The following is a 144,179-nucleotide window of genomic DNA, read 5'->3' on the forward strand; positions in this document are numbered from 1 at the left end:
ACTCCTTTACTTCCTTATTTCCAAACTTAATGCCTTAGGCATCAAACAACGCAACAATTTTAAATGTTAGTGAAATTGAATAGTATAATATTTAGGGGAGTCAAGGCGATCTATCCCCTCCCACAAAACGGCCTTAATATGTAAAATTAAGTGGGTTTAAATGAGGTTGGTGTTATAATATGATCCATTCGCCTGAAGGGTCAAGGTATTGTATATTATGGTTACAAACATTATCGTTCCCACACATCTAGACAAAGTAACTTATAATACGGTTCTCATTTGAATTTTATAATCTTTTTTTTCTCATTGTATTGATTACATACTTAAGGACGCCTTGGAGGTTTCAGGTTAGAGTCCAGGTCTACTCAGGAATTTTTATTATTCAATGTTCTTTCCACAATTTCACTTAATCAGCATTAGCTCGCTAATCGTTGCGATTAGTCTAATTGGCTGTTTGACCGCGAGTTCCTTCGCAAGCAAACGCGGCAACGGAGGGTCACTGCCATGAAGGCGGTCTCCGATTCTGTTCCTGACCAGGTGCTCGTTTAAATAAGCAGGAAAATGATAAAATTAATAAATGCATTCCTATAGACACAATTTGTTCCTGCAGCAAAGGAATTGTAGATGATTCTTTAATACGATGAAGTTTTAACTGTCTGTTTCAAGGTCACAGCTGGGGGAGAGGCTTGATTTGAGGTGGAAACTTGTTCCCAATAACCGCGGGAATCAACAGGAGAATTTGCATGAGAGTTGGAAAGAAATGAACAAGGAGCTTTTCCTGTTTGTTACATTCAAAACTTTAATTAGCTTTCCCCTATTTTTGTTTGTTTCTTTGCATAGAAACGAATTTGAGGGTGGGATTAGGGGAAAAGTGTTATGTCCGTATCACTATTCATCCCCCTGGTTATAATCTAACCTTTTCCATTACTTTTCGTTGGTGCTTCACTGGCGTATAAATAGCCCACAAAGCGTGGCACTGAAACTCTGAATTAGAACTCCCAACTAAATATCTACTGCTGTCAAGACCAAGAACAATTTCCGCTTTAATATAGGAAGAAATTTGCCTTATATTTCTCCAAGTTATTCTGAGAAATAAAAGCAAAATGGAAATTAACAAGAAAACCAGGGTTTAAAAAGAAAGGAGTGTCCAGTACAGTATTCGCCAATAGCTAGAATCCAAACATTGCATTCGCAAAGACAGCGTGGGTCCATCCAGACCGCAACTCCCCAGACAAAAACTCCATCTGCAGGGAAACATTTGCACCACATCGCCAGCTCTTGAAGCGTCGCTGAGAACCGTAATTTGATCGCGCGGAGCAATTTCCATTCTTCTTCTCCCCCCTCTCACGGTTCAAACGAAATCTCCAACCCAGTCGCCGGAGAGGGAATCTTCTCTCTCCGCGTCACCGGCCAATCAGCATCCTTCTCCTCTCGTTCCTAGCACTCGAACGACGGATTTTTTGAGGCCGTTCTAATCAACGGAAGCACTTCTCTCCGCCAATCAACGCAAAACAATCACCATTTTGTCAGCTTCAAGTCAATATTGGATTAGAGAGGAGGAGGCGCTGCTGAGGCTGAGGATCTAGGAAACGCTGCTAACTCGACGTCTTGTAACTAAATACCAGAACGCTAGGCGGCGCTGATGTTGTTTGTACTTTTGAACTTGGAATCAGAGTTTCGTATACGAACTGCAAATGTTGCGTAAATAAAATTGCTCTAGCTGAGCGACATGATGGAGATAAGGGGTTGAAATCTTATATATATAGCAGTGATGTGCGTCTACGCGTAAACAACGATAGTCTACATTCTACACGTAGACTATTTTATACACGTAGATGACGTAATCTATGTAAATAACATGGCGACAGGTGATAACTGAGCAAAGGGCGCCGTGAAAGTAAAACAAAATTATACTGCGTATCAGTTGCTGATGTGTGAGAAGAACTTTTCATACGATTCCTTCCAAATTCGAACAATTTCTCACCTAGGAAAAAAAACTAACATAAAATACACTAGTCTTGCCTCAGGACTGCCATCTGTTGTCTTTCTTGCATACTATTTATCTTCTTCCATAGTTGATGATAGAAGAGAAGAGACATTTTGTTGTAAATAGGATTCTTGTCAGTTCGTTAGGAACTAACATAGTTGAAAATGTCACTTTCCTTTCATGAAAGCCTTAAAAATTAACTTTAATGCACTTTAGATTGTCTACGTAGTCTATGTAAACTACAACCCAATTTAATCTACGTGTAGATTACGTGTAGACAAAGCATGTAGACGTAAACTTATAGTGTACGGCACATCACTGATATAGCTAAAGGGTGTCCCAAGAGAAACGCAGGATTTAATTTAAGAAAAAACATTATTTGATATGGTAAACATTGCCAATAAATGTGGAATAGGATATCTGACAAACGTCCTCCGCTGCATTGTGCTTTTGGAAATGTCCAGTTGCACTGCCCGACGCCGCACTGAGGTTTCGGAACACTCCGCCACACTCTCCCTCACAGCGGCAGTGTCTTTGGCTGAACGGCCAGTACGAGGTCGGCCCTTCTTTTTTCTCTCCATCAGAGCCTTTTGTTCAAATTTTTCAAACTAGTCTTTTCAGTTTTTTTCATTTGGGGCGTTTCTCTTTCCGAAAATATCATGTGATTTGCGCACAGTCTCAGCGAAACAGTCTCAGAGAAAGGGAAGATGAGAGATGGCGATGACAGAGAGAAAGAGAAAATACATGACTGAATCTTGTATTGGCCATTATGCATATATAGTTACTTAAAATTATTTATCATTTGCATTTTAAAAAAAGAAAATATTTTCAGGGTGTATCCTGAATTTTCCATATGTGAGTGTAAGTTTGTATTTAGGGATGGTAGGGTAAATTTATAGCCAAAATGACCTTATGACTTCGAAATGCATATTCCACATCTCATTAAGATAATAGACATCGTGCTGGAGACACATTTGAAATGAAGGAAAAAAGGGAGCAATAAAATATATAAAATAAAACAGGCAAGATATACCGTGCGTTCATTTCGATCTGCAGCCGAGAGATCGGGCGAAGCGTGGCGGGCGGCGCTGGCGGAGATGCCGACATTTGCGGCCTGTAATGCCTGCTTATTTTTATGGACATATGCAGACATTTATATAAATATTGCAAAACGGGCACTAACCTGTGTTATAAGGGTACAGTTTTAATTTTAGTAGCTTTGTGGCTGTGTGTGCTCATGATTTCGACACTCCCATCTCCTGTGAAACACTGCGTAGAGGTTTGTTTGGAGAACGTTCTAACGCTGCACCAATTTCATCGCGTTTTCCTTCGGTTAGAATACGTCGTTTTTGCTTAGGTATTTTAAAATTTAACGATCAAGTTTCTCGTAATTTAAGGACAAGATGTCTAACCGTATCTCTATGTGGAGGTGAAACACCTGGGAATTTCTGTAGAAATTGCCTACACACGTCTCGACACGAGTCTGTTTTCACGTAAGTGTCATACATAAAAATTATTTGTTCTAACATGAACCTTGCGGCTGGCATTCCAATCGTCTCACTGACACAACACACATACACACTGCAATAACACAAACAAGTAACGGCAAGTAACCAAGAATAACACTCTTGGGCACAGTACGAAATTAACATGCTCTTTGTTTACATCTTCTCGCCTCGATAGTCGCGAAGGAACAAAAAACTCGAGCTCTGAGATTTAGGATTGCAAGGAAGCTCACGAACACCACTGACTTTTAACGGTTTCGTCTGCAGCGCAATCTTGATACAGTGTTGCACATTCGAAACCTCCAAACGATCCCCATCGACACAAAACTCTTCCAAGGATATAAACTTAAGCAGGACGTTACTGGTCAAAACTATGATTAAAATGTTTATTATCTGTGGCTCTTAACATCATTTCTAAAGCGTATTTATTTGTGTATATAACGGCAGAACTTGGATGAATTACAGAAGAACTTTTGCGTGTTATAACACAGGTTAGTGCTGGTTTTGCAATATTTATATAAATGTCTGCATATGTCAATAAAAATAAGCGGGCATTACAGGCCGCAAATGTCGGCATCTCCGTCAGCGCCGCCCGCCACGCTTCTCCCGATCTCTCGGCTGCAGATCGAAATGAACGCACGGTAGTTATTCCACATTAAGCAGTCAAAAAGCAAAATTAAACAGTAAATTGACATGATATCCTTATTTATAACTAGTGTTGCCCACGAGACGAGACAGGCCAAAGTCTCGTGGAAGTCTCGTGGAAATGCTGTCTCGTCTCGTCTCGAATATGTAAAAGCTTGTCCCGTCTCGTCCCGTGGACAACACTATTTATAACGCCTGTAAGTAACAGAAATCATTTTCCACAAAAGAACTCCACCACTGAAACAAATTTAACATCAACTCTTTGGATTTTGTATACAAATAAGGAACACATGTAGTATAATTTGCACACACATTGAGAGAGAGAGAGAGAGACTACAATTATCACGATTTTCTAAAATGGGGGGGGGGGGTACATATACGTATTTTTATTAAGAAGCCCTCAATTTTCCATCTTTTCTGCCTTTGATGTTCTTTTGTTAGGAATGCCGGGCCAAAGAGGTGGTTATGATCCCCACCAACCCCCCTTGGGCATGCCACTGGATGTTATGTCAAGTAGTTTAGTTAATGAGCCAATAATCTATCTAATGTTGAAGAGAAGGAAAAAATATTCTGAAGACATTTTCAAATTTATTCAACATTGAAATATAGCCTACTATTTATACTGGGCGAGTCTTTTAAAAGAGGCCCCGTGGAAAATGCGCTCCTTGCATATAGGCAACCCTGGTACACCGAAGAGAAGAGCGGGTTAGAGAAAAGTACAGGATATCGGTGCCAAGCATATTCGACAACATGACATGACATGACATATCCTGGACTGTTCTCTGCCCCGCTCTTCTCTTTGGTGTACCAAGGTTGCCTACAAGCAAGGAGCACATTTTCCATGGGACCTCTTTTAAAAGACTCACCCAGTATGTATTTGTTAACTTGCAAGTCCTAATTTAAAACATGAGCAACACTTACACCATGGTAAATATTCTGTGGAAAGAGATTTTCTTAGCACTGATTGGTTTGGAAATGTTCTGAATATTTCTCTCTTGTCTTCATGACAGGAACAAGTACCTTAAATAAAAAAATAAAAAAAAAACTTTGCATGAGACATTTACTTCGGATAAGCAGAAAAACAAAATACTAGTTGAGTATCATTTTAATGGCAGAGTTAAGATTAATGAACAACAAACAAGTGGCATTCAAAAATAAAATTTCAATCCTAATTACTAAGACGAGTGAAATATCACATTTTAATTTTTCTTTATTGTTTGAAATAATGTTAGTATGGAATGTTAATTCGACATTATCCATTGTCTAGTTCTTAAAACTATACTTATTAAAGCATTAGGCAATGGATTATATCCAGTTAACATTGAATGCTAATGTAGAACCCAGTGGCGTGCCCAAGGACAAAGTTGGTTTGCTCCAGTACTCTTAAAAAAGAACGTCAGAGGCACGAAAAGATGGCAAAGTGTAAACTAGTAAACTAGTAAAGAAAGTATACGTAAGCCCCTTCCTCCATTTGAAAATCCTAGGCACACCACTGGTAGAACCATTATCTCTAACATTCAGGGATATTAAAATAATATTTCTGAACTTTCGTAAATAAGGTCAAGATATTCTAGATTTTTACTGTATGTACGCCTACTCCATTTTTATAGAAGATAGAACAAAATTCAGCTTGTGTAAATTCGATGTCGTTGGTGATTGGTGCAGGCGATCATGGGAACCCGCAGATTGCTTTTCTATATCTTTCTCTCGTCTCTCGCTCGTTTCCCTATTTCTCTCTCTCCCATGTCTTTTATCTTATATTTCTCCTCACCATCTCCTCTCTGCCCCGGTTTTTTATCCCCCCACTTCTTCGGTGTATGTCTGAGTAACGCTTCTTTATTTCGCTTTATCTTTTACTTGTGATTCTCTTCTTATGACGACATGCGAACATGCCATCACACTCATAAGAAATAAGTGCCTTAAGGGAGATAAAAGAGAGATGAAAGATGTGACAGAGAATGTGAGAAAGGGAGATAATTGAAAAGGCAGACAGAGTGAAGGAAAGAGAAGAGAATCACAAGTGAGAGACAGATAAAGACAGGAGCGAGCCGCGCGCGCGCACACACACACACACACATACACACACACGGGGGGAGAGACAGGAGGGGTTGTTTTTCAAATTCACTTTATGTAGTCACGGACAGTTCTGGGTTGTAATGAATGCATTGACTTTCAATGGAATCATTACAGCCAGGGACGGCGCCAGGGGTGGGCACGGGTGGGCAAGCGCCCACCCAAAAATTCCTGTGCCCACCCGATTGCCCACCCAAACAAATTCAATAAGTACATATACTTGGAGATATATGAATAATTCGATAAATAAGTGTATTCTGGTGTTCATAACATGTATATTTTAGTTGTGAATATTATCTATGCTAGAAATATTCACATATTATCAACCGATAAAAAGCCAATTTTGTCATTAGAAAGTGAAAGTAATTACTAGGGCTATTGAAACAAAAACTGTGATCAAATGAATACTTTCATGATTAAAAGCAGCTGGTAGGCTTAGGAGGCTCAAAATTATGCAGGGTATGATCAAGGTTAGATCAGAATTTAGGGTGAACTTGAGGACTGTAGCTCCGAGCCTCCACATACGTATATAAATCCCGCCCTGGGCATGGTTATAATAATCTCCAAATAAACAAATAAAATCATCATCTTAGCCTTACTTCCTCCGGCAACACAATACATTGTTTTGACTTTTTAATCATTATTATTAGAATAATTTAATCAAGAAGACTTAGATGGGCAGGCCATGTGACACAAATGCAGAGGAAAAAAATAGTTTACAGGATTCTTGTTGGGAAACCTGATGGTAAGAGACCAGTAGGAAGGCCAAGACGAGGATGGAGGGGTAACGTTGAGATGGACCTAAAATAAATCGGCAAGGATCGAAAAGATTGGATTGATCTTGCCCCGAATAGGGACAGATGGAAGGCTTCTGTTGCTGAAGCCATAAACCTTCGGATTTAAGTATGCTAGAGAGTATAATATAGTTTTTATTTAGCACGGCATTGAAATTCCAGAAGTGTCTCTTTTTTATTTCATTACAATTTTTATATACCTGTTATCTTGAAATATCAATATGGTATGCGAAATATCAACTTTATATTCATTCTACTAATAAGAAGGAATCACAATAATCACCACAATACTGCAGTTAATAAATTTTAATAAACCAGTTATGTATGGAAAAAGCTACATAATTATTCAATTGCTAATGAGCTAATGAGTGGCTTATCCTATTTAGAAATCCTCTTTCCACACATAAGTTTTGCCACATGAATCAGCCGAAAATGTCAACAGAATCTGTAGATGTAGCTGAAGTAGAGAAAAAAAGTTATGTCACCAAGTATCCAGAAGACGATTTTTTTAGTTTGTTTTTAAATCCACTTTTATACTCATATAGGCTCATATATTGCTCATGACGCAATATGTCATATTAGAGAATAAATTAGTATATCTCGGAGACTATTTGAGCAATCTACTTCGGATAACTTTTGTTTGAAAGCAAAAACATCGGAGCACGCGACCGTGTACAAATCAGAAAGCCCAAGTGAGAAAAACGTGGTTAGCCTTTCGTTAGCCTAGGAATACTTCATGGACAATGAACAAAGAATTTGATTTCCGTGTGTGTTTTAAATCATTCCTAATAAGACGTTCATTTTAATCCAAACATTCAGTGGCGGCGATTAGGAGGACCGGGAAGTGGGGGATGCAGTTCCATCGCCAAATTTGGCCACTTTTTGCCCCCGCACGATGGCCTCTTTATGCTAAGCCTTTTCTACCAAGAAAAAGTATATTGTCTTTGCCCCTCAAATGTTGGCACCCAATCGCCGCTACTACAAACATTGAGATAGATTTCTCAGTTGTACAAACCTTGTAAGCTAAGAAAAGTGACCCCTAAGGAGTAAAAAAAACTCTTTCAGTTAAAAACTCATACGATGAAAATACTATGCTCAGGAACATGCATTTAGATTACGAGAAACTTCACGATTATCTACCGTCGCACTTTCTATCATTGTCAAGTATGTGCCTTGTATTTGCAACACAAGCTTAAACCTAATTCACATTTATTTCACTGTATTAACATGCATGAAAGAATGTGATTAGAATGTATGGCTGCGCATGGGTAAACACTTCTTTGAAATAATTGTGTCCATCAGAGACAAAGCGAAAGGAAATGGAACAAGATGCGAGAATAGATTAGAAAAGAATAAAAAGAAAACAAGAAAAGGGAAGGGAAAAGAAGTAAGAAGAAAATCGGGAGTGTAAGAGAGAGGGGGATACATACGTCTTACATACACCATATAAACTATATATGGTCTTACATTTATACTGCCCACCCTAATCTATCAATAAGGAGCTTCTGCCCACCCGGTCGAAAATTTCTGGCGCCGCCCCTGATTACAGCCCAGCAGTGTCCGTGACTGTATTGTCAACTGGGGCGAATAGGACCACTTTTAAGAAAAATCACCTAGAACTACTGTATTGAATGTTTTAATGTAGGATTTTTTTACACAAATATAATGAATCATATGTCTACTACAGAGACCACATCAAATTTTGCATTTCAAAAATATTATAATGTTATAACAAATAAAAAAAGAAATACATGCATTTTCCCTATTCAACCTAACATGTCCGGCTGAATAGGGCCACTTGTAAGGTGAATAGGGCCACATATATTTTATGCATATAAACGGCACCAACCATACAAAATTATACATAATTTGGAAAATCACACAAAGTACAATATTTCAGAAAAGAAAATTATATAATGGCATGCTCATAAGTGCTAATTTTTGAAACATTCCTTTTCTTATGTTCCTGGATTGTTGAGACAACGTCCGCAAGTAAACATTCCTGCTCTCAATGCCTGTTCTGCTTTCCTTACGTCATCTTCTCTCCATTTCTGCTGTGTTTTACGATTATATTTCCCCATCTGGAATAAAAAAGAACGAGGAAAAAGAACATTACTTTTATTTATCCACGTCAGGCCAATTACGTACATTTCACATTTTAATCAGAAAAGTGGCCCTATGCACCCTGATTGGTAATATATAGAAAGATGAGTTGGCAACCCTGCTTTGGTTCATTTCCGATAAAGAAGGAAGTCAGGACAAGTTGTCTCGGTCTTTGTTGAAGCTAAGAAAATTAAAGTTCTAAACTTTCAACAAAACAACAACGCCTAACAAGAATGAATCCATGATAGAAATATTAACAATAGGCCATATTTCATAACACTTACCTTCGATTGTTGATGAAAACTTAAGCCCAATACAATCAGCATCCAACGTTTACGAAATCCAACTGCACAATAAACTTGTACAGACTCACAGTCGACACACTGTGTGGCGCCGGCTTCGCCTCCTCACTTCTATAACATGTAAGACTGATTTATGTTGTGAGTGGCCCGATTCATCTGATGGCCCTATTCGCCCCAGTTTACCCTACATATAGCCTGATCGGAACTGGGCCTACAGTTTACGGTGGGATCCTAACCACTGTGCAAATATAGAAGCGAGAGAGAGGTAAATAAAATAAATAGGGAAGCGAAGAGAAATAGAGGAACAAGATAAAGAGAAAGGAATAGAGAAACGAACGAAATAGAGGAGCAAGAAAGGGAGAGAATGAAAGACATAGAGATAGAAAAGCGAGATAGAGAGGAATAAGTGAAACAGAGCAAACAGAAATAGAAAAACAGAGAAAGAAACAGAGGAGCGAGGGAGGAAGAGATATATAGAAGTAGCGCAGACAGAAAGAAGAGGAATAGTAAAATATTAATGGAGAGAAAGAATAAAGAAGAAACAGACAGAAAATATGAGGAAAATATAGAAGACGAAATTATAGAGAAGAGAGGGAGTAAGCAGGAAGGAAGAGGTTCTAGAATGAGAAAAGAAGATCCGAAACTAGAAAGGAGAATATACAAGAAAAAAAATACACAAAAGAAAAGTGGGAGAGGAATTAGAAGGCAATTTTTCCTTATTACAATAACGGGTGTCAAGTAAAATCGTATATATGCTTCACGACACTAGGGTTGTCCTCAATTGCAAAAGTAAATTATGAAATAGGCAGATAACAAAAGCAAAGAAACATTGAATTCACGCCTAAGACTTGTAGTTTTTGCAAATTTAGATGACAGTGACAATGAAATTTAGTGTGAAACTATTGTGCTATGTAAAATATTGGGTCCTGAACTCCTATTTTAGTTCAATCGTTTGAGCTGAACACGTGCTTTTATTTACTCAAGCGTTTTGAATATGGCAGTGAAATCAGAACTTCAACGGAAAAAGGAAACCATATAATAAAATTGTAGAAAAAGATGCATAGATACTTACTTTTGTTACTCAGAAAAACTGTAGTTCTTCTCTCCTTGTGAAATCTGCATACAACTACACAAAACACTCGAAAACCAAGCGTATGTATCACAACTTCACAAGATGCCACGTCAACTACGGAAACGGAATGCTTGCTTCTGGTGGTGAAAGTTGTCCTCAGCGCATAGCGTCAGCCAGCGCCCCTCAAGAATTTCCGTTGTCTCTCATCTAGGGGTTGTTTACAAAGAATTTTCCGTATCGGGCGGGTGGAAGGGGGAGGGGTTTGGAGTAATAATAAATAAGTTGGGCCTTTGCGAAAAATTTTAGGGGGTGTTACCGACATCATGTTAGGGTGGTCATGGTGTGAGTGTATGCACCAAAAATGTTCTATGTCTTTTGTTATTAGCGTCGCTTTTCTTACACTTTTCGCTAATCCCGACAATCGAGATGAGTGATGATATGATAAAATTGATGAAGAGACACGCACAAAAAAAATCCCCAGTCTGATGTTCGAATTCGAGATCCCTGACGTCGTAGCGTGTTGTAATAATCACTCCGCCGCGGAGCAGATTAAGGTGTCTTTCATATGGAAGCCGTCGCGCATCTTCCCCTCCATCCGTTCAACTCTGACCACATTGAAGCATGCTCCACTCTGCCCCCCCCTCTCGCTTGCACTCGGGAGTACGATGCACAGGAGTCGCAGGTCTGCACAGGCTCTTTGGCTTGTGGTTTCACTATATCCAAGGCGGAGTTTTGCCGTCCACTTTTGTGCATGTCCCGTGCGTTTGGGGAGACAAATGTTTGGTTCTGGGAGGCTTAGCCCCTTCCTAGCCACTACCAAACTACGCCCATGACTATACCATGCAATGCGTTATGCGTGTTGCCTAACTCTACGGCAATGAGTCAACTTTAATATGAAATCTTCAAGGGGAAGCTCAGTCACCGAAGTATTACGCAACGCACGGACATAAGTTTTACGCAACCCCGAATTTTCATTTTTCAATAGCTGAATATCCAGATTACAAACAACCATTCTAATTGGTTCTAAGTACAATCTGTGGCTACAATTTGTTAGTGATCTCCTACCCCGGCGAAAATTGGGAGCATTTTCCTTGTCAAGACTGTGTAAACTTACGGTTTTTTTTGTTACGATTTTCTCGAGAATCAATTGAGAGAAAATTTTGAAATTTTACCTGAACACTGTGTAAGGACATTTCTAGAAAACCACTTTCTAATATTTTAATTTACTGCAACAGAATACCGAAAAATTATTATTTTTATTCTTTAGAGAGATATAAACAGGGTGTTTCAGTGACCTTGATTCAAACTCGCTGGGTGAATGGAGATTGACCCAAGTACCAATATGAGATAAGAAACCTCGGTCCGGAAACGCGTCATAAGCCAACACTATACGTCTTTTCAGTTCTTACGGCGGGCGCTCTACAAGCTGACAAGGGAAGTGGGGAATTCGCCGCAGACCAACCTAGACAACAGCGGTGGCGCCGAGAGATACGACGTGGTGGGAATCAGTAGAGGAAGTGTACTAAATGCGGGCCCCGTCCTTAAAGCGGCCTCCCTGCATTTCTGCTCCGGATGACGCCGTAGCATGGCGGAATACATGGAGCTGGTACTTTACGTTATTGTCGCATGTAGTGCTTGCGCCCATGTTGATTGCTGCGTCTGTTGTTCTCCAATCAGCTCGCGAGTAAGTTTGTGCAAGTGGAAAGTTTTATTACTCCCACGTTCAATTGCTGTACTTCGGTCATCTGAGAGGCAAATGCCTCAACTCTTCTACATACTTCATCCTAAATATAGGAGATATGTTTGTATAGCCTACAATTGGTAAGCCATTGACGAGAATGCAATAATATGCAATTCAGGGAATTGTCCGTGAATTATTATCTCCGGGAATTCTGCGTGAATTTTTCTGCATATCTATAGACGTGAAAAATTAAAACTTTTATTAATCCAAATATCACTGAATTTATACATATTTATAAATGCCCTGACGCTTTTTACAGTTTATTCAGTATCTGCAGGTGCGTTTCTTGCCGGACAAAGACCTTAAGTGATTCTTGGTGCAGTTGCCTTGTATCTGTTGGTTTCTTAGGTTGAGAGTTGCTGTTCTGTCTCATTTCGCGCGATCGTGAACTCGTCGAAGGGCCTGTGTGACGATCTGGATTCATCCACGTTAAATTTCTTGAGCTGGTGGCGAAAGTAACAGAATCTGCATTGTACTTATTCGAGAATAATTTAACTTCTCGTTCTAATAACTCACAATGCAATGCAATCTCTTGAGATTTAGCAAAGGAAAGATCACTTTCAGATAATAATCTTTTTCGAGTACTGTCTGACTGTACGCCAACGAGGAATTGTTCAACAAGTGCCTCATCTAAATCCTGCTCATATACACATTTGGCTGCTTGTTGTTTGATTCTCACTACGAATTGAGTAACGGATTCACCTTGAGACTGAATACATTTTCGAAACTTGAATCTTTCAGTAAACTTGTTGGTTTTGGGCCTGAACTGCTGAAGCATTTTGTCGTGAATGACAGCATATGATATATTATTTGACATTGCAGGAGCCGTAATATTGCGAAGTACTTGGAAAGCCTTAGGACCAATAACTGCTAATAAAACTGCTGCCTTTCTTTCATTTGCCACATTCTGGGCGAGACAGAGTTGATCAAAACGCATGAAGTAGTTCTCAATATCTTCATTTTCTTCAACAAATTCGCTGAATGTAATGTTGAGAGCCATCCTGTTGAAGCTTCAAATTACAGTAACTGATAGAAATCACTCGAATGTATGAAAGTTACGTTGTGTAACTGAAACTTGCTTTTGCTTAAGCGTGAACAAAATTAACAAACTTAAATGTTACCTGCAAGACACTGTCTTGTTGATTTGCTACATGAAATCTTACTTGTCACTATCCAGTGCCGATAAAGTCATAAACTCATCCTGACGATATGTTCAGAATCCTTCCAATCCTCTGTCTGTTCTTCCAATCCGTCCACAGCGCCAAATTGATAGGTTCGAGTGAAGGACACGGTAATGTAGGTTAATATAAGATGCACAAGATGAAAACCAGACGGTGAACGATCAACATATTTAATAGAAACTGGACGTTATATCCGGAATATTCATGAATGAAGCATGCTACAGAAAGATTACACACAGAATGTATCTGTCTGTGACTTCTCTTCTTCTAGACGTGAAGACCAAACTTTGTAGCCAATACTTGGACCGTATCAGTTAGGTTTCATTTTTATCGAAGAAGGGAAGGAAAAGAAAGCTCCGTGGAAAATAAAGGGAGGGAAATCGGCAGAAAATGTGTTTCAAACACGTTAGTCAGATTTTTTCGGTATCAAACCGAGCAAATACCTCTATGTGACATAAAAATCGTGAATTCACCAATTCCCAGTGAGTAGCCATATGTGCAGCAAATCATAGATATTTAATTCATTCTTCAGGTCATAGTAACTTTTGCTAACAACACAAATAGTATAGGATTTATATAATTTGTGGATAATTTTGAAAATGATGTATGCAAATGAAAATTTGGTTCGATAATTAATATTTGGATACCTATTAAAATTTCTTACGGTTCTTTCGAAATTTTGTTTTTGAAGTACCAAATCAGTATTTTTCAGGAATTTTGAAGCGTTTTAAGTTTTTTTGGAATCTACTTCAGGATCTTTTGCGCCTAAATTAAGATTTTTAGAACCTATTTTAGGCGACTCATCAGTTGTTTCGTTTATTAATGAAACGCATTACGTAACTTGTTATTTCTTATTTGCCTGCAAAGGAAAGAATAGGTTAAAATCCTAAAATCCGAGGTCTAGTCATGACAAGTGTTATTTACGATACACCGGTAAAGAGTGAGGACCTCCTGTCGCTGAAAAGAATCCTTGCTGCCCGTGATATCGTCAGAACGACTCCAGGGATGTTCAAGCGTTGTAGCGTTGTCAGAAGAGCGGAAAGGAACGAGTGAGCGATAGAGAGGAGAGACTTCGTCCGTCGCGTTCATGCAGTGGGATATCTTTCGCCTGCGTAACAGTGCATTGTGCCACTGTAACGAAGGCAGAAGAAGCAGGATGTGGTTCCATGATAAGAGCATTTTTCAGCGCAGTACTTTTTACGTCTCAATCACAGAGCTCCCACACTCACTCCTCTGCTTCTTTCTGGCCTTGAGGTGCAGAAGAGAATCTCGCAGCGGTGCAAGCGAGTTACCCAAGCACTCCGTGTCGAAGTGGTTAGCGTTGTGTATTACGAAACCGTAGGCCTCTGGTTCAATCCCTTCTAACGCATGGATGTACGAGGGAGGTTAAAAAAATGTTACATCTGGTTATTGTAGGTCAACAAATATGTATATATGTATACAATGCAACAATAGAACGCACATTAACTTGTACTATTTTTCTACATAGTTGTGGTAAGCATTTTTCAGAATACAGTAACGTTGGATTCCTTGACGACAGAAATCTGCTCCCTCGTCGTTTTCACCTGCTCATCATTCGCAAATCGTTTCCCGCCTCGGTGTCCTTTCAGCTTGCCGAAATGGTGCAAATCGCATACTGCAAGATCGGGACCGTAGGGCGGATGCCAACGTGTTTCCCGTTTGTCTTCTGTGTTCGACGTCGATGGCCTTCTTTGCGGATCAGAAACAGTCGCGTCTGTACAGCCGCGTTCGAACTGCTGGCACCACTTCTGGAGGAGACATTGTATTTGCACCGTACATCGTCATTATTCCACGATGAATCTCTGAGCAATTGTAACGTTTCGCTCAAAGATCTGATACAGTTCCTCTTACCTAGCCACAAAACTATTGCAAGTATCTAGACAAAAGCGAAAGATGCACATGAATGTCCTAGAAGCAGAAGTAATTTTTCAGACTTTGCGATATCATTGTGGTTTTTAGAAAGGAGGGGAAAACAAACATTATATATTCTTAATTGTAGGAAACGTGTTTAATAAAGTGTACTGACTTACTTTATGGCCTGTTTGTAAACTGATAACTTAAAAATTCCCTTCATATTATCGCAATCAAATTTCCTTTCCATGAGATAAGTAAATTCAACAAACAATTGATTCATGAGAATTATGCATATACGTGGGTCGTACCGAAGTAATGCAAAAGTGGCCATAACCTCTTTATTAACTGATGTAGATCGTTCAAATTGCACATGTAGTTGGAGTGACTCTTCCTCTATACAAACCAGCTACTCAACATAGTCTCCATTTAAAGAAATGAATTTGCGCCATCGTTGAACTCAACTCTAGAATCCTCTTTGAAAAAATCCGGTTTGCACTGTCCGATATCCACAGCCACTTTCACCTCGTCTGTATCATCAAATCGTTGTCCCCGAAGACTGTAATTCATGGGACCAAACAAGTAGAAGTCTGAGGGTGCCAGATCTGGCTGTACGGTGGATGGGGGACCACGGACCAGCCCATTTTGCCGATCACCTGATTTGTTGCCAAAGAGGTGTGTGGTCGCGTATTGTCATGGTGAAGGTGGATCGCTTTCAGATTCTTGTGCGGTCTCTTCCTCCTAATGGCTTCTCTAAGCTTATGGAGTGTCTCAGTGTACCGCTCGCTGTTGATGGTACGGCCGCATTCCAGGAAATCAAGGAGAATGACGCACAATCAACTCATCCACTTGCTGACGATTCGTGTCAGTGGTCGCAGTTGATGGTCTCCCACTGTTCGGTTTGTCTTCAATGGTGGTTTCCCCTTCTCTGACTTCTTCATCTACCTGTCCACATTGCTCTTGTCAATGGTGTTATCTCCGTGCACATTCTGTAGCCTTCTGTGGATGTTGGGCAATGCACACCGGACTTCTTTCAAAGAGGATTGTAGAGTTGGGTTCAACGATGTCGCAAATGCATCGCTTTAAATGGAGACTATGTTGAGGAGCTGCTTTGTATAGAGGAAGAGTCACTCCAACTACATGTGCAATTTGAACGATCTACATCAGTTAATAAAGAGGTTATGAACACTTTTGCAATACTTTCGATACGGCCCTCGTATGTGTGTAAATAGAAAAGTATGCATTTGGATGCATAATATCTTATCGGACAAAGAATTGACACACTAAGATGCATCAAAAGACACAGGACGTAGTCGATATTCCATTTGATGCAGTGAAAGTGCATGAAATCCAGAAACAATTTCGAAGTGGATCAAATTCGCTATGATGCATTTTAAGTCCTGTGTGTATTGTTCTTCCATTCATTTTAATTGTCCTAGCTGTAAAGAGAGAAAAAAACGGTGTTAAATAATTAAATACAGACCAAGAAGCAAAAAAAATTTGTTTTCGTAACCTTTCCATCAAAGTAGCTATTCACGATTAAAATTATCACTTGACCGCTAGTGTCGCTTCCAATATGGCCGCTGTATGTAGGATATACTATCTGTTGTTTACGTTCAGTTAGTACTAGCGTGTGGTTGTGGCTGTTATGGAAGTAGCGTTGAAGTTACGCAATATTTTTAAATATTAAAATATTAATCAGGAACATCCTTTTTTATTATTCAATAAATATTCAATTCTTCATCTATTGGACATTAATTTCCTTGTTTTTATACAAATTTTGCGATCTTAAATACACGCAAATAGACAATAAATATATGCTGTTATGTTTATACTCGTATACCATCTTTTTACGTGTTCATGCAATAATAAACATGTAATATTAATAAACGTATATATTTTAATTAATATGTAATTTAATCATAATATAATTGTTTTAATTTAAACAGTGTATTTATTATTATTATTATTATTTCAGGGACACTTGGTTCGAGCCCTCTTGAAATATATTTCTAGATACGTGCCTGTGACATACTATATGATTTTTTATTAGCATGACATTGTAGCGTGATCTAACTGAACAAAACTAGTATCATTCGTAATTCTCCCATTCTTAGCTTCCGAGATAAAAGTTACATTCAGAGCAGTTTAAATTTCGCAGGGAAAATATCTTAGATGTTGAGACCAATCCGTGGAAAGCAGCCCTGCGCAAAAGCGAGATTTCACACCAAAGTGGCGACATGCGACACGTCACTTGATTGATTGATTGATTTACTTCGCGTTTTGTGCCTCTTGGCTAATTTGCGAAGATAGGGATGAGTGATGAAATGATGGACATCCACAGACAACCAAGCCCGAGCGGGATTCGAACCCGGGACTCTTGGCGTCGCAGCGCGATGTGCTAACCACTCGGCCACAGTGTCCGGCGACACGTCACTTGGGAACGGACCAATCAACATCAGTGTTTATCACCGACAGGCTGTACAAGCTTGCACTTCAGCATTCGATTGCTGAAATTTTCAAGTGACACGCACCACATGTCGCTTCGGTGTGAAATCTCCCTAAGGGTTAGACGCTTCTAGAACAATGCTCAGTGCCAGATCTCGAACTCGAAAGTTCTGGGTTCGAATCCCTGTCAGCTCATGCGTTTTCCTTTGTGTATTTCTTCATCAGCGTAGTCTAAAGCGCTACGTAAACAATACACAACAAAAGCAAAAGAGATCGGATGACCCTAGATCCTCCTCCGCAAAAGCCACGTTTGCTTCAATATTTTTCGGCAGCTGTCGTGTTGTTTGCTGCTCGGTCAGTCGACTCCCGTATCGCAGCACCGAGCAAATTGTTCCTTTAAGCCTTTTCCATTTCATTTGTCCGCGGGCAATAATAGTTTTGTAATGCACACAGCGTCGGGGCAAGCTGAATCACCGACCTAGAAGGTAGCGCCGCGTTGCGGACAAATCGGGCAACTCACTCGCCGTCCCACCGCCGTTGTGTGGAGGAGCAAAACACGCGCCCGCGCAACCGTAGGAACCGTCGACGGGCGCGAGTGTTGTCGTTTGGGGGTTTTTCCATGCGAGAAGTCCGCCTCGAAACGCGGCTTTACAGTCATGTGGAGGAGTTTGTGACTGGCGCGAGACCCTGATGGCGGGGTCCCACGGACGGTAACCCCCGTGTTCCCATGGCCTCGGGCCCCGCAGATCTCACGTTGGGGCGCGCTGACACACCCCCGACTGTCTCGGATCCACCCCTTTTGCGGCCGAAACCGCCCTCGTTCCTTATCGGAGATATTCTCAGCGGGAACAGGTCCGATTCTGAAGTTAGCGAAGTGGACACATTCAGGGCCCCCCACACAGACACCGACCTGTCAGACGATGAGGAGGGGAACGTTCACAAATGTACCCCCTCCCCGGAAAGCAGACTGCCAGGTAAGTTACTTTTAATTATCATACATTAAAACTTTAATTAATATTCACAACAATCCCATTGTCCCGGAAACCAAGCCGAAGTCACATTCTAACCTTGAAGACAAGTTATTTTAGTATATAAGAAACCTAATTGTCAAAATGAACGATCTTTTATCGTCAGGCTCTCGTCAGAGATTATCTGCACGTTAACATAACGTGACATCGTAATTACGATGATTATATCGTTAGTTTCTCATGACAATTAAGATAAAGTTGTGATGAACTGAAAGAAAGGTCATCTTAACATAAAGAACAAAAGTTTTGAATTAACTACGCATTGCAATGATGATGTCATCACATAGGCTTGAAAAATAAGATAAAGGGTTCTTTTCCAGCCGCCGTGGCCGAACAGCATAACGCGCAGACAATCTACAGGTTCTGGATTCTTATAATTCCGTAGCTGTTTGCTAATTGGTGTTCCGTTTGCGCTAACATGCCGTGTCACCTTGACTTTTACGAGAAAACAGCTCGTACAATTTGACCCACTGCAAGTTATGAGCAACGCTGTACAAGAATTTGTTTTCCTGTTGTTTCTGATTTGCTGTAGTTTTGACGTTACTTAAAACGTTATGTTACAGATAAGCCCTCTACACACGCATAAATGCAAATCTGAACGTTCAACCCGCATCTAAATAACTTGTGGAATCTTTTTTGTCATTTTGTGAAAGTTCTGAATACATTGCAACTAACTTTTTGTTTATAGAATTTTCCCTTTGGTTGTTATAATAAATCTCTCTCGCTTGTGTTATTCTCGTTATTTATTAATAAAAAGACATCCCAGATTTCTGTTAAAAGCGTAGGGATTAATAATAAATCAATACAATTTGCTGTATGCAAGTGCTGGTATTGTCGGAGAATTTTGCCCTTGCACATAGACCGACGAGAACTTGTATAAAAATGAGGGGTCTTATTTCGTTCAAAGAACGCAGTTTGACTGAAAGATATACCTTAAGGCACTGACACAATTGAACATTTTTGAAACATGTTTTCATCAAGTTTACGACTTGAAAGGACTATATTAAGTAATTATTTCATCTTTTATGTAGTCACTAATTTCTCTGCAAATGCATTGTCAAATATCTGTGCAGAATATAATTATGTACAATGCTTTGTTAAAACTTGGCGAGCGCTTAAAAACATTTTCCTTTCTAAAGACAGGATGTAAGAATAGTGAATCGTTCCCTCCCCCTCCCCATTCTGCCAATATATTGTGAAGAAAAGGTTCCTTCGCAAATATAATTCAACTTGTATCAGCAGCGAATACAAAACATTGAGAAATTGACAGAGATAAATAAGTTTATAAAGTAATATAACAAACATAATCTGGGTTAGATACATGTGTTGAAATGAAAAGTTCCTTACTTCCTCCTGGCCTAGAGGTTAACGTAACGTTGCACCCTGGGTTCAAATCCACGACTATGACGTAATTGTTCTCTCTTTCTCCTCGTCATCGCCGCGATTAGTTTGGAGAGATATGAAAACTACGTACAATAACTAAAAACCAAATAAATATAATATCATTGAGTGAGTACGTAAATAACGTAAGCTTATATTTTTGTATCAACGTAATATTGTATACATAGTACTGGAAAACGTGCTCAAGTATGCCCCATTGCTAGACACCTATAAATAATTTTTGTTTACATGGTTTTACCATAAATGCGAATTTTTCGTGTATTCTTGCACTTCCCTTTCAAGCGCGAAATTTCTTGACAATTCACTTGAATAATTTTGTTCTTTGCGTAACTTTTCTACATTAGGTTATTCGCAACAAGGATAAATGATTTGGGAGTGGGGCAAATATAATTCAGGCTTGATCCGAATATGTAGGGATATCGAAGAAGAGGTTGCAAAATTAGAAGCAAACGAATAGAGTTTTTATATACTTCATACATACTTTTTTTATCCCAATTTGAACTTTTTATGTGGAGAGAACTTCCAAGTAAGGGCAATGCAGATAAAGATTTTGAATTTATTAACTTACAAAGTTTTAATATTTTATGTTTGTTTCGAAAAATTAAATGAAATAATAATCTATAAATTACAGACTTGTGTTGTTTCTGTAGCTTGCTGTCAATCCTTGTTCTCTTCTTAGAACTTAATACTTCATTTTAAATTTAAAGTAAAACAAAATCATGTATTTGTATTTTGTTTATTGGCACAATAATGATATTTCAGAACATAATGTACAAGTAACGTCACTAGCTAATATTGGCGAAGGAGCAGAGGGTGGGAGAGAATATTTTGTGAGGGGGGTCCTCTTCTTGTTCCTATCCGATGACGACACGAATTATGTATTTTTTCATACATATTTTCGCACTTTGGTAAAAACTACTTCAATAATTATTTATTTAAAAGCTATTTTAATCAAAATTTCACAGTTTTTGTCCATTATTTTTAATAGCGAATTCTTATGTGAATTTGTCACGTCCCTACTTATTATATATATTCTTAAAAGTTAAAACGTTTTTATAATATTACATTACATTGTTACACACCCCCACACACACTGCCTTGTCATAAACGGGTCCCGGGTTCGATACCCGGTGGGGGTACATAGTGGTTCAGATCCCACTTTAAACTATAGGTCCAGTCCCTATTAGCCGAACTTTAATTGTAATTAAAGACAGAGGTACAATTTATTATATTAAATTAATGAAATGGTATTAAACTATAATTACAAAAAGTTTCACAAAAATTAAACAAAGCTCGAATTTATTTCACATGTATATACACATAATACTTTTAGGTTTTGTATTTGCAAATGTGAAAACAGTGAAATTAAGTTTCTCGCTAAATATTCATTAAGTGTTCCTTACTTATTTAAGAAGGGAAAGGCATGCAATTGTTTCGGTGACATGTCGAAAAAGGGTTAAATATAGATATATTTTAGGCATATTGTTTCATTTCAGTGAGTAATTTGCGTTAATTATTATAAGGGGTGATAAATACACACAAAACTGGTACAAGTTGTCATTGTAACTTCAAAATCAGGCCAGTATTTTTTGAGAGGGTATAGCAAAGCTTTTTTAGTTATTATTAAAAAATATTATTATTATTAAAAAATATACATATGGTTGATTGATTTGTTGTTTTAAGTCCACTTTATGCACAGTAAGGCTAATCGGGACTGGACCTACAGTTTAAAGTGGGATCCGAACCACTTGTGTCTCCACCGGGTATCGAACCCTGGACCCCTTGATTACAAGGCGACGACGCTACCACTGCGCCATCGGGAAGGCCAAATATACTTATGGAAACATCCATGTATAAGTTCAAACAGCGCTATTTCTGTAAACGAGGATAAAAGTGTCTTACAAGAATTTTCACATTTCTGGAGAGGCCTATTTATAATTAGAATTCAACCAAAACTGTTTTAGAACTATGATTAGGCACGCCCATGAAACTGTGACACAGATTACTCATATGTCGTACAAGTACTAAGCTAAACTTTAACGTAATAATATTTTGTCCGAGTAGGTTTCTAAGATGTGAGAAATGAAAGCCTGGTTTACGGTACAATGCTACGTACAACTGTAAAATTGTAAATTTTTTCTGAGTTTTTCTGGTTTCGAATCTAAATTCCGTTTTCTTGTTCCAAAATTTGATGCTTCTTTCAAACATTTTATCATTCTCGGTTATTTTCCAAATTTTTTGGCCAATGTAGAACGAAGTAGCTTGGTTCGATCACGGAAACAATGTAGGTTCGTATCCCGGTTGTTGCAAAGCATTCGGGGTGAACAACTTTATGTAAAACTAACTACAGATTACATAGTAAATCTACAGATTAGACCTGGTCATTCGAAACAATCTCCCGAGAATATTATTGTTGTTACTCTTAATTTTAGAAAAAGCTCAAATTTAGATGTATCTTTCTTCAGCTTTTTCAAATGCTTCCGAACATTGTGATTTTAGCAAACGTAAGAAAAACTATTCGAAACGTAAGCAATATCTTGAAAGCTAGCTTTTGTATCCAACATTGTACTTTTAGATAACGTTCACAAACTAACGGGCACATTTCTTGTGTGTGTGTGTGTGTGTGTGTGTATGTGTGTTTCTATGTACATTATATATATATATATATATATATATATATATACAGTAAACTCTTCTTAATTCGAACTTAAATAATTCGAATTATTCGATAGTTCGAACAGAAGTTTATTACTCAGGAAATCTTCTTTCATGGTGTGATGTTTTCTTTAATTCGAATTTTGGATAATTCGAACTCTTTCCCTGTCCCCTTGAGTTCGAATTAAAAAGAGTCTACTATGTATATACATGTGACTCAGAATAATCTTATCAATTTGAGGTATGTTCATAAGTACAAAGTGTTTCTTTTTCGCTTATACATTAGAATTACTTCATTCGTCCAGTATTTTCCCGATATACAATTTTCGTTCACTTTAAGCTAAAGAAATAACTAAATTAACAAAAAGTAAATATTGTCATTTTCTTTTCAAAATACTGATAAGAAATTTTAACACACTATATTACAAAGTAATTTTCGTCATAAAATACACACCGAAATGTGTCAATTGGCACAAATATGTTGACACCAGTAACACATTAAAGTGAATTAACTCCTAATGATGAATTTATGATGCATCGAAATACACAGAGGAATGCACCAAAGTGTACTTTAATCAGCCGCTCTTCCTTGTGTTGCACTAAATTACACATTTAACTGCTCATTGTAAATTGAGTAAACCTTGAGTAGCATATTTCAATTTCGTGATGTCAGAAGCATGTAAAGGGTATCTCAAAAAGAAGAGAATATTTCTGCGTGAACGTTCTTGCAGTCGTCGAGGGACATCCTGCAGAGCTCGATGCAACATGTCCACAGGAATCTGAGGGATTCTTCACTTGTGCAGGTCGAGTCGAAAGGATCCGCGATTTTCCTGTGGACATGTTATAGTTCGAGCTATGCAGGAATGTTCACACACAAATGGTCGTCATCTACTGGACGTCTATTTCAAGACATAAACATATATATACATAACAAAAATGATGCGTGAACGCATGTGCGCAGCCTTAGACGAATCCAATATAGACGAAGCGGTCCAGCTGGGATATCATATCTTCGAACGTGCAGGAAGAAATATGGTAAAGGGAGGGGGGAAGGGGGACAGACCAGTAAAGACAGGGTGGTACAACGGGAAGTGTAAAGCGATGAAAAAGAAACTCACGCGTTAAAATGGTATAGATACTTAAATAGCATGGGAACCAGAAACAACTATATATCTAGTAGAAAGGCTTATAATAACATTTTAACGGAAGAAAAGGAGAAATGGGAACAGGGAAATTTTGAAGATATAAAAAAGGCCGTAGCAGAAAAGAATAACACCGCTTTGTGGGGCATATTACGGAAATTACGGGGCCAAAAGAGCAACTGGGCACATATTGAACCTTACATCTGGGAAGCACACTGCCGTCGTGTCGTCGGGGGAGAAGGGGGGCCACCACGCCTAGAAGTTACGCGGGAAATATACTTTTTAGGGGATTTCGTTCCGATTCTCGACGAAGATATAGGGGTCGATGAGATAAAAATAGCGATAAGGAAACTGAAAAAGGGGAAAGCGGCAGGACTTGACTCCATTGGGGCGGAATTTTTCAAAGCCAACGAAACTGACATTCATATGGTGGAAGCACAAAGCAAACTAATGGACAAGATCTTTAAAGAGGGGTACTTTCCGAAGGACTGGGCAAGCTCCATAATCTGTCCTATTTATAAAGGGAAAGGGGACAGAAATGACGCAAATAATTTCAGGGGCATTTCTTTATTACCTATATGGAGTAAAATTTACACACACATCTTAAACCGTAGGATCCAGAAATGGACAGAAATATTCGACAAAATCTCACCACTACAAGCGGGCTTCAGGAAAGGGTACAGCTCGGTAGACAACATATTCATATTACAAACACTAGTACAGAGGAAAATTAAACAGAAGCGGGGGAAATTATACGCATGTTTCATTGATTTTGAAAAAGCATTTGATAAAGTTCATAGGGAAATTTTGTGGGGAAAATTGTATGAGAAGGGAATGTCCGCGCGCATGATCAGAGCACTGCAAGCAATATATGCGAGGGTAGAATTCGGAGTAAGATGCGAAGGAAACCAAGTCTCGGCACTGCAGCCTTCGCTCAGGGGACTGAAACAAGGATGCATCCTATCACCAGTGCTATTTTCACTGTTCATAGATTAGGTAGCGCATGAAATTAAAATGGATCAGGATTCTATCCCATGTATAGGAGTGCAAAGTATACCAGTCCTTATGTATGCAGACGACATAGTCATCTTGTCCGAGACAATAGAGGGTCTTCAAAGGGGCATAGACAGCATATATGAGGGGTGCATCAAATATAAAATGAAGGTAAACATTAAAAAGACAGAAATCATTGCTTTCAAAAATGGCTACATATTTAGCAGACAGGAGACATGGACGTACGGGGGGGGATTTAATCGAGCGGGTTAAAAACTTCACATACCTGGGGGCATCACTCTCCATGACAGGGAGTTGGACACACCACATAAGGGCAAGAAAAACTAAAACAAAATTTGCAATAGAACAAGTCATAAGGACAATAAACAAGGCACCTCAAATGCCTTTCCCGGTCATTCAAAACCTCTATTCATCAATAGTATTAGGTACATTAAACTATGGAATAGAACTGTGGGGGTTAAGGGGGGACAACACAATAATTGGCATACAAACAGAATTTTATAAGAGAGTAATGGGCGTAAGCAGAGGCACGGCCAACTGTGGGATTCTTAAGGAATTGGGACTGAACAGAGACACGGTACAAGCACGGATGAGGGTTGTTAAATATTGGATGCGATTATCACAAGAGGGCCAAACTACGCTGAGGGGACAATGTTTGGAAATACAGACAAGGGAGGAAAACGTTTCCAGCTGGGGTCTGGAAGTGAAAAATATCTTATATAATAGCGGAATGGGTTGGGTATGGGAAGAGGGAGGAAGGGGGGGCATCTCATCAGAAAATCAAATCAGAAACAGGTTACTCGACATAGACAAACAAGAAATAATAGCAGACTGCCAAACAAAGACCTCAATCAGGGAACAGTTAAGAGTAAGAGAATGGGGGAAAGCGAAATATATCCAGGTTGTGGGAAAAAATGAAAGAAGCGCGCTGGCATGGTTCAGACTAGGGGGATGGAAACAACTAAGAAAGATAAACGAATCAGGGGAAACGATATGTCCTTTGTGCGAGGGGGAGGAGACGGACAAGCATATCCTACTGAACTGCCCTTCTACACGTGACCTAAGGGACAAATGGATGAAAAACTTAACAGGCAGGGAGGTGATGGAAGTGGTAGACGACAGAATAATGATAAAGGAAGCGGGGCAGCAAGTGGGGAAATACCTGGGAGAAGTAAGAGAACGGCGGGGGAAAGCTATTAGAGAAGGCAGCGAAATGAGTGATCATGCTCCAGACGAGCCATCTTTATAGTGTAAGTGTGTGTAAAGCAAAATGTATTCGTGTTTTGGTGAGAGTGCAGGAAAAGAGAAGTGAGGAGAAAGACTGGAAGAAGAACTGCCGAGGGAGGGGAAGAACGTGTATATAGGGGACAAAGTAAGAGACAGCTTAAAAGAAAACTAAATGTAACAAAATAGTGTAGAAAAATCAAAAATATGTAGTGCGTACAGCCTATGGCTCGCACAAAAAGAAAATAAATCTATCTATATATATACGCACGAGCCATCTTTTCAGCGGTATGTAATGGCGTCCTATGCACTATTCATTTACATGTATCTTTATTCTCTTCTCTACACCATTGCCTCAAAATGTCCCGTTTTTCTTTATACACCCTTTATTAGGAGACTTGGTTAATCAGTGTCTGGATTTAATTGATATGATATCAATAGCTTTACCTTGAAAATTGATCGCGGAAAGAAAACTTGAACCCATAATTTTCCAAATTCGTGATCCCCAACAATATTCGTTGAGCGAGCTACTGGTTATAATAAATATTACTCCTTTTATTTCATAAATATTCTTTGGCTCTATTTTTGTTCTTAAAAACCATACAACTTTTAAAATTTTACATTACTGTTACCCTAATTCAAGGTCAATATCATCAATGAGGTAAAGCTCTCAAAGCAGCGATTCATTTTCCAAGTTGTTAGTCGATATCTTTTCGTACCAAAAGCACGAAGTAGTTTTCGAATTCTTCATTCTGAACTAAACTTATTTTTTCCCTGAAATTTTGATATTTTGAATCGAAATTCCCTTTTCCCTTTTTGGCTTAAAATTCGGTCAAAATTTCCCTGCAAGAAGGGAAATTTCCCTTCATCTGACAACACTGCTCTGAGAACTAAAATCTCCTTATCTAGGTTAAAAACTGAGGCTGTAAAGGGGCACTAAGCACATGTATGGACAAAACAGATGATACCACACATTATATCCAGACGCCAGAGCCTCATTGGCCTGCTACATGGAAGTACATTTGGGTGACTTCTCAAAAGGTCACCACGAAACCCATTAAAAATTGGAACCTTGAATGTCCTTCATTATCTGAAAACACAAATTTTTCACATACCTTTCTTTGGCATAGGTAATGGTAATGTTATTTTTACCTACCCACATACATTGCGATATTTGGAAAATTCTCAGTGGGACAAATTCCGGCAACTTCTTTCAAAGCACAGGAATTTTATATAAAGTATGCCTCCAGGAACTAAAAATATTGCAACCAGAAGGAGTAAATTTCCCCCCACTCTCTCTATATAGATACTGAAACGACAGCAGTATTGACGATGGCAAGTATTTTTCTTAAAGAATCTGTGGTTGATAATCAAGTTTTATTTCATTCCAAATATTATTTCCTCCACTAATTTCAGAGAACCTTCTTAACTAGGTGAACCAAACGAACTATAAATACTGTAGTTCTCTACAGTCTACAGTAGGATGTCGAATCGACCCTTCCGAATAGGAATATACATCGTTGGAAAGGATTCCAGAAATGTATGATTTAAGGTGAGGAAACAATTGGAAGTGTAAAAATTTCATAAAAATTGCCCTCCGATTACGAGCTCCGCCCCTGGGGTAATTGACCTACCGCCCCCTACCGCTACCGCGGCCCCACCTCAGCTCCGCTCCGGCTACCCGCCTTTTTCTAGAGATACCCTATAAAGGCATGTTAGAACCTGCGCAACAAGAAAAAATACGAACGAAAACATGATTTTAAGAAAGTTCAATCCTTGTGGAAATTCGTATAGATATATATCCACGTTGAAAACCAAAGTTCGACCTGGCAATACTGTGTGTTTAAAACATGGATTAGGTTAAAGGAAACCAGCTATGGTGAGTAATGTAGTAGTAAATTTTTTATTATTTCATAGAAGTGTAAATTCAAACTGAGAAATGAACTGTGGCAATTCGAAGTGTGAAATACGTACTATTAGCGAACTTCTTTTTTCTTTTACTTTCAAACGGTAAAACACAAGGATCGATTGTGCAGTTTAGCCCAGTCTACACCAGGGGTTCCCGAACTTTTTCGTTTCACGGCGCTCTTAGTGATTCAAGATTTTTCTGCTGCGCCCAAGTCAGAATGTAGGCCTATTTAACACTTGCAACGCTCACTTAGTGTGGTTAGGTTGCTTGCCTTAAGTTAAAAAATAAACACATATTTCAAATTCAGAAACATTTTACACATGAAAAGTACTAAATTGGAATAAGTGTCATTTCAGTGAAAATATTGGAACATTTTTGGGAACCACTGGTCTACACAATGGACGCAAAACTTCACAATTTTGAGCTATTGTCAAATTTATTTAATTTATTTTTCTTTCCAATCTCTTCGCGGAATGCAGTTTGGGAACCGGTGCTCTTAATAATTATATTTTCTTGCGCTGATAACCATTACATGACATCATCCACCACCAACATATGAAAACAAAGCAGTCAAAGTTTACCTAATTCCTGTCACTATTTTTGGGTTGCCACACAGAACTGAAAATGCATCAATTCAACATTGATGTACTCTTGATGCATCACTGACGTGTCTGATCTTCTCAACTGATATACTTTACTGCATCACGTGCAACAGCAGATCATCAAAGTATCCTTTAATGCATTTCTGTGTGTATTTTGATGCTGCAAAGTGCATTAATGGCAGTTTATGCACTTTAATATGTTACTGGTGTCAATATATTTGTGTCAATTCGCGCAGGAGCACAAATGTGGCAATCCCTGCAAGATTATTTCCCAATAAGTTCTGTCGGTCGATTTTCAATGGGAATATGGCATCACAGTATACAGCTGAAACCTTCCCGTGAGGAGCATAGGGGAATTTTCAACCCCAGATCTTCACTCACCCTAACACGGGGACGGATCTTCACTCGGGTCTAAGACATTTTGGTGCAACATGTAACTGGTGCACAGAAAGAAAATAATGTTATTTTGAATTGACCTCTGTTTATTGTGTCCCTTCATACAAGCAATTTTACATGGAAAAGTTACGAGCAACATCTCGTAGGTAGCGAACGATGTCTGTCCTATCATATGCAGCAACCAGTGTTTTAAGTCGAACCCAACAGTCTTTTTATCTCTTTCTTGGCCGCTCGACGTTTCCACTGATTATCTGTCCATAGCGAGTTTCGTTCAGAGTTACTTCTCGACGCAGGACTTCCAGGAACCGCCAAATCGTGTTTGTTTGCAATCAATACGTAGGTACAACGCTGGTAGTACTGAGCTCTCTATCTGCTCGTGGATTGTATACAGCTGATAAAATCAAGTAGGTGAATTCTTGATAAGTTCCAGGCTGGTTTTAGTTCCAAATAGAAGAATCCTATTGGTCTTCTCTTGGCCAGAATCGTACAACAGAAATTGCTGTCCGGTTTTTGTGATTCTGTATTCTTCTGGAATCTCCAATTCAGAAAGGCTGGTAGGCAGTGGATGCGCCGTAATACACTGCTGCTTCTTTCTGCGTAGTGTTCTTTTCATCCTGTCAATAGGCGGCAGAGGAGATGCCACTTCAGGTTCAGCAGACTCCAAAAGTTGTTGACTGCTTTCTTGAGTTACCCTGGCACTGGTCTTCATTTCAGTGTATAAGAATCCGGCGTTTAGTCCACAAACATCTGATGCATGTGGTGTTCATTTACAGATTTCACAATTTCACCGTTCACAGTGTGAACACGGGCCTTGCACTGCTTTTTCAGAGAGCACTGCCAGTACACTTTCTCATATCTGGCCTTTTCTTTTAAATACGAAAATCCATCATGGATTAGTTTCTTTCCACCATGAGAACTATTCAGTACAGAACACATTTTTGAAGTGATGATGAAGTAACTAACATTCAGTATTTATAGTCACTGAAAAGTGAAAGTGAATGTCAGAGGTAAGAGGTGAAAGGATATAAAGACAAAGACACCAAAATGTCCAAGCACCAAAATGACTTGGCACCAAAATGTCCGCACCAAAATGTCCGGCTCCCCTTCACTCAGCCTAACATGGGGACGGATCTTCACTCACCCTAACACGCGAACGAGACACTTTCCCCAAAAGGTGACAATTCCGAGTATCGCGTATACAAAGGATTGGCAGAGCGAAAGTCACTCAAAACAATCCCATTTTTTTCAGTGATTCAATTATTTGGTGGAATAAAATAACTGAGTCAAAATAACCGTATTTGGTAATTTGATTATCGATTTAGAAGGCGCCGATTATTTTCACTATTTGTAAACAATATTAGTGTACTTTCTAATGGATTCTGAGTACAGGACTATGGTTTTATTCCTGTTACACCATCAATACATATCAATCTCCATGGAGGTGTGGTTAGCGCAGTGAGATATAACGTCAGGGGGTGCGGGTTGGAATCCCGGCCTGGACATGGGTATTCTTTTATGGGTATTCATATCCTCACTCATCCCTATCGTCGCGATTAGCCAAAAGTGGCAGAAAAGCGAAATAAAATAACATAATTCAATCAAAAAATTAACCACCAATAAATATAGACCCACGCATCTTTCACAATAATTTCACTTACACTCAGAGAACTAAATGCATCATATCGATTGATGCACCCAGAATGCATCGATTGATGCACTAAAGTTATGGTTTCTTCAAAGAATCATTTGATGCATTTGGGTGCATTTTTGTATGTCGTGAAAGAAACACCAAAGTGCATCATTTGATTCAAGTGAGGATTTCTTTCAGTCGAGATGCACTTCAATGTATCAGTTGATGCCTTTTGATGCACCAGAATGCATCTTTTTTGATGATGCAGAAAGGTGCATCAAGGAACATCAACTGACGCATTGAAGTGCATCTGGACTGAAAGGAATCCTCACTTGAATCAAATGATGGATGCACTTTGGTGTTTCTTTCACGACATACAAAAATGCACCCAAATGCATCAAATGTGAATCTGATTCTTTGAAGAAGCCATAAAACACACTTTAGTGCATCAATCGATGCATTCTAGTGCATCAATCGATATGATTAAAAAAATCGAATTGACTCTAGTTGTTACGTGTCATGCAATGAAGCGTTGCCGCCCTTGTTGAAGTAACCGCTGGAGCGAAGGATTCCGAAAGCTTGTTTTGTAACCCACCACACAACTTTTTATAGCAGAAATTCGTTCTTATTGGCGTTACAGGCTTGCAAACCATAAACCAGTTTCGTTTGAACATATTCCGCATTGTCTTCTTCGGTAAATCGGCGATTCTCTCTTCCTATGCTGTGTTTGTCGTGGATTGTCTGTGAAACATTTGGATCATCATGTATGCTCACCGTTTGGAAACATAACGGAACATAAAAGTGTACAAATCTTTCATGCATTTTATAGCTTCAGGTCGGAAATCATTTCGGTGTTTTTTGACACTTAAACTTTCGATTCAGTCCCGATCAATGTGGTATCACGTGATTTACTGTGTAGCCAGATTGAGAAACCAAATTGACAACATCGAAACTCTCAAACGAAAATTGCTGAAGTATTTTAATTTACCACAGAATAACCACTCCTAAACATTACTTACCAGTCACGTGACCACTGTGCGCAAGCGTCAATATCTAGCAACAAAGTTTTTTTGTACATGAAAAGGGCAAATGACAATTTCTTTCGTTAGTTAATTGAACATTATGAATTCAACTTATGCCATCGAGTTTTTTTGAGTCTTTGAAGTTCACTTTATACACAGATAAGCTAATAGGGACTGGACCTACAGTCTAAAGTAGGGTCCGAACCGCTATGTGCCTCCACCGGGTATCGAACCCTGGACTCCTTGATTACAAAGTGACGACGTTAAACGTTTTCCATCGAATCCACTCTTTACAAGGTCGACAAATGGAATGCTGCATCTGCCACTTGGGTGTTCTTTGTGAGTGTCCCTTCATCAATTTCATCATGTCATCCTCATCTTCGGAATTGGCCAACAATGACGGAAAAGCAAACCAAATCAATCATAACTTGATTTAACTTTGCTTTTCTGCCATTTTTGCTAATCACAAATACGAGGAAGTTGATGAATGAAATTGATCAAAGGACAGTCACGAAAACACATGGATATGACACAGCACCAGCTCCACAGAGGATTAAATTGGCTGCGAGTTCAGACGCCAGAGCCTCGTTATTCTGCAAAACGCAGTACAGGGTGTACTACATTGAACAGAGCTTGCGGCATTTGGGGCCCCTTTACATGTAGGGAAAGGCAAGCACCACGATCAATCCAGTAATGTCCTCGGATATTTTATTGCATTGTAGTCTTGGTAAATAAAATAATTCAACCCGTCATATGATTTAAACCAGAATATTCTTCGTTTTAGTTCGTGAGTCCTATTCTTTATTTCGTTGTCCGTGGGGTTGTCCCGTCCCCGCGTTAGTGAAGCAAATAACCAACAAGATGATGCACCAATAATGTTGAAAATCGATCTCTTGACCATGGGAGCTTACAAGGAGGTTTAAGTAGGCCAACTTACCCCCACCCCCCTTCGGGAATATGGCAAAAATGATGACCAGATGTCCCGTATTAACCCAGTCTTTTTTTATATTTATTTATTATATTTATTTATTAAACTCAACCGGTACATACCTAATTACAGAACCCATATGAAGGATACATAGTCAATACAATTACATATATTTCTGTAATATAGAGATAGACATTTTCAATACGAACTTATGTGTTTAAGTTTAAGCCATTGTGTTAATAGTGGCTTTACTGAAGTCCCTTAGGTTCATGGAAAAGATGTCAATGGTGTTATTCTTGATTAGCAAGCTATTGTAACTGGTGCACATTATCTTATTCTTTGCCACGATTTATTTAAACTTAAAACGAGACGCCAAAATGTCCCTTTTTTTTTGTAACTATGACTTATCGTGGCATTGCAACGATACACATTCTCTGCTATTATTATGCACTACTCCCTGATTGCCCGGCGTTGCCCGGGTATTTATCTATCCCAATCTTCTATTAGACAGGAAAATATTGAATTCTAACTATAGTGTAAAATGTAACTAATTTTATTTACAGGTATTTAAAAGTATAAGTACAGTATACAAATTATAAAGTAAAATCGTTTACAAATTCACTATAATATTAATTTAACTACGCTGTTGTTTAAATTTTTTAGCCTTTCATTGCACTTGGCCAATCGCCTTACGTTTTCTTGGAGGCATTGTTACGGCAATGAAATCGGTAAAAGAATAAATATATTTGGGATTAAATGTCATCGTGAATGTCACCTATTAGCTTAGCGACTCCGAAAACTATGGATCGACAATAATGTAGGTCATTTTTGAAATTTTATTTTTCACCCCCTCTCACCCTTTATCCCCATAGGTGATGAACTTGGAGTTGAACGGCTTCGGAGTGTCACTATTCATCTTAGCGACCCATAAAACTATGGATTCCACACTAATATCGGTCGTTTTCGATTATTTTTTAATGTCACCCCCTTCCTATTAGGGGTGCTAGGGGTGTCTTACCCCCACAGTATTTTTTTTTCCATATTGTAAGTCATATGTGTACCAAGTTTGGTTGGAATTGCTCCAGGCGTTCGAGAGTTTTGTAGGAACAAACATATTATATAGACACACATCCATTTGTATATATATATAGATAGATGGCATTGTTTGGTAGAATTATTTCACATTTCAATGTCAACAATGTGACATTTTTTTTAAAATATTGGAGTTTATTCTCCGTTTACCTGGAACTAACGTTTCCACTGAACGAGTATTTTCTTACATGAATGGTTTGCGGGCAAGTGACAAGAACGATCTTTCAGTGCGAACTTTGAAAGCTATGTTGATTAATAATGTGAACTTGAATCTCACGTGTGTAAACTTTAAATTTTGTCATCTTCCCTCCATATCGGCATGTACGCCACCGTTCTCCCATCTACGTTTGAATTGTGTCCAACCCCATCTGAACCAGGCCAATACAGATCTATCTATACTAGGCTCGGTGGCCGTGAGCGTTAAGTGATATCGCCACCGAAGTTCGCAGTTTCGATACCCGGCCGGGGCATCAGTGTAATTTGTGAGTGTCCTTTCACTCACTCTAATCGCCACTCAACCTCATCGTCACGATTAGTCAACACTGGCAGAAAAGTGAATAAAAATAAACCAAATCAATCGCTCATCCTCAGCGTCGCGATTGATCAAAAGTCACAGAAAAGCCAAGTAAAATAGAAAAAAATACAAGATCTATCTTTTGATGTTGGAGTACACAGATGTCTTTTGGTTTCAATTCTTGCCTAAAACAAAGAAAATGAACACGATGATGGACAATTTGCCTGGCAGCATTTGTACATCAAACTCTAGTAACGGTTAAACTCTGAAAGAGGAAGAGGGGGAGTGCATTCGTGGAACGTACAAGCGAAAAATCAACAAAGAAACTAACCATGAAATTGAATCTCTGTCCTCCCCGTCTCAGAACGAGCATTTTTGCCAGCCCTTGGCGCACGGAAAAGACAAAAAGACTCTTTCTTCCTCTTGCATCATCCAGAAAAGGGTTAATTGCGACCGTGCACCGCTGCTACGAGCCAGAAAGCACGGTTCCCTCAGTTTGCTGCGCATAATTGCGATAGCAGAGGTCACTTAGACTAAACCACGTTCAACGAGCCTAACAGACCAGTTCGGCTTGCAACGGCGCAGTGCTGACCTCTGGTGGCGGGACCGAAAAAAGAGAGACTTCCTCCGCAATTTGAAACGGAAATGAGCGATCATTTTGGAACATCAACCATTTTGTTCTTCGTGATCCTTTTGTCTGCCCATATTTGCTTTATGTGCGTGTGTTTGTGTGTCTACGTGCGTGTGTGCGCTATGTGGCATGTCATCATTATTTTCCGGACTGAGATTCTAGTAATTCCACCTCCTCCCCCGCCTCAAGTTCGTTATTGTCTCCATAACTGGTTTTCTTCTTCCTTGTTGATTTTCTTGCCCCGTTTTCCTGAGATACGTCTTCAACATAATATTACCAGAAGAAAAACTGCAAATTCGGAGAATCAATTTGTATTAGTTCCTCCCCTGCCATTTCTTTAATGCGACAATTACATTTTCCTGTTTATTCATGAACGTAACAGTAAACTTATGAATGACGAGTACAGAAGAAAATATATACTTTTTTTAAACTTAACTTGTTCCATGGACCACAGTAACAGCAATGATGAAGTGTAAGACAAGATGATAATTTCAGTGGAAAATTTGACAGCAACGCCATCTTTCGAGAGAAATTTCGGAGACCACTCACTCAGGGTTTCTAACAGTCTGGAAATCCTGGAAAAGTCAGGGAATTTACTCTTTCTGGAAATATCAGAGAAATTTCTTGTGTTTCTGGAAAAATCGATTTTTTGTAGAAGTTCTTTAAGAATAAGTTTTTGAAGAAAGGAAGGAGAAGGAAGAAATTCTTAATTTATTGTGGACAAACTATGTTCATCTAGAACTCCACAATAATAAGTGGCTCTTGGAATTTACCACTTTTTCATTTGGGAAAGACTGGTGTTTGTTATTAGGATTAATATATATATATATATATATATATATATATATATATTACTCAAGTGTGCTATAATTCTTATATTTTTTTATAAAAAAGAATTGTTTGACCATCTTTAGGCAATACTTGATTGCCTCCCCACCCAACAGCCAATTATTGTTTAGTGAAGTGAATGTTCTAAAACTTGTTTAAGTAGATTCTAAGTGTTATTGTTTAGCTAAAATATAGTGACCTTCTTCCAGACATGTAGACTAATCGCCTTATTGATTTGGTCTGGAAAATTTTGGTTCTTGGTCTAGAAAAACTGGAAAAGTCTGGGAATTTTGTTTCTATGTAATTATAGACACCCTGTACTTGCTTTTGAGATGGGAAGATGGCTTTGAAGTTTATACAAGACCAGCTAATGTTGTTAATTGTAGATTTCATGTCAACTCTACTTTTACTTATCGTACCAGTACAGCGTAGTACTCGAAACATAGTGTGTGTGTGTGTGAAGGGGGGGAATTCCAATAACTTCTCTCCAAGCAATGGTATGGCAAGATCACCCCTAAGTGCTAAGAAATTTGCACCCGGTGGTTCCCATCATCCCTCTCAACATTTCAGCATAAGCTCACCGAAGAATCCCTTATTGGGAGTTCAACATCATAATGAAAGAAACTAATTTTAAATTTAATTAGAAATGTCAACGGAGTTAATTAATTATAGTCACATTTTCTTCAGAAAAATTGGACAATACAAAGTGATCTAAAACTTTGAGCCCCTAACCTCACTTTGGAGTGCCTCTGCACACCAGGTGAGGTTGTTGGACTTACTTTTTTTTTTTTTAGTTTGTAAAGACTTATTTCTCAATTCAGAAAAAAAAATATCTCAAATCTCATACAGTTGGGGGATGTAACCCATCAATATTTTCTTAAGATATGACTTGTAATATAATTAAGCCTTGTTTCCATAATAAAAACATAAGTTGCTGACCAAGGTTTATTATTAAGATATAAAAACACTTAACATGTAACGTTTCAATCCTGTATCAGGGTCTTCCTCAGAGGAACTAAACTAAAATCTTCGTCTGCCTTGGTCAACAATTTAGTGTTTTTAAGATATGAATATAAATGCAAGATAAGTATGTAAATTATAGATTACAGGTGAAGCAGCAAACACTGCGAATTGTCTTGTCATGTCTTATCATGGATTATACCGCGTTTGTTAGAACCTGTCCTTTTTCCCGCCCTAGGGATCGCTCGACAGTTTCGGTGCCAATGAGAAACGAGGAAAAAATCGTCTGCTGGGCAGCGAGGAGCGAATGGAAGCCAGAAGAGAGGCGCTTACGTAGACGCTGTTGCTACGTTGCGTATTTTAATTGGCTGCCTGGCTTTGACTTTCCCGAGCACTGAGAAAAGCCAGCGATCAGCTAGCGCGGGAACCGGGACAGGTTGTAACAAACGCGGTATACATCCCGTGCCACTCCTAGCTGTATTATCTAAAGCTCCCTATAGAGCATCGTTTCTCAACCTATGGGGCGCAACCCACACTGTTGGGTCCCGAGGGGGCGTATGATGGGTCGCGAAGTCGGGCTAGAAAAATGTATTTAAAGTGTCTTAAAAACCTATTACATTTAAATTACTAAGATATATTGAAAAAAAAATGTGTTGTACGTAGTCTAAACTACATTTCTGTACCATTGCGCATTAGTTACGTTAGTTCGGTGAGTAAAGAAATCTTCTTTTCAATTTCTTCATGTGTGTTTAGTTAAGATGTTGCACTAGAGTAACATTTAAAATTTACTTTTCTAGAATGAAGTATGTGTAATTTGTTTAAGCAAGCGTAAAAGAGGGTTTCTTAAAGTACTCGATGGTAGCAAAAATATTATAAACTGGGTGCACACCCCTGCCGGCACCCATGCTTATGGATCCCATGAAGTGTAATGTCCTTCAAGGTGGGTGAAAATGTTGAGACCAGGGACGGCGCTACAAGGGGACTGGAGGGGGCTGAACCCCCCTCCAAACTGGTCTCAGCCCCCCTGTAGCCCCCAAGATTTTTGTAGTATGGTAGACACAATACGACCGAAAACTTAAATAGTAGAAGTTTACATTTTCCATTAAAAAGACTTCCATTGGAGCAAGTACAACAATGTTCAATACATTTTCTAGTTCGGTTAAATCGCGAGGTTATTTCATTACAATGTGTTCTAAAATCACGTCGTCGCCTTGTAATCAAGGTTCGGTTCCCGGTTGAGGGACATAGTGGTTCGTATCCCACTTTAAACTGTAGGTCCAGTTCCGATTAGCCTTACTGTGCATAAAGTGGACTTAAAACACCAAATCAATCCAATCCAATGTTCTAAAACAGGTGGGGGCGAGCGGGGTCAGCTGCAGATATGCCTCGATAACTTATTATTTGATATTAGGAATTGGCCAATCATGAATCGGCAAACTTTACGAAATCTGCTGTTTGCCTTATAGCTGGGCATACAATGTTAAATAATAAGAGTACACATAGCCTACTACCTAATTCTTAAATGCTAAGAATTGGAAAGATTAAAATTGGGCTCGCAGTCCCGGTACTCTAGCGATAGGACAGCTGCCTTGATGTCAAGGAGTCCGAGGTTCGACTTCGGATCCCACTAGAAGCTGTAGCTCTCGTCCCGATTAGCCTCTATGCATATAGTGGACCTTAATACAAATCCAATGAACCAATAATTGTACGGTGCGAAAATCAGCCCGCTTGGGCAATTTTATTGCTCGCAGTCCTAGGCCTACATGGTAATTAATTATAATTTGTGAAGACCGAAAACAATTTCTCCAGTACCACCACTTGATTCTGTGCAGGAGAATCAATCTTTGAAACACATCTAAAACTATTGATCCAATTCTGGTCAGTATTTATGCATTGTATATTCTGAAATAAAATTATAATCTTCAGCAGATATTTTCACTAATGAAAATAAGCAGTGAAAGAGTTGCAACAATATTCCTTGATTTTATGTCAATATATTTGTCTCATAGCCGAGGTGAATTTGTAGTGAAAATATGTTTGTTCCTTGAGAGTGGCGCCTCCTAAGTGGGCGGCATTTCTCGTAGCCTCACCATTTTTAGCCCTAAGTTCTGAATTCCAGAGAAAATAGTATCATTAACACACTTTCTATTCAAGGGTGGTATTGTTTATTTGATTTCTACTTTATTAAGTTAGTGCCGCTTTTCTGAAGCACGAAAAGCTACAATCTTCCGGCTCTCCCTGTATCTAACTCTTATGACTTGGACAGCGAGACAGAAAGGAACTAAAAATAAAGACCTTTGAGCAGCTGCTTGCAAATACGAGAAACATTCAAAATTGCCTTTTACGAACATTATAAGCTTTTTGTTATTAAAGTGTGCATACCTCCCTCAGCGGCTGCTTGCGGCAAATCAAGTGTTACCTTCGTAATCGAATTGGTAACAAGAGGTTGAGTGCTCTCTCTATCTGTTCTGTCCTTTGTGAAAGATCTTGCAAAATTTTTGGACTTAATCAAGGTTGTAGCTGCTCGTAAGAACAGACGCATCTTATCGGAGTTTCATGCTGTGGTTCATTTGCTCATTTTAGCAAAAAAGTGATCACACTATTTACATAGAAATAGTATTATGTGTAGTATTGATACACATTTCCAGCGAATTGATAACGAGTGTAGTTTTCTTGGTGTATTTGTACTGTTCATATGAATAGTAAGTATCCACTCAATAATGGCTTAGGAAAAGAAGTCAATAAAATTATTGCATGTTATTTGACAAAAGATTCGTGCCTAAAAGTACTTTTGAATATGATGGAACATTTTGCTCCACTGGCAAAATTATACCGTAAAAAAGCATTATGTAAATACTTTTGAGTCAGTATTATAGCTCTTTTCAGTTCTTACGGCGGGCGCTCTAGAAGCTGGCAAGGGAAGTGGGGAGTGGGGATTACGCAACAGACCAACCAGACAACAGCAGTGGCGCCGAGAGACACGACGCGGCCGGAAAAAGTACTACGTGAAACTCGTTCTACTGGCCGCTACGTTTTTTATCGTCCTGGATTGGTCGCTTCCCCGCTCCCCACGCCAGCTTCTAGAGCGCCCGCCGTAAGAACTGAAAAGAGCTATAGTTAACCCCCAAAAATTCGACTCCGAAGTCTTTAGCCTCCCCCCCACACTAATTTTAGGCTGACGCTGTCGCTGGTTGAGACCCACTGCGTAGAACATACTCAACTCTTTAGAATATATTCAGATAACGAGATGGTCATAAAATATAGTACTAATAAAGGTACTGTGTGCTTGTAGCATAAATAGCAATATTGCCGTACATTTTACATGTTACTTAACAGAGGTGTATAACGTAAGCAGGAAAGAAATATTGTGATTTTTATAAGGGAAGAAAAGTAATTGTACATAGCTTTTTTACCCACAAATGCACTGTATTGTGTGACGTTAACTGTTGTGACATCTGTGACCCATTGAAGTAACTAAAAGAAATCAACAGCTGATGTTTGCAAAACGATTATGACTTGATTTTCATGACTGTGAGGATGAATGCAATTGACTATTATTGGAGCTTTCAGATCGAAGCGACAAGCAACATGTATCACATGGAAACGAACCTTAAAAAATAAACACAACCTTTCGGGCCGAAGTCAGGATAAGTGACCGCTTTTGGGCTGCACCCCTCCAAAAAAATTGAGGTGTACAATGTACCCCCGTTTCCTTTCAGCGATCAGGACAAGCATTACCCACACGTAATAGCGGGAAGTAATATTTTACACGCAAAATGAAACACGTGAGTAGGTTAGGTTGGATTGAGGCCCCGCACAAGGCATACAATCAAGTTTTCGGGCATTGCTGAACTGTCAATTTGATAGCTCACATATTTTTGTGGGTTTCTAGATATGTTCAGTCGGACGGGCATCCTTCATTCATTATGTGCTTCTGTATTTTCATTATCACCTTTACTGTTGTTGTATCATGCATTTCATAAATATGAAAAAGTTTTGGGTGGTTTAAAAGTGGATACAGAAAGTTCTTATTTCTTGACTGGATTCAAAAGTTTATTATTTCATTACAACACTACTGAGGTGGCTGTTTACATAGCACTTCTGCTCCCCTGTAAGCAAGAAATGCAGAGCTCTCCATGAAGATATTTCAGAGGGGGGTTAACTTCCCAAAAAAACCTCTTGGCAAGTCCTTCGTAGGGACCTTCTCGGATGACACTCACATGTATTTTCCGTCCGGTACGGCCTGGAAATTGCCTTCTTTCAGGCCGAAGATGTCGGAACGCCCCAGCCGACCTCGTTGGCGTAGTGGTTAACACAGCACGCTACGACACCAGGGATCCCGGGTTGGAATCCCGGCCTGGCATGGGTGTTATTTGTGGGTGTTGCTTCATTAATTTAATCAAATCATCATTAATCCTCATCGTCGCGATTAGCCAAAAGTAGCAGCAAAGCGACGCTAAATAACAAAAAGGGAGCGCTCCAACTCACTGCCAGGAATATCAGTTGAGTTCTGAGACTCTGAGAGCCTGAGTTTTTTGAAAGCTTGGTTATTTTTTCATTATCTCGATATATCGTCTAGACGGTATATCGCCCAACACTAGTATCGATTTCAATTATGGTAGAGTTCAATTCAGTAATAAGAATTTAAGACATATGTTTCTATTTTTTGTTAAATCGTGAGTCCTGTCGAATATTTTTATTTATAATTCTATGCGACGGGGCAAATAGTCTTAGAGCTGACGCAGCCCGGTTTAAATTTCAAACAATCTATTTGGGAAGGGCATCCATCCCCTCCTCCTCCTCTGGTGTCATTCTGTTGATGCAGAAAGAAATGTTTTGGATAACCATAAAGTTTATGCGGGTGAACAGCCATCTTTTAAATGGGCAAGAAATGATTAGATGGGCATTCCACGTCAAAGTGACTCTGAATCTCAATATCTGAAATGAAATGAATTGCTGTAACTTGATTCTATCTTGTGATTCAACAATCTAGACTTGTCATAAAAATTCAAGTATTATACATAATTAAGTTAGAAGATATTTGACAAATTGTTCGTTTATTTTAACTTTTAGATTTACTTTTGTTTTGTATTGTTATCACCCATGACACCAAAAACAATTAATTTCTCCATTAACTGTTACATTTTCCCTTCAACTCCACTAGAATATTAAATACTCAATTACGTTCTTTCATTGTCTTAAATAATTTATTTTTCATAATTTTAAAATTCACATAAATTAAAACATTTTTTTTATTAAGTAAAGAGGCAATGTTTTATATGGCCCATCTGTGGCACGAAATTGTTCACGAGTGGAAAAGTGTTTTGAGGGCGGTTGTGTTTAATCAACAGTGTTTAGTTTCATAATTCATTACAGAGAAACTGTTAGAAAAATGTTGCATAACTATCAGTAGAATGATTAATTTAATGTCAAAAATGTAGTTTAGGCCTCCCACCAGCGGCAATGGAATGCCCCATATTCACCACCATATATTTTTTTTTCCAGAAAATCGTCAATGGTAAAATCAAAACAGAATTTCTTCGAGTACCCACAAATGTAGAACCCTTCCATAATTCTACTATAAGGCTCTTTCCTATACGCTTTCTCACTTTTACAATAATCTAGCACCAAATGTTGGCATTTTCTTGCAGAACACAGTTTCCGTAAATCGGGTGCAATGCAAAGTATGTGAAACATTTTAAAATATTTTTTTCTGTACCATCTTGTCATATTTTGTTTCTTCGCTTCTTCTGCTGTTAAAGCTTCAGCATAAAGTGGTCGTTCAGTACTGTGTCTGAATCTTCAAGTAAGTAAATAAATATTATTTAAGGAAATTTTGCTTTACTACCGAATAATTTAACCGACATCAGCTAGGGAAAGAATTTTAAGGTGCAGAATTATGGTCGGGAAAGGGAGAAAAAGGTTCTGAAAATGTTTTCAAAAAGTTGCAAGAAAAGGTGGTGATCAAATACTTTTATTCAATGCTCTCTTTTTCTGCGCCTTCTATATATAATGCGCGCGGACCGCGTAGAGAACTGTGGTTATATAATGCGCGCGGACTGCAGAGAGAACTGTGGTTCTGCCGAATAGGTTTTGTTGAAGTTCGTGTTTTCTCTCGCGGGTTTTGCTACATTATCTTGTGAACTATTGGGGCTACAATGATTATATTATACCATTTTATAGCTCTTGTTCTGCTCTAGAAAATGAGACTATAGGATTTTATGCAGCTGCTCATGAAGAGTGCAAAATCATTTATTTTCCTGTTAAATTTTTTAACAAAGCATGAAAGAAAAGGGGGTAACAGAAGGGATAAATGTGCTAATCTCACGAAAAGATGCCAAAAGGTCCAACAAAGGGTGTTCATTTTACTTGATTTCATGTCCTAAAATACATATCTCAAAGGATCGCTATATTTTTGAAAGATGCTGCACCTTAAAATCAGTTCCCTAGACAATTCTCGGCGTAAGGTTACCACGAAACTCTCTCAACCAGACTGTTTCTTATAATAAAGGAACACGCCTATTTCTCTGTGCAGTTTGTACACCTGCGTCAATTTCTTGCCTTTTGCAACCAGTCTTTACGTCTCCGTAGCTAATTCTTTTAAATGTCGGATAAAAGTGCTCTTAGTAAAATTGGTGACAATGTTCTTGCTTCTTCTTGTTTTCAACGTTCTTGTGTGGATTTCCCGTCTACACTCTGCTGCCATCTATCGTCATGATATAAAAACGTGTGCCTTAGTAGGCGCTATTGTTCATAAAGTCGTTAATACAAGAGAATGTAACGCAGGTCGATGTAATGACAGGTTATGTGTGCATTTCTAGTAAATAGGGTGGGATAATGAGTCTGAGTGTGCGTCGTTGTGATTGCATCGTATTTCTAATGATTCTTACCGGAATAGAACTGCCTTGGGTATGAACAGCCTACCAGATCCAGTGGCGTGCAAAAGAGGCCAAGGTTTTAGAAAAATAACAGAACGTCAAAGTGACTGCTAAAATAAACGTAGCATAAACCCTTTACTTCCATATCTACCCCCTTGTTAACTATATGGACACGCCACTGGGGCAGGGAAGTACTAATTTCATTTGTTACGTGGGCGTGTAAGTTTTGATCTAGTTAAAGTGTGACGGGCAAAACTAGCCTGTGTGTTGATATTCCCATAATACAGTGCCTTTCACGGTCGAATCGTCCGCGGAGCGGCGGCAAGCGCACCTGGCAGTGAGAGCGCGTCTGCCGGCAAACTGGATGCAACATCAGCGTAACTGAAAACGCTAGCTATGTTATGAAATAAGATCATATGTACAATTAGATGGACAGTTACAATTAGAATAAACATGTACGTTGTTACAAGAGGCGTTGGAAATGTTCTCCTCCTGCATCCACACATTTACAGTACCTTTTTGGCAATTTTTCACTAACACGTGTCAGTTTCTCCTCCGAAATTGCTTCAATTCCTCTCCTGATATTTTCTTTCAATTCTTTTAATGTAGGGCTCTAGGTTTAAAAGCTTGGTATCTCGCCACGCAGACGACTTTAAAAATTGTCTGTTTCTTGTGCAAGGCGCTGGGGGATTTTTAGGAGTGTGTTCCAATCGTGCTCCAACGTCGTCTACTTTCTCCTCAAGAAGCTTTACTACTTCTTATCAAGAACAAACCCTGTTTCACTCTGTGTGGAACAGGAATATCTGGGAATACTGCTGCGAAACGCCTTATAACTTCCTTCCCTAAAAGACTTCGTAATGACTTAACAGTTGTACATAAACATTCGTTGTTTTAAATTTTACGGATGCCGTAGCATTATTACACTGCAGAAAAGCACCAGTAATACGTTAAGCAAAACAAAACAATCTAAAACACTTGTAAACACCGTAACTCTTCACAAACACTTGCAAACTGTACACCAGCTATCTGGATACTGAAGCACTGACGCGTCCAGTGCCAAGGTCAGCGTACAGCTGTGAGTCTAAATGCCGGCAGACGCGATCCCACCTGCCCGGCGAGCTGGCCGCCCGCTCCGCGGACGACTCAACCGTGAAAGGCACTGTACAAAAATCAGTCATTCAATCAATCGTTGTTAATGTAGCACATCTTTGCTCCAAAACCATACTTCATGAATATAAATTACAGTACTTTTCTTACCAGTAAATATCCGTCATTTCTGTAACAAGTCGTGTGAATACGAGGGTATTTCAAAGAATAGTGACTCCTTAGAGCAGGGGTGTCCGCCAAGGTGTTTTATGTGGTCCACCTCAGTACTTTTAAAACCTTTTTTATTTTATTTTTTATTATGAGGCATTATATTTTGTGTAATTATATGAGGCAAGACCAATCGTGGAATTGTTTGGACGCCCCTGCCTCACGGTTCTCCCGAAATTACGTGCCCAGGAGAGTTGGTGTTTAGTCTTTGACAAATAAATAAAGTAAAGGCAAGTTTTACATTACAGAAATTATATTTTATTCTAACTTTTTTATTTTTTGAAGGGAATATTTTTATCAAATACTTTTGTATAATAATGAGAACAAATTCATAAAACCATCGCTTTTGTGTTTAAAAAATACACAAAAGCTGTATGTGGGAATATGGAGATTATTTAATATATTTCAAAACGTAGTTTTTATTTTAAAATGCTAATTTATAGCTAGGCTATAATTCAATTGGCTAGTAATTAGTCAGCATTTGGTCAATTTTGGTATTTTGGTCAGTTAATTCAGTAATTTTGACCCTTTGTCCAGTTTCCACCCGGAATTTTTTTCAGAGTTCATTTCGTATTCAGACCAGACTAATTTGTCCGAACTAAAATTATCTGTTCAAAATTTTAGTTCAGTGCTTCATGATGCTTAGGGCATTAAGAAAATTAATGACTTTTCCACATAACAGTACGGATTGACTATCAGTGACAGCTCCCAGTTTCCACGGTTCCACGTACATCTTTGCTCCGTTGAATAAAAATCTGTATAAAATCGATTTCACATTGTGAATTGACACTGATAATGGATTTTAAAAACGGATGCAATGAGCTTCAGAAAAAGACCAATATTGTATTTGTAGGACAACCCGATGCTAAGAAAAATGTGTTTCGCAAAATTGATATGAACGTTTTTTTTTGACAAATTTTTAACATCTAATAATTAAGAATTGTATTTGAAACCTTTCTGCCTGCACCATACTAAAATTTCATCACAATCGAACCATCCGTTTTTTATTTACAGAATTTCAAAGAGAGCAATCGTTTGCAAAACTAAAAAAAAAAACGAAAAATAACAAATAGAAGGCATACTCAAAAAAAAAAAAAATGTTGGCATAGATTATCACAGAATTGAATAAGCTAAATGTTGATGTAACTCGTTTTTTTGTAGGTCTACTGGTTAATTCTTAATTGTAGTCCAAACTCGAGTATTTCTAATACGACAGTATGAAAGTTATACACATTTCGTGAACGAAACATTTTCCCTTAACGCAATATCTGACACAATAATGGATTTGTCCTTGGTTATTTAACTATAAATATACATAATCTGATATACTTCTTTAAAAATACCGGATGACAAATCTCATAATAGAGAAAAAAAACTCTTGTTGTTGCAAAATATCGTTTTTGTGCATGAGCTTGGTGCAATCCGGTTTCCTACATTGTACAAACAGCTTCAGTCCGCACTTTCAAATGTGTATGTGTGACTTTTCCTCATATCCCTTGCCGGTTAACATAATAATTCTCCTTCAATAAAGTTATTGACAATGGAAGCCTGAATAAAAAGTCTATACGTGTCGTGCCAGCATCGACATTTAGACTCATTCCATTACGCTCTGTTGGCCGAATAATGATACATTTGCGTGTGAAGCGTTTATTGTCGGAGCACGTTAGTGGACATCCGAAATTTCCATGACTTGATCCGCTGTTTGGTTGGCACGAATGAGTCAACATTGATCCCGGAGCTAGACAAGGATTTTTTCCTTATGTTTGACCCGATTGATCACGACAGTTTCGTGTTGTCTTTAATTTTCTTCCTGTAATGGTCAAAATTCTTAAGAATGGAAGTGTGTGTAACGCAAACATATTGGATACGAACACTACGGAGTTACTTAACTTTTCTGCTGAAAAGTCGACCGAAACTTGGAATAAAAACTCCCAAATATCCAGAAAGCCTTGTATCAAGTATAGGTGTGTTTCACCTTAGTCACAAACTGTTGCATTGTGGCTTCGAGCAGCCATGAATGAGGCCAGTTCTTGTAAGCATACGCAATTCAAGCGCGTGGACGAGAGATACTAAGGCAGACATTCCTGATTTAAAACAAACGTGCAATTGGTGCAGATGTAACGAACGCTACGTGGCAACACTGCAAACGACAAATAAAATTCGCCGAGAACATGGCGGTTGTGCGCATCCTGACGTCACATGAAACCCACCTATATTTTCTACCTTACTTTCATTTTCACAACTACTCTTAACAGAGATAATCTCTCATTCCCATCGCGATCGTTTGGATTCTGTGTGAATAGCGTGTTGAATTGTTTTTTTTTTAGTTTGAGATCTAATTAATTGAAGTTTGATTTGAGAATAATAGTTCTAGAGTTACAAGATTAAATCTCTCTATACATTTTACATTTGATATGTGAACGAGAAAAGCGAAATAAAAACGCTTGTGATTTCCCAAGATGGCTCACGATGTGAAGATTAATGAGGAAAATTTAATGCAAGCAATCCAGAGTGATATGAATGTGATTGTACCTGAACAGTTAGCGGAAATGGAAGTTAGTGATAAGACTTCTTTCAAAAGAGGTCGATCTAATGAAGAATGCACGGAACCTGAAGTGGAGAAAAACCCAAAAAATCCGAAAGTAAGTGCAAGTACAAAGGTTGGTGTTGCTAAATATAGAAATGAGGCATATGATATGTCTTTATATTATGAGGGACATCAAGGCCCATATATCGTGTTGGTGGACAGTACATTAACTGGATCACAGAGCTTGAATACGGTAAAATTAGGTTATAATTTGTGTAAGGAGAAGGTTGATGTTGAATTCGTTAAACAAAGTGGTTTGAAGCAGGCAAAATTGACATTTCGCACAGCATATGATGCAAATAAATTTGCTAAAAATGAATTCATCAAGGAAAAATACCATTTAGAAGCCAGAATTCCTAAAGGTCTATTAGTGAGAGAAGGATTAATATATGGTGTACCTACCGACATCCCAGTAGACGAGATAATCGAAGACATTATAGCTGAAGTTCCAATAATAGATGTAATAAGGATGAAGAAAACCTTTTTCAATGAAGAGGGGGAAGTAAGGCAAGAACCTACTAAACTGATTAGTGTAACATTTCAATCTCAACAGTTACCAAAAGAAGTGAAGTTGTGGAGACAAATATTTGAAGTGAAGCCAAAAGTAAGATCTGTGATTTTATGCAAGAAATGTTTCCGTTTCTCACACATACAAACACAGTGTAAATCCTCTCCCGTGTGTTATAGATGCGGTCAAGCGGAACATGGAATCTGCAATGCCAGTCCAAAATGTATTAATTGCAAAGGAAACCACTTATCTACCGATAAGTCATGTGTAAGATGGGAGCAAGAGAGAGAAATACAAAGGCTGATTGCTTATAACAACATCTCCTATCAAGATGCAAGGAAACAAGTACTTTTTGGAATTGATCCACGAAATGAACAGCGAACATATGCGACCTCTGCTAAAGACTTTCCTAAATTGCTAGAGATAAGAAAGGAATCAATAAACAAGGAAAGCCCTTGCACATCAGAAAGTCCTACTACGATCAGATTAAATTCTGTTACAGATTGGGAAAATAGAAGAAATGACACATATCTGAGTAACCTCTGTTGGAAGAAAGTGCCACCAGAATCTGACCGGTCTTATGAAAGTTTTAAAAAACAACACGGGGAAAATTTTAGACTGCATTTTGCTTCACAATTGAGGAAAACAATTAAACCTGTTTTGATAAAGGACAAAAATAAACACAAGGATCCACAAATTGCGTCAACATCATCAGCAGTGGCTAATACAAGTGAACCTGTGAGCACGACGTGTTCCTCTAAGGAACAGGATAGAAAATCTGATTCGATTGGACGCCGGACAACAGCGGAGAGTCCTTCTCAGAAAGAATCGCTAGTAAATCTGCTACATCTAATAGCTGAACTTACCACAACAATTTCAGTGAGTGATGATTTATTATATATTAGGAAAATAATCTTAAAATGTAATGAAATTTCTGTACAAATTTTAAAACTAATTCAAGACTTACAAGATTTCGGGGACACCCCTTAATTTAAAACAACAATGTGTTACCAGCAAAGAAAATTCTTGCCATTAATAATACAATGGAATTTAAGATCCTTCTCTGCAAGGAAACTTCAATTAATTAAATTAATAGATGAGTGTCACCCGTTAATTATTTGCGTTAGTGAGGTATGGGGTTTAAAATCAGAAAATATTCATATTGCTCACTATCATAGTATATTAAATGATTATAATGTGCGAAATAAGGGTGTGGGAATCTTTGTTCATGAAAGTGTACCATTTCAACAAATTCAGTTTAATTCAACACATGATTTATTTTCCAAATATAATGTAGAAGTGGTCGGTATACAAATTCAGTTAAACAACTTACTTTATAATATTATTAGCTTGTATATTCCATCTCATTATACTTCGCAACAAATACAGAGCTCTCATCTAAATTCTCTTATATCTGGCTTTCAACATCCCTTTATCATAACAGGAGATTTTAATTGTCATAATACATTGTGGGGTGATCATAGAATTGATACTTTGGGAAAGACAGTTGAAGATTGGATGGATTATAATAACTTGACAGTTATAAATGATGGATCTCCAACACATGTTCCACCAAATGGAAATAATATGTCCTCTATTGATCTAACTTTAATATCTGATAATCAGTGTTTTGATTTTGTGTGGGAAATAGACTTTGATTTACGAACTAGTGATCATTTTCCATGTTTCATCACGCTAACATTATCTCAAAAATTTCCAAAATTAATAAAACAAAAAACAATTCGTAAGTGGAGCGTAAAGAGGGCAGATTGGATGAAATATAATTCAGTTTTAGACTTAAAATTTTCAGCTAAAGAATATCAAAACCAATATACTGTACAATATGAAAAATTTGTGGATATAATAACTCAAGTTATGGATTATGCCTGTCCCCGACTAAAACCGCAATATGATCGAAATTTTCCTAAAATAGATTGGTGGAATGAAGAATGTTTCCAAGCAAAAAGGAAGCGAATACAAGCATTGAAACAATTTGTAAGTGCTCCTTCACCTGCAACTTTGATAAATTTGAAACGAGCTACTGCAAAATCTAGAAAAGTATATATAAAGGCTAAGAGATTTTCATGGCAAAAATATTGCGAAGAAATAAACCCTAACACAAAATTAGACGTCATATGGCGCAAGTTCAGATCACTTAGAAAAGCACATGTAAGTCGGACTTTACCTTTGTCCACTGAATGGAAAACCGATTTTATTAATAAAGTCATTCCTACACCCTTTACATCAGCCTGTGAACCTCCTAATATATTCTACACGTTCTCATCTACATCAAAATACTCAAAGGGGTTCACATCCTCTATCACTGTAAATGAAATTCATGAAATTCTTCAAGGGTCTAAAGATTCTGCTCCTGGCATTGATGGAATTACGTATTCTATGGTACGAAATCTTCCACAGAATGCACTAAGCATGTTATGTAAAATTTTCAATCAAATATTCCTATCGGGCAAAATTCCCGTTGCATGGACCTCTCAAATTATTATACCAATTCTAAAACCAGGGAAAACCCTTCGTTGGGTCAGCTCTAAGTTCCGTACTGGCAAAAATTTTCGAGAAGCTTTTATTAAAAAGATTAGAGTGGTTTATGGAAGGTCAAAAGGTATTTTCTCCCAGACAAATGGGATTTCGTAAAGGTTATGGAACCCAGGATGCATTAGTAACATTATCTTCCCATATTTATAGCGTTATTAAAAGAAACCAATCAGTACTTTCAGCCTTTATTGATATTCAAAGTGCATATGACAACGTAGATATTACTGTTCTATTGAGACAACTACAATTACTAAAAGTGCCACATTGTATACTCATAATGACATGGAAATTGTTATCTAAAAGACAACTTTATTTTCATTTTGGTTCAGAAATGGTAGGTCCAATATATATTGGACAAGGACTACCACAGGGAAGTCCTCTTAGCCCATTATTATTTAATGTTTATTTATCAGATATTAAAACAATAATAGATTCCCCATTTCAGTTTCTACAATATGCTGATGATGTATGTATATATTTAGACTCAAACAATCACTTAAAAGATTTTTCAATGTTTGAATATAAATTAATAGAATTTAACGAATGGTTAAAGCAGAAAAAATTATCAATATCTTTAGAAAAGTCCAAAATAGTAGTATTTAAGCATAAGGGTCTTCAAAATATTTTCAACATTATTCCTAGGAGATTACAAATTCCAATTGTTTCACAAGTAAAATATCTAGGTGTATACTTTGATGCTTCATTATCATGGCAGTATCAAATAAATATGATGAAAAATAGATCCGATAAAATATTTCATTTATTTAAAGCTATGGCGAATACCAAATGGGGAGCACATCCTACCAGCATGCTTATGTTTTATAAGAATTATTATCGAGCAGTATTAGATTATGGATTAATGGTCTTGTGTAATCTTCCAGTAACAAAACTTTCTCCACTAGAAGTCCAGCAACGAAAAATTCTAAAAAGATGTTTGGGATTAATGAACAGTACTCCTAATGTAGTGGTCTATATGGAGTCAGTAGAATGTTCGGTTTCTGTGAGGATAAAGTTAATTGCTATAAAAATGTTATTTAAAATTCAACATTCACCATGGCATCCTTTCAATGATGTTTTATTAAATCTTTTAGAGCTGCATGATTCAGGAATAACCAATGATAAATCAGCTACGCTTTGGGTACAACTATTTAGTAAATATCATCATGAATGTAGTCAAGTACTCATAGCAAGAACATTGCCAGTATACTCGTTAGAATTTCCCACACAACCAATTCAAAATATATATTTCCCGAAATATAATCATTCAGCTGAGTTTAGAGAATCTTGGGAAGACTTTTATCATATATATACAGATGGGTCTAAAACTGAAAGTGGAGTAGGAGCAGCTCTTTATGATACTGAAAGAAATATATCAAAAATGTTTAGGTTACCAGTGGAGGCATCCATATTTACAGCAGAAATATATGCGGTATATCAAGCTTTGATTTATATTGGTACAGTTCCTGAACAGAAATTTCTAATACTGGTTGATTCGCAAAGTGTTTTACAAGCAATACAATCTAATTATAAAAATGTATTTAAAACTTCACCATATGTCATCAATTGTATTCGTGCAACTAATAGCTTAATTAGCAATGGAAAGGTAGTTCATTATGTGTGGGTAAAATCACACATTAATATTTACGGAAATGAACAAGCAGACAGATATGCAAAACAAGCTGCTCAGATGAATGAAACAATCCAGTTACCATTGCATTACACAGATCTTCTGCCGAGGGTTAAGAAGAAAATTTTTGAAGAATGGAATTTATGGTGTAATAATGCATTAGAAAGCGTTGGTGAAAGTTATCGTCCTTATGTTGATTACACTAGGAAAAAACCTTGGTTTTATAATTGTAAAGGTTCAAGAAATGCAATTGTTTTAATAAATAGACTAAGAAGTGGTCACGCGAGAACATATCATCATTTATTTAAAATACGCATTTTAAAATCTCCGAATTGTGACTGTGGTGATTTAAGGGGTGATGCTCATCATATTATTTTGGAATGTCCAATTCACTCAGAGAGAAGAAAGACTTTATACAAAACATTGTCAAAAATTAATGTTCCATTCCCTATTAATATGACTTCAATGTTGTATGCTCCAGATATTAGAATTGGATATGTTATACTTGCTTTTTTGAGAAAAGCTGATATAAAATTATAATATATTTTTGTTACTGAATGAGTTAATGTAGTTATATAAAATTGTATTTAAGAGCGTTTATGAACTTTGTGTGTAAAATTTATATTAAAAATGTATCTTATGTACTTATAATGTATGCTGGGCATAAACAGCCACCTGTAAGTCCAATAAATCTTAGTTGAGTTGAGTTACTCTTAACAGAAAAATCTCATTCTGTAAATCAACCCCGGTCTGTCTCCAAGTTGACACTAAGTTTGTTGGCGGCAAAGTTAATGTGTCAAGAATGTAACGACAGTGTCGCAATATGCAGATATTAAAGGCTGGAACAAGATCAATCTATAAGTAAGAATGTTTACCGTAGCTTATGGAAAAGCGAATGTGGAAGTTAACTAGCGCCATCACACGGTTGGACGGCAACTTTAAGTAACTAAACCATTTACAATAGAATACTGCATGGAATCACTTTCGCTCGCTCGTACCCGTCTCCCACTCTCGAGGGTGTTACGTAGAAAATATCCGTGCTGCCAGTTTCAGCCCACAATCATCTGTTTCATTTTCATATAGCCTATTACTGTGTATTGGTAAGATAGACTATACTACATTTTATCTTGGAGATGATGACTATGTTCACTTAAGGGCATGCGGAACAGTCTCCGCCCGGCTTTTCCCTCCGAGTCAGTGTTGCCAACGTAGCTCTCTTGGAGCCAGACCTGGCTCTTTAGTGCACTCGTTTGGCTGTGAACTGGGGCGCGCGCCCCCGTGCCTCACTATGATACCATCACTGGCCCCACATAGACCAACTTTTGCCATGATTATACATTTTGCACGTGACGTGATATTGTTATATTGGCTGCGTCGCCCCACCTTATCTTATATTTCCAGCTACTTTTTTATAGCGTCGTGTTGACTTCAAATTGGCATAATATTGTTATCAGGGAATCCTTTATTTTCGATTTCATACGACCATGAGATGGCTGATGCCACAGGATCTAGATGGTGAAAACTAAGAATAAATTGTCATCAATTTAGAGTTAACGGTAGGCCTAATAGCAGTGCCCCACCCCTTTGACAACTAACATTACTCTAGGAAGCACTTCGTAAATCTAGCTCCTAGAAAGTCAGTCTTAACTCCATATAAGGGGAAATTTGGTTCTTCAATGCGCACCAGGTTTGGCAACACTGCCAGGAGGCAAGATAAAATGCATTGGGCATATGAAAGTATTATTTGATTTGTTCTCTTGGGAATATTAAACTTCCGATTGAATAGAAAATGATATCAACGGGAAGAGGGCAGTTTGAAGAAGTGATTGCCAAGCAGAAAAGTCAAAACTCCCATTTGATTAGCCGTAACTTGATGTTGAAGTTGATTGATTTCCCATAATAAATACATGGGATTCCGATAATTCTTATTCTTCATATTTTTCAAATATCGTGTCCAGCTTAATAATCAAGATAATAGAACGTTTCCACTTGCAACATGAAGAGAAATTCATACTCTTGATACACCCATGGTATTTCTTTTAGTAGCAGTGCCCATTCGGGCGATATTGAAATAAATGCTCAATTGGTGCGTAACTGTATCTCATCCCCTTAAGTTTCAATTTCAATGCGTATTTCACTTAACGATCCATATTTGAGCGTCCACTACCACAGACAAATTACTGTTACACGTGAACTATTTGGCTTCGTGTGTATACCGCTCGTTTTGTGTGTTTGAGCGTTATACCCTCAAGCGAAGAAGCTCTCAATTCTGTACGCATCTAGCGTCGACCGTGCGAACTATTTGGAGCTCGAGCGAAAATCCTCCCCCTGCAGCACTCTAATGCACAAGTAACAAACTTTTACGATTAGTCCGCAGCTGACATGAAACTTTTAAGTAAAATACTTGTTGCTCATTGTCAAGGGGTAATGGTTTTCATTTCATGTTATGTACAATAAGTACCCGTCAGCATATCATTTATCTGAAGCCTGAAATTGTAAATGAGTTTATTGCTCTAAGGAAAGCAACTAACACAGGAAATGCGCGTCTGTGTTTTCGATTAAGTGTGTTTAGTTGTCCGACATATTTACCTTTCTAGTGTATAGATTTCGTATTAGTTTCATGGAAAAATTCACCTACTGTCGTTACGTCATCACAAAGAAAACAATACATCTACCCAACCTCTATATTTCTAATATTTATTTATTTATTTATTTACATTTTACTTGGGATTACCGCTAAGCAGATTTCCCATATCTATATATGTACTGTACATAAACTTACATTTTTTTAGTACATTATTATTAAAAGACAATATTAATAAAAGTTTTTTCTACTAAATAGTTAAGCCACATTTTCTACAAAAAGATAACAATCTATATCCAACTGTAAGGTTAGGTTCACAAATCAAAGATTCCAAACACTAAGGAAGAGGAATTTCACAGTTTATAAGAGTTTTATAGAATGTCTCTCTTTCTTGTGTGTATCTATTACACTCAAATATGATATGGTGTATATCTTCATTGTTGCCACATGTACAGTTTGGGTTTTGTGCAATTCGGATCTTTTGTAAATGACTTTTAGTAGTTGTATGTCCTGACCTAATACGATTTAGTAATACCTTGTACCTTGAACTTTTGTAAACCAAGGCCTGATTCTATTGAAATTAACTATCTTCTGATAAAAACTGCCTGCATTTTGAAATTCACCTTTGCACCATTCCTTCCAGTTTTCTTTCAACTTTTCTTCACCCTCTTTTCACCCTCAGCTCTAGTACAGGTTGAATTATCCTAGCTTGTTTTTGCATACACATCTGCCATATCATTTTCTAAATTTTGACAATGTGCTTTAACCCAGGTTAAATGAATTATCTTTCCCCTGCTCCTTAAATTTTGTAAAGTTTTTACACAGTTTATAATGTATGGGGAGCATTTAAATAATAAATTGTAATTGGACTGAATTGAATGTAATACACCTTTGGAATCCGTTAATATTAATATCTTTTTTCTTGCAATGTGTATGTATAAATTAGTGCTTGGTAAATTGCATAAGCTTCACTGCAAAAATCTTCCGGTAAATGTATCATAATTGATTCCTTCTTCTGTACATCATAAACAACACATCCTACATTTTGACTACTTTTTGAACCGTCTGCATATATCTTTCCATGTTTCCATGAAATCCATATTTTGTATATTGTTCAGGAAAATAAATATCTCTATATTCACAAACAGGAAAATCTAAAGCATAAATGGGTTTACTCCTTACTTTCAATAATTTTTGATGATCCTCATAGTACTCATTATATAATTGCACCCATCCTATATCTTCGCAGTTGTTAATTTTGACTTTATCATATAATTCAACCAAGTCGAATAGAATGTCGTTAATGATTATTAACTTCTGACATTGTTTATAACAGATATTTAATGGACATTTCTTTTTTCCTATAACTTAAGTTCCATTCGCATGCTTCCATGTATACTGCAATATTGGAAGTACTCTTCATCAGTCCTAGACACTTCCGAAGAACTTTCCTCTGCATTACTTCCAAAGGTCGAAATACACGTTCCGAAACTGTATTAAAGACTATAATCCCGTATTCTATTGTTGGTTTGTAATAGTTTTTGTAAAAATTCAACATGGTACTTGGATGACTTCCCCATTTTGTTGCAGCCATAGAACGAAATACATTGTAAATTACTTCTACCTTTTTCACTAACATTTTTACATGAGGTTTCCATGTTAATTTATTATCAAATATAACGCCTAAATATTTTGCTGTATTTTCTATAGGAATATGTAACTTTTTTTGTGTATTGTTTCACATTTTCGGAGCTCCTTTTTACTAAATATAATCAGCTTTGATTTTTCTGACGATATATTCATAGACCTATTCTCAAGAAATTTCTTTATCTCTATTATTTTCTCTTCCATGTTGGTGACTCCTTTATCTACTTGCTTCACACTCTCATATATACATAAATCATCTGCATAATGTATAAATCCAAATGGCTCAGGACGTATACTTTGAACATCCATCAAATATATATTAAAAAGTAAAGGGCTTAAAGGGCTTCCCTGTGGAAGTCCCCTTGTTATCCATCTAGGACCCTCAACATTATTGTGAAAGTAAAAATGTAAACAACGATTTTTCCAAATTATTTTTAGATGCATATAGTGTATTTTCAGATTTTGTAGAATGTTTAATAATTTATTTATATTTACATTATCATATGCCCCTTTAACATCTAAGAAAGCAGCAATAAGACTACTTTTCCTTTTCATTGTATCATAATTTTTTGATGATAACATTGCCAACTCTTTTCCATGAAACATTTTCCAAGTATTTGTCTGATTTTCTTTCACCCCAATCACTTAAGGCTTCACATCTGTTTTGTACCCAGTGGCGTGCCCAGGATTTTCAAAAGGGAGGGGTTATGTATACTTTTTCTTGGTAGTCTGCCCTCATTTTGTCATATTTTCCTACCTTTGACGTTCTTTTTTAGGAATGCTGGGCAAAAGGGGGGGTTATAACCCCCATCAACCCCCACTTGGGCACGACACTGTTTGTACCTTTATGCTATTTTCTACAACAACCATTTTTCTTGTACCAGTTTCGCTTGTTTGACTTTTGTTTATATGATTTTTTATTTGGTCAGCGTATGAGTTACCTTTTATAACAAAATTGGAACAAAATAATATGATCCATCATCTTTTCGAATTCTCTTTTTCATTCTTTCCACTGATATTACTGTCGGGTCTTCAATATTTTCCTTAATTTCCTCCTCTTCAAATTCAGTAAAAAAGGTAAACTGTGCATAGCACCACGGCATGAAGGCGTATAGGGGGTGTGGGGGTAACGCCCCACACTTTCTTGATCCGGTCGTGAGTGGGGGTGATGTGATCAGCATCACGCCCCTGACCGCCTTTACCCCCCAGGGTTTCCCCCAGGTACCCATGTTATTCGACGCTGGGTAGGCGCCGGGGCCGCTTCCACCGTTAGAAAAGTTCCCGGATTTGAACCGGCCGGGGATCGAACCCGGGACCTTGAGTATGGTAGTCAGACGCGTTACCGTCAGTCAGTGGGTACACCATATATTAATCCTTCCCTCATCAATAAGGATTCTGGGATAAACACATCAATATTATTTTCTTTATGAAAATGCATATTTTTCATGAAATTGTTAGCTTCATTCCTGGTGTAAAAATAAATATTTGCTATATGTAAGCCACTTGGTTGGATATATCTGACCCTTATATCTTTCTTTCGCAATTCATTTCCTATTTTCATAAAGTTAAATTTTTTTCTGCATACTAGTCATTATTACTAAATATGGCCCATTATGTGTATCATAATACATTTTATACTTATCTACATTATTTTCTCTTCGACCTTCTCCAATCTTGTTTACTTTATCTCTATTATCTAACCTGTCCATCCTTACCACTTTTGCTGCGACTTGATCATCTTCAGGAGATCTGACTCTTTTAGCTTGTTTCCTAGATGTTTCTTCCATACTGTTTTCTTCTATAACAATTTCATTGTCTTCTACAAAATTCGTTATAATTTCTACTTGATTATTAAGTTCCATATAACCTAAGGCATCCGCCATGGCCTTAACAAGAACTGCCTTACGCAAATCACATTAATGTGTATATTTCCTTTTTCCGTAGTTTAAACTTAAATAATTATATAGGTTTAACTCAATTCCAGTCACAAAATTCTCTCTTTAGAAACAGTACTCACTGAATTAACAACTATTAATATTACCACAATATTACACAAACAGCCTTTCTATTATTTTTTTTTATAAAATATTTATTGGTTGTGGACAAAATCCATGCACCAGTTAACAATTTATCAATTGGTATTATATACATGTATGCACATAATATTTACTCACAATTATTCCTTTCATAATAAATAATTTCCAAATTTCATTACACTTTTACAGAATTATATTAGACTTATTAAGATTCTATTCATTCATACCTTTATTTGGAACCTAACAGCTTTTATGCCGTTTTTTGCCCATAACAATACACATATAAAATGTACACAATTGTTTTACAATAAAATTATCAGTCCTTCCTCCCTATTTTACAGATATTAGATTTTTTTTTTAAAAAAAAAGAACACTTTCCTCAAAAATGATAAACTATAACCAATCCGCACATCTGGATTAACAACTAAACTTAAATTTGTTGGAAACTGAACCTTTAGATTATTTATACTTTTATACAAGATATTTCTCTCTATATAATATTTTGAGCATTCCAGTATTATATGTTGTGCATCTGCACTTTCCCAGCCACATTCACATTTCTTATTGTTCGTTATTTCAATTCTGGATAAATGTTGCCTAGTACACAAATGGCCCGTTCTCAGTCTATTAATTAATACAATTACATTTCTTGTAACACTTACACGATGAAGCCATGGTTTGTGTGTTTTGAATTCAGCAAATATTCTGTACGATTCTCCAACTGTAGTAAGTTCATTTCGAAACCAATCAAACCATTCATTCAAAATTTTCTTCTTTACTCTAGGGAGAAGATCCGTATAGTATAATGATAAGTTCGTAATATTTGAAAGACACACTGCTTTCTTTGCACATTCATCTACATGAGAATTGCCTGTAATGTTACTATGAGGTTTAACCCAAGTAAACTCAATGGTTTTTCCAGATTTTTGTATTGTTTGAACTAATTGTATATAATTTATAATATAAGGGGATAATTTGTAAAGACTCTTGTAAGAAGATTTAAGCGCCTGTAATACACTTTGCGAGTCAGTAAGTATTAAGAACTTACGTAAATTTAATTTTTGGACATATATTAAAGCTTGGTAAATTGCGTAAGATTCTGCTGTAAATATTGAACAGTCTTGCGGAAGCCGAAATAATAGGTATGTTTTATGTTGTGGATCGTACACTGCACATCCAACTCCTGACTCACTTTTAGATCCATCTGTGTATATGAAATAAAAATTTGGCCATTGAGTAAAATATTCCAATATGTGCGAATAACGAGGGAAATTAATATTATCCAGAGGCAGTTGAGGATAATCTAATGAAAAAATAGGCCGTGAACGCATCTGTAGAACAGCCTGGTATTCTTGACAAAACGAATTATACAATTGTAACCACATAGCAGCTTTACTGTTTGTTATTTTTCCTGTTTCATGTAAGTGTATCATATTTTTTAGTACATTGTTGAAAGGATGCTCACAATATGATTTCACTTTGAAGAGCATATTTGCTGTTAACATCTTCTCTGTACATGAAATGGAACATTCACCCGCTTCCATGTATACTACTACGTTCGGAGTGTTGTTCATAACACCTAATCATCTTCTCAAGAATTCTCTTTGTATCACATCAATGGAATTCAATTTTCCTTCTGTCAAGTTACACATTGCCAATAGAGAATAATCTATAAAAGGCCGAAAATAATTCTTGTAAAATAAAAGCATAACTCGAGGATGACATCCCCACTGAGTATTTGCTATTGCTTTGAACAAATTCAACACTTTTTTTGATTTGACTTGTATTGCTTTAATTTGGTCCTTCCAAGTTAGTTTTTCATCCAAGATAACACCTACATATTTTACTCTGCATGTAATGGGAATTCTTGTTTTTCGAGACATTGAGTGAACTATTGGAGGTGTTCCCTTTTTACTAAGAATGTTAATATTAGATTTTTCCATTGAAATCGAGAGTTTTTTACTTTCAAGCCACTTTTGCACTTCCAAAATTTGTTCCCCTAAAACAGGAAAATCAGTATGAATTTGTGTCGTGCACATATAGATACAGATATCATCTGCATATTGAAGATAATTGACTGTTAGCATTAATTTCCTTTTCATCCCGATCATATATATGTTGAATAACAAAGGACTTAAAGGACTTCCTTGAGGTAACCCTTTGCAGGCTGAATACGGTCCTCTACTTTCACTGAAAAAGTGGAAATATACAGATCTTTTACTCAGTAACTTCCATAATATCAAAACATAGTTGTGAGGTATTTTTAGCTGTTGTATTGTTTGGATTAGGATATTAATATCTACATTATCATAAGCTGCGCTTACATCTAAGAATGCAGCTAATACAATTCTGTTTCTTTTCAGTGAGTCGAAAATATACGAGGAAAGAGTGATTAATCCGTCCTGGCATCCTAATCCCTTTCGAAATCCTATTTGTTCGAACTGAAATATGTTTTGGCTTTCTAAAAACCATTCTATTATTTTTTGTATCAGTTTCTCAAATATCTTTCCTATAACTGACGTCAAAGCTATAGGTCTATATGATTTACCTACTTGAGGGTCCTTGCCTGTTTTTAAAATTGGAATAATCAACTGTTTGGACCAATCTTCTGGTACTTTTCTATTATTTAAGAATTTATTAAAAATTATGCACATCGCCGTTAACGCTACATCTGGCAGGTGATTAATCATTGAATAAGTAATTCCATCCATCCCTGGAACTAGATTCTTTACTGTTGCCGATGATTTCATAGCTTTCCTCTTCTGAAATTAGAGTTGCAAAACCTTTCGCCGAACGTAGTTTTGATGTGTAACTACATAATTCATTTGGTGTTTCAGTTACTCCGTCTAGCACTGTAGGTATAAGTTTCTGAATAAATTCAGTCTTCCAATGTGATTTCAACAGTGGCGCAGCATGAACATTTCGGGTGGGAACGCCAAGTCCGAAGGAAGGGTCGGCCGTTTCTTGCTTAATAATTTACTTATGGTATTAGTCGCCACAGGTATTGTTTATTTGCCTGAAGTCAGCTGGGTTTTCAATAAAACATCATCCATGCATGTTTTAGCTAGAAAATTAGATGCCTCACTATGCCACAAATGTTTTGAACTCTGGTGTTTTATACCGTTTTTTATAACTTTATGCATGACGCAAGTCATTAAAACCTACCTGAATCACAAGCGCCTCTGCACAACAGTAGATGTCATTGTTGTGGATGATCCAACTACTGATTGATTTGGTTTATTTTACTTCGCTTTTCTACCACTTTTGGTTAATCGCGAATACAAATATGAGTGATGATGTTGAAGAAGGGACACTCACAAAGAACACCTATGCTCACGTCGGGGTTCGAATCAGGGGCCTCTGTCGTCCTGGCGCACTGTGCAAAGCAGAGTGGATGATCCAAATATCGTACACTCTACTGACGTAACAGTGCCGATTAGTAATTCAGACCACTGTTTATTACATCTTGAGAATGCTGATAAACATTTTAAAATATTTTGTTCAGAGACCATGTTAAGAGTTTTCAAATGAATGCTAAACATTTCCATTGACACAATATTAAGTAGTTAGATAATAACGAAAAAATACAATAAAAAAATTAATAGTTTTGCGGGTTAAGTGGTTACCTGGCGTTACCCCCACACCCCCTATACGCCTTCATGGCGTGGTGCTAAGCACAGGGGAGCACTTTACCTTTTTTTTTACGGATTAAGTGGTAGAGCAGCCACAGGCTAAATTTCTACCACGAGGACTTCACCAAATTATTGGACAAAAACTGTGTTGATCTTTTAGTTTCTAATGCACATCGCTGTTCGTGCTATAAATTATACAATGCAGTGGCCATTAAGAAGCAGTATATTTGAGATTGGTAAAGTTACGTCAGTCAATATTGCTTATTGTAGCATCACATAGCACGAGTTGCATGAGCGCGAAGAGCGAAGAACTGGGTAGGAATTCTACCGCTGTCGCCTGCTTCAGAAGGCAGGAAGGGTCACATGAACCAATCACGGTAGACCTCTCTGCTCCGTACGCTGGCGTACGAGAGAGCATTTACGCGCGTGCTGTAGAAATCGAAGCTTTCCCTCCAGAAAAGCAGGAAGGAATATAGAGTCCTGTACGCCGAACCTGCTCGGCGTCCGGCCGGGAAAAGCATTGAAAAGAGATGCTAGAACGAGTGTTGAGAGTGGAGCGTTGCAAGCGGATCGCGAAAAATAGCTATTATAATGCCATTAAGGTCAAACATATATGAAATAAGTCACGTTTTACTTTATAATCACAGTATTTAAGCATTTTTGAAATTTTAAATCTGGGAAGGCCGGGCGTACAGGCGTACTATAACGCTACGCCACTGGATTTCAAAGGAACTACATTTGCTGTACGAGGATTTTTGAGCGACCTAAACTTTTCCCACACATATCCTAATTTCATGCTTGGCTGTAAATCTTCACAAAATAATTTCCATGATTTTCTTTTTGCTTTTATGCATAATCTCTTTCATTTGGCCAAAGAACGTCTGATAGCCTTTCTAATAAGTAATAACCATGTTGGAAATATCTTCCTTTTGATTCATTTTTGTTAAAGTGTGACCACAGACTATTTGCTGAAAATTTGTTACTACGTCATCAAAGAACTCTTATCTTGAACTCGAGCTCCGAATAAAGTCTATATTTAATTCCCACCGCCAGTTGGCGATACTATCGCTCAGCAGTTGATTCAAATCACATGATTGTTCTGTCACATTGGTAGTAAGATAACGTGTGTGATATTGAGCTATGTTTTAATGAAATAGTACAACACGTCATTTTTATTACTGGCGTATAAAAAGTGAATTCTTAGGTTTAAGTTAATAACTTTTACTTCAATGAAAATGTGCTCACTCGTAATCTGCCGTTTCGCTAACAAACAATGAAATTTCAAACTTATCCACTCATATACAAGGTGGTTATAATTAAAGTGACGGTGTTCAGAGTGGTATAGCACGGGCTGTAATGAGAGTAGCAGTCTGAAGCTTCGTAGATATGCTAATGAAGCAATGCGCTCGCGAATTATGAAAAAAAAAGTTCCAATTCTCGCCACCAGGGTAAAAAATGGCGCTGTAAGCAGTCAAAACTTGGTATAGTTACAGGAAAAACACTATAAATCGCAGAAAACAATACTCTTTGTAATAAAATATCGCTACAATTTCACTATTCGAATTACATGAACATTACTAAAGGAAAAAGCAACAAGCGTCACCAACAACAACCAGGGAGCTCACACAATGGTTAGGCAATTTCACCGACTTTGTAGTCAGAGTTATGGAAAATTCCACGTTTTGACTGCTTACAGCGCCGTTTTTTACCCTGTACCACTCTGAACACAGTCACTTTAATTATAACCACCTGGTACTTAGCTACTGCGTAACAAGATGATATGAAATCAGTCACTAACGTCTTTGTAATGTATATACATGTTGAACTCACTCCTAAGATCAGCACAGACAAAATAATATCAACGTTGAAACATTCGGGTTCGGACATTACCAACGTTCGAAATGTTGGAAAAGTAATTGCTGGCATAGGCGTACGGAGACCCTCTTATTAGTGGGGAGGGGGCAAAAGCCTTGATAAAAGCTCAATCGAGAAAGAAAGACTCACTTTTATCTCTCTGTTTTTAGTTTCATTACATCGATGGGGTGTGTATATATACTGCTGGACAATTAAAACCGGACACTTTAATATTTGACATCTGAATTGCAATAACAGCTCGCAGGTATATTACAGAATGTTCGGCAGATCATGTAGTACCATATGCACCATTCATAGGCTCGGACTTTGTTTATGAATTCGTACTTAATTCAGTTTCTGCAACATTTAGTTAGCCCTTGTACCAGAGCTTTTATCGACCCATTGCGTTATCACAAAAAATGCAAGTGTCCGGTTTTTTTTGTCCAGCAGTATATATATATAATGCAGCAACATAAGCACACTATAACAAATAAATAAATTGTCTCTGAAATGTCCCGCGCTCCTCTTCCTCCAAACAATTGTGTTCATGCATTTAACACAAAGCTCTTTAGCAGCAAGAGCCTGAAGTATTTAGTAGTTATAACGTCTCTCTCTGGTAATTTGCAATGCATCCTTAAAAAAAGCAATAACATTTCGAGCGAAGCGAGCAAGAAAACTTTTAGATCCAAATTTTGACAAACCTAAAACAATATTGATTTAATATGGCACAACAAATATCATGTGGCGGCATGGTATTCTCTTTTATATATTTTTTCATTTAGATCGTTCGGCGCCCAGGGCCAACTTCCGCCGCCCTCTAGCTACGGCTATGAACTTGACGAGACTAAGAAAAGCAGATATTGCAAGCAAAGCGAACAAGAAAATTTTACGAAATGTATTTTTATTTGTATAAAATTTAAAATCGAGGAGGGCAATTGCCCCTCTGTGCCCCTCCAGGTGCTCTTGGCCGTCTGGAAGAAATAATGCAAGAAAGACGTGGAAACTAATATCATCTTGAGTATCCTTTTGTTCTGTTACCCTTAGATTCTACTAGTCTTGCTTTCTCTTACTTCAATGTTTCCCTCCCCTCGAATTGATTTCCGATCAAGTTTGGGGAGGGGCAATGCCTATTGCCCCCTTGTGGTTCCGCCACTGCACCTCCTTCCCTCGTAGTTGCTTTTAACTTTAATCGTCTTGAAAATACTTAATTTTCTTTAAGAGTATAATATCGTTTAATAAAGAATAAAATTTCTAGGTGAAAGTATCATAATCTAGGAACATGGACGAATGCCAACCTAAAAAGTATATATTTCACACGTATAATTTCATTTCAGTCATAGTAATTTACATTAATGCGATAGTTTCAAATTCAAGTGGTATTTTTTGAGGGTGCAACACTATTATCGGGGTAATATGCTCCATGGAAAAATACCTTGTTTGTCCCTCCGTGGAAAAAAAAATTCGGACGTCCATGATTAGGGGGGGGGGGCAACTGCCTCCCTTGCCCCCCGTGCGCACGCCTATGATTGCTGGTTTGGTCTTGCTACGTGACCAGTGCTAAAAGACAGAAAATAAAAATGCTGTCAAATAAACGACTACAGTTAGTGTTTTAATTCTTGATACATTAGAGAATGAAGTTGAGATTTGAAAATGGAGAGAAGAGAGTTCTTACTAAACAAACCTTATCGTGTGCGCTTTTTTAAATGTACCTGGCAACATTTCTATTCAATCTATAGAAAAAAAAGCCCAAAGCTAACCTCTAATCTCTAAGGCATCCGGTCGTTTTACAACGAAGAAAATTCCAGGAACACTTTCAATTGATAATTTTGCAGCAATATCTATTGTCAAATATTTTTGGAAGGAATTAGCTATGGGAATAATGACACAAAATATATTATTTTATTTATTTGTTCTGTAAGAGAAGCGGAATAAATGTTCAACTGCTCTCATGCTTGATTCTCAATGTTTGAGTGTGACTACCTCCCCTATGTACACATTCTTTCCCCTCCTCTAACAGCTCATTTACTCCACTCGTTCTTTTTCCAGTCTTTCTTCCTTCTTCCTCGCCTCACTTCTCTTTTCCTTCACTTTCACCAAAAACACCCCCACTTTCTCCAACCTTTCCACACTTGCTACACTCTGTTCCACAACTAATTTGAGTGCTTCTTCTTTTTCCACAGCCTCCAGCCATTTGTCCTGCAGGGCGCGCGTTCCCGGGCATGCAAACAGACGATCCGTCCCGTCATTTCCCTTACATATTATACATTCATACCTCCCTCACTTTTCACCGCATTGTGTCTACACCCCCCAGTCTCAGCCATACTAATCCCTCTCTTGTTTCCTTGCTTACTTTATACATATAATTTGCTTGTCCCCATTCCCGAATGTCCCTTGTCTGGAGGTCTAGTGATATTTTAGTTGCAGTTTCCATCATTATCTCTTGCCGTTTAACGAGTTCAAGTGTTCCTTGGTCTACGTACTCTCCTTCCCATACCCATTCCAACCCGATTTCGAATAGTTTACCTTTAACTTCTTTTGCCCACGAGCCAATTTCCCCTCCCCTTACTTGCTGTAGAGAGTCTTCCCTTTGATAGTGTCTCCCCCTGCTATTATAAGAGTTGCCCAATATTTAACCCTTCTCCACGTTAGTATGGTGTTCTCCCTCGCTAGCCCGAGTTCCCGTAGTACCCCGCTGTTTGCGGTGCCTGTTGCGACATGCAGGGCTTCTTTGAAGCAGCTGCACTGTATTTGGTTAATTATGTTTTCCCCCTTTGCCAGATTTCGCACCCATACCCAACGGAAGATATTAATAGGGCTCGATATAACTTATCTTCATAGTTTTGCAGTTTTCTTGTTATTCCCATTATGTTGTTCTTTAGATAATATTTTTTTCTATATTTTATAAGTCTCTTGTAATTGGAGTTATGTATGCTCTGTTGGGGACAAAAAATAAAGAAATAAAAAAAATTAAACATGGGTAAATGGCTTGCAAGCCATTTACACCCATGCGTACCTTCTCATGAGAAGTATAGCCTATCTAAGGGTGTATAATTAAACATGTTGAAAGTAACGAAGGCAACACACTCACTTTGTATTGATACATTAGGTGTGGGTTTCGTGTGACGTCAGGATGCGCACAGCCGCCATGTTTGCGGCCAATTTTATTTGTCGTTTGCAAAAAAATATCCACCACGTAGTGTTCGTGCACCAACTCCAAGTTTGTTTTAAATCAAGAGTATCTGTGTTTGTGACGAAGGTGAAACGCAGCTATTCATACGAAATCAACAGTCGGTACAATATCACCATTTTCGATGCGCAGAAAACTATAACAGTACGATGCCACCATATACGAGTATCCTAGTTTGATGCCTACCTTTACAAAATCTTATCAACACGTTAAATGGTGCGAGAATCGCCATTTATCCGCCTGCAAATATTTGAACTTTTCCAATGCATTTGATTAGGTTTTTATCGAAATAATTTTTCGTCTGAACCCTATAGGCTTAATTCAACTTGAATTTTATGTTGTGTTTTTCTTAGGTTAATCGTGATGATGTCGATGTCTGACGATAGAAAGATGCAAAAATGACAAAGACAACCTATGCCAAGGGTGGAACTCAAATCCAGAACCTTCGTTAGAGGCCACCGAGGCGGCTTTTCCTTGTTGTAGCTTTGCCACAAAGTTGGTAAAATGTACCAAGGGGGAAGACACCTACAGTGTGGGAATGCTCTGTTGGCAAGTAGTTCTCCCTAATTGTTCTAAACGCTGTTTGAACCCAACTTTCCGCCAGTTTACGCAAGCAATTAACAGCTGAGACTCTTCTCAGCGGAGATTAATTGCTGTTTGCTAAAGAATCACTTAATTTAACTGGATTATCATCAAAGAATTTAATTTCACCTGCGTAAACGAGCTGTTAATGCACTCCATTTAGTTCCAATTAACCTTCTGGGGGTTGAGAGAGTGCTTTTCGCGATTGCACCGGAAGGACATTTTTTTCTCGCGAAATTCCGTGACGTAGAAAATTGAAATCCGCTTTAATTAGGAGATTCAAGTGTCCGGGAGAAATATAATTATCATCCAAGCAACTGAGGTGATGTGAGAGGGTGTTATAAACAGTGTGTTAGTTAATTAAACATGTTTCTTTTTTTAAGTGGGGAGGCAACCATTGCTGGAGGCAAGTGTAAACAGGAAACACACAGCGTTATTATTATTATTAATCACAACTACAAAGTTATTAAAATTATATAGAAATTACATAATGAATTATACATTTCTTCACTCAAATATCTTCTATTCCTGGTTCTATGTACGTTATTTACATTTTTTTAAAAAAAACGATATATTCTGTAACATCATCTTGAGGCACTACAACTTCATGCATTAAATGTTTTGGCCTTCTCAACCACATCTCTCCACGTTTTCCTATCCTGGATATTCTTCGTACAATTCTTTACTTTCATATCTTTCAAATCTTTATTTCATCTTTCCATTGTTTCTTTGGCCTGCCTAAGGCTCGTGTTCCGATTGGTTTCCATTTATATATTTACTTTACTAATCTTTCATCAGACATTCTATTTATGTGCCCAAACCATCTTAGTTTTTGTGATTTTATGAAATTTACAACGTTTTTATTCCTTATTAATTTGTTGAGTTTCTCATTAGTTCGTATTCTCCAATTACCCATCAGGTTCTTTAAGAGGTCCATGAATTCTCAAGATTTTCCTTACAAATATTAAGAGTTTCTGCTTACAGGAGTCTTTGAGGATCCAAGTTTTCGCATGCATATGCGATTACGGTTTTGTAACATGCAAGTTTGTAATTTTCTTATTGTACAACAAATTTACATATTGTTATAGAGCCGACATTTAAATTAAATTAACATTTCTTAATTGTTATTTGAACTTCCAGACACTTTATCATGCTTCAATGATGTAATGTTAGAATGAGAACACCAGAAACCTTCCAGTGTTCTCCCGTCCTACGAACTTCTATAATTGCTTTTATTATTATGACTTCTTTAATGAACAATAACAAATCATTAAAATACATTTAATTATTCCTAAAAAACATACTACCAGTTTCCCAATAGTCAGAAGCGTTATCAGCTATTGTTCATAAAACGAACGAAGGTAATACCCGGTGGAGGCACATAGTGGTTCGGATCCCACTTTAAACTGTAGGTCCAGTTCAATTAGCCTTCCTATGCATAAAGTGAACTTAAAATACCAAATCAACGAACGAAGGAATGAATGAATGAATTAATTAATTAATTTATGAACAAGTTTACATTTGAAAATATAATGGAATTTGTAGTTCTCCTCCATAACTTTTGCCACTCATGTACAGCCACCAGAAAAAAATGGGACAACTACATTCTGAAATACTCCCTTCAAGGTGTAATGTGTGTTACCTAACTGCACGGCGATAATTGGATTTTAATAGCAAATTTTCAATAGCAACTTATAACCTTGCCGAAAAGTTAGGTAATACCACAGATTAGGGTATATAACCGCTAGTAAAAGTCACGCCTTCACGCCGATTTTCGATAGCGAAGCCACCGAAGCACTGAGGTTTCGCAGAATTGCAGGGGGCCGTTTTCTCGGGAATCCCCATCCCTCCGGGGAGTGGGGAGTTTGGTGACGTCAGTTTTTGACCTAGACAGCGATGAAATTCAGCAGCGCCATCTCTTATTCTGTTTGGTAGAAGAAATGGAAGCAAAAGTGCGAGTGGTGCTCTCAGCGCCTCTTAGCGGATTATTACAAAACATTTTGCTAATGGCGATTCCCAGTGGGAGGTCCGTGCACCGGTTTTCCTGGCTTAGTTGAAGATATGCTTATATACCCTAATCTGTGGTAATACAACGCATTGCAGGGAAGCGAGTATTTTAGGATTTTGGTGTCCCATTTTCTTTGCCGGTGACTGTACATCTCGTGAGCATGGTAAAACATACTTTTGTGCACACCTCTTCTTAACTAGCGAGGATTTGACAAAATACTCTAGATCATCTGATCCATTCCATATTGCACCCGCAGCGAACTTTAATGTTTTAATCATTATGAACACAATATGTCGGGTTAATTCACGAATGACTAATCATTTTTAAAAGAATCATAGATATTGACATTTTCTAGGTAGGAAAATAACTTTTATTAAAAAAGCGTTGTTGTTGTATTTTGTAGTGTGATGTACATAACTACTTCCTGACATGGAAAACAAAAAATTTCACACACTGTCGAAGTTTAAATATTCCTTGATAAATTAAGCCATTCTTCACGCAAAAGGCTGTTCCTTTTGTCTTGCAAATTTTGAATGGTTAGCTTCGTCTAGTGTCGTGCCTACTACAGTAGTGGTTCTCAACCTTCGTGAGCCCGCGGCCCGGCATTTTTTTTTTAAATCGATGCCTCAACAATTTTACTCTTAAATAGCTTTCTATTTTTTAAAACTTTATTCGTTAATTAATATGTAGTCTTGGAATGTAATATCTATAAATAAACTAGCTGATTATCCGGCATTGCCCGGGTATTTATTTATCCCAATCTTCTATTAGACAGGAAAATAATGAATTCTAACTATAGTGTAAAATGTAACTATTTTAAAAGTATAAGTACAGTATACAAATTATAAAGTAAAATCTTTTACAAATTCACAATAATATTAATTTAACTCAAAACTTGATTATAAACAACATTTTTAGTTTCACCTCCAGGAGCAAGAATAAATAAATTGAACTGCATTGGGAGTGTCACTATTCATCTTAGCGTCCCCGAAAACTATGGATTCCACACTAATATCGGTCGTTTTCGATTATTTTTACATGTCACCCCTTCCCACCCCCACCCCAAGGGGTGTCTTACCCCCACAGTATTTCTTTCCAGATTGTAAGTCATATGTGTAAGTTTGGTTGAAATTGCTCCAGGCGTTCGAGAGTTATGCCGGAACAAACATATATATATATATATATATATATATATATATATACACACACACACACACACACACACACACACACACACACACACACACATCCATTTTATATATATATAAGATTATTGCATAATATTAGAGAATTAATTCGATTGTTTCTAGGCTTGAAGACAAATATATAATTTGGTTTAAATGAGTTGACAATTACTGAACCCAATGAAATCTTTCAGTTTCCTTTGGCCAAATTCATTAAATTAATTTCGCAAGTGCTGATTTTTATTAGCATGTTCCATTTCCGTCACCGAATCATTCCAATTAATCAGAATATTTCCACTTCAATATATTTGTTAATGAAAATGGGTGCGCTAACTAAATTGACAATAGTTCCCGTCCGTCAACCTCCAAAATTTGGAGGCGGGAAGCAACTCGCCCCCGGTTAGCTAGTTTGATCACTCACCGCCACTGTCGCAAGGCTATTTCCTGTTATCGCAGTCTAAACCCGAACGAAATACCATTTTTATTGGTGCTTGCCATCTCGGGCTGCAAGTTGTTCACCCTTCCGGCTGTAACTCGACAATGACGAGAGACAGTTCCTTCTCAGCGGCTTTGTCTCTCACCAGCACTGACGAGAAAGGATTTCCTCTTATTTCTGGTGAACCCCGAACCAATGGAAATGTTCCGTGATTGCCAGCTCGGGCTGCAACTGCGAGGCGAGAACACCGTATGATTCCAATCCAATATTTGCCTTCGAGTAAGTACAGAGGAAATAAATAGCAATAGATTATACAAGGAATGTTAAAGAAGCACATCTACATTATTTAATTTTAGTACTTGGTAAATCTTTTGGGCGTCCGGATCCCTTCACCGGCAAATCGATTTACTTCAGCTGAGAGGCCGTTTCAGCTATTCTTTGGCGATTTGAACTGAGTTTGAAGATTTTGAGGCTAGAATTTTATCCTTTGACTCTGAAATATTGCTGTTCTGCTAGTTTCAGAGAAGGGGAGCGATTACAAGGCGAAGTTGGAAGAAGCGAAGCAGCAGCAGCAGATTAAAAAGCAGAGAAAGGCGCGAACAGCTTTCTCCGACCAACAACTCCAGACCTTGGAGAAGAACTTCGAGCGCCAGAAGTACCTCAGCGTCCAGGACAGGATGGAACTGGCCGCCAAGCTCAACCTCACGGATACTCAGGTTAAGACTTGGTACCAGAACCGACGGTACGTTCCTCTGAACTTTCTTTTCGCATGCAAGTGTAACTTGAGGTTTCAGTTTCGTTCAGATGACATGGTAATGCAGTTTTTATTCCAGCATCCATTCTCATCGTCGCGATTAATTAAAAAGGTAGAAAGCAGAGGTAAAAAAAGCAAAAACAAAACTATCGTTGAAACATTTGCGTATAATTCTGGTCAACATGGATTTTTTGTAGTGAGGGGGTTGAAACCATTGATAAAATTTGATAAGTAGAAATAATAACAATAATTATCATTATTATCATCACTATTCTTTTGTTATTTTACAATGACCATTGTAAAATAATAAAAATAAACCAATTTTATTCCAAATTTATTTTTGTTATTATTGCTTCTCGATCCACAAAATGAGCAAATATCTAGCACAACTGTTTTCAATTTTTTTTTTTCACATTTCAATACAATTAGTAAATTGAATTTCAAAGTTACTGTATATTCGTATTAACTTTCATGCACCTCTTTCAAGAAATTTCACTCGTCAAGTTTATGTTGTGCAACTTCTCATATAATTCTATAATGTGAAACCATTTATTTTTCGGATCAAATAGTAAAATATTAAAATATTACAGGGTTCCTGTATTGTACACTAAACTGTTCGATCTATTGTTTTTACTTTGGTTGTTCTGTTCGATTACTACCTACTTTATTTCTGTTATTATCAATAAAAATAGCAAGCTTTCTGCTTTTTTGTAACTTAAAATGAACGATGCCAACTTTTAAGGGTGGTTGACGGATCTGTTCTATCCCATTTCGCCTGTCGACGCCCTGGTCAATGTATATAAATGTACGTAGTGTGGGTGCATAAGTATTACGAAGCAAATTGTCCACCACTGGGTTTATTCTATTTGTTTTAGCCAATGAGAGCTTCAAACAAAACCACAAACAAGTTGCTAACAACCTTTGCACTAATATGTGTACAAATTAATTTATTAATTGCACGTAGGCTTCAAGAGAAAAATGAATGAAAATAGTCATGGACAATTTGCCGAGCAGTATTTGTGCATGTATAATCATATTCAGCTGCGTGTCCAGAAGCGTTATAACCCCCCACCCCCACGCCATCCTAGATTTAATGCAGAGCGGCTATCTTGAAAGAGACCATTCACTGGACATTAACTGTGCCACCATAGGAACATACGTCACACCTTACCTTCAAGTTTCATTTTTAAAACTCCGTGTTCATAAGTTTTCTAATTGTAGCTAATTAAAATATAATAATTTTAATTGGGCGCCCTATATTAATCGCGTTTTAAGCCTGACAGTCAATCTTACGTCTTCATAAGCATGTAAAGATTCGTTCATTTCATGAATATTATCCTTGAACCTTTACACCATCTTGAACACACATGTCAATTGAAAACAAACTTGCCATGTGAAAAAATACCAATCTGATATCCGCCTATTTCTATGGAAGCAAACTTACAATAGGCAACAATTTTAATGTCATGAAATTATACCTTTGCACCTTTTCTAGAGAGAGAGAGAGAGAGAGAGAGCACTTCCTGCGACGCAAAATGTACATGGCCACAGTTTTTATCTCTTAATTCCCAGAGGGCGCCTTTGTTCACTTTGCCATTTGCGATCACGGTTATGTAGAAACGGAAGAAGAAGAAGAAAATATTTCTGTATGCTGTGTTCATGCTCGTCGCTCTGCATGTAATGTTGGCGTGAATATCCATATTGCATAATTCAAATGTAATCATTACTTGTATGCTTTAGGTAGGAAGTCGGGCAATACAATTACTGCAGTTATTTCTATCTATTGGACAGCATCCGGTTTTTACATGTATTCGTGCTTTGATAATAATCATTTTCAGAATAAATCACTCGTTTTACTTTTGAATTGTGAAGGCCATCACGAGAAATTTTTTTTTTTGCTTAGATGGTTGGAGTATAACTTTGTGATATAAGGTAAATTTTCTTTCGAATTAATAAAAAATGTAGCTTTTTTATATTCACATCGTTTTACGCAATATAATATTCAATAATTTGAGACAAAAATGCCAACCAGCAATCCCATTTCTAAAGAAAACGTAAGATATAAGAGAAAAGTGAATGAAAATAGCGATAATTTTCCTGGTATTATTTATGCAACTGACTGTACTATTTATCTGTGCATGGAATTCAAAAATCAATCATTCTGAAGTTTGTTCCTTTGGTAGGATTTACAAGGCATAAATTAATAAAAGTTTATTTCATACGCGGAAGTTATTTAAGATGTTGATATTAAGGTAGGTTTGTTTTACTGTTCATGTTGAACCAGACAACTAACACTTAGTTTTTCTTTGAATCGAAGAGGAAAGTTATATATTTTATGTAACAATAGCTAATGATTTTATTAAGATATTCACGAGGATAGAAAATATTCGAAACATGATTGATATCAGTGCAGCCCTTGCGTCTCTTGTGAAAAAGAAAATTAATCTTATTTTAAAGTGTATTTAGTACTTGTCTTTTTCCCTGTAGATGGGCTAGAGAACTTGGTATATCCATATTGCACCTTTTCTAGAGAGAGAGAGAGAGAGAGAGAGCACTTCCTGCGACGCAAAATGTACATGGCCACAGTTTTTATCTCTTAATTCCCAGAGGGCGCCTTTGTTCACTTTGCCATTTGCGATCACGGTTATGTAGAAACGGAAGAAGAAGAAGAAAATATTTCTGTATGCTGTATTCATGCTCGTCGCTCTGCATGCATAGATTGAAGCACATCAAACGTTCTATATAATAATGTAATGGATAAAAAGAAATGAAGCAATATTAATGTAGAATAAATGTCATTAAAATTAAATATTGCAGGCATATTGCTAAGAGTTAACAAAAAATATATTTAGTGACGAGCAATACAGGAAATATATTGATATACATCTTGAAAGTGAGATCGGGACAAAATTTTATAAGCACTTGTGTGTGTGTGTGTGAAATAAAAATTATCAATTCACACAAATACACCTATTGGAAAGACGCAACACATATCTTCTTTCTTCAATTAATTATATGTTACAAGACAATGAAGAGTATTACATGTTTACCGATGTAATATCATCTGTTACGCCATTAGTTATTTTTGCATTATTTATTATATCAATCAAATATAGTTTAACCATAGTTTTTTACGTTGAAATACAAGGATACAGCACGTACTATGTACATAAGCTTATTTTATGTGACCGTCTTTGCTGGACGACTGACGTTCAGTTCTGTACCTGGAACAGGTTGCATGTCCTCCGCTTTGCTACACTTCAACCTTGCAAACTCATTCCGAGGTGCAGATGGCAGCAGCATCTGCAGCAGTCTTCGGGTAAACAAAGCTTGTGCTCGTCAGCACATGGTTGAGCTAGATAATTTGTTTTTCCACTCTATAATTTCTTTGTGTGTTCAAAGAGGCCCTCTAAATTTCAGCCTGGGTGCCTTATCGCAGTCCATTATTTTCCTCTCACGTTGTAAGCTGGCATTGGATCGGTTTTTGGGCAAAGAAGGGGGAGGGGACGAAAGGCGGGTGAGTGCGAGAAAGGAATAAAGAAGAGAAAAAAGATTACCGGTAAAAAGAAACTCAGTTCGGAATAAAGGACGCCAAATAGAAGGTTGCGTCGTAGTATTGTACGTGGATGAAAGCCGAACGGTGATATAACTTATTCACCGATCATAGTAAATACTGCCCTTTGTAGAACCCGATGGAAAATTTGCACAGTCATCTTCGTAAATGTAGTGGATTGCTCCTCGACTGACAACTCTATGAAAAATGACAAGCGGGCTGTAATTTCAAAGCCGGGTATTTTTATATTCATAACTATATTGCGATTAAAGGGGTACTCAGAGCGAAAAAAGGGTAAGGGGGAGCTGACAAGAGAAATGAACGTGTGGGAAGGGTGAATTTTGAGAAGGAAAAAAAAATCAATGTCGGCAGTTTTCAGATGAGCATTCTGAGAACGCAGTGCCCTCTAGTTGTTAATCCTCTCTTAAAGCGATCATTTAACACCCCAAACTGTAACAGAAGTGCAACGTCACGGTGGGTAATGACGTAAAACCGAAACCTTTAGATCTTTTGTTGTTTGTGAAAGACGGTCGCAAACTACACTTTTACCTGAGTCTGGGGCTTCGAATGAAGCTAATATCGTACGAGGCGCCGCCAGATAGTAAACAGCTGAAAGACGAGGTGCGTAATGGAACAGAGGAAAAATGCCAACAAAGCCACTGCATTAACTGTGAGCTACCGACTGATTTTTGCTTTCCTGAGCGAAAATTAGTCCTTTGCCGAAGGGCGTCCCGTAGACAAGAGTCCAAATGAGCCAATTCTCTTGGCTGGCTGTTATTTTCTCTGTTATTCCTTTTGATTCGAAAGCTCGGCTTCGCGATTAGTAATTGGTGTTCAACACTCTTTCTCTAGCTTCCTCACGTTTCATCAGGAAAGCCAAACATACTCATCGGTCGCTACCCTCGCCTCCAGGACTAATTCAAAAAGATCGTCAATTCAATCTTGACACCTTCTTTTGATCACCGCGTTCAAGTTCTTGCGCGATTCATTCTAAGTAATTTGTAGTGTTCGTCTAGATGGCGCTGAGAGAACGGGAAAACTTCATACCAGCCGCTAGGGGCGCTGGTGTCGTGATTTATAATCGCATGTCTCCTTCCTCAATAATAATTCACTTCGAAACACATTGAACTTGCCCCAAAGAATGAAATTACGAAAATGCAATACTCATGTCAAAATCGTCAAATATTTATTTATTTTATTTGAGTAGTAGTGCTTAAGTAGATTAATTAGAATATCATTCAGTTTGTGACATTTTAAAACCTCAACAAGTTCCTCTGGAAAAAATTAACATTTCATTATGCTTGTTTCCAAATTGAAGTTCATTCGAATTCTCTTGTGAAAACCAGCTATTTTATTCCCCTTCCCCGACTATCTTGTGTTATTGAACAGAGTAGCTAACTCTAAGAGTATTATGTGTGCTAGTACAGTGATATGCAGAAGTAAATTGTGTGAAGTTTGTGTGTTGTCAAAAACTTAAAGGTAAAATAATCTAGTACGTTTAGATTTCTGCGTGTAACTGTTCATTTGCATACAACCATTTCGTGAGTTACAGTCATACGTGTTTCACACGCCTTTGTTAAAAACATTTTTATGGTAGCACGTTCATGAAAGCAGATGTTCTAATACATAATTTATCTTAGTTTGGGCAAAGTGCGAAGTAAGCTCACAGTTCTTCACGCCGCTAATGTCTATGGGAGTTTGCTTCAACGTTCCACATGGTTCAAAAGCACTTCTTCAGTATCCCTTCAAAGCTACTTTTTCCCTCCTTTTTTGTCTTAAAAAAAGTATAAATCCCTCGTTTTTTTCCCTCTTAATTTTGGGCGGGTGATTTATGAGGCAGTCTCAATTAGGAAGGCATGGCCCGTTGCATTCGCGTGAACGATGTAATTAAAGTAATTAATATTCGCTCCCACCCCCGCCGTTTGCGGTATTCAAAGGCCCTAATGGGGAAGTCTGGGAGGATTTTCAAAGGCGGTTGGTTGAAATAATTAGAACGAAAAGTATTGACAGAGGGCTTCTGTATGTGAGGACGTGTTTGGGGCTGCCGAGTGGGCCGGAGCCGAAGCGAAGGGGAGGTTATTGGTTGGGGTTAAGGCGGGAAGAGGGGGTTACTGGGAGGTGATAACAAAGGCGACGAAAAGTTTCCGGCGGTGGTTTTATTGATTGGCTCCTGCTAAACCGTCTCAAACAAACATGTTTGTGAGGATTCTGTTCTGGAATTGGGCGCGGAAAGAGCTCGATTACGTTATCGAAGCCGGTTTCGCGTGAAACGCTGACTGAAGTTGGCTTGCTATTCTCAAAACAAAAAAGCAACATAGTCCCAATTTCTATGTAAGTTCCAGCCATTCCAGGGATAGAAACTGTACTTCAATATAACTTTTAAAAACTAAAGTTTAATGTCCAATCCATGCTAAGTAATGCATGTCGACAATTTTTAGGATTACAAACAAGGAATGAAATAATCTTATTTTATCAAACATTCCTTTCCTTCATTTTGGTATTGAATTGCAAAGTGTCTTGTAATTGTCACCCTAACTTCCACGTAGTACACCCTGGACTGCATTTTGCAGACTAACGAGGCTCTGGCGTCTGTGTTTTGTCCTTATGTGTGCTGAGTGTCCCTTTACAGCCTCAGCTTTTAACCGACCGAAGTCAGAATGTTTTAATATTTTAGTTAACGTCATTACAATTAAGTTAGGTAAGGTAAGGAGCTGGACCTCGTATAACGTGACGGGTGCAAAATAGTCTTTATGTGATGACTAGACCTCTGATTTTTAGGTTCTAAAAAGTGTGCTTTTAGGTTCCTAAAATAGGTTCTAAAAATCCTAAAATAGGTTCTAAAAAATCCTAAAATAGGTTCTAAAAAATCCTAAAATAGGTTCTAAAAAATCCTAAAATAGGTTCTAAAAAATCCTAAAATAGGTTCTAAAAATCCTAAAATAAGTTCTAAAAAATCCTAAAATAGGTTCTAAAAATCCTAAAATAGGTTCTAAAAAATCCTAAAATAGGTTCTAAAAAATCCTAAAATAGGTTCTAAAAAATCCTAAAATAGGTTCTAAAAAATCCTAAAATAGGTTCTAAAAATCCTAAAATAAGTTCTAAAAAATCCTAAAATAGGTTCTAAAAATCCTAAAATAGGTTCTAAAAAATCCTAAAATAGGTTCTAAAAAATCCTAAAATAGGTTCTAAAAATCCTAAAATAGGTTCTAAAAAATCCTAAAATAGGTTCTAAAAAGTCCTAAAATAGGTTCTAAAAATCCTAAAATAGGTTCTAAAAAATCCTAAAATAGGTACCAAAAAACTTAAAAATGGTACAACATTCATGAAAAATACTGCTTAGATAGCCTACAATTGTTAAAAAGTTCACAACAACTAAGAAATTTTAATAGGCGTATATAACAACGAAATATTAATTTTTAAAACAAATTTTAATTTTTTTATTGTAATACTATACTAAGTGCTGTTAGCAAAAGTTACTTGTTGATGCGGAAATGAATTACGTTGCTGCAGAATATCAGGGTGGCTCTCTGAAATTTTGGTAAAATATGTATAAAAAAATGTACAAGCAGATGTTTTCTCTATCCCAATTTTGTCCTCCGTAGACGTAAAAAATTGCAACTTTTGTTAATGCAAATCCCATTAAATTTATACATATTTATAAATGCCCTGAGGCAAGTTTCTCTCAGTTGAGCTTTTGTTTTTATCCGGGAAGAAAAAGAAGCTACATTGAATATAGAACAGAATTCTCTCATTCCGTTTACTTTGTTAGTGCTTTTTGCAGAACAATCTTTCTAACAGACGGAAGATTATTGCAAAATAAGATATCTTGAAGTTGATTAGGTAAATTTGAGGTGCATTGGAATCACACAGACCCATTATGTATTTGTGTGTGAGGGTGGTGAGAGTTGGTCATATGTAAGTTTGGAATACAGAAAACATCTGCTTTTACATACCCTTGCATTTTTTGAAAGTTCGCCTTGAAAATCGGGACTTATACTTGAATTTTATCGTGGTCCTATTGACGACCCTGAATCTTTTTGCATGTTATCCACAGTCAAACTCCGCCTTTTGTCTGTGAGGGTCATTTCATATGCTGACAATTATCTTTCAACAGGAACACAGTCAGTAGTGCAAATTTGAATGCTGCTACGTTACTTCGCAAGGCACGAATGTCACAAAAGGACCGAATTGATGCGAAAGTGAGTTAGACCACAAGCATCAGGAGTTTTGCACTTTGGACTATGGGGTAGTAGGGGCGATTGGGTGCCAAAACTCGGAAGGGGGGGGTAAGGACAGTGTACTTTCTGTTAGTAGACAAGACTTAGCATTAAAAGTTCATAGTGATTGGGGGGGGTGTAGGGTGGGGGGAACTTCCCCTCTAATCGCCACTAGTGTGTGCAGGTAACAGTGCCATCAGACGCTTTGTTTAGAGCTTTGTAAAACATCATAGACTTGGAGAGAGGAAAATCGACAGAAAACATGTTTCAAACATGTCAGTCATTGAATTGTTTTGTCACCAAACCGAGTAAATACCTCTGAGAGATATAAAAATTCTGTAAAACCTAAAAAAAGGTTTAATTAGGCACATGAACCTAAAATAGGTTATAACAAGCAAAATAGGTTAGTTTAGGCACTATAAAACTTCGTCAGTTGTTGCGTTTTTTTTATTGAAACGCTGACATAACGTGTTATTTCTTATTTACCTGCAAAGGATAAAAATAGGTTAAAACCTTAAAATCCGAGGTCTAGTGAAAATTGAAAATTAAATTTCAAAAGTGTCTTGCAAGGGGAATGTTTTCAAAGCAGGTTCGAAAACCTGTCGATACGTTACACCTCATTGCTTGAAACTTTTCTGCAAAATTCCGTCTCTTTGCTGTACGTGTATAGTTTGCTTTTTTATTTATTTATTATTAAATATAATGGTAAGATGATTGAAAATATAGAGTTGTAATTAAGATAGAGGTTAGTTGTTAAAAGTTTAGCCAAAATACACTTCTAAGCGGGAGATTTGTTAGGAGGCTTGGCTCGGTTTTGTCTCGAGTAAACACCCATCTTATTTTCGTTTCTGTCTCGAAATGTATCGAGCCGACTTCCGTGGTGCAGTGGTTAGCACAGCGCGCTACCACGCTTGGGGTTTCTAGTTCGTGCCCAGGCCTTGACATGGGTGTTATTTGTGAGTGTCCCTTCATCAATTTCAGCATATTACTCATCCTCATCGTTGCGATTAGCCGAAAGGTGAAGAACAGCGACGCTAAATAACAAATATTAGCCTAAATCAAATCGAAATATAGCTATCGTACGAACATAATTTAGAGCGTGTCACTCAATAAACTTACACAGCGTATATAAAACTACTCACTTTAATAGTTTTTCTGTTTAACGCCCCGTTTCCACGCTAAGAACCCTCGAAAACGTAGTCTTTGTATGCTGAATGTACAATGCAACCACGTAGGACAGGCTCATATTTGTCACTAATGGATTCACGTAGCGCTTTCTTTGTCTGTCTGAATTGTGACATAGTGAGGTAAATTTGATTTAGGTAAGTTTTTGCAGTAGCATGGACTACCAAAGTCTCAAACGAGAGTGAGATTCTCGGAGAATAAAGTCTCAGATTGACAGAGGTCTGTCTCACTTTCGTCTTCTCTGTACCATCCCAACTTTGACTACAGTTACAAAAAGTGAACTACTAAGTCTTCATATGGAAAAATAGAAGATAGAGGGGAAACAGCCACTGTGAAAATGTTTGCGTGGTCTTCCAGTCGCTTTAGACGACATTTCGGCAACTTTTAAGAACATTTCCAGTCTTCCCTCCGCAATTCATATACTACAAATTTTCCTAGGTCGAGGAAAATTTCCTTCAAATTTTAATCAATCCACGACATGTCTCGCCCTTGTACAGTACACATACACATATAAGCACTTCAGATTGTCGGCTTTATCTGGATTGGTTTAACTTTAACAAATCTACCAAAATATTATTCGTTTTGTCTGTGTCAAAAGTAGATTTACTCTGATATACACGGTGTCAAAATAAAATGTACACGCTTTGAATGATTATGACATCAGTGTTTATTAGGATACAATTCATTTTCAATCTTTGGTTGCAATCGAGTACGATGACAAACTGGTATCATTCACTATATGATAAGTGCTTGAATGGGTGTGGTGAATGTGTGGAAAAGTAGTGTAAGATTTGTAGTTTTTGTACCATATAAATATTATTTGCACATATCATTTGTCGTTTGTGATTTACACCAAAACGTTCCTTTTTTTATGGATGACCCTCGTATTAAAATTTTTAAAGTTAGTTTCTTATGTAGCAAAGAAATATTCTCAATTTCATTTATATTATAAGATCTCTCTGCAGCTCAATGTTAAATATGTGGTCGAGCTGTATTTTTCTTTTTACTCTATGTTATCAGACAATATATATATATCGGAATTCTATTTCATGCATTTCAACATTTTATTGTCGCAGAAACATTTTTCAGGACCGATTTGGTCATTTCCAAAGAAGAAGGATAAAATGGGTTATCTGATTTCGGCAATGGGGATATTTTCATTGAAATGACCTGGTAACGCTGATTCAGATGGGTGAAGTTTTCCTTTTTGGCAAGCAGCCTGGAGGGTAGTTTTGCTCGTTTCATCAAAATCGTCCCTCTGGATGCGTTTCCATCCCCCCACACCCGCCCTTTGCTGGCCTGGCTTCCTTGCAGACGATGTCGGCAATTTGACGTTTGGGAGTTAATGTAGTGTTAAATTTGGCAATCATATTCCCGCTGCTTTCCTAACGTCCGCCATGTTGGGGAGCGTTCTTGTTCTGGCTTTTTGAGCTCGGTGGTCCATGGCAGGGACTCCGCGAAGGGTGGGTGGGGGGTGTTGAAAAGTTGGCGTGGGGAGGGTGTACTAGGAAAACTGAAAGATCAAAAATACACATGCGCTTTTCCTTGTAGCGAGTCTAACATGCAGCTATCAAAGGGTTAAAGATGAAACAGGAGATTTTTGTGTGCTTCCGTAATCAAAAAACCTAACCGCTCTGCATCCAGCGAGGTTACACTGTGTTTTCCGACAAAGCAAGAGAGAGATATTCTGAATTCAAATGATATCGTTTTTCCTTCTGAGAGTTTGTGTTTCATGTGTGAACATCTAACTTGCTGTTTAATACTTCAAAGGCTACCTTGGCGGAAGCGAGTTTATGTCGATAGCAAATGTGAGCATACAATAGCGAAAGAACATGTTTCTTCCCCTTAGTTTGACTTCTGTACAAATATGTAAATGCATGCAAAATATAAATATATATTGCTATCAAATATATTTTTAAAACGCGTGACTGTCGTCACTCTTTTGTCTTCTTCCATTGATTTATTTTACTTCGCTTTCCTGCCACTTTTGGCTAATCGCGAAGATGAGGATGAGTGATGATATGATGCAAGTGATGAAGGGTACGCAGGGATTCATATCATCTTTCATCCTCACCTTCCCGATTATTCAAAAGTGGAAGAAAAGCAAAGTAAAATGAACCAAATCATCATTAGTCTCGTGATTTCATACTTTCTAATTTGTGACAATGTCATATTCAACATGAAACTAATGTAAAGTCTAGTTATTATTGTAATTATGTATGATATTTCAGCATGTTATCTATATTTTATCATTATTAAAATTAGCGCACTAATGCTTTGCCACTACTATCCCATATTAACCTATTGAAAACTACATTAGAAGTCAACTACATAAGTATAATTAAAATAATGGAATTCTGTCGTAAAAACATGACCATTCCCACTAAGTAATTAGTTCTTAATTATCATATTTAGCATCATTAGTAGTCCTTGTAGAATGAGTATTAATAATAAACATTAACGTTGAAGGTGCAACTCTCAGAATTTTGATAACCAAATGCTTTTAACTACTAATTGAGATTGAAATTCAGTAAATAAACATATTTTTAGCACTTAAAAATGTGTTCTTTGGTTCGTTCATAAGTTGCTGAATAACTTTCTTTTAATTTTAACATCACTGATTGCTACTTCCTCTTTCTGAAAGACATTGTTTTAGTAGAAGACATCCAGTCAAGACAGTCAGCAACGTTAAAAAGAAATACAAGAAGGAACAACAACAAAAAGTACTATTGATATCAAACACAGCCAATTTTCTCTAATAAAGAGTAATTAATGTCGGAGCCGTTTCCAATATTGCTTCTGATCGTCATTTGAATAATAACCCATCTTTGCATTTCATCTTCTAATTTATTTGAAACTGGAACTTAATTTATGTTAACGAGTTCTTTCCCCTTTTTTGGTTGCTTTTAAAAAGTCGAAACATCTTCAGCGCCACCCGCTTTGTAAATGCAAATGTAAGTAAAGATTCTTTTTGCTTCTTCCCCCATCTCTGGATGCTAAAACACCGCTTTTCCTTAATTTCTTGAAAAGCGACAGACTCCATTTGGAAAGTTTAAATTCTACTTCGGTGGTTGGTGTAAGTTGGTAATGGACATTGTTAGAAATAAAAGCGCTTTTATCGTCTCCAATTTCCGATGCACGAAAGTCTGCAAAATTAGGAAGAAATGGAGGGAAAAGATACTTCATGAAATTCTAAAAGCTGGTTGATGATGTGGAAGAGATTTCTTTCGATTTGAAATTAACGCGATATTGCAATCGGGATGGGCCACTCTAGGATGTAATTAGGAAAATGTTGTTTCGTTTCTTCCGCTAGATGGCTCTGATGTTCAGCCTCAATTCAGTTGAAGGAGGGAGAAGATTTTTTCCCAATTATATTACTTAGGAGAGAGGCTCTGTTCAAGTAAATTTTCTGCAATAGGTATAATATACTGTTAATAACATACGGACATATCGTGTTCATTTATGGATTTACATATTTCATTGTCAGTATTAGATTGATGTCCTGTGAGTATATTATTCGGTACCAACCGGTTGAGGATTTTAGTACAACGTAGAATTACTGATATTTAATATTCTGGTGTAATTCATGTGACAGAAAATAACAAATTCATAATAATAATGATAAAGCTTTATTTGTGACAAGAATACCGAGGCCGCCAAGTACAAAATCTTATCAAAATATAAAGGTTAAAAAAATAGGCGAAGTTCCCCGTTCATATAGCACCTTGCCATGAAGGAACATTTGGAGGATGTGGGGGTAGCACCACATAATAGTGCCACAAATATACTAATAGTAATAATTATAACTCTGTATGCATTATTTTTTATCTTACATGAAAGAATTGTACCATAAATCATGCGTTATTAAAATATGGAGCATGTAAATCCCTTGAAATCATTTGAGCAAAAATATAAAATCATTCACTGATCAGCATTGTTATAAATTTGTAAAATGTTAAAAATTCAACTTAGATAGCGCGTGGACAACTTTGAACAAATCTTATAACACAGGTTAGTACTCGATATGCAATATAAATATAATTGTCTACATGCTCAAGATATATGTGCGTAAATAAGCGAGACGTTACGGGACGAAAATGCCGGCCTCTGCACCATGTCACGCGCTATCTCGGCACAGAGCCAAAACGATAGCACTGTATAAAGAGCAAATTACACCGCCTCCTGCCTTCCATACACACAGTTTAAAATAGAACCGGATGAAGTCATTCAGGAGGTTACTTTGTAATGTTACAGTGGGATGCATAGGTGTTACCTAGCAAGTTGTCTATCAGCAGGGAACAGATTTATGTGTAGTAAATATGTGCTAAATAGGTAAATACAAATTAGTTATTTTCATCAAAATATGGAGTTAAGTATGGACTAAAAATTGTAAAAAAAATTACCTTTTTAATAACATATGACGTTACACGAGCTACATAAAATACAGTACGCTTACATTGACATTAATTGTAAAACAACACAAAATGTGTTTCATTTTCTGTTTCCAAAACAATTCTGTTGTCTCTTAACATGGATTTATATTGACTAAAACTGCGTTGAATATCGCAAGAAGAAGAAGTAATTGGAGTGTATTTCAAATTTGTCAGTTATTCACAAGAAATTCACCGAACTGTCTCGGTCATACGGGGACATGTAATTATTACACAAAATGGAGTATATGTTGGGAAATGTTCTGAAATATGAAAATAAAATGTAAAAATAACTAAAATATTGGCCAAAACCTAATATATGGGAAAATATGGAAAATGAAAACTGAATTTTTCGAGTCTACATACCATGATGGATCATCCATGATGGATTATCCATGCAAGGATAATACAAAATATAACTGATTTCAGCTTCATACATAAATATGTATTTACATATAAATCCGTTCTCTATCATCATGTTTAATGTCTTTGTTTTACGCCACGAGATTTTCAGGAATTCAAACAAAATGCCAAGCAAGCTGCTGACAACCTGTCTGCACCAGTCTACTTTGAAATCTACTCCTTAAATCCACGTAGGATTTAGGACAAATGTGTCTAACAATATTTGTACATCCCACTGAATCCTGTACGCCTCAAAGATCACTGTTACAATGTTAGATTTGGAGGTGGGGAGGAAATACCGGTCCACTTATGCAACCCCAAGTGGTGCTACTATGTGTAGTCACTCGAGAGGGAACGGGATTGCATTGAGGGGGGACGACGACTGCAGTTACCAGCCTTCGCAGAGCGTGTACTGCTTCGCTCTACCCACTCGATTTCCTCTCCTTCTCTGGCGATATGCAGGACCTTGCTTCAGTGATAGATGGGACAGGGAATAGTTAAGGGTGGATCGGATTGGAAGCCAGACCTGAAAATAAAACTAAACAAAAAATTAACATCGACCGACGCGGGTGTATTTCATGCTGATTTTGTGATTATAATGAACGTTTAATGTAGATATTCCGTGCTAAGTCATTGTTCTCAGAAACATTTACGTTAAGAATAAGAGCGAAATGAATTGTTTGCATGCTGCATGTGTATGTCGATGCACACCATGAATGTTTGTGCTGGTGTGTGTGCACGTATAAGGCTCAGGTGTTGCTTGGCGGGATTTTGAGCATGAGTCATGCTATCAATTCTGTCTCTCCCAAGAAACCAGGTCCACCAGTCAAACGTTAGCAACAATTTTGTTATTTGAATTGGACAGATAGGCTTTTAACCCTATTTTACCCGAAAGGGGTGGGGGGAGGATCTGGGGCCTGCAAGGCCCACCACTTCTTACTTTTTCGATATTTTTAACTGTGAACATTTTTTTAAAAAGATTACATTGTTCCCTAGAGTGTTCCCAATGATTTTCTATTACCTTTTCATAAAATCATGAAAGTAATGTATATGTAGGAGGCAAGATTCACATGGTGGGCCTATCTGCCCCCTATTAAAATTTCATTTCGTTAGCCAAAAGCGTCAAGAAGAGTGACGTGAAATTAGAAATACACCAGTAGATATGTTACAACTAAGAACTTCAAAAATCAATGCATTTCTGCTATAGCAGGGTGACATATTGTTTTGAAAGTAGGTTCACGTCGCCGTTTTCGAAGTGTGTTGTGAATTCATTTCGCAGGACTGGATATCAAGAACGGCCAACGGCATATTTTCTAGTTTCTGTTGTAAATAATACTTAATATAATGGAGAATAAGGAATTCCTATCACGTATAAAGGCCTGCATAAGACCTGGAGCAGACCCGTTCGCGAGACATCGCTCCTGAAATGCCATGCAACCTGCGCAACACCCTCGCTTGAGCAGCTTGTATGCCCACCTGCACAGATCGTTCCTGGCAGGCATTGTAGACCCGCCGGGTACCCGCAGTCTTACGATACCTAGTAGGTCTCAGTTCGTTCTTTCCATCAACTGCAGACCCCTCCCTCTGCATGACGTAGTTGCTTCGAGTATAAACTGCACCTGGCCCACACCGTTCTGCAGTGTTGCCAACTGCAATAGATTTGCACTACTTAAAAAAGGGAACTCGAAGCTTCGTAAGCCACATCACCAATGAAATGAGATTTACGAATGTTGCTACCCCCCCTCCCCCACACACATTGAAATAGGTTTTCCGTGGCACAGGATCCATAAGTATATGTCGTAAACAACCAATATACGTATATATAGTGATATAGGACAGGACTGAAACATGTCACGTTCGACGCTGAGGTCGCGAGTCGAACAACACACTGTTCTACTGCGAACACCAGGGCCGTAGACAGCCAGGGCCATTGCCGTTACCCTCGTTTGGGGGGTAGGGCCAAGTACTTGGATAAACGTGCCAACAAGAACAATCACAATAATAGTAATAAAGTAGCATGAAAGGCATTATTATCCTCATAAATCACGCAAAAAGGGGGTAGAAGTCGGTTCTCACGCGCATTTGTGTTGAAACAGAGGATTAGAAATATTTTTTTTCAACACGTCAATTTCACATTAGCTAATAATGGAAAACAAGCACACAAACTGTTTTTGAAAGAAAGAAAGTGCATGATAAATGCATTCCGAATGTACAGACATATGGCATGTAAAATTTCCATCTACAATATTTTATTTTCACATGGAGCGACGTATTACATAATCAATTCATCCAACTCGTAACAAACCAACATTAATAGCAAATAATATCACGGGCCGCCATAGCATTCTCTGTTTTAAAACTTTTCTCACTTAGATCGTTCGGCGCTCAGGGCCGACTCCCGCTACCCCTTTGCTACGGCATTGAACTTGATGAGACTGGATAATATTTTATAATATATTTCTACTTTCATAAAATTTGAAATCAAGGGGTTGCAATTACCCCTCCATTCCCCCTCTGCAGGTGCCCTTGGCCGTCTGGAAGGAAAATGCAAGAAAAATATGAAAATTAATTCCATCTTGAGTACCCTTTAGCCCTGCTACTCTTAAATTCTGCTAGTCTGTTTTTTCTTGTACTTTAATGTTTGACCCCCACCCTGACCCTTCCGCTAGACTTAATTTCCGTCCAAGCTTGTGAGCAATGCACCCTACCCCCTCTGGTTGCGCCACTAGTGCCTGGTTAAGGCACCATGCAATGAAAAGCAATTAGTTTTCAGTGAGGAGATTTTTGTTTGCTCGATCATTCATTTAAATAAATGAAGCTGTAATACTGCGTGCATTTCCTGGCAATAAGATAAAAACTGCTTACGCTGAACTGAAATCGCTAAGTATATAAATTCTCCTTGGAGGAGAGAGCTCCTCCTAGGACCTCGTAGGATTTACGAGCTACGTAAGTAGGCAACACTGGCTGAAGCTGTCCACGTGGTGATGAAACACCTGGAGCGACACGCTGCCGGAGGGCTGTTTCCTTCCAGCAGGTTTTGCAGGCGCCCGGGTCTTGTTGAATGCCCAGTTACCTTGTAAGCGCAGAGCGCCTGAAAGACGAAGAACCCGGGTAAAGACGCAAGTCGACTCGTTGCCGTGGGCAGGCTAGCAGGTATACCTGTCCTCACGGGCAAGCGGGCAGTGGGTAGGTAAAATGCAGACTATGCTGGCCTCTAATCACGTAATTCTGGATAATTTGAATTTTTAAGTCCACTTATGCACATATAAGCTAATCGGGACTTTTTTTTTTTTAGGAAAACCCCGGTAGTTTCCCCGCCATTCGGTTTTTCACACATATAACTTTTACTCAATTGTCAGTTTTCTCATTAAGGACAATACAAACATCCATGTCTTATCCGGGATACGGACCCGAGACCGCTGGCATCGTAGCGCGCTGTGCTAACCACTCCACCACGGAGATCGGCAACTAGATCTACGTTTAAAGTGGGATCAGAATCCACCCCTATGTGCCTCCACCAGACACCGAACCCGTGAACCCTTGATTACAAGGCAATGACGTTACCACTCCGCCATTGGGGAGGTCCGCAATTCTGGGTGTACATAAGTATCGATGCGTAAAATAACCTTAAGAAGGATTTTAATTGAATTTTTAGCCACGTTTACACGAATATATACTTATATATTCGTCATTGTACTTAATACTTAATAATTATTTCAACTAGCTTCTGCACGTAATTCGATTTTAATACAACCATGTATGAGATGGGAGGCCTGTTGGAGTCATGTGTGTTTATTTCAGGCATGTGGCTTAACAAATATGTTCTTACACATTCACATGCCATGCAATGCATTACATGGTGCTTGCCACGTTAATGGACCTAACTACTTAGTTGGTCTATATCTGGAAGCATCATGCGAAATTTTCTTGCAGCATTATAATGCATCTGATAGTAGATTATTCTTGTTTATAATATCATGAGAGTGCCACACTGATTACAGACGTCAACGAACGCAGAATGTGTTTACTTCCTTCGCAATGTTTATATGGTAAGGTATTCGAGTCTGTAGAAGCAATGTCGTTGGATGGAGGCACGTAGTGGTTCGGATCCCACTTTAAACTGTAGGTCCAGTCCCGATTAGCCTTACTGTGCACAAAGTGGACTTAAAACACCAAATTAATCAATCAATCGATCGTTGACTCAGTCTCTTTCCCGGTTTTGTCCTGAATTTCAAAGGCTTAATTCGTTATTGTTTCAAAGCTTGAAATAATAGATGCAAAAATGTGAACAAGTGCTTATTGAACATTATGTTTAAACTACAATTTAATCAACCTTCTATTGCTGTGTCTGAATGACTCGCATTTCAAATTAATTTTAGTTTAAAGAAAAATGTTCATGTACTTTTTACATCCTAGTTCAGTAAAATCTCGAATGAGATTTATGTTTTGATTTTATAGATGTCTTGGTCTCGTCTCCATTTTCAAAATATGATCCTGTAATAATTTGAACATTTGGTGGCAGTTTCAGCTTGAGTCAAAGTGGAATTTGTACAGATGGGCCCGTCGAACGCTCTTTTTTATGTTTGGAAATATTCGTGTGAATTCGATTGGAGGCCCTCCAACTATTCTGGTGTGATTTTTCCCATTAAAATATTTCCAATTATATCTAATTGAACGTAAGTTAATGCATGTGTAGGAAAGTAATTGCATCAATCTTTATTCCTCAAAAAGTCAAAATCAACGTGACGTCAAATAATAGTGATCCTTCAATATTCCGGACAGAACACGCCTGTTCAATTCAACCACGAGCAATGTGCTCTTTTCCATTAACAAATCTGATGTAGAGGTTGGGACAATTACTACTCAAAATGTTAAGTTCAACATCAGCGCCGCCTGGTGAATTGGCGTTTAGTTACATCTTCGGAGTGTGCACATTTCAGAGTTGACACCGTGACTTTGAAAGGGTTGATGAAAGCTCTCTTCTCTGGCGATTGCTGCGATTCTAAGCGGAGGAAAGTGCGTTTGTGTTTGTGTGTGTGTGTGTTGGAGGGAGTGGAAGAAAAGGGCCTAGGCAACGAAGAGTGCGGAAGGTCTTCGAAGTTAATGGTTTCCGGAAGACATTCAAATAACTTGATTACCGCAGTGCTCGACCATCGTAATGCAGGAGATGGGTATATTTGATTCCGTTGTTGACTGTACGCTGATGTTCCTTCTAGGGCTACTTTGCTCGCCCTTTCAAACATTTTCGCGGGTGCTAAGTTTCGACTTGATACAACGCTGAGAACAACAGCACTCCCATCATTAACGTTGACGCATTGAATCATGCATGTGCATCGTTTGGGAAGCGAAAGTGTCCAGAACTTCAGCGTGCAAGGGCAAAGAACGAAGCTAAAGAATCTTCGCGAAACTTATCTCCCTGCCAAATCCGCGAAAAAAGGGGGAACTTCTTTTTAAAGAGGGAAGTCAAGTCATAACAATTTGAATATAGCCGATTCACACAAATCCTGCCCGGCCGACACATAAAAGGCAAAGAGGAAAGATTGCGAGTCCATCCCTTCAACCGACCTCATCCCTCTGTTTGGGAATTCTTAATTTATGAGGCATACATAAAAGTTTCCGCAAGTTGGAAAATGAAGTTTAGTTTTCGACAATATAAAAGCGGGCCAGGGTTCGGTGACGTATTAGCCCTTTATAGGTTTTACGCATTTAAATGACGGGCGCCGTTCCTGTTTTGTAAATGTAAAGCTTGCTCTCCCTCGTTCCATTTTTGCCCGATACTGCCCTCTAGCAGCTTTTCTTAAAAACTCTTTGGAGGACGACGAATGTCTGTTACATTTAGTGGCTTTAAAAATCACTTTCGGCTCCATGAATAAGAACGAATTTCCCTCTCTCTCTGGTTTGCTCACTTATCATGGCAACTTTTCTCGTCGTCTGTGATGCATAAGCATTGATGATGAGAGATATTAAGAGTTGGCGTTCCCTTTTTCGGATAGAAGAAGAAGAAGAAACTTAGACGAAAACTTTGTAATGTATTTCTAATTTCATATTGCGTGGATTTCCCTACACTGGATATTCTACGGAGTTCGCAGCAAACTAATGGAAAGCTGGTTTCCTGTCCTTTTTTTTCTTATCTTCTTTCTTCCTCGTCTCCCCCCCCCCCCCCCCGTTTCAGAAACCCACTTGCTTCGTTGAGACGAGGGTAAGTTCGAATGCTAAAGTTTCTTAAGAACGAATGAAGTAGAAGTGGATATTTTACAAGCGCGGACATAAATCTTAATTTGAATAGAAAAAAGGGACCTAGCGCTAAATGTATTCAAGAAACGTTAAACAGGGCAAGTTGTGATTGGCCAGCAAGTATATGTGAGACCGAGTTTGAAGTTGAACACTAATGGAATCTTGAATAACGAACCGAAATGTGTGAATTTTAGCCACAAAAGTTGAAGTAATTGAGGTTTAACATTGTATTTTCCTCTTCTTTTGAATTGAAACTTCATGTTGGGGAATGACATCTCACTCGTGGATGAATAGGCTTTACAGACTTTCTGTCTTGTAGAGTGGAGTACATAAATATTACCAGGTATATTGTCCATCCCCATGTTCATTCACTTTATTTTACGCAACTGAAGTTCAAGAAATGAAATTAAACGACATGAAGGGAACAAACCCCTATACCGCATCAATAAAATTTCTTTTCTTAAAAACACGTGTGCTGCGAGAGAATTTTTTTTGAAAACATTGGACAATTTATCTGGTAATACCTATGCATGCTACTGTACAGTCGAATGCATGTGAAATTTGACCAACGCTGTTTTAATTTACATTGTGAGTATTTTTGCTAAAAAATATTGCCCATATTTCGATTTTGGGAAATTATATGAAAACGTACGGAATTTAGAGCGATTTATTGATAAATCATTGAATGTGTTATGATTACAGAAAATGAACTGTTCAAACCAACTGTATGGATCCATAATTTCCGGTTCTGGTACACCGTGTAAATTGTCCATCACCATGTTCGTACACTTTATTTGACCCAATTAGAGCTTCAAGAATTAAAAGAAAACTCAAAACAAGCTGCAGACAACTTTTGCACCAGCATACATAAACATCCATCGCTTAAAAACACACAGGATGCAAGATAAAATTTAATGAAAATAGTCGTGGACAATTTGCACGGTAATACTCATATATCCCACTGTACTGCATACTTGTGGGTGTTAGAAGAGCGTATTGTATAGTATGGTCACTCTTCAGAAATCCATCAAAGTTATAATGTGGCTAATGCGGCTACTGGTTTGTTACAAAGTACACTCTCTCCATCCGGCTTGAAAAATATTTTTTGTGAAGATCAAAAGTTCCTCGGAAGACTTAAAAGATTCAGGCAACAGTTAAAAGTATTCTCCTCGCTTAACAGTACACACAATACCTAGACCATCAGGGCAGACCAAGACAACCAGAGTCTTCGAGGCGAGACTTGATGAGCAAATTCTCGGTCCCTCGAAACTTTGGTAAACTAATATATGATATTTAAAAACCACGAGACGAGACCACGAATGATATGAAACTTTTCAGTCTCGACTTGTTTACAATACCATCCATTCACTGTCTTGGTTTACTTGGGTCAATGCAAGCTCTGACCCGTCCTCGCTTCTGTAGGTTCCGGGTTGTTCGTAAATATATCTAATCACCGCTCAACTTCACCACTTTGATCAGCCAAAAGTAGCAGAAATGCTACGTAATTTATGATAAATACATACAATACAAATATGCTAGGTTTTGTCCTGATTTTACAGATGTCTGATTCGTTCTCGTCTCAATTAATGAACACCCGTCAGATTTCATTCGAGTCTCGAAATACGCAGTCACAGCACATTGGAAGATGAGAATCAAAATATATATGCCCAAGTAATAAAGTCACGCTACGGTATGAGATACTGTTGGCCGCTTTGGATGTTCTAATTGAAATATCCAGGGTGAGCGCTCTGGATGATCCCATTGGTAGTATCCAGAGCACCCAACAGGAAAGATCTTATCATCAAATCTTTTGACGGAGTCGGTTACAGTTAAAGGAGACCTGCTGCGTCGGTGAAGGATGACTGACATTCGGCCGACTCGAAAGTGACAGCAAGAAGTCGATAAAGAAGGGAGAGCGTCGTGAGACTGACGGAGGGGAAGAAGCGATGGATTAAGAACAAAATGGCGGAATTGGGGGAAGGGTGTGAAAAGTGATAACTGCGCGGTTGTGGGCTAGACGCGTCAATTTGCCACTTGTAGGAGAGTAAGGAATGAGTTTTCTTCAAATTCAATCGTTGCTGCCCCAAATATTTAACTAAAAATTTCCACAAAATTGGAGACAGGACTCTTGGACACAAGAGCCAAATCGAAAGTTTTGAATTATTTACCGACACTTAATACAATCCATGTCGTTATTAGCTATCTACTCATTTATTTTATTTATGCACAATGTATCTTTCCTTTATCTTAATGCACAAAGTGATTTATATTCAGCTTCTCTAATGTCAGTCAAACTTCAATTTATTTATTTGTATATGGCAATTATAGTTATCCTGTAACCTATTCGTAACATGTATGCAGATGAATTAATTTTTTTTAAAATGTCGAATCCAAAACTGGCAAGTTTTTTCACTGATGCCGACCTCCGTGGCGGATTGGTTAGCGCAGCCCGCTACGATGACAGAGGTCCCGAGTTCTAATCTCGGACGGGTGTTCTTTGTGAGTCCCGCCTTTCATCAATTTTTCCAATCATCCTCTTCGTCGCGATTAGCCAAAAGTGGCAGAAAAGCTATGCTAGATGACAAAAATCCAATCCAATCCAATTTATTCGCTGTAAAATGAAGGACGGAAGTTTTGTTTTTCGCAAGAAACACTATCTATTTCGGCAGCTATACGTCACTTTTACGCTACCATTTGAGTTCCATCTCAACGATTATAGAATGATGAAATGGATAATTGGACATGCACAGAGCCTTAGCCAGAGTCCGAACATTGGATCTCTGATTGCTTTAGCGCGTTGCAGGCCATATAGGCGCCGACGTTTGGGGGACGGGGGGAAGCACTTCCTGCCCCCAAAAATTCCTCGAGAAGTATATACATTATAGCCTATATAAGGACATATTGTTGACAATCTTGCCTCTCAATATTTACAAGAAATTGGCGCTTCTGACCAGGATTGTATGTGAAATGATGAAAAAGTGACGGGGGTGTGGCGTTTGGTTCACGACGCTCGGGAAAAGGAACTTAAGTCACAAACTGCGATTGTCTTTTGTTTTCATTTAACTTTTAAGCCGCACTGAAGCAATTAAATAAAATATTATGAGTATAATTTTATATTGGGCATGTGTAATGATTCTAAACAGTCATAATCCAACATGTATATCATGACTGTAATGTTTGCTGTTAAGAGAATAAACGTTAGAAAAACATGTGCAGTAGATAGCTTATATCATCTCGCTCGCTACATTGTGTAATGCGTTACATTCATGACTAACATATAGTGCGAGCGAAATAAGTTTATTTTCTTCTCTTTCCAGCACAAAGTGGAAAAGACAGACGGCCGTCGGACTGGAGTTCCTTGCGGAGGCAGGCACCTACGCGACGGTGAACAGGCTATACGGGTCGCCCTACTGGCCATACCCCGCCCCGTCGCAGTTCGGCTCCTTGTCAGCAGGTGAGTACCCACGTGAACTCTCTCCCCGAGAACCCGTCATCATAACATATTGAAATTTCTATATTGTCCTATTTCTTACTGTAAATTTGCCCCAAACGTAGGCCTTTATTTTTAGGGCTCAGAATTTTGTGACGTCATATTTTCATCGTGGCCTGTTTTTCCGCATCCTATCCATGCCTAAGCTAAGCTGTTGTGACTGCGAAGCTGCTGGTTTCATTTTTCAGTTTTTAAAACATCTTTTCGTCATTTTAGAACATAAATTCATGCATTCTAAAGCTTTTAGGTCATAGATATACGAGTCCTATTTTTTAAAGAATGTACACAAAGAAAAAATATTGTCTGGAACACTGGCGAGATATTACTGTATACACTCCCATTCTTATACAACATAAAAAGAAAAATACCACCAAATAAACATTAAATAGTAAAGTATGATAAGGAAAAACAACCCAACTTTGCAGGGGGGAGCTGATGGGACTACAACCCCCTCCGAAATTTTGAGACAATCAAAATTTTGAAATGAAAGCATTCAAGAACTCTAGAAAAACCAATGTGGAAAATCCAAACTCCCCTTAAAATTACCCTCCAGTACTATTTTTGTCTCTGAACAACATTCAAAACGAAGGTTAAAATGATAATTACACAAGATTTTATTTTGTATCCCGCTCCCCCATAGAACGCAACCCCCTCAGAAAAAAATCCTCCGTACGCTCATGGTCTGGAACAACTTACAAACAAAGTGTTTCTGGTAACCAAATCTGTTTAAATAGGCGACAAACAAATGTTCATTCACCGGAAAGAAACTGTTTTAGTAATCGTGCACATTTGTTTAATTACCAAATAATTTGGCCAATATTACAAAATTCATCAACTTAACCGAACTTGATCTGGCACACCTGTTCTGCTTTAATTTAGTTTCAAATCATTAACATATTGAAATACGTAATAATGTCCATATTTTATCTGAATTAGGTAAACTCTCTTATGGAATCAATTATCTTTTGGATTAAGTGTTATAAGTATACTGTATATTATCCCCTCAGTTATTCTTCTAGAGTTATAATTAATTTATATTCATTTATTTAATTGGGCATCATAAATCGTCGTATGAGGACGCAACTCCAAATTATCATTTTTTAGGGGAGAGGAAATAATCTATTCTTAAGAATATGCCTGACTCTTCAAAAGAGTCAGTAAAGTGGAGATACGTGACTCCACCTTAGTGCTAACGATTGACTCCAAATAGAGCTCATCAGAGGAGTTAAAATAAAACTGAAAACTGAAAACCACATTTTTGGAGTTACGTTGCTCTGGTTCATTTGACGAAATCTAAGATTTTTCATATTTTCTGCAATCAAAAGAAGGATAATCATGGTCTTTGAATAATTCTGTTCATGGACCCATTTCTTCCAGATTGGTATTAAGTGTCTGTGATGTAGCGATTCATTTTGCAATATACTCTTCAACTTCTCTTCCAGGAATGGATCTCTACTATCGCCAGGCTGCAGCTCTTGGACAGAGAAGTGTGCTTCCTCGTGTGTTCTTGCCGCCAACCCTCACATCGACATTGTCTTCCCTTTCTGCCGCGAGCCAGTACTACGGCGGATTGTCCGGCGCTTCATTGCCAACGACGTACGCGAGTCCACTTTCCGCTTCACTGGCCAACCCTCTCCACCTCGGCAATAGCAGCTCCCCGCCTCCGACATCTATCAGCGACGACAAGAAATAGATCCCAGATTGGTCTGACTCATCTTCAACGAGATATGGTAAGGTGGAATGTGTAGAGGAGAGTCCGTCCCCGATGTTAGCGAACGCAAGTGGGTGACGTCATACGGCGGATCTTCACTTTCTGAAGAACAATAGTATTACAGTTTTAGCTGTTTAACAGTTGTTTCCCCACATGTGCTTGGAAAGCTGTAATGGGATAAAAAGGAACCTGAAAACAACAGTTTTGTGCAAATCCATGAGATCCTCCGACCTGCATCACACGAAAATCCACAACAAACAAAAAAGTGCAAGGGACCACCTTCTATGTATTCCACCTTGCAAAAATGGTTCTACACCAGGTTTCCACAGATTAAGAAAGATGGTGCACTCTTACGCAAATTGCAAGGCTGAAATTGAACAGTAGTGCCACCAGCCATTCTACTGTCAGTCCAACATCACAGTTTTCGCCAATTTTCGTCTCGGGGCTTGTCAGGTCAACTAGTTGACCACTCGGTAAAAATTTCAACCGTCAATTACTCGATTTCTCATTATCTCTCCTCATTGTTAATGCCTATATCAACGTTAAATGAAATCTCTATAATAATTTAAAGGCACGAAAGCTATCCGATTGCTGGCGATCTGATCTGTACCTCGGTATTGCAATTTTCTTAAAGCCATGCCTTCTACTTCGACACCTCCAAAACAGAGTGTGAATTATTTACAAATTCACTTTTCCAAGCTGCATACTTCATTGCAGTACACAAGGGTGTCTAGACCAATAATGTAATTTCAAAACTGTGAGATTATTATTAGTCTTCAAATATTGCATTTCGAAATGACACTTATGGTAGGTTAGCTATGTGGACAGGGGAACGTTTGGCATAATTATTTGTGTTGCATTCTCAGTATCAGTTCCATACATGCACTTATTAACCATAGTAAGGATGGGTTTTCTGCAGGAACTATAAGTCTTTCATTGACAAGCTCACAAGCCTCTAATCTACAGAATTAGTTGATATTACATTCTGACACTACTAATTTCTCTGCATTCATAGCTGACCAACAACTTAGTGCAAATTAATTTGCGCAAACCTGATGTGTAGTAGTTACATCAACTTAAAATTGAGGTTGCGATGGTGTAGATTTCCCCATCACTGTAAATTATTGCTCAGAATTGACGCGACGTAGAAGCTCGAACAGATACTACAAAATGCAATCCTATATTTTGGACATTTTCCAGGTTGGAAAGTGAGCACTGGGAATTTTCAACCCCTAACTACTGTTCATCAAAATTCGCCATTATTTCACCACCTCCGAACTTTGCAGTTTCTTCTCTCGGTACTCTGTGCAACATTGTACACAAAAACTTGACAGGGAATGGACGATTTGATGCACTCAACGTTAAACAACAGTTTGTGGTTTTCTTGTGCATGAGAAAGTTTTCACACACAAAAAGATTAAGTGAAGATGGTGACCGGGATCCAATTCCAAGTTTATGAAACAGACTTCAAGAGCATTCAGGAGCATGCTTAAAATAGGAGTGGAAGAAAAAACTAATTTGTGTACATTTGTAATTAGAATAAATTAAAGAACTGAAGTGAGGATTCAGATATATTCATAGTGGCTAGAGAGAACTAAAATTGGAAGTTAGCAAGTGGTGAGAACTGAAGAACTTTACGAATGAGTCTTCTTGTTATATTTCTGTTTCTTGTCTGTATGTGATATTTGTTGGTATTAAATAAAACATGGCTATGCAAATCTTTTAATAATTTCCTTGCAATTTAGAACAAGACCGATATGAAATCTCAAAGATGTGTTGCACACTGTTTTTATAATTATGTGTTATCATTCTTTTGTAGCAAATCTTTTTAGAACATTACCTAGAAATAATTTGTACAGCCTGTTTAGTTTAGATGAATTTCACGTGACTTCGCGTTGATCCAGAGAGATGTTGTGCTGCATATTCAGTTTTTACGTTAGAATGGTAATAAAACGAATGAATCAGAAATGTTTATGGGTTGGCGAAAGTATTTATGTACAAATACTTTCGCCGTCAAAGTCGTACATTAATACTTTATTTTGTGTACACAACGAATTGATGACTAAACTGTATCGCATGTCAACATCACATGTCTTCCCCTTTATTTTTGACATATGCAGACCAAATAACGGAAACGAGTTGCGTGTTAAAAGACCAAGGTCGTATACGGAGGGTTTTATAATTTTTTTCGAAACAATAAAGCATGAAGACTTCAGCAATATTTAGATTTGATTTGATTTATTTTACTTTACTTCGCGTTTTGTGCCTCTTGGCTAATTTGCGAAGATGAGGATGAGTGGTGAAATGGATGAATGGACATTAACAAACTACCATGCCCGAGCGGGATTCGAACCCGGGACCCTTGGAGCAATATTGAGAGTAGTGACTGTTGTATACATGGTGTCAACGGATATCGTAGGTTCGATTCCTACCAAGAGCAAAGAGGTTCACCAGAAGTCGAGAGAGTTGGTTTCTCAATGTGGTGGTGGAATAGACAAGAGGTAAACTAGATATTGTGTAGTTAACAACCATGTCACAAATATATTCTATCTCTTTATATGGTAAGCTGAACTGCAACTACTAGAGATTTACAGGAATATGAAGTATTTGCTTTCTCTCTCAAATATCATTTCCTGTTATCTGAAACACCGATTACATTCATAAGTAGATCTTTATCCTTACACTGTTAGCACTTTAGCACTCGTACTGTGGAGCCTAGGATTGTTCGATTTGGTTTATTTTGCTTCACTTTTCTGCCACTTTCGGCTAATCGCGAAGATGAGGGTGAGTGATGATGATATGAAATTGATGAAGGGACACTTACAAAGAATACCTATGCCAAAGACGGGATTAGATCCCGGGAACCCTGTGCTAACCCTCCGCCACGGATCCTAAGTAACCAATTTCCCAACAGTTTTAATTTTTCAGAGACAGTAGTATTTTTCTGTCTATTTTAACTTTATTTATGTTGTATTTTTAAGAAGCATGAAGTTGTGATTAGACAATCTACTATCGGATTAAATATTATAGATACTCGAGTTTAGATTGCAATTAAAAATTAACCAGTAGACCTACAAAGAATCGAGTTACATCAAAAGTTAATTTATTCAATTCTCCATTAATCTATGCTAACCAAATATTTTTTCGAGTATGCCTTATATTTTTAATCGTCGTGAGAACAAAAATAAAGCCTTTTTTTTTAGTTTTGCAAACGATCACTCTCTCTGAAATTCTGTAAATCAAAAGCGGGTTTCCCAATCGTTATGATTTTGTAGTACGGTACAGGCAGAAAGGATTTAAACACAATTCTCAATTTTCAGATTTTTAATATTTGTCAGAAAATCGGGGTCCGATATCCCATTCTACACCCTCGATTTCGGAGCTTGTTTTTTTTTTCTTATGAAAGTTATGTGATGCTAATTATGCAGAACAAAAATTTGGAGTACGAAAACAAGTATTTACGAATTTACAGCCGTTTGAAGTTGAGACATTGTCGTTTGAAATTGTTGAGTCCAAATTTCCCACCGATTCCGGGCTCCGCCCCTTGGGTAATTGACCTACCGCCCCCTACCGCTACTGCGGCCCCGCCTTTATCTATAGAGTCCCTTTTAAAGGCATGTTAGAAATTGGCCGGAGTCACCTGCCCCCAACACTATTTCTCACTGTTTTCCGCATTGGCAAGATACCAAAATTGAAGGTTAAAATTAAACCTAAGAAGGTAACTTACCTCTTTTTACCAAGGCCAGGCACTGAATTGCGGGTCGAAGTTAAATTTGTAAGTCCAAAAATGAAGTAACTCCTACGTTGAAAGTCCTTGTTATCCTTTTCCACAGAATACCACTGTTCACTCCCTTCCCATCATAAAAATAAGAAGTCGCAAATTATCCCATCCCACAAGTAAATACAACCCTCCCCTTTACGGCCTGCAGTTGCCAAAAAGAAATAATTAATTCCAATTTCTGAAGTCGCATAAATGAAATCCAATGTCTGAAATGTCCAACCCGCCAATATATCACACAAATAACATATCGCAATCGCAAATGTTCCCATTGCACAAGTCAATCATAAGAAGAGAAAGAAAAAATTCAGACGTGCGCCTGTGACATGTATCCATGATCCGAAATCTTCAGACTTGCGCCTGTGACATGAAACCGTTCTTATCAATTTTGCGAAACAACTTTTTCTTAGTATTGGATAGTCCTACAAATACAATATTGGTCTCATTTTGAAACTCTTTGCAGGCTTTTAAAATCCATTATCATTGTCAATTCACATTGCGAAACAGATTTCATACAGATTATTATACAACGGAGCAAAGATATACGTCGAACGTGGCAACACGGCACACTGCGATGTCCGTTGAACCGTGGAAACTGTGCGCTGTCACTGCTAGTGAAAAAATATAAAGGCATACTCGAAAAAAATTGGTTAGCATAAATTAACGCAGAATTCAATAAGCTACAGTTTGATGCAACTCGTTTTTTAGTAGGTCTACTCAGGGTGCGAAATCCCGGGGGAACCGGGGGGAATTCCCCCTCCCCACCAAACGTTTCCGGGGGGGGAGAGTTTTTCTTCTAACAGCAAATATAAACAATTAGTTTAGGAGTCGAATATACTTTACTGGAATAATATCGAAATCTTACGCAAAGAACGAACAACAAAGAGCCTCATCTCTAAGGACACTGAACTCAACAATCCCCAGAATATTGGAATGAGTTCGACTTGTTATTTCTTCCCCCTTTATCATCGCCTTTCGTCAGCTACCGCAAAGTATATAAATATATTAATAAAACATGTAACAGCATTCAGATGTGAATTTTATGTAGGAAACCATCATCTTCCTAATGTTTCTCAATTTTTGCCCCTCCCCCTAGTCAAGGAAATCATTGTTCATAGCATTAGTAGTATATTTAAATTTTCAATCAACAATTTAATTTTTAATGAAGGACAGTCGATATATTATATATTTTATCATATAATTTGATTATTTAGTAAGTGACACATATTTAATGACACACACACACATATATATATATATATATATATATATATATATATATATATATATATATTGTGTATGTCTGTCTGCTCCTTACTCCACCAATCTTCAGTGATTTCGCACCCTGGCTACTTGTTAACTTTTAATTGAAGACCAAACTCGAGTATCTATAATTTTTAAGCCGACAGTAAATGTGATGAGTACTTCGAATAAAGTGGACAAACCAAACGAAATATAAGTACGAGGTTGAGTAAGAATAAAAACATCAGTCTTTCAAGCGGATCAAGAATCAAGCGAACGGGAAAGATATAACAAGAGAAAGAAATACAACAATGGCTGCGCCCAATATACACCTCATTGTTTCCGCATACAGATCTCCCTCGAGGGGAAAAACCTGGAGCGTAAATCTGGTACTGAGTGGTCTCCAGTCACGTCTGACCGTTGTCCATTATCCTCCCAACTTTGGAGAGCTACAATTAAAGCAAAACTGTGTTCCGGAGACCCCGTAATGATATCAACCTATTAGCAACAAAGGAAGGGCCGTAATGGATCCCAGAAAAGCCTCGTCTCCCTCTACAGCGAGAGCTTTTCTTTGTCGATTAGGTCTGCAACGGGGCTCAGTCTTCGGAAAAATGGAAACCGCGCTCCATTCTTTCCTCCTCTTTTCCGAAGAGAAAAGTCTGCCACAAATGTAGCTTTTGGGGCTCGAAAAATAACGGAGAGAGAAGAGAGAACATTTTTATCCAATGTCGGAATCTTGACCATATTTCTTTGAAATACAAAACTTCCTCCTTTTCTTCTCTATTCTCCGCACTAGACAAGGCTTTTTGAGTGGTCGCCTGAAAGCCTTCTCTCCCCATTGTTGGATTGCGGAAGAAAGGGTGGGTGTGGCCTAAAGGGTCGGGAGGGAGAGGGGGAAGAGAGAGAGATTACTTCTGAACCGATTTCTTCTGTCTCTTCTTTCTATTTTATTTATTTTTCTCTTCGGATGGAGGAAAAGTTTCGTCTTGCCAACGCACGCACACAGATAATGCCGTTGAAGAGGAAACCCTAATCACTTCTGCTTATTTTAATCCCTCGGTTTTATTCGTGCCAGTTCGGATTGTTCCGTACGCCTCTGCAAGGACAAGACTGGAAGAGGGCGCGTTGCGATACTTCAAGAATAAAATTAATGTGTTTATTGGGACGTTGATGCAGTAAATGAAAATATCAAAACGTGATTCTCTAGAAGCACCCCCTCACAGCGCTCAAGTAAAACTTGAAAAGATTCTGTCCGCAGGTTTTCGAGAAAAACGTGAACGAATTTACCCCATAACCTTACACAGGCTCGATTTTGAAAATGCTTAAATTATCGTAAGGGTTTAGCGCCAGCAGTTTTCCTGTTGGGTACGTCCTTGCGCCGAGTGTTCACACTCATTGTGAGCCATGTCTACATTATACATGTGACATCGCTTGTGCAACTCTGTAATCTAGATCCAGGTGGCGCTTGGTTGACTATTAGTGTTGTTTCTTCTTCTAAGGCATTTCTACGAGAGTAAGAAACAATAGGCATGATATTGGTTTTCTAATTTTGTGCCACGAGTGTTTGCCTTATATCAAAGGCAGGAAATCGGAGAGAAATGAAAATTGTGCGAATTTTATTTTTTAACTTTCTACTTCACTAGGTTAACAGGCAGACAAGGTGAATTGATGAAATAGATACGAGGAATAGTTAAACAAAAACCTTAATAGTCCTACAAAATTTACAGGACAGACTGTATACAGCTAAACTCGAGAGCTTTTTTTCTGGGAACTTTTTTCCGGTACTCTATACATTGTTTCCTTTTATTGCGTTCATGGTAAGAGCTCATGGATGCTTGACCTTCCAGGAATGCGAAAAAATGCGTCGAGTCGAATTACTTTCGGAACATCTCCAGCGGACTACGCGAGTCTGTCTAGCGAGCCTAGTGGGCGTGTAGAGCCTGAGCAGGGGGCTTAGCGATAGGTTCTGGGTTGAGATGACGTCAGCGGCTCGCTTCGTTGATTGGCTGCTTCGAGAGTTGTGACTCGTTCCGAAGCTTCAAATGCATAACAGCCAAAGATGTTATGGAAATAATCTCCCTCTACTTCTCCTTCCACCCTCCCTTTTATTTGTTACTATTTTGTCCCTTTCTTTCCTTGTATCTTCATCTTTCTAGCTTCTGCTCTTCCTCTCTTCTTGACCATTTCTTTTTGTGCTTTTTCCTAATTTTCTGTCAGTTTCTTCTTTATTCTTTCTTCCTATCGGTCTCCTGTTACTCCTGCCCGACCCTGTGGCCGAGTGGTTAGCACATCGCGCTGCGACGCCAAGGGTCCCGGGTTCGAATCCCGGTCGGGCTTGGTTGTTTGTGAATGTCCATTCATCAATTTCATCATTTCATCACTCATCCCCGTCTTCGCAAATTAGCCAAGAGGCACAAAACGCGAAGTAAAATAAACTAAATCAAATCAAATCAAATCCTGTTACTCCTCTTCCTTCTCTCTGTCTCTTTCTGCTTCACTGTAAAAAAAATACACTTTCTGCACACTTTCTAGAAACTACTTTTGATATCGTTTGGTACACATTAAATGTGTTCGGAAGCGGTCAAAGAGTGTTTTAAAGGCATGCATCATGTGTTCCCAAAAAGTGTGCAAAAAGTGTTCTCAAGAAACTACTTTTGATTACTTTTGGTACACTTTTCACATTTGGAACAGTTTGAAAAAACATGTCTAGAACACTTTCAGGACATATTAAAACTACTTTGAGATCAGAGATGATAATCATGTTTTATGCTGAGAAAAAAATAAATATATTAATTTCCCTTCCACAACAATTTTCAATTATGAAGTCAAATTGAGTGATGCAAGACTAAACAGTAAAAAATCAATATCATGTAAACTTAAATTAACACAAGTAACATAAAACATAGAAAAACTATTAATACCATTTTCAATCATGACAGTACAGTTCATAGTATTAAACAATACAGAGGATCCTGAGACAGAATACACTGGCGCTTACTGCACGTTGTGCTTTAAATTATTGAACATATCACATAATATAGATGGTTTAGGGCGACTGTCTGTATTAATGACCTAATAGTATATACTCGACTATTGCCATAAATATGGCACATCTTTTGGGGTAAACAAGTTCAAAAATATTGTATGTGCCAACCAGTACATAGATAAATGTTTGTAAATTGGGACATTGTTCACTTTCAAGCATCCAGCTACCAGGACAGCATTCCTTCCACTAATTCCTTGCTTCATTAAATGGTAATTCCTCCTGAAAATAAATGAATAAAGCACTCATAAATATCAGATTTCTTGAATTTTATTACAAAATATCACGTTTATTTCTGATCAAACAATATCCCATTAAAACAAGCTAAAATTGGTGGAAATAAATCCTTTCATTCGCTCTAGCATCGGTGGCAGTGTTAAGAGGGGGGCAGTTGCACACCAACTCCACTCCAGTTTTGGCACCCGATTGCCATTACCTTCTAGTGTGTGAGTTTGTTAGTTTGACTTGGTTTTTAAAGTCCACTTTGTGCACAATGAGGTTAATTGGGACTGGGCCTACAGTTTATAAAGTGCGATCCGAACCACTATGTGCTTCCACCGGGAATCGATCCCGAGACCCCTTGATTACAAGGCGACGAGGCTACAACATTGCCATCGAGAAGTCCCATATATATGTTCCTATCAGCGGAAGCAATTAGTGTTGCCTCCACATTTTGTCCCTGAAGTATGGCCTCTTAACGGTAAGCCTTGTCTAGCAAGAGAAAGGGGATTTTCCTCTCCAGTTCTGGCACCCATTCGCCGCATTTATTACTTATTGCACTTGCTGCCAATTTTTAACACCAGTGTGACTTGCTGACTATGCATTCAGCCCCTCCCCCACAAATAAATTTAAATAAACCATGCTTTGGCATTCAAGTATATCCCTGTATTAGTTCGCTTTTTATCTATACTAAACTCCATGACACCATATCCCTTTGAGGGCCCAAAGCCTGCCAGGCTACTTTTCATTGGAGTGGTTAGTAGTACTCACCACTGTTACTGGCCTACGAAACCAGAGCCTACTATTTATTTCAAGTAGCTCTCCAACCAGAGGCGTGGCGTGCATGTAACCGGTGTTACCGCAGGTAACAGCAAAATGTAAAGACGTTTTTTCTCAATAAAATAACAACATTGTTAAATAAGTTAACCGACAGCGTTGCAGTTGAGTGTATATTGCAGAGGACACTTTTTCTGCAGCCGACAAAAGGGAAGAGAGAGGCCGTTCCGCTACCCTCAAGAGGCAACAGGAGGAAGGGTGCCAATGCAAGGGAACAGCGGGGAAAGACTTGGAGGCAAGTGTGCTAGGGGGTTATTCATATGCCTGTTTAGGGGCCCTGTTGCCGCTGTGGCCTACCGGATCAGCAAGTGTTGTCACATTGGATTTCCAGAAAAGAGCTAAATCCTGCCTAAAACGGGGATACTATTTCTCCGAAGCAACAAGAGCTAGACTGCAAAGACAAAGATGGATTTAACTACAACGACCGTTTAGTAATAGACGAAAAGATAAGTACTTGATGCGATTCGTGATTTGGACAAACCTTGCTCCAAAAAACTAAGTTGGCAACAGTAGTACGTACATCTGGACTTCCTCCCACCGCTGGAGGAGGGGAATTCTGTCGTCTGCTCACCGCAAAAACGCCAAACTGTGACGAATGTGTGGTTCTTCTTCCCATTTCCACCTCTTTGCAAGGAAACAGAGATAGTTGACAAGGCTCGACTCCTATTCACTGGATTTTCGCGGTAACTCTCTCATGAGTGGTAGTTCTTTCTAGGAGTGATTGTGGCTAAATAAATCATTGAGCGGATTGCAAAAAGAAAAAGAGAACAAGAATCCAGATCAAGGGCATGTTTTTTTTTTTTGGGGGGGGGGTAGAGGGGAGATGATAACGTCTGACACTTTTGAAGAAGTCACGCCACGCCACTGTCCCCAACTGATCTCATGATTTTTGGCCAACACATAAATTTTGAAGCACCCAAGGGTTCGAACCAAGGACAACTCATACCATAGGCAAGAACATCAACCAAATATTCGGCTCTTCCATTTTACTAATGACTTTAAAATTTTCAGAATCTAACTACTCAAATTGTACTTCTACCCCTTTGCAATATTACTCCCACAGTTCCTCCCCTCAACTACAGTAATCAAAGTTTATTGCATGCACTTACCTTTGTACGTCGCAAGAGTACTTTCTCCTTCATGTTGCATGTCCTTGCACAGGGCCAAGAAACCATTCACTTGAAGTTACTGTAAAACAAAATAATGCCATATTTACTGCTGTGAAACATTAGCATATCATGGTGCTGTAAATATATTATAAATGATAATTTTCTTAAAGCTAGCAAAGGAGACAGATTCTGAAATATGCTTCTAGGCCAACACGAAGTGATATAATACTTGTACTTTGCAAAATACATATGGGTTACAATGAAAACTAGTCTACTTCTTGACAACCTGTTCACAGTGGCGACGATTGGGGGGGGTGAGGGGGCAGTGCCCCCCCTCTCCCCGACTTTTTGCAACTTTTGCTCCCGCACTGTGCTAAGCCCCATCTGCCAAGGGAAAGACCCCTAGTTTGCCCCCTAGTCTTGTCATTTTGCCCCCCTCCCCAGTTTTGGAACCCAATCGCCGACACTTGTTCAAATCAATTTTCAAATCCAACCAGTTATGAACAATATTAGTAAATGAAAAGCACAAAGAATACATTCAGTACATAATGCATAATACAATTTGCAGTGGCGTATGCTGAGTTCAAGATGTAGTCTATCTCACCTCACTGTGGTGTTCGAATTGAGAAAAGCTATGCTGAAAGTGTCGCTGTTCCCCGTTAACGGAAGTAAAATGGAAGTAAGCAATCACATAATAAAAATAATAATAACAGATCAAAGAAAGGGATAAAATATATGTTTAATGGAATGAGTAAATATGGAGGTCAACATGATAAATTATAATTTATGAAATTGTCTACCCTGCGAATTCAATACGGAATATGAAAATTTTCATTGTAATATTTAAGGCTGTGTTTTAACTTGCTGTGTTCTTACACAAATTTTAATACTTCAATTTTCTCAAGCCAAATTGACATTTTAAATTATTTTGCACGTTGAAGGAAAAGAATAGTTATAATATTTCAAAGAAACTGAGCCTCAGCTCATAATATTCGTTGGTTCCTTTTTACCTAAAAATCTATGGGGTTTGCAGATAGCCTTGCTAGCCTACAATATACGCCCCTGACTTTTTGGTTCATAAACTTTTATCCTTGTAAATACATAAAAACATGATATAAAAAATACAAGACAGTGTTGTATCATATGAATGTGAACTCACTCTCATTCTCTCTTAAACCTGGAAAGGAATGAAAGAATGAGAGGGGGTGGAGAATGCGAGAGGACTCCACTCTCAAAAGCATAGCCGTGGGCATTGGTATTTTAAAAAGGAGAGAAATACAGTGAGAAACAACAAAGACAGAGAGAATATGGAAAGAAAGAAAATAGAGAGAAATAAGAAAGACTAAATATTGTTGTAATAATTAAATTACCAAGTCTTTGATGAGTAGCTAGATGTTAAAAGGCATTCATTTTGTGTCTCAAGCAATTTTAAAAAAATGAAGGAGAAAATACATAACTGAATTTTATATTGGCCATAATATTAAAGTATTGATCAGTTGCGTAAAAATACGTTTCATTTGCAGGGATTTTACCAGAATTTTCCATCTTGGGGTGTAAGTTTGTATTTATGGGTGATAGAGTAAATTTATAGCCAAAATGACCATAAATTGGGCATTTCTAAAAGACAAAATTCTGAATAGTCTAGCATGGGACCATCCAATGGGAAACTATTTGGATTGTGGTTGATGTTATCAGATGTGCCAAGGATTTTCGAAAAGTGTGTGTGTGGGGGGTACGTACATATTTTATGTGTATATATATATATATATATATATAAAAATATATAAAAGATGGCCAAATAGAGGGCTTATTTCTAATATATATATTAGAAATAGGCCCTCTATTTGGCCATCTTTTCCCTTCTTTGATATACTTCTTTTAGGAGTACTGGGGGCCAAAGAGGGGGGGTATGACCCACACAAACCCTTCCCCGTCTTGGGCAGGCCACTGGATGTCAAGCAATATTCATCTCAGCCTAAAAAATATCTAATGGTGAAACGAAGAAAAAATATTATTTAAACATTTTACATTAATTCAACATTTATTTTTTCCATTGATGCTTTCACGTGCAGCCATCTGTGTGTAAGTCCTAATTTCAAACATGACCAACAATTGCTCCATGGGAAATTTTCTATGGAAAGTGAAATTTTCTTAGCATTGATTGGTTTGTAAATGCAATTATACATGTTATAGATAACAAAATGCATCACACGCTTACTTTTTTTTTTTTTGCATGCTTTGTTGGTTGGCATCAACAATAGCCACAGAAAAATCCCTCTACAGTCGGTTCACTGCCTCACATTCCTTTGCACCATACTCCTTTCTGGATATTCCTCTCTTTTCTTCATGAACAATAACTGTAGTAAAAGATATGCATCAGACGTCTAGTTGGGATAAGCATAAAAATAAATCCATTGATAGGGACACAAATTTATGGTAAATAAAAACTGAGGAGAGCGGTAAATAAAATGTTAGATCAGCGGTATATACCAGCGGTGAAAAAAAAATGGCACACACTTTTTCATTATGAGAAACAACATACAAAGAGCTATAAATTGATAAACTACTTCATTTCTATATACTGTACATATACACAAGTACTTAGCTGTCCAACCAAAAAGAAAACATCAACACAAAATCACTTCATTTCTAATTTGCACATCTCAAGTGATTTATTCATTGTATGTATTTAAAGGATATTCTCGCTGTCCAACAAATAAAATAATCACTACTGCACGTACACAAACACATGTTGAAAATCACATGATGATAAAAAAAATTAATTCATGACTGAACACAAATGACACCATTGTTTCCCTTAATGTGCGGGAACAGACTAATCTTATCGCTGCTACAGCTAGCAAGTTCAATAAAACTGCAAGTTGAGTAGACATTCGGGGGAAGAAAGGAATGCAGCTTGACAGGGGCGAAGTTTTCGAACTGAGATTATGTGCATGGGAAATCCCAATTTGCACCGTCTTCCTGATGTGAAGATAAAACGTTCTTCAGCTGCTAGTGGTAGGAAACTTTAGGCAAACGTTTCGTTACAAATCGACAGTTTGCGCGCACAACCTCGATTGCCGGTTTTTGCGTGTTTTCTACTTAATTTGATGATATTTCACGATTATTTCGCGAAAAATCGTTCATTTCGTGGAAAAGCACACATTTCGCATTACTTCGCGAATAAAACTCATGTATATTTCATAATTGGGGGTGTAGTTACGTGCAGAATGTTCAAAATTGCATCTTTTTCTCACATTTCGCGCATCGCGAAAATCCAATGTCCCTATCCACTGATTTCAAACAAAACACTAGTTTAATTCCATTTAAATGGCACCATGTAAATAAACTTCAGCAAGTAGCAATAAAAAATAAATCAACTTTTTATGTAAATTTTAGGATTATAATTTCGAACCAAATTAATAAAAGTGAAATGTTGATTTTGAAATATCACTTTTTTTAAATAATCTGACATAATGTTAGTATGGAACGTTAATTGGACATTTTCTGGTGCTTAAAAGTACTCTTATTAAAGCACTAGACAATGGATAATGTCAAATTAACATTGCATGCTACGTAATTGCTAACATAGAACCATTGTCACTAACATTCAATAAGGGGTCGCAGGTTCGATACCCGGTGGAGGCACATAATGGTTCGGATCCCAGTTTAAACTGCAGGTCCAGTTCCGATTAGCCTTAATGTGCATAACGTGGACTTAACACCAAATCAGCTAACATTCAGGGTTTTATTAAAATAATGTTTCTGAACTTTCATAAATAAGATTAAGATATCCCACTTCATTTTTGTAATAAAACAAACAAATAAACGAAATACGGTTTGTTTAAATGAACTGTAGTGGTGTGTGATTGGTGCGGGTGACCATGGGAACTGACGAGGAAAAGAAACGATGAACTCACGTCGCACACAAACAGAAGGGAGGGAGAGAGAGGGACGGGAAAAAAAGTGGCGAAATAAATAAGCAAAGCAGGGAGGGAGGGGGAAGAAATAGGGAAGCGAGGAAAAATGGAGAAACTAGAGATAAAAAGGCAATAGAGAATCGTACTTCATTTTGTAATAAAACAAACAAATAAACAAAATACGATTTGTTAAATGAGCTGTAGTGGTGTGTGATTGGTGCGGGTTACCATGGAAACAAATGACGAGGAAAAGAAACGATGAACACACGTCGCACACAAACAGGAGGGAGGGGGTTGAGAGAGGAGAAAGAAAAAAAAAGAGGTGAAATAAATAAGCAAAGCAGGGAGGGAGGGGAAGAAATAGGGAAGCGAGGAAAAATGGAGAAACTAGAGATAAAAAGGCAATAGAGAAGCGAGAGAAAGAGAAACAAAGAGGAAGGAATAGAAAAAGATATAGAAAGAAATACAAGAGGGAGCGAGAGAAAGGAATCGAGATGAGAGAGGGAGAAATATGGAAGGAAATCAGGCAAAAGAGAAAGCGAAGGAAGAGGAATAGAAGATGAATGAGGAGAAAGAAGAAAGAGACCTAAAATGTGAGAGAAGCATGGGAAAAAAAATATTCAAGAGAGATATAGTAAACACGAAGGATGAGGTAAAAAAACCGCAGTCAGGATTTTATTTCGGGAGGCAGGCCATTGATAAAACTTGATTATTAGAAATAATAATAATTATTACCACGGTTATAATTGCCACTTTACAATAATAACTATTATAAGTTATCAAAAATAAACCAATTTTTATCCAAATTTATTGTTATTTATATTATTACATACGTGGAGACAAGTTTTGCCCATTACTTTTCTTACATTTTGTACAGTTAGTATACTGAAATTCGTAGTTATTGTATTTTGTTATTAATTATTACGCATTCCCTTTAAAAAAAATGCTTTAAAAGTTAGGGGCAAATATTACTCATGAAGTTTATATTGTCTGACCTCTCACAAAGAAAACTACGTATACATTTTGAGAGCTGTGGATTCATTTATTCTTTGGATTAAATGGTAGAATATAAAATATATCCTGGTTCCTCTATTGTACACTAAACTATTTCGATCTAATGCTGAATCATGCCAAGGAAGTAAAATTATTGGTAATTATGCGATATCGCCCGAACACCTCTCACTCGTTTATTTCGTTCATTTTAGCATTGATACTTACCTATTCTGCATTGCGGAAGATTCTTTAAAGTAAAGTTATGCCTTTTTCCATAAAATAGTGTCAACTTTTCATATTACGAGTCATTAGTTGTCTCTCTTGTTCCGCTTGGGTAACAGACAATATGGCGTGCACTCGTCATGGATCATCGCGCGTCGTGCTTGTGTTTTGTCGATTTGAATGGGTATGTAGTGTTTCAACCTTCTTCACCGAAAAGTACCTACTTTCGTGTTCATTATGTCATCACAAACCATTGACGGATAGCCCCACAAACCATTGACGGATATCCCCAAAAACCATTCATGATAGCCCCAAAAACCATTCACGATAGCCCCAAAAACCATTTCCGGCAAGGTTAGGTTAGGTTGGGTTAGGTTAGGTAAGCATAGTTAAAAAAAAATATCGTCAAAAAAGGCAAGTTTAGAAACATTGGCGAGACCGCGTGACTTTCGACGCTCGCGACATCTGCAGGTACATAATGGAAACAATGGCATAATGTTGTCGCTTTACAGAAAATGCAAGTTCCTTACGTAAAAAGTGATTATTTCTTGTTCTGCAGCATTCTATGGTGAAGTTTTCAGTTTCCGCGAAAGAAAATACCTCGAAGAACTTCGACAATGCTACAGAAACTGATTTCAATAAGTAGTTTCTCCTGTAAATTTGAAGAAATCCGTTCGGGCATATCGCATATTTACCAAAAACTCAACGTAACTTTCGTGAAAATACAGTTGGCCACCCGCCCATCGCTTTTACGAGTTAGTCTCGAATAATTATGCTATGAAAATGAGTTTTGCAAAATTACTCCAATTTATATTATACTAAAGCTTAATTAAATGTTATGGCTTTGTAATCGAATGCACCAAGATTCAACTCCTAGCGATTCAGATCCAACTTTTATTATTTTCACAGAAAAAAAATATATAATAGTCTTACATTCTTTGTTATTTGTTTCTTGCTATTGTTGAAAGGTTTTCACTTGGAAATCGATTGCAAGTCAAATTTTATTTCTTTCACAAGATTTTCATGTGTCAAAAAGTATGAAATAGTAATCCTGACAATTCTTTAATTAGGAAATTGACGTTAAGAAGTTTAACAATAAGAGTTATGAAAGTTTACTTTGAAAAAGGGTATGCAAAAAGCGTTTAAAAAGTGTAGAAAAAGCTCCCATGTGTTTCAAAAGTGTGGAAAAGGTTCGGCCGGTAACTTCTTGATCGGGTCGTACATCTCTGGTACACTTAACGTACACTTTAGCTCACATTTCGTACGTATTATATGAAAGAAAGTGCACCAAAAATGTACAAAATATGTATTTTTTTAGTGTTGTTTATAAAATTTCTCTTTTCTTTTCGTTATTTTTTCTTATCTCTCTTCAATTTCGGTTTTCTTTCTTTCCTTCCCTCTCTCTCTCTCTCTCTCTCTCTGTGACTTCTTTGATTCTCGTCTTTTCTCTAACGCTTCTTTCGAATGTAAAGAGCCATTGGTGCACTACACTCTCTCTACCGACTTAAAAACTTCCTACCCTAATGTATAAAAAACAAACTTGTTCAATCTCTTGTCTTCCTATAGTTGATTATTGTCACACTGTTTATTCAGATTAGAGGCGTATATTCGGGGCTATCTAGGCTATCTGCGAAGCCCAGACTCGGGGAATAAAATACAGAAAAAAAATGTCTATAAAAAAAGTGCATAAAATTTTTCATTTCAATAAGATGAACCTATTTCTTAGAAGTTGGAAACATTGCCAGCTTTCTTTGAATTCGCGAGACGGCTGGGGTAAGCTTGACAGGGCTCCGATCAATGTTGCAAACCAATTTTTCCCACCATGTAATTTCCCCAGGATCGGGGAATTGTGGAGTCAAACTGTTACAGAAGAGAGAACAGGGTTGCATATGGCGGGGAAAAACCCTCTGAACTTCCTCAACAGTCTGGGTCAATGTTGCAAACTAATTTTTCCCAGCATGTAATCTTCCCAGGAATGGGGAATTTTGAAGCCAAATTATCGCGGGCAAGAGGAAATTGTCATGTGGCAGGGACAAGAACATAATTGAACGCTTGCAGAAGAGTTGAAAAAGAGGTCGTTGACCTTCAAACAACTAGAGATACAGTGGGGAGTAGAAATGGTTTACCGAAATGACAAGAACCAGTTCTACTCAACTCACGTCGAGTAGTCTTGGTGCGTGGAATTTATTTAGAGGCAGCGTGTGAATATAGTAGTGAGTGGATTGTTTTTTTTTTTGTGAATAATATGTGCTGTGTGTTGTGTAGTGAACTGAAATGAGGGACATAATTAATAAGCTGTCTTTTCGGCTTACGAATTACGATAAGCTCCAAATCGTTGTGGATTTTTCTTGTATGTCCTCTTTATGAACAGATAAGCTAATAGGGATCGGACCTACAGTTAAAGTGGTATCTAAACCACCCTGCATCGAACCCGGGACCCCTTAGTTTCAAGGCAACGACGTTATTACTGCGCCAACAAGGAGTACCCGAACTTAAAATCGTGAAAATAGGTATGTTGAAATTTTATTTTTATTCTCGTATATCGGCCTACATAATATTTTACAATATGGACCTCTCATTTATGCAAATAAGAATGAAATCCTTTCCTTACTGACAGTGTATATTTCCATGTTTTATTTATGAGGTATATATATTTTTAATCACAGACTCACATCACTTCAACCCGCCACCCCAAATGAGTTAAAAAAACAAAAACACCCCCACCAGCAATTTTTTGTCCATTCGAACACTATGATATGGTGCGATAGCCCAGGTTCTTAACCCAGTATACGCCACTGATTCAGATGTTAATCACGAGCAAGCTAAACGCCTTCAGCGAATCCAGAACGCTTGCATTCGCTTCGTTTCCGACATAAAATGTTTTGAACATTTGACGTCATGTTATGCGAAGATCGCGAGGCTGAAATTAAGTGAGAAACGGATTTACCACAACCTTGTGCTACTGTACAAAGCCCTAGAAATAAAAGATCCAAAATACCTCTCAAGGCTGTTTCAATATCTTTCTGACTTTCACTCCTGCAACACCAGATCACGTGAAAAATGTCTGCTATCCATTCTTCTCCACAGATCTAACTTCTAAGCTAATCCGTTTACCATTACCTCTGCAGGACACTGGAACAGACTGCCCCCCGAAATCCAAGCCTCCTCCTCAGTTGTAACATTCCAAATACACATGTTAAACAATTTGGACCTAGATTGAATTCCCAGAAAACAATGCATAAGGCTTTCAGATAACGAAATTTGCTTTCTCTGTAGGTACTTGTGTGTGAATGTGTGTGTGTGTGTGTCCGTATATAAACTGTATTGCTTTTATTTTTAACTTTACTCTACATTTATCTTTTTCATTGTGTTAGTAAAACATAATCTACTGTAATTAATGGTTATTCCACTTTTTGACTCCTCGTACGCGAACTGTATTACTTTCATTATCTTTTAATTTTACTTTTATTACTTTATTTTCCAATTATCTTTCTCATTTTTTAATTGTATACAATTAATTGTAAAGGAAAGCAATTGACCTTAACTTCGCCATGTAAACAAAGTCGTAAATAAATAAATAAATAAATCTCCCTTCTTCTTGTGATGACATGCAAACATGATATCAATATATATAAAACTTAAATGTTCATAAATGATCGTCAATTCATGTACACACACACACACACACACACACACACAGTTATTCATACCTGAAAAAGAGGTGCAGGTACGGCGTACCGTTGCATAATACCATAAAAAAAGCACTGCTCAAAAGCATATGAGGTACATCAACTGTTGTTTACAAAACAACCTCAATGCTGCCACACTGATCAAGTGAGCTTCAAAACGCCATTTTTTGGTAATTTTAAAGATGAGACGGACTTGCACCAGTGAAGAGCGCTGTAAGCCCTCTTGAAACTTAAAACTTAATAAAAAAAATTCCGGCAAATGAAAATCCAACCTCTCTCTGCACACCTGCAACTTTACGAATCTAGGAGGAAGTTCGACAATGGCCTCAGTTTTGCAGGCAGATGGGTGGAAAGACCTGCACGTGCATCCCAAAGATTCTTCTTCTTGAGGTATACAGGCACTAACTCTGAGTTGAAAATACCTAGTATATGTAGAACAGCAATGGGTTAAAATGCATCAAACTTGTGCAGAAATATACTAGATAAAAAAAAATGAAATTAAGGTTTTCATTGTGTAACTCTCTACGTTAACCACCGAAGCCGGAAGAAAATAGAAAGATTTTGGTATTCGAAAAAGCAAAGCAATTATTGAGCTACTACATTTGAATCTGAAACACAAGTTCGCGAGAATAATTTCTTAATGTCCATGCAAAATTCGAAACTGTTCGCTGCAATCGTTATATTGATGTACCTCTGAGGCCAGTGAAGTAGCGCAGTTCTCTGCCCCCCCCCCCCATATTTTATTGCAACTTCTTGTCTCCTTAGGATTTATATTTTCTTTTTCTTATTGTGGCACTCTTGACCAAATGCAACAATGAGGACGGGGTTGGTTGTTATACTGGAATTAAGTACCAACAAAGGAATAGTCTACTCATGTTCAGGTAAGAACTTAAATTTTCTATCTCCCTGGGCCTCTTCGATATCGTAGTACAGTAGAAGAGGTGAGACAAGAAACTCTCCCACCGATGTGCTGGATCGGAAACGCGGCAAGCGCATGCGCGAACTTCCCCTATCGTGCACACAGACAGGGTTGCCGAACGTCTTAATGTTGTGTGAACACCGAGAAACAATGCGATCGACTTGCCTGTCTTCATTTAAAGTGTGTGTGTGTTTTGTGTGCAGTGTACTTGGTAGCATGTAAGCTTGCATTTCAGAGAAAGCAAGTAAACTCGGTGGACGGAAAGTAATCCACAGCCAAGGACGAGAAATTGTATATAATGTCAATGCATTTATGAAAGACCAGGTGGGAGTTCGTATGTCCGAAAACCAGTTGCAAAGGAGGGTGGCTCGCGCATGTGGTGTTTCATTCAGCAGTGTGAGAAGAATTGTACTAATAGAAAGTAAAGCATGCACTACGTTGAAGAAACACTTTCATACGCCCCATAGAACACGATCTCGCCGAAAAATCAAAAGTCATATAGACGAGTTCGATAAGTGTGTTGTTAGGCGTGTTGTGCACGAATTTCACCTTACGGACGGGGAAGGTATCCGAAGGGTTTTGAAACAAAGAATAGAGTTCCAAGGCAGTGTCTGGTGTGTGCGCAAGATAATACGTGACCTAGAGTTTAAGTGGGAAAAGCAGAAAATAATAGACAATTGCTTATAGAAAAGGACGAAATAAGAAGTTTACGTTCATCGTACCTCAAAGCCATAAAAATCTTTCGTCGACAAGGACGACCCATTGTTTACGTTGACGGACTTATTTTCACAGCTCGACAACAAAGAAAGAAGCTTGGGAGGATGGAACCGCGGCTGCCGTCAAAGCACCGGTGTCTAAAGGGCAACGTGTAATTGTTGTACATGCTGGCGGTTAATGTTCAAATCTGGAAAATCTTTTGGCGATTAATACCATGATATGAATGCCAATTTTTTTATTATTATTATTTGATATATTTTATTTTACTTCGCGTTTTGTACCTCTTGGCTAATTTGCGAAGATGGGGATGAGTGATGAAATGATGAAATTGATGAATGGACATTTACAAACAACCATGACCGAGCGGAATTCGAACCCGGGACCCTTGGCGTCGCAGCGCGATGTGCTAACCACTCAGCCACAGGGTCCGGGAGAAGTTTATCACAAATTTGACACGAAACAGTGTTGTTGTTGTTGACAACGCCTCATGCCATAACGTACAAATAAATCCTGCGACTTCTTCCTCCTCCCGAAAAGACATTATGATTCATTCAGTGGCTCGTTCAAAACAACACCCCCTTTGACGCACACCAGAATTGTATTCCTTGGTGAAAATTAACAAACCCCGTTTGAAGATGTTCAAAATTGATTCCATCTTAGCAGAACGCGGTCATTCAGTTGTATGTTTACCACCACACCACTCAGATCGTCTTGCTTAGTTTTCTTGTGTTCTCGTTCTGCGTAGACATTTGACCCGTATGCACTGCCAACCCTGCTTCTGTGCGTCCTTCCCCTACGTATGGCTTGGGCGTGAGGCCGCGAGGAGTTTCTTGGCTTACCTATTCTACTGTAGTAACGTCGTCGCCTTGTAATCAAGGGGTCACGGGTTCAATACCCGGTCGAGGAACATAGTGGTTCGGATCCCGTTTTAAACTGTAAATCTAGTCCTAATTAGCCTATCTGTACAAAAAGTGGGCTTAGAATCTTCTCTGACGAGACCCAAGGAGTTCCGCAGTAAAAATCAAGGCCGCACACAGGATTTTTCTCAGCTGGACAGAGTAAAATTGCATGTTTCACCCTTCAGTCATAGAAACTTACTTATATTTTACTTTATTATTCCTATTATTATTATTTTACAAATCATAAAATTAAAATTAAATTGAAAATACTTTGACCTTGACAAGTTCAGACTTGACCCCACTATTTAAATAGATACTGGATTCGCCTGCAACCTTTTCATAAACATCTATCACTTTGTTGAGAACAGTTCCAAACTTTTCGCCCTCTCACACACACACCGCTAGTTACGACCCAAAATGATTCTAATGTCTCTCGTTATTCATGGTAGTTAATTGCTGTAATTAATAGCCTGTAAATCACAGAAAACAATATTAGTTGTAATAAAATAGAACTACAACTTCACCATTCGAATTACATGATTCCCCCCCCCCCCAGATATCTCAGTGGACAATGGAAGCAAGAGCCCCATGGCCCCTCTACGGGAGCCCTTTGTAAAAAAAAATATATCAACTTTTGTTTTCAGTGTGCGTATTCGTACACACAAAACTTGTCTCTTAACTCGAGCAAAATTCACATGTATGTCGCATAGTAATAATAAATATAAACTAGAAGTGCAAGAAATTTTTACTAAATTTTTTCCTTTGCAAACCAACAACATTAATAATTTTCATTGAACACCATTTCGTTTATTATTTTCCAACTTGTTTTTACTTGTTATGTCTCAATGGATTCAGGACGACCGCCCGGCTACGTCTATGCTATAAAATAACTTTTTCTTGGAGCAAAGAAATACGACCTTATATCCTAACTGCTCAGGACTCCCCGATGGCAACGGTGACAACGCTATCGGTCTTGCAATCAAGGGATTGTGGGTTCGATCCCGGCCTAGGTACATTGCAGAGTGATTCTGGCCCGACTTTCAACTGTAGGCCCAGTTCCGATTAACCTGGCTGGCGTGGACTTGTGTCATCTAATTGATACGCAGTTGTAATTAAGGGACCCAACCTCTTCCGACTGTCTAGGAAGCGCCATTCCACCATTCCATTTTCATTTGTCTGACCTTCCACCTTCCTCTAATACATTTTTATGTAGCGATGTTCCTGAGATTTAACACACAGCAAGACATACAATTCAAGTTCATGGTGTAATAAAATCTTAATATAAAATCAGAATAAAAATATGTGGCGCAGTGGTTAACGTGTCGCTCTTCTAAGGGTCATGGGTTCGAAATCTGGATGCGTGTTGATCCTATCTTCGATTGCATTAATTAATCATTTATCCTCATCGATGCGATTAACCCAAGAGATAGAATAGCGTCGTAAAGAAACTAAATATAACTAGGAATAGCTAATCAAAATAAATAGAAAAACCTTGTAAAGTATACATAATATATAAAGTATATAATATACCTTGCACAACTTTTATTTGTTCAGTTTATTTTTTCACACATTTACAATGAGTTTGTAGCAAATGCTAAACATTTTAATTAGGAATAAAGACGAAATCAAAATTATTATCGACTTCATTAAAAATGAACTGTTGAATTCCGAAGATAAAGTTGTCCGAAGAAGAATATAATGTTAAGGATTTAAGGACACTGATGTAGCCTTAGGCAAGTATGTGCAAGTATATAAAACTCAGATGTCAAGGTCATATATGAGGGCTACCAGATTGCTATAAGGAAAATGTAGGACATGATGCCCCAAAATGTAGGACATTGAGTCAAAATGTAGGACACAAAACATTCGCAATAAATAATAAATATTTCTATAGAACACGTTAGAGCGTAATTTAAAATTGACCCTTTTCAGTTTAAAAAAAAAAAGATATCTTAATGAATTCTTTAATGTAAAATTTTCAAACTTGTAATCATACTAAGTAATGAACCTCTTACTAGATGTTTAACTGGTAATTCTCAGAGGAGCCAATTTTTCTCAAAATTTCAGGTTTTATTCAAAATATATGTATGTGAGACTGGACAGTCAAATTTTTTTAAACTCCATATAGGACCAGTACCAAACTTTTTACATACTTTATGAAAAAAAAAATTCTCTCGTGAGTCCTTAACACATGCATTATGACCTGTAATGGCAAACAAATATTCAGCAATTACCGTAATTTCCAGACGTTTCATCTTGGGGGTAGTTTTTACTTCAATACCAGGATTTCTACCAAAATAACAAATCCAAAATTCTTGACTTTTTCAGGACTTTTCGTGATCCTTTTTTTTTTTCAGTTTTTCTTAACTTTTATTTATTTGACCCCTACTTAGGTAAAGTTGGAAATTAGCAGTTAAGAAAATAAATATATATTTAATGAAAAACCTACCAAAAGTCTAGTTAAGATTAAAACTAAAGTCGTATTTAACCAGAGAATTAGAACTGCTTTATGTATTAATGCCCCCGTACTGCACTTTCTAGACTGGCGAGACTCTGGCATCTCGACTCACAGTCTGTATAATCTTATGTGGGGCTTGTGTTGTTGTTCTTATATGTTTGTGATTGTCTCTTCGTCCATCTTATCTTACCACCATTCATCCTCATCTTCGCGATTAGCCAAAGGGGCAGAAAAGTTAAGTAAAATAAACTAAATCAACTAATCAGTCATTGTGATAGCAAACATTCTTGCCCACAAGTATAATTTATTGTCTTCTTCGCCTACTCGGGCCCGTAGCCAGGAATTCTTTGTAGAGGGGGTAAATTTTTAATATATTGTTGACTTGTGTCGCATTGGCAGATATAGCAGGGTACACAGAGCCCCCCTCCCCCAAAAGAGGTAAGTAACAGAAAAGGGATAATATTTTGAACGAACAAGGAAAAAAACTTCGAGCAACATCAAATAACAATATTTCGATAATGACCTTTCCGGATTACCAGAGAATATAAAGTTTAACATAAATAGGCTAATAGAGACTGCATCTACTTGATATTTACAGGTCGATAATGTTAATAGACAATTAATATGTACCAACAGCTTTGAGCCTCTCTGCAGAGCTGATTAAGGGAGCCCTTTATAAATCATGCTTCATAATGATTCTCTCTAGTTTCCAGTATGCAAGATTTTTACGCACAAAGGAATATAACGAGAATCCAACAACACCATTGTGTTGTATGGGTGTTATTCCTGAGTAAACAAAAAAAATCGATCAGGCAATTCGATTATCGATGGCGGGGAAAGAACTTCCGGTTTGACCAAATTCCCAAGTGGGATACAGATTATCTTCGAGCTTATTTTGTTACCAAAGATCGCATACCGACTGGATCGCTTGAAATTTGAAAGTGATAGAGTCTAACGATAAGTATCTGGAAAAAAAATTGGAAGTTCCCGGATCCTTTAGATGCAGATACAAGGGACAAAATACTAATATTTTCCAAGACAATGTTGATCTTCTTCCAACAGATTCGTGCTAAGACTTCTACAGGTTGAAATAAAACTTACATAAATTATGAAAATTGAAATACTTCAATTTCACAACAGTAAAATGTATAATTTTCGACATTGTGTATTCAATGTGTATTTTAATTTTATCATAATGGTTTAGAGAAAGCGTCGTCAGAAATTTTTGTAGGAGGTAAAGGCCTTTAATAAAAGTAGAATAGTAGTAATAATAATTACGACGGTTATAAATGTTATTGTACAATAACTAATAAACTAATTATATATACACATTTTATTCGGAATTTATTATTATTATTATTATTATTATTATGAATATCTAGCACAACTATTTTCCATTAATTTTTTACATTTTATAGTTGCAATACTGAAATGCACAGTTATTGTAATTTATTATTAACTTTTGCAAGAAAAAACTTTAGATGTTAGTAAACATTTTATTATCAAAGTTTGCACTGTGTGACCTCACATAAAATTATAATTTTTGGAATTCTTATTTCTGAATGATTGTTAAATTTAGTCAAAACATTTGCGTTAGACAATTATAATCTTCGAAACACCTAAAATATATTTATTTGATTTACTCCGGTGATGTAGTGTCGACTATAGAGCCTATTCCCTCGTGTTTGTGTCCAGTCTTTTCGCTTTATTGCCTGAATTCTCTGATTTTTCCGTATCGAATCTATCTGAAAAGTGTGCACAGATACCAGAGAAAAAATATTTGTTCCTAACCTCGTGTTGTAACCAAAAGCCACACAATGATTGTCGCCTTTTCTTAAGACACTGCCTTTACTCCATGTTATTCTATTTAAAACCGGAAGTGAAGTTCCCGCCCGCGCCAAGGAAGAACAGAAATGTAAGCATCGGTGAATATCCCTCATTTTGCAAGAAAAATCGAATTAATTAAATAATAATGGTTGATGAATTGTGTAAAAATTTGTAATACATTTTTTTGTACTTGCTAAAACATTAAAACATGGGTACCTTAGTCCACCACGGACTCTATTTCCCTCAAAGGGGAGACTCTTGCATCACTACAGAGAATGTTGGCCTACTGGTTACGTTAACCATTTTGCAAATTATTGTTTGAATTGTATTATATTATAGTTGAAATACATGTGTTGACACCTGACAAACAAATAGGAATCCCTTGATTGATCAATGATTTCTTGGATTAATGTCATCATTAATATTTCATATTAAGTTTCATAGAATGAAATTGTTTTAATAGGGCGCAAATAATTTTACGGGGCGCCATGGCATTCTCTTTAACATTTTTTTTTTCATATAGCTAGATCGTTTGGCTCCCAGGGCAGACTCCCGCCGCTCTGAACTTGAACTATAAGAAAATTTTACGAAATATATTTTTATTTGTATAAAATTTGAAATCGAGGGGGGGGGGGCAATTGCCCCTCTGTGCCCCTTGCAAGTGCCCTTGGCCGTCTGGGAGAAAAATGCAAGGAACACGAGAAAACTAATTCCATCATGAGTATCCAATTGTCCCGCTATTCTTAGATTCTCCTAGTCTTGTTTTTTTTTTACTTCATTGTTTGCTGCACCTAGAATGGACTTCCGTCCATGCCCCCTGCCGTCCTGTGATTGCGGCACTGTTTATGAGTGTCTCTTCATCAATTTCACGTCATCACTCATTGTTGCGATTAGCTATAAGTGGCAGAAAAGCAACGATAAGTAACAAAAATCAAATAACCACTCCCTCTCTCTACCCCATGAATCACTATTACCAAAAGGTAGACTTGGGAATTCATAGCAACACATCCAAGAAAAACATCCGAACACATTAGGCACCTTTAATACAAGACTACTCAATATGTCACAACTGTTCGAGATACTGAAAGTTGCGAAATCATTTCCCGAAGTCTGAAACTGAATCCCCCCTCGCGCAATCCTGATACGACATTATTCGGGATCCCATACACCCTAATAAATCACAAAATCAATAAGTGTCTTTGTTATGTTGCTAGAGTAACACATGATATAATTGTAAAGATTAGTGAGAATTCCAGGTAGGAATGTGTTCTGTATTTTTCACATGGGGGCAATGCAGGCTCTCGGGGGCAGTTGCCCCCCTCTAGCTACGGGCCTGCGCCTACTTTTTGATTTCTTTACTTTTTCTTGACTTCCATGACTTTGTTGACTGGCAGACACCCTAAATAAGTTTGTTCTCTACCCCTGCTTTGCAATCATAATAATGAATAACAATGGGAAACATCTTGTTCTATCCCAAGGCAAGAAATTACCCTCAGGCATTGAACAGTGACATCATCAATACGTGGCCTCAAAACTTTGCTCATTAACTGCTTCCGTTTTTGTTCTAGCAGGACAAACTTTTCTTTTCTTTTTGGTCAATGACTGAATCAAAATACATTTCACTATTGAGTTTGGGAGCGCAGTCCATTGACTTGTAACTTGCATGATTTATCTTTGTTCAACTGAAACACGTATAGGACATTAATACATTTTTCAACTTCCTCCCGGACGCCGGACATAAGGCTAAAATGTAGGACATGTCCGGGAAAAACAGGACGTCTGGTAACCCTATATATGACAACATTGCACCGGGCACCTAATTTGTGTTCAATGAAAATGCAAAGGAAATGACTGCCTGCAAGAATTTATTTCTCTCTCTTCTTCTTCTTCTTCAAAATGCCCCGATCACCATTAAATAAGGCGATTTTGGACAACGGTACCGAAGGAATGCATCAGACAAAATCCGATGACATCCCGTGGGAAAATAAACTCTTCCTCCTATTTATATTCATAAATAGGTCCTTCGTAAATAGTAACACAAAAGACAGCACAAAACTCTTCCTCCCATTCACTTAATAAGTAAATGGGTCCTTTGAGGTATGAATGGGACGAACACAACACAAACGTCCGCCTCACACCGAAGCACAAGGCGAACTCCTATTTCTCTCTCAACTCATGCCCCTGCAGCGGCGCTCGCATAACGACATTCAGCTGTTCGTTCCTTTCTGCTTTCCGCTAGGTGGCAACTGTGTCGCTCTTGTGTTTACGTCGTGGTGTGGCATGTGTTTTCTGAATGAGTGTAGTGCGAAGTTGAAGTGAAAATTAAACATGATTGAGGACTTTGGAGGATTATTTATAAATGTGGTTTCGGAACCGACCACGTCAGAACAAGAGCCAAAGGTACGTACTAGATGAAATATGTAATTTATAGAATTTACAATATACTCTTGTGCAATCTGCGGACAAGGGTTCCTGTAAATATGGAGTTTATGGAATTTAAAATACACTCTTGTGCAGTGTGCGGACAAGTTTTCCGAGAAATATGTTCCCGTATGTATCCCCCTGACAGTATATGTTCAAATTGATCGTGGTCTGTGTAGAAAGTGAGAATAATAGACATGTGTTAACATGTGAAAGAAATTTGGACCCATGAGAAAAAAGTGTAAATATCATTTCGTGTACCCTGTATTCTAAAGCTTATGGCTCTTATAAAGATGTACACTAAGCAACACTTGATCCTCCAGAAAATTATGAATGTAGGTATTAGGAAACATCTACAATCGCTTTAAAAGCAACAGTTAACTCTTTAATATCGAGATCCAGTGTTATCACCTCTTCTATATTTTGTAAATTGTCTCAATTTTCCTACACCCTGGAACAGTGAACTGCATAACATAAACAAATATGCAGCACATAATATTTTGCATTCACTGTGCATTACACATATTACCTGCAAGTATTTTCCTTAGTATTATGAATTATTTAGTGTAATGCTCAAATTTTAGTAACATCAGACCAAATAAACAATTGTCTTTTGTGCCGATCTCTAATTATAGAACTAAATGAACCGTCTTCAGATGTCAGATAAATTTACAGTCATATAAAGTTGTAAAATATATTCATACTTTCATTATGTTTGAGCAATCATAGTTTTTTTTCGGCATGAGTTTACAATACCGGACCACTCTCCAATTACTATAAAATTTCACCTACTTACTAATGTTGGTGTCCTGATGACGTATCTGTAGTTCATATTTGGTGGTCACTTGTTAAAATTGTACATTTACGTGCAGAAGTTGTAAAATAACCTTGCGATTTACCATGATGATTGTCCATACACAGCAATTCGGAACCTCATTTCTTTCGCAATTCGTTAATGGTCTTCCTTTACGCACAACAATCTTGCTGACATCAGACGAGGAATGTCTACGAGGTTAGGTTAGGTTCCATTAGCATAAATACAAAGAAAAATTAATATTTTAGCTAAGAGAACTATACCTTGTCTTGCCTGTTGATTTCTTCATGTTGGAAAAATGGCGTCGTTCGTGAAGCGATTGTTCTTATGGTAGGGTTACATTACGTTAAGAAAACATAGTTTATTTCATTTTTTTTTCTCGATTTCCATACTTGACCGCCAATTATTACATGCAGATTCGTGATTAGGAGTTCACAATTAGTGAGTAGGCGAAATTTCATAGAAATTGGAGAGTGGTCCGGTATTGTAAACTTGTTCCTTTTTTTCTACTCCACCCATGAATGAAATTGGTGCATTATTTTCAAGGAATGATTTATTGGGGGGGGGGGGGTAGGTGAGGTTGGGCACAAATGTGATTACTTTCAATTGTAGTTTGTTTTTTATATGTCTGTTGTACAAACACATGGTGAAGCTAATGCTTTGATAAAATCCTATTCAATATTGGCCCAATTTCTGATTTTTAAAATGCTTTTGTAGGTTAGGCTGGTTTGAGTTGGTTATCTTGTCATTCCTTCCTCCTCTATGCACAAACATAAAACTTTTCCTCCATGCAGCCTTCGTTTCGAGAGCGAAAGTATTCAAAATTAACAGTGATTGCAACTTAGAAAACTCTGGGATTGCATTCTCTAAGCGTTGAAGCCTATTTACATTTAATTCTGATTTCAGACACTTTCCTCATTCTCCCACTCACCTGGTGGTATACATTGGGCAGATATCTTTGTTGGTAAGAGTGTTTTTTGGCCAAGATTCCGCTCATGCAATTCCTATGTATTCACGATGAGCTCGTGTTTTATACGTGGATCAAATTCTATGTATGTCTGTATTTGATCACTTACTATATTTTTTTTAACACATTACCGGTGTATGCGTATGTGAGTAGGTTAGGTTTGTTACTCTTAGCATTATAAATAATCTTCAGCGTGTTAATATTTATGCATCTTATGTAGGTTGCGAATGTTAGTGGTGCCATGCTTCCCATCATCTCCATACATGTATGCATAATAGATTCCATGTGAAAGGTGTGAAGCATTAGCACTTGTGCAACATACTTTCCATGATATAATCACAAATTTATTATTTCTGTCTAAAATACACAAATTTGTTTCCCAAAATTGTATTCTTGCTTCCACAATAATTTCTTGTGGTCTAAATGCATTCATCACTCTTCTATGCTTGCATAACCCATTACATATTTGGAACTGTAGCCATGTCTTAAATAACGGTAAAATAACTACTCTCTCAAACATTGGAGTAAACAGGGTCGGTGCAGAAAGTAGTTTGTATCATGACAAATATGCTTATGTATATTTTCCGTATATTGTTTGTGGTGAGTCAATATAACCAAATTGTTGTTACACTGTTTTTTTTTCTTTCATTTGCAATGTTGCCATAATTGAAGATTGATGTGGCCCTCCCTGATGTCCTAGTGGTAGCATTTTTACCTTGTGATCAAGGGGTCTTTGGTTTGACACCTGGTAGAGGCACTTAGCGGTTCAGATTTCGCTTTCAGTTGTAGGTCCATTCCTGATTAGATTGAACTCCCTCCCAAAATGAATATTTATTTTTTCATTTAACTTTTTTTCCTTAATGGGATAGCCACACTTATTTTTCCATTTTCATATCTTTTATTTTGAAATGGTTATTAGACATGTATTTCCATGAGTGTTCATATTAGACATGATCTAGTGTTGAAATCATTATGAGACATATGGGCACAGCCATCATCATTTTTGTTATTTTGCATTGCTTGTGTCCCACGTTTGGCTAATTGCAACGATAAAGAGATGAGTGATGATTAGGTGAAGTTGACAGACATACACTACTAAAGAACACCCATGCTCAGGGTGCAACTTGAATCTGGGAACTTTGGAGGTGGATTAACGTGCTTGGCCACCGAGCTGGCCAAGCTCTTTGTTTTTAGTTTGTGAAAATAATCCCTACAGCTTTGTTTCACAAAATGTACTGACAACTTACATAAGTCACTTCAGTGGTCACATGCATTAGCACTTTGTGAACTAACCTGTAATCATTATTTTGTGCCATTAAAACATCACAAGAAAAATGTTTTGAAGATGTTATTATTCACCAAATCTTTCTGAAATCTACAAAACATTCCCTTCCCCCCCCACACACACACACATACATCATATATGTTAGATTTTATATACAATTTTTCACATTGTCGAATGGTTTTATGTAACAATATTTTACAAAAGGACATTCTAGTAAAAGTTGTTGAAAACATAGTTTTAATATGTAATAGAGACATAACCAACGAAAAATGTCGTAACCACTGAATACACCATTTCCACAATGTGATCTGCATTTAAATTGTTCAATGCCATTGTCAAGAGCATAAACAGAAGCTCAATGTAATTCCACATGAGTACAAGTAAAACTCGGTAGATATGAATAGCAATACACACATGTTATGTAGTGATTGCAATTTGAAAGAAGTAGTTACAGTACATGTGCACAAGAGATGCAGTGCGAATAGAGCAAGTTGTTCATTCACAATATGATGATTGGTGAGCTACCCCCAGTTTTCATCGTATTGTTCAGTAGCAGTTGTACTATGGGCACAGTCAATTGCATGTCCAGAATTTGTTAAGTACTGTATTCGTAATCTCGCCACTGACATACCTCGTGTGTGTGTAATTTTTTAAGTGTCTCTTCTTGTTTGTGTTGCATCATTAATTATCATTGCTAGATATATTTGGAGATATATGCTTTGTTTTTTTAAGATTGATTAATGTGAAATTAAACATACTATGAGAAATTTGCATCGGTGATGCATACTTTAGATCAGCAACGTACCAAATATTATTCAACAAATTCATTAATTCCACAATTTATTTTTTAATTATTTCATAATTGTTAACAGCAGTTTGCATTATCAAGTAGAATTGTAGAGGCAGAGTACTTTTCCCCCCGAAGGGGGTGGGTGGCTACAGCCCCTCCAAAAGTTTTGAGGATATCAATATTATCAAATGCACACAAGAAAACGAAAGTGGCAAATGCAAACTCCCCTTAAAATGGTATCTCATTACCATTTTTGTCTTAAAAGAAGGTTTCAAATAGTAATTTGCAAAATATTTTATTGTGTACCTCCCCCTCAGCCTATGTAGTATCCACCTTTACAATTCTAGTGCCTCCCCCCCCAAAAAAATCCATGCCTCAATTCTGGTGGAACAGAGGAGGGGAGGGAGTGGTATCACAGAGTGACTGAGTAACTTATAACACAAGTATCACACTACCAAAATTTCACGAATAATCGTAATGGTACTTGATTGCTTTGTGGTCAGTTTTACTACTGTTACGTTGATAAATTCAGAAGTTAAGTATTTAGGCCTATTTGCCAGGATGAAACATGCTTCGATGTATTGTTTTAAACTCCCCATACTGGGAGCACATGTACAGTCGCGGACACTTCTGAATTGTAATGATTTTATTGAAAGCAATGGGGTTAACATGACCCAGAAGTGTCTGTGACTGTGATACTTGTGTTAGGAGTGACCTTTTGAGAAGGCACCCACACATTACACCCCGGTAACTTCAATATTGCAGGCTGGACCTATGGCCAGTGTAGTAAGCTGTAGGGTTGTGTGTTGTCATATATGTGCCGAGTGTGTCTCTTTACAGCCTCAGCTTTTAATTAGGTAAGGAGATTTTATCATAAGAGACAGATGTTGACTTTAGCTATGACAAGGGGCTGAAGCTTGCATAATGTGATGTGAGCAAAATAGCCTAAGTGCTGACACACCCATAATTTTAATTTCAATCAATCATTGTGTAAGCAGATAAATGTTGCATTTTTTTTTTAGTAACTTACCATTTCTCAATGGACCTGAAGGTTTTAAACTTTTCTATTAAGAAACGCTAAAGCCAGGCCCATAGCCAAGATTTTATTTCGGGGGGGGGGGGAGGCTTCAGCTTCATCCCTAATCAATGCAGGCGTTGGCAGGAATATTTGTAGGGGGGGACAGGCAACTGATAAAACTTGATTAGTAGAAGTAATAATTATTACCACGGTTATAAATATCATTTTACAATAATAACTAGCCTATTATAAGTTATTATTTTTGATTATATAAATGGAGAGACACTGCACAGTTTGAGTAAATATTCAACGAAAGTACTATCCATTGTTTTTCTTATATTTTGTACAGTTAGTGTACTGAAATTTATAGCTATTGTATTATTATTAACTTTTACACAATCAGTTAAGAAAAAGGCTTTAAAAGTTAGAGCCAAATTTTACTCATGAAGTTTATATTGTGTGTGACCTCTCACAAAGGAAACTATACATTTTAAGAGCTGTGGATCCATTTATTCTTTGCATTAAATGGTAGAATATAAAAATACGTATAACCTGGTTCCTCTTTTATACACTAAACTTTTTTTTCGATCTAATGTTTAATCCTGTTAAGGAAGTAAAATTATCTATCTCTATACATTATTTATATTAGATATTTGTAGGATTTCTGAGAGAGGGGGCTTCAGCTTGACTAGAGCATTGAACAATAAGCTGAATGAATATTTTCTGTTATGCAAATAGAATGTGTCTTCCAAAGTGATGAACATCTGTGGATGCTATGCTCGAATTCTGATGATCTCACTTTCACCTTTTAATAGTACAGTATCTACAATCTCTTTTATTCGCCCCTCTCCTATTTTGTTCATATAGTCTCTTATGAGATTGTACTGACTCCAATCGTGAGTAAAGTTAGGAAGCTAACTAAATAATAAAAACAATAGTGCAAATATTTGTAAAAATTGAGATGATTACTATAATTTAACATTGTAGTGGTCACCCAGTTCACAATAGTGATCCACTTGTTTCTTTCCTCGTGCTTCTGCTGTTTGGCAACACTGTGAACCTTGATTCCCGGTGCACCTTCCTGGAACAGTCCAGGAACTCTTTTCATTTAGCCGTTATTTGAAAAAGATCAGTGTTGACTTGTTTTAGAGCCCACATTTCGATGGAGCACAATAGTGCTGACACTTTTGGCGGGAGAATTTTTTAGGATTAGATTGTTGGTTGGGGAAAATCCCCTTATCTCCCCAGGATTTCGCACCCTGGTTACATAGTACTATATGTCCAGATACTAAATACTGTGTCCAATTCTGGAACCAACGTCCAATTGTAACACTGATACTTGCAATACATGAACTGTTGTTTTAAGTCCACTTTATGCACAGTAAGGCTAATCGGGACTGGACCTACAATTTAAAGTGGGATCCGAACCACTACGTGCCTTTGCCGGGTATCGAACCCGGGACCCTTTGATTACAAGGAGACAACGTAACCACTATCGGGGAGGCTTCCAATACATGAGATAGACCAGGTTGAGTAGACATATGAGAATAAATCACTCCAGAAGTCTGACTCTCAGTTGCAGTCCTGAAAGTCTATTCTTGTTTATAAAATAGTGAGAAAGACAGCAGATAAGCTAATAAGGTGTGCAAACTCTGTGCAGAAAAAAAAAAACAAATTTCAGTTTAGCTTATTTTATGGAGTCGTGAAGTGGTAACTTTATTTTTCATTTCTTTTTTGAGTAGTGAATTCGTGGACGTCGGCAGGGGGTCAAACGGGTCGGGCAACCGTGAAGTTTTAAAAAGCAGAAACTTTTATTTTTTTGTTAATAACAGGTATATCGTTCGTTTAGTTAGTATTCGAACAGAATGACCAAAGTAAAAAAAACATTTTGTGCAAAATAGAGGAACCAGGTTATATTTTCATATTCTACCATTTAATCCAAAGAATCAATGGTTCCACAGCTTTGAAAATTACAATACAGACTTCATAAATAAAATTTTCCAAAACTTTTAAACGAGTTTTCTGAACGAGCAGCGGCGGCGCCAGGATCAATCATCTAGGGATGCGATGTTAAAAATAAATAAAGCATCAAACTACATCAATTATCAATGAACATTTAGTTAGCATCTATGAAAGTATAGCAAGGAAACTGAAGGCTATGCTTGTGACTTGCTTCAATTTTGCTTGATTTTAGCACAACCACATGTTTGGAAATTTGGAACAAAGCTTTTTCACGGCAATTGTCCACTGACATAAGTTGCAACGACCACAACAACACAGCACAGTCGTAGAACAAGGACTCAGAATTATCTCAGGGCTTGCTGGGTGTAAAGAAAGGTTAAACCAGGTATATACTCTATGTGATCAAAAGTATCCGGACACACCGCGAAACGTGTTTATCATAGAGGGCGACACAGTACTGCCATCTACCGCGTGGAACACATAGTCAGCGAACTCAGTAGTCTGCAGACAGTGTGAGACAGCAGTATGGGATGGTCTGAGGTACTCGCAGACTTTCAACGTGGTCAGTTGGTTGGGTGCCGCTTGTGTAGGAAGTGTGCGTGTGAGATTTCCACTTTCCTAAACATTCCTCTGTCCACTTATCCGATGTTATAGTGAAGGGATGTGTACAACACAAAAGCGTGCAGGCCAACCTCCCATGTTGACCTCCAGAGACCATCGAGTGTTGAAGAGGGTCGTACACCATTATCGTCAATCATCCATCGCCACCATCACACAGGATTTCCGAACTGCATCAGGATCTACTCCAAGCACCATTACTGTTTGGCGCAAGGTGCGGCAACTTGGTTTCCATGGCCGAGCAGCTGCCCATAAGTCAAACATCACACGGACAAATGCCAAACGCCGCATCATGTGGTGCAAGGAGCGTCGAAACTGGACCATAGAACAGTGGAAAACAGTCGTGGGGAGTGGTGAATCACAGTGCACAATGGGGCGATCCGATGGTAGGGTGTGGGTGTGGCGAATGCCTGGTGAACGACATCTACCAGCCTGTATATTGCCGACAGTGAAATTCGGAGGGGGCGGGGTTACAGTGTGGTCATGTTTCTCCTGGAGGGAGCTTGGTCCCCTTGTTGCTTTACAAGGCAATGTCACGGCACAAGCTTACGTTGACATTTTAACAGCTTTAATGCTGCCTACCGTCGAAGACCAGCTCAGAGATGACCATTGTGTCTTTCAACACGACAAAGCGCCCGTCCATACTCCAGGGCTTGTGGGGGAGTGGTTTGACGACAACAATGTCCCACTAATGGACTGGCCTGCGCAGAGTCCGGATTTGAATCCCATAAAAAAATGTCTGGGATGTTTTGGAATGCCAACTTCGTGCTAGACCACACCGATCCACATCAATACCTCTTCTCATTTTGGCGCTCTGCGAGGAATGGGCTGCCATTCGTTAGGAAACCTTCCTGCACCTGATTGAAAGTATGCCTGTGAGAGTGAACGCTGTCATCAAGGCTAAGGATGTGCCAACACTGTATTGACTGCCAGTGTTTCCGATGGAGGGTTGCCCAAACTTGTACTTTATTTTCAGGTGGGTGTCCGGATATTTCTGATCACATAGAGTATATATATGTCTGTAATGTTTATTATAATCAAAACACAAGGATGTCAGTTAGCACACTTAAACACGTGTCTTCACCTGTAACCCTTACGTGCATTTACCGGTACCACGCACCTGTATTTACGTGCACCACTTTTGGTCTCTAAGAGATAAAGGGGGCAGGGATCATTCAATTCATTCCTCGCAGTGAGGCGCCGGGGGGAGGGGTTATGAGGACCTAATTTTATTTAGGGCCTGGGTCGCCGCTGACGTCACGGGTTCCCCTGTAAAAGAGAGTAGTTTTCGCGTAGTACCCCCAACCACAGCCGGGAATTGGCCGAGACCAATCAGTACCCCCGAATAGCGGGCGCTAGGTAAAATGATTAAAGAATGCCGGCCGTTAACGGGGAATTGGCGAGCCAATCGGTGTCTCCTATGCAGGGACGGCAGGTTGGAAAGGAAGGTCCGGGTACTCCCAGACAAGCCGGGCAGGTAGAACCTGAGCACCTATCAGCCGAAGCGATCGGACCAGGAAGGTAGGTTGCTCTTCTTCTTCCTCCTTCCTTCCGGGATGGCTTCTAGTCTTCAGGCTTGGAGGCCAGTTAACCCTGGATGTTTGCCCGTTGACATCAGGGAGCCAACTGAGCTCCGGGCTTCGCTGCGATGGCTTTATACTCGCGGTGGCGCATGGGTGGTGAAAAATTTTAACTACAAGTACTACAACTCATTTTTTAACATATAGCAAACTCCATACAGAGAATGATCAAGGTTTTTGACATTGAGAAATCACTAGATGCACGTGTCATAATAAACTAAAACTGTATGCATTCAGACAATACAATTAATAATGAGCCACGCAGGACTCTGCAATACTAAACAACGAGTTGAACAGTGTAATTGACAATAACGTTTACAGAATACAGCGACCGCGCAGGGTCTAATAATAAGTGAAGCTAATAAACAGAGTTGGATCCGTTAACATTTACAGAATACATTTAACTAAAAGCGGACGCCTTCAGATACCGAATTATTGAGTAGCCAACAGATTTCAGTTAAAAATTTAGACCAACTTTGATGTTCACGATGGCAGATCAATCTGTGTAACCTTACAATTTCTTGATTCATGCTTTCGATTGTATTACTGCTTGGGTGGTAGGCGGTCGTGAAGAAATATCTTATGCCTTTCTGGTCAAGGTAGTCTTTCCATAGTCCTGAAATAAACTGGGTACCCCTTTCTAACAAAATGGTCTTAACTTTGGGAAAGTGGGAAAAGTATCCTCTCTCCATTATATTTATTATCTCTCTTGCAGTCCCTCGCCGTAAGGGATAAACTGAGACAAACTTTGTACCAACTTCTACCAGGGACAAGATGAAGGTAACTTTCCAATTAAATCTGTGGGCAGCAGCTGTTGAGGATCCTTCTGATTTATGTGCAGCTTGTCCTTAAGAATTCCTAGTTTATCCATCTTAGTCTTAGCACACGTGAGGCAATCTGTGACATGTTTAACTACATATGCCTTCAATTTTGGCCAAAAATAACGGGTCGTAATTCGGCTTAAGGTTTTGGCTAGGCCGAAATGTCCCTGCTCGTCGTGATTTTCTTTCCTAACTTTCTCCTTGAACTTTTCTGGAACACACAACTTCCACGTTACTTCATCTCCAGAACTCTTCCTGAACAAAAGATTACCATACCTTTGGTACAACTTCTTAATTTTTGTTTCTGCAGGTGAATCTTGCTCTTCTTTGTGTTCTTGGATTTTGATGATAGGCCGGCAAAAGTCATCAGCTTCTGGAGCTTCTATCCAACTTTCCACCTCAGCTATTTCATCTCGCTCCTGCCAGATGTAGTTTACATGGAAATTTCTGGTTTCTGGTTCCACATCTTCATCTTCCGCTGGATATCTGCTAAGCTCGTCAGGTACTAAGTTTTCTTTTCCTTGGGTGTAAATAATCTCGAAAGAGTAGAACTGCAATCTGAGGGACCATCTAGTAAGACGGCAATTCCAGTTCTTAGAGTTTTGTAGCCATACTAATCCACGGTGGTCAGTATAAATCTTGAAATGTCTACCCTTCAAATAAATTTCAAACTTATATACTCCAAATAAAATGCCCAAACATTCAAGCTCATGAATTGAATAATGCTTTTCATTGTTCTTTAATTTTCGACTAGCATACTGAACAACAGCTTTATCTTCTCCTTGCTCTTGAAACAGGATGCACCCTAAACCTTTAGTTGAGGCATCACTCTGAATACAGAACTCTTTATCTAGATCCGGCTGCACTAACGCTGGAGTACTTACCATATCTTATTTTAACTGAGAAAAAGCTTCTTCTTGAGCTGGACTCCAATTACACTTGGTAGCTTTGGAAAGCAGCTGCACCAGAGGTTCTGTCTTCACAGAGAAGTTCTTTATAAATTTTCTTCTCCAGTTGGCTAGTCCTAAAAACTTTCTAACGTCCTTTTTACCAGTAGGGCGAGGGAACCTCAGAATGGATTCATTCTTCTTTGGATCTACCTTGAACTGATCACCAGATATTAAATGTCCGAGGTAAACTAGTTCTCCTTACACAAAATTACATTTTCTTAATTTTACCTTGAGACCGACTTCTTCCAGTCTGCGAAGAACTTCTATGTGTGTTAAATGAGTTGGAAAATCCGAATCAAGAATAAGGAGATCATCAATATATACTGTTAAATAACTTTCAGTCTCAGGTCCAAACACACGGTGCATAACAAATACAAAAGTAGAAACTGCATTCGATAATCCATAGGGGATCTTTAGGAATTTATATTGACGACCTTTGTAGGAAAAGGCTGTATATTTTCTACATTCTGCTCTTAGGGGAATCTGCTAGTAACCTGAGGCCAGATCCAAACTAGTGAAATATCGTGATCCTCGGAATCGTTGTAAAGATTCGTCAATTCGTGGAACGGAGCTCTTAGGGACCACAATGATTGCATTGAGTTGACGAAAATCCAGACAAGGCCGTACACTTCCGTCCGGCTTGTCGGCCACTAATAATGGGTTCAGGTACGGAGACACAGATGGTTGGATGATATTCCAAGTTTTCCAGAGATCTAATTCCTTTTCCAAAGCTTTTCTTTTTGAAAGCGGTACTGGGTATGGGTGGCGCTAAACTGGTTCAGAAATTTACAGTACGATCTCGCATTCAGCAGTTTCCATGGTGTCTGGTTTCTCTGAGAATACCTCTAGATACTGCAGCAGCACACTGAATAACTCCTGCTTCTGGGAATCGAGCAAAATATTTATCGTATCGACCTTCTCTCTGAGGTCAGTGGGTTTATACATCCAATCATCCGCTTCTTCATCTTGGATTATTTGGATATACCGCACTATATCAATATTTAAAGGATTCCCCTCTCTCTGCTCAGAAGTTTTTCAGAACGACAACGTTACCATATTTTTCCGGAAGTTGATTTCAGCCTCGTGCTCTTTCAAGAAAGGCATTTCTAACAGAAGATCAGTTCCAAATCCTTTTAAGATGAAAACCTCAGTACTGAAATTTAAACTACCAATATCTAACTCCACACGCCTGCTTCCACATACACGCTTCTTATGACTTCCAGAGAAATCTACCAATCGCAGCTCTGAGACTTTCTGGATCTGTATGCCAGGTATCTTATCTACTAACTTAGTCCAGATGAAATAAATAAGGATCGAGCATTCACTTCCAGTATCAATCACACAGGTTACTGTAAAGTCCACTGGAGATCTGTATCTAATTTTGGATTGCATTGCAGACTTCAATTCCTTTTGTAAATTGGTCTCTTCAGTTTCTGTTAGCTGGAAATTTACTAGTAACTCTTGGACATCTTTATCTATTATTTTGGGTCGCTCCATCGAAGTACCTTGCCTAAACAGGAACGAAGCATTTAGACAAGGTCCTAGTTTGTCTGGCTAGACTGGGACCTTTGATTTTGATGAAACTCCCGCGCTGTTTCTACGGCCTCCTTCTGCTCCGAAGTAATGTTTTGTCTAGGAAAGGGAGGTCCGCGCATCTCATTCTGCTCACCCGTAAATCGTCGTCTCGGAGGACTAGGGCTACTTCTACCTTCACGGATCCTTCTTGGGTCTTTGCTTTTGGTAAGGTCGGAAAGAGTTTCTTCTAAAATCACGCCTGCCTCCTCTTTCATTAGTGAAACGTTGAGGGCGCTTATTTCCTTCGACCTCGTTTATATGTTCCGCACTTTATAGTTCCTTGAGGGATTCTGATCTTTTCCCTTCGGTTCATCATAGATTTCAAAATCCTTCAGGAAATGAGTTAGGTCATCTACCGTTCTAGGCGCATGTGCTAAACAAAGGTTTCGCACTGGCGCAAAAGTCAGCATAATTCACGAAACTATCAATATTTCCTGCCAGCCAGTGTTCAACTTTATCAGTGAAGACTCTAGGAAGCAACTCTAGCCTATAATGTTCAGGTACCTGCATAAGTTCAAAGCTGACGTTGAGCTCCCGAAGATATTTTTCAGCTGACTGAGCCTCAATGTCGCCTTTAAATTTAGGAATGTGGGCGATATCCGCCTTCCTGGCCACCTTAAAATCTGGCCGCCTTCTAGGTTGCGATCCGTCTGAAGTATCATCGTATCGAGGCCTTTTTCTTCCATCAGCCTTCATTCTGTTGGCAGCGAATAGAGGTTCCTCAACTAACCTATGCAGCTCATAAGGAGTGGCATCCGGATTCAAATCTCTATCCGGTGTAAAACGGCTGGAACGAACATCCGGAGTGGGTTCTGGCTGAGCATTCAATCTTTGTAACTGAACCTGAAGTTCGCTTACCCTCTGGGCAAATGTTCCTGTCTGATCTTGCATTTCTCTTCGTAGAGATACTTCAAGCTTCCTTGACTCTACCCTAAGAGGTCTCACCTTCTCTTCAGCTGCCTGCTCTACGTCCTTCCGCAGAATTGATGTCATTGACTCCATCACCTCCCTCCTGTTTCTGTACGACTTTCTCGGTGGATTCAGTCTTCTCTCCCAAATTTTGGACAGCTTTCTCAATGGACTCCACTGTAATCTCTACTTGTCCGCGCCACTGAGGTAATGGTTCCTGTCTTTCCTGTACCTCTTTTACTCTTTCCTCAACCTTAGCTATTCCTTGCTGAGAAGTCATTTGGATACTTTCTACTCCGGCCTTAAGACCTTCTATGTCAGTCCTCTGCTGGGCAAAGAGGGCTTGCAGCTCATTCCGACGCTCCTCTTCTGCTTCCTTTTTCTCCTTGCTTTGAGACTCAATTAATGATCCAAGTTCTATTAGATCCTCTTTTCTTTTTGTCTCTTCTTCATCTTTTCTCTTCGTCTTTTGGCTTCGTCTTCCTCTTTTTCTCTTCGTGTTTTGGCTTCTTCTTCCTCTTTCTCTTTCTTTCTTATTTCCTCTTGGCTCTCAAAGCTCGGAGAGTTTCAAAGTATTTTTCCCTTTTGTCTTCAATTTCTCTTCTTTCTAGCTCTCTTTTCTCCTCAATCTATCGTTTCTCTAGCTCTCTTTTCTCTTCATGAAACTCTATTAGGGATCGAAGTTCTATCAGTTCCTTTTTTCTCAGCTTTTTAGCCTGAACTGCCTCTCATTTTTGCGCACTTTCTCTTCCTCCTGTTTCTCTTTCTTTCTGTCTTCCCTATCTTTCGCCAGCCATTCCAATAACCAATGGTCTGATGGAGGATTGGTCAGCGGACTCGGTTCTTGTATTGCGGGCTTCGCTGCTTGAGTCTGCGGAGCAGATTCACACGTCTGGCATTTAACTCCTAAAGCAGGGAAGGTAGCCACATATTTTCCATCACAGCTCCAGTGAATTGGGGGCTGGCACTGGCAACACTGGAAATATGCTGCCCCTTCTCCCAGGTCTTCACAGCAAACCAAATCCAGACTCTGAATCCATGGTCTTCCTCCCTCTACTTCTTAAGTTCATACCAGTAAATTCTTGGTCCATGTTCAATACAGTCCACACAGTGCTAACTTCCTTATCAGTCGTAGAACAAGGACTCAGAATTATCTCAGGGCTTGCTGGGTGTAAAGAAAGGTTAAACCAGGCATATACCTTATATATAAAATGTTTATTATAATCATAACACAAGGATGTCCGTTAGCACACTTACACACGTGTCTTCACCTGTAACCCTTACGTGCATTTACCGGTACCACGCTCCTGTATTTACGTGCACCACTTTTGGTCTCTAAGAGATAAAGGGGGCAGGGATCATTCAATTCATTCCTCGCAGTGAGGCGCCAGGGGGAGTATGGGGACCTAATTTTATTTAGGACCTTGGTCGCCGCTGACGTCACGGGTTCCCCTGTAAAAGAAAGTAGGTTGCGCGTAGTACCCCCAACCACAGTCGGGAATTGGCCGAAACTAGGGATGTGCCGAAGCCGATTACAGATGTATGAAAATCGGCCGAAATTGACATATCGGTATCGGAATCGGCAAAAATTTGATATTTAAACCGGTACAGATTATACTAGAGTTTTACCTTCTAGTTTTGTAAGATTTATTGAAAATTTGGTTATGATTCGTCATTATTGTAGAGTTTTTGTAATAAAATTATTGCAAACTCTCATTCAGAGGATCAACCTAACTATAAATTGGAAATAAAAGTACATTGCTGAACCAGGATCTGCTGTTGTATTGGAAATTCAAAAATGAATATTCAAACCTGAAGCAAGTCCTGAGAAAATACTTGGGCATACCTGCTGCATCAGTATTCAGTGATTGAGTGTTCAGTGTTGCTGAACAGATTTGCGATAAGAGAAGAAGTAGGTTACTTCCTGAAGTGCTTCCAAATGTCGTCTTTCTGAAGTTGAATCTGGCAGAACAGGAATTCATTTTGCATTTCAAAGAACTGCTTGTGTACTAATGTTAAATCTCTAGGTTCACGTAACCTTTTGTAGATGCAAAAGTACGCACATTCGCATCTCTTGAGAATATATATGTATATAGACATATGATATGCAATAGAAATGTACATACCAAATTTATTTTTGTCGTGCAGAAAATATCATCCCATTTCTGTTTACTAATCTTATGTATCGGAATCGGTTAAATATCGGCATCGGTATCGGTTCCAAAAATTATCGGTGAGTCCATCGGCATCGGTAAATTTTCAGCTTCGTCACATCCCTAGCCGAAACCAATCGGTAGCCCCGAATAGCGGGCGCTGGGTAAAAGGATTAAAGACATTCAGACAATACTATTAATAATGAGCCACGCAGGACTCTGCAATACTAAACAACGAGTTGAACAGTGTAAATGACAATAACGTTTACAGAATACAGCGACCACGCAGGGTCTAATGATAAGTGAAGCTAATAAACTTTGAGGTGGATCCGTTAACATTTACAGAATACATTTAACTAAAAGCGTACGCTTCGCAGGGACATTCCGCTTAATTCTTTCACCCGAAATTATAAGGAATATAGCGGCCACGCAAGGTCTAATAATAAGTGAATGGCGACCACGCAGGGTCGGTACAAAGTTGTCTTACACTCCGAGAAAGAGGTTCTACGTTGTAAACATACAATAACAAGTTACAATTGCATTTAACTAGTGAGAGGCCAAAAAAGAAAAAAAACATCCTTGCTCTTGATTGCTTTATTTCACTTCGATCTCTTGCCACATTTGGCTTATCGCAAAGGTGAGGATGAATGGCGATATGATGAATGATGAAGGAAAATCACAAGCATCTTCTTAAAGGGTCACCCTTACACCCCATCCTCGCTGTTAAATCACACATTTTGAACCTTTGCAATGCAACCAATAGAATTACAAAGTTCAGTTTGCCAAAAGATGAAAGTGGCTGGTGAGTGTTCAATTTGTGTGAGTTGGGTACAAAAAGTTACCTTTGCAACTTCAGATTCTTCTATTTGAAAGAGGAAATAACACGTGCAAGAAAATTAGGAAATCATTTAGTAAATTTTATGTAATCATAACGTCACTTTTTTGGACTGCCGCTGATCTTTGTAGAGACTTGCCGCCAGTGATGGATAGTAAATGCGGCTTTTCTTGTAGATATAATCAAAGGTTTACGTGTTGTATAAAAATAATGGCTTCACTTCAACACTAAATATTCTGCTCTCTATATGACGGCATGAAGTGATGTGGTACTGCAGGAGTTAATAGTGTTTTCCGTTGAAAATAGGTTTCGAAAAACTGGTGCGGACGAGGTGTGTGAAAGTTAGTAACAAAATACAATAACTATGAATTTCAGTACACTAAATGTAAGAAAATAATGAACAACAGAAATGGAAATAAAGTTGGTTTATTTTTGTTAACTTAATACAATTAAAGTCCCCCGCGCATATAGCACCATACCATGGAGACATATTTAGGGCATGTGGGAGTAGGACCCTACACATTCTCGATCTCGGCCATTTTGTAAGTGATGTTATCAGCACCACGCTCCAGCTGGCTGTCTTTACCCCCCGTGGTAATAATAATAATAATTAATATGATTTCTAGTAATCAAGTTTTATCAATGGCCTGACCTCCCCTACAAAATTTTCAGGCGACGCCCATGGGTATTCTTACATACAAAATGTGAAAATTATTCATGCTGTGACTTGGGATTTGTTTTTCCATATCTCAAATACTTCTTACAAAAGGCAATAGGGTGCAGAGATATATTGGTAGGAATCGCATCCCTCTGCAGCGCATTTTTTTTTAATTACAAAATCTCACTTGAAGCTAAAACAGGAGGTTGACTGTTTAAATAAGAACCCATATGCAGAATGTAGAAATAGTGGTTTTGATCCCGCTTTAAACTATAGGCCCAGTCACGTTTAGTCTATCTGTGCATAAAGGGGAGTTTAAACTAACTTTGGCTTAGTTTCCACATAGTAATAAGATGAAAATATTTTATAATACTATCGTATTGTACAAGTTCCTTACACGATTAACTCTACATCTGGATTCGCCACTAAATTAGTAGATCAGATATTTTACCTAGATTTATGTAGAGCTTTATGTAAGATATTTCTGTTCCTGGACATTCTAATATTTGTTGCAAGTCACCACTTTTCTTGCCGAAAACAGATGGAATTTCAAGGTTGAAAATTTGAGATGCCATGTTGTAATCAAGTGTCAGGGGCGGCGCCAGAAATTATCTTCCGGGTGGGCAGTAGCTGTATATTCATGCATTAGGGTGGGCAGGTAAAAATGTAAGATATTTGTTCTCTCTCTCTCTCTCTCCCCTTTCACTTCTGATTTTCGCCCTTTCTTTCATATTTCCCTCTTTACTCTTTCATGCCTTCTTATTTATCTGTACCTTTCTTTCTCAGATTGCGTTACCTCTCACTTGTTCCACTCTTCAAATCTCTCCTAACTGAGTTTTTCCTTCATATACCTACCCCCCCGGCTCATACTGCATTTTATAAAATAGATGATCCTGATAGATAATGGTGAAGAATTCAGTTATTTTTTCAGAATTCAAATTCATATACCTCATTATACAGGGTGAACAGAAACTATAGGGACAAACTTCAGGAGGTGATTCCTGATAGGTAAAGGAACAAAAAAAGTTCCTATCAACTTGTGTCCGGAAATGGACGGTGAGTCTGCAATTAAGCAGTTAGTACCGGTACACATTACATGGCATGACTTTCATACATGTTACAACAGGTGTTCAAATTGGCCTCCATGGGATGCAATGCAAGCGTCTACACGTCGCATCATGGTTTGCCTAACTCGTTCAAATGTTCCAGCCTGTACCCGAATAGTGTCACAGGCTACACGGACACACTGTTCTAGGGTCTGGACATCAGGAACCGGCTCAGCATACACAACACTTTTCAGTTCACAAGTAAAAAATCAAGGTGGTTTAAGTCCGGTGATCGAGCGGGCCATGCCAGAGATATTGTTGTTGAGGTGTTGACGAAGAATAATGCGAAAGTGGGCTGGCGCTCCATCATGCATCAGCCTCATCACCTGTCGTATTGCCAAAGGCACATTCTGAAGCAAATGAGAGTGTTCTGCAGGAAATTCAGATACGTCTGTCCGTTAAGACGTTGTGGAAGAATAAATGATCCAAGTAGGTGGTCGCCAATAATCACTGCCCCAAACATTGATGCTGAACCGTTGCTGATGAGACGATTCAACCATTCTCCGAGGATTGGCTGTAGCACACACATGACGATTGTGTAGGTTGACGATGC

At 38.0% G+C, this 144,179-nt stretch overlaps 2 protein-coding genes across 2 annotated transcripts in view; both read left to right on the top strand.

Annotated features, from left to right (window-relative positions):
* The first annotated feature begins 18,101 nt into the window (after positions 1 to 18,101).
* LOC145977815 (uncharacterized) lies at positions 18,102 to 99,012 on the top strand. The gene is made up of 4 exons (XM_083110128.1): positions 18,102 to 18,697; positions 71,833 to 72,058; positions 95,409 to 95,545; positions 97,024 to 99,012. The coding sequence occupies exons 1-4, from the start codon at positions 18,451 to 18,453 to the stop codon at positions 97,272 to 97,274; spliced, it is 861 nt and encodes a 286-aa protein (XP_082966254.1). The 5' UTR covers positions 18,102 to 18,450; the 3' UTR covers positions 97,275 to 99,012.
* Positions 99,013 to 125,431: 26,419 nt separating this feature from the next.
* LOC146005296 (ATP-dependent DNA helicase DDX31) overlaps positions 125,432 to 144,179 on the top strand; it is a 207,497-nt gene continuing 188,749 nt past the window's right edge. Inside the window, exon 1 of the mRNA XM_083144423.1 lies at positions 125,432 to 125,564. Within this exon, the coding sequence (XP_083000549.1) occupies positions 125,493 to 125,564 (72 nt within the window). The 5' untranslated portion in view covers positions 125,432 to 125,492. The remainder of the gene's footprint in view (positions 125,565 to 144,179) is intronic.

The sequence above is a fragment of the Lepisma saccharinum genome, chromosome 23 (genome assembly GCF_977018435.1).
Source record: "Lepisma saccharinum chromosome 23, izLepSacc3.1, whole genome shotgun sequence".
Lineage (NCBI taxonomy): Eukaryota > Metazoa > Arthropoda > Insecta > Zygentoma > Lepismatidae > Lepisma > Lepisma saccharinum.

Coding starts and splice junctions, on each gene's coding strand:
- LOC145977815 (XM_083110128.1), top strand. CDS start 18,451: ATGGCCTCGGGCCCCGCAGATCTCACGTTGGGGCGCGCTGACACACCC. Junction 18,698..71,832: donor CCCGGAAAGCAGACTGCCAG/GTAAGTTACTTT, acceptor CTGTTCTGCTAG/TTTCAGAGAAGGGGAGCGAT. Junction 95,546..97,023: donor GTTCGGCTCCTTGTCAGCAG/GTGAGTACCCAC, acceptor CTTCTCTTCCAG/GAATGGATCTCTACTATCGC.